This window comes from Durio zibethinus, chromosome 26 (assembly GCF_047325235.1).
Source record: "Durio zibethinus cultivar Kanyao isolate XHJ-2024 chromosome 26, ASM4732523v1, whole genome shotgun sequence".
Lineage (NCBI taxonomy): Eukaryota > Viridiplantae > Streptophyta > Magnoliopsida > Malvales > Malvaceae > Durio > Durio zibethinus.
The window spans coordinates 18,462,029-18,571,364 of NC_143187.1; the positions used below are offsets into that span (position 1 = coordinate 18,462,029).

Sequence of the window (109,336 nt, forward strand, 5' to 3'; positions counted from 1 at the left end):
TCTCACCTTGGTAAAGAATTACATATAAACTACTATCGTGAATTACAATATAATTTCACTCAAGAATAAAATTGATTGAACCATGGATTCAAAATATCTACTAACAATTTTTTTCATGTTCTATATACAAAAAATACCTATTTCTTTCCACAACTATCTCCCATATGAACATAACTTAATCACCCTATTAATTTTTAAAGAAAACAAATCCTGGACTATCAATTACAATACTTGAAATAAATCATGCACATAAGGATGGAAAAAATTTATCATTGATAACCATTTGAAGATTGGTGATTGTTATCTCTTTAACATGATCAAAACCAACAATTTTGAAATTGTTATTTATCCTAATTATGAATAATCTTTTTTATTGTTATGTTATAAACTTTAACTTTAACTTTTATCTTATATTCATGACTTTAAGAATATTTTACCCATCATTATGCTATAAATCTTATCATTTTAACAATTTATTCAAGAACGAAACATAGTACAAGCATCCCCTAATAAATAAAAGTAATCCCTTAACTCTCAATTTTTTATATAGGTCAACAATTAAAAATGATTGATGGGTAAATTTGGTAAAATGTTCGAGAATGTATTACTTTTTGGGGAATCAAGAAAGGGTAAGAAGCTTCTAGAATGAGAGAAAGCTTTTTAAACAAAAAAAATTTACTGTCTTTCTTCCACGAGTGATCTTCATCTAAATGCAACCCATTAAATCCATAAATGCTGCTAGTGTTCCATCCACTAGATCATGTTGATTATGATTATAATGCTAATGTTGATGACCATAGCCATTATTCTTTCTTTCTACATCTTCATCAGCATATGATTTTAAAACTACTCAAGAAGCTGTAAAAAAAGAAGATGATGTCATAAATGCATAAAAACATGGAATGGCCTTGACAGGTACCTAAGTCGATGAAAAAAAAGACATGTAAGGGAAATCAAGAAGAGGATAAAAATTGTCATATAAAATTAAAACATCGTCAACATCAAGAAAGTCATCTTACTACTTATGGTTAAGTCAGATCTCTCTTTTTTTAGAACCTATCACTTTTTCTATCTCAACAGCATTAAACCTTGAAGGGTTTACTTTATTTCTATCCTTTACATGCAGATATTCACCTTGTAGCTATTAATGATTGGTTGACAGTGAAATTGGTGCTCGATATTGATGTGACAGAGAGATCCTGCTAAATGTGGTGATGACTTAACAGAAGAAAATCGAGACTTCGGGTTGAGGTGTTGAACTAGATCATTCTAAATTAACTATTTTGTCTATATTACAAATTGCCAACGTGGAAGGTTTGCGACTATTTTTTTTTATTGAATACATTTCATTTCAATTTAATTTCCAAATGATGAAATTCTTTTTTGTTGTTAGTAAACTCCTATTATTTTCGACAGTCGAAAAAAATCTTCGTGTGTGTGGCTTTTTACATATATTCATCTTATTTGTTTATACTTATTTAAATAATAATGTTATAAGACTTAGTCTAATTCATCATTAACTTAATCTAATTCATCATTTTCTCTAGCAATTGTATTGAAAGCTAAAAAAATATAAGTGAAAAAATTATCACAAATTTCAATTCATAATAATTTATTCATCTTATGATAGTGAACCTGTAAAATTTGTGCACTCTGCTGATGTTGGGATTGCTGCTGAATTGCTTGATATTGTTAAAAAGGTAAGTTAAGATGAGTTTGATCATTGGTTGCAGGTTCGGTTCTTTACTACTATTTTACTTCCAAGATTTCTGAGCGTTTCTCTTTTAATGCTACATTTGAGATTGAATTTGTAGATTTATTTATGAAATTGGTTTCATGCATCTAATGTTATGAATTTACCAAAGTTAACCCCTTTTCCTATTAGATTGGTTTTGTTTTGTTTTTCATTCTTTGTGACATGATGAACACAATCTTTTGTTGCGTTGAAGTCAAAACTCTAGCTTAACTGATCATGTTAGTGTTATTAAGATTTTAATTTATTGATGTTATTGCACTATTGGTAAATGGTAATGTGATTGCCTCTTCTATTTTACTTTCTCTCTTGTTAACAAAATACCCTTCCCATAGATTCAGAGGTTCATATCAATGTTACAAAATGGAATTGACCTTAGCACAGTTGATGTAAGCTATGTTAATAGCCGTTCATGCTATTGTTTTAATTTTGTATGCAAGAAGCTTTTCATATGCCATCTTTTAATTGGTTTTTCTCTCTAAGCTCTTTAATTTTTTGAGAAACTTTCTTACTTTAATACTACCACTTATTGATAAATTCTTTCATTTTCAGGTATTTTCTTAACTTGTTTGGTTCTCGAGTTTATTTAGTCTGATTTTAGGAGAGCAAAATGGTTAGTATTGGATCATGAAATTTTTATTATATTTTATATTATATTCCCATCTACACTTTCTCTGGTTCTTGGATTTATGGTTTCATCACGTAAATTGTGATCTTTTTTGCAGCAATGGATGATACATAGCGTATAATGTAGATAAATAGATTTGGCTTTGATCTAAGAAAGGTATTAATTCAATTTGTTCTCCATTGAGTGTTGCAGGCTTAAAAAGTTTTACAAGTTTCAGATGTCTAATATAATTTTACACGGTCTTATATTCCTTATAAACATGTTCTTTATCTCTCTAATAGAGATTATTTTCCTTAAGTAGCATGTGTAGAGAGTAAATTAGCTTAATTTATTTCATTTAAGACTTATATTATTAACACTTTGGTCTTATGCTAACTAAAATATTTTTGCAATTACTTAAGTATATTTGTTAGGGTTTTCTCAGTTGATAAGTTTAGAATGATGCCTTAATGGTACTAAGTGGGCAATATAGTACTTATCGATAGCAGTCACAGAACTTGAGCAATTTTCTTTCTAGAAAATCTTTTCACTTAGAATTTAATTGGTTTTACAAGCAACAAGTGGTTGCCGCCTTATATATATATTAAGAGTTAATCATAGGACTTATCATCGAAGTTTTTTTCTTTGTTTTCAATCATATACATTACCTTGTCCTATACAATAAGTTATAAAGCCAAAAATGAGCCTTCACTTCTTGAGATTTTTAAAGAGGATGATCAAATCTGCCTCACTTAACAGTTTTATTTATTTTTCACATCCAACAAATAGGATATGAAAAAATAACTTATCATGAAATTTGTAAAGGTGATAGAGAATATAGGGCTTATTTAACTTTAACTATACTTAACTAGCATAGTTTGAGTTATAATCCTTGATTGCAACAAAAAATATATTTTCAACATCATAATTCAGTATAATTCAACAGCATCAAGCCATTTCAAAGTTCAAACAAACATTGATCTTTTCATGCAGACATGAAAAGAGTAATTTATATCCATTTTGACTACCAAAAATAAAACATAATTGACGAACATTGTTGATATATAAAAAGCTTTAAAGTTTCAATGCAAAATTATGAATAGGTCAAGAATATTTTAAAAAGTCCTAACAATATATGATAGACTAGTCAGTAAAGTCCATCCAACCCTTAATATCTCCACGAAACTCTTCCTACTTTAAGCTTAAAAATAAAAAAAATAAACCAACAAGTTTTGCCAAATTACATCTAACATTTCAATAGTCAACAAGATAGAATTTATCAACCTTTTTCCATCTATTTAATTTTAATTTCATTAAAACATTTGTTTGGCTACAGTATGAAGGTATCATCAAATAAGAAACTTGACAAAGTTTTCACATATGTGATGCTCTTAACACATTATAAAGTTATATCTACAATATACTAAAAAAATATACTCGACATAACTATTTCATTTTTCTTTTCAGATCCAAATCTTTTTGAATGAGTAAAAATAAAACAAAAGTAAAAAAAAAAAAACTATAAGTTCAAAAGTTCACATATAATGATGGTAAATGCCCAATTGCCATCCTAAAAGCAATTAAGATTCCCGTCAATAAGAACAAAAAGATAAAAAAAGACTTCCAATTTAATTCAATATACTAAACCAAAAATGGATATTCATTCTTACCAAAAGTACAACACAGTTAGAGAGAAAAAAAATTATAACATATTAATATATAAGAGCTAAAGTGTTATTAACTCTACGGGGAAAGAAATTTTTTAAATTTTTTTGTTTTGTCTTTCTTTCATTTCTTGATTTGCCTATTTTATTAACTTAAAATCATTATTTGACAAGTGTGTTAAGTTGCAACAAGATTCATTTGATCAGAGACAAGAAGCTGAACGATTTCAATTTTGCTATAATTTGCAGGCAATTTAAAAGTTTAAAGTTAAACCGGAGAGAAAATGAGTTTGAAATAATTTATTTTGAAAATTAGGTACTTAATTTTTTTTATTTGTTCGATTTAAATTGAAATGTTTATTTTGATTGTATACTATTACTTCTTAAATGTATTGATTTGGTCCTTTATTTTTAAATTTGCCAAATTTTTTATTTGTACCTTTTTTTTTGTTTGATTTTCATAAAATGTTGGTTATATTAGTTGAATCAATGCTCTATTAAGAGTAAGTTTAAATTTCTTAATTTTTTTGTTTTTGTTACATGCATATAAATCTACATAATCTGAAAAGAGCGCCATCCTTTGATATCTGATCAATTGAAGGAAATGAGATTCTAGAAAAAAGATCCATTTGCTCATTTTAGGTTGGAAATATTTCTATTTATTAGTTTGATAAGTTGAAAATGATGGGGTTTCTTGGATTTGTAAAAGTTTTAATGTGATCATGACTTTAGGGAAGAGGATTTTTAATGGTAAAATTATAAATTAGTTAATTAGTTTTACTTTTGTTTAAATTTATGATGAATATGGATTTAAAAAATAAAAGAATTTTTCATTCTTATGCTTTAAAAATTTTTTACTTAGTGTCAATTTCCCAATCTTCTTATAAATTTTTCTTCAATATTTGTCTAATTATTCATTTTTTTTTAGGTTTGTAGTAGCCCAGTTGGATTATAAGTATTCACAAACTCTTTCAAGGTTGTTTGGTTTCTCCAAGATTCGATACTCTTGTTAATCTTCTAGGTCATGAAGATGCAAGCATGTGGATTCGATTTTTTTTTTTACTTTTTAACCACTTTTTAGATTTTTTTTTGCTAAGTTTAATAGCTTACATTTCTGCTAATGATTCATTGTAGTAGTTTTCTTTTATTCAAGTTTATTTGTTTAGTAGTTTTGATAATTTTGTCATTTGTAGAATTTTTTGATATTGTTTAATAAAAAGATGATGAAAAAAAAAAAGGAAACACTTGCAGATAATAAGTGGTCTTGTGCTCTGGTGGCTTTTTGGTTCCATTTCAATAAGCTCATGCAGTAAGAAGCAAGATTATTCTGATTTAATCTTTTAACTTTGAACTTTTAGAGTAGTATGATAATTGGATTAGATGCTTGATTCTTTCACCATAATCAGTATGATTTAATTAGTCTCTTTGAAGGCATAAGTTTTGTTAAAAATAGTCAATTTTGATAGTTTGATGATTGGAGATTAGTAGTTGTTCTTATCAAACTAAAAATTTAAATTAGCATTTATTCTTATCAAACTGAAAATGTAATAGGACAAGCCCTTAGGTCTTGGTTGTTGAAAGAAAAGGAAAATGATGAAAATATAGTTGCTTTCCACTTTTTATTTAATTTATGATAGGTATGCAGTTGTCATAAAATGCCCCAAAGTTTCAATTTTTTCGTAATCTATTAAAAATTCTTCAACTATATTATTTAAGGATGGTTTTGAAGACTGATGAAAAAATATTCAAATTTTTTACAGGTGGTCTTTAACAGCATGGAAATTTTATGGGTAGTTAATTTCTGATGTTATTTTAAATTGGTAATAACTTAGTTGCTTATTTACCTCTCTATTTTGATGTATAATTTTAGTACAATTTGATGGATGGTTGGGTTATTAAAGAAAATGGCACTACTTATTGAAAGACATCTAATTAATCTGATTCTTATGATTGAATTCTTTATGCATGATTCATTAGCTGATATGATTTACTTTAAAAGGATTGATATTTGTTCACACTTTACTGAAATTAAATTTGGTGTTCTTTTTTCTCTTTTTCAAAGTTCAAGTTAGGACTTTTTTGCTATTATTTATTGATAGATTTATCTGTACATGCATGTATGATTTCTAGTTTGTTATTTTTTTTTTTTTTTAGTTTTAAAAGCATTAAGCATCATTTAAATCAAATGAAAAGAAGTTTTGCTAATGGATCTCTATAGATAACCATAACTTTTGAGGGAATCATGATTTTCTATTCTTGCAGGTGGATATAATTTTTTTAAAAATGGTTGCTTTTTTATTTTTGGATTATTTTTTATTTACATTTATAAATAATAGTTTAGTAATAATCATTTTGATATGGTTTTGTAGTTATTGAGCAAGCTATTACCAATAAGGTCAGATTATTACCTTTTATCTATCGAGTATTATATGCAAGCATGTTCATTAGACAAAATGTGACTGTAGGCTTAATCCAATTTTTATGGGTTGATTTTTAAATTGTTTGCTTTTTATCTTTATAAATCTCATGGATTAGGTTCATAAGTACTAAGTAGGGTGCTTTAGTATCTTTAAATGTTTCAATAAGAATAATGTTTCTCAAGCAAAATTAAAGTTGCTATGGACGTTCACTGATGTACTATTATATTCATATTTGAGTGTCTAGGCTTTATTCTTCATAATAATACATCCTTCAAATGGGAGTTTTTCCTGCATAAATGAAGCTTTTATTATGCATAGTGACAAGTTTATGTTAAGAAAAAGTATTTTATTGAATTGATTGGATTGATCTTTTATTTTTCTTTTTGTATGTTTTAACTTTAATCTTTTTTCCCTTTACTTTAGTATATAAGCAATTAGGCACTTAGGTGCAACACTTTATTCTCCAATTTTCCAAATTTAAGTTTTAAATCAAAAGAAATTAAATGCTAAGATTAGTGGTTTTGCTTTTGATAATTATATTTTTGTATGTTTAATGTCTTAAAACCCATAATGATTTTGTAAAAAAACCCATAATGTTTGCTATAAAAACATTACCCATGTTCCAAATTTCCCTTTGTGAGGAATTTCATGGAATTTCACAAGGATCAATTTTTTATTGTGAAGAATTTCATGAAAGTGTGGTATGCATATCATGCATTTACAGCTTTAGAAATGGCATGGATAATGAATTTCCTTTTATATAACATGTTAAATCTTTAATCAAAGAAAATTTGAATATTAGCAGGTGTTGACAGATCGAAGGTTGGTCGCATCCATCAACTCTATGTGCTTGAACGTCATGGTGTTGTGTGTGCTGAATGCACTAAAAGCTAGGATATGTGCTTTCCTAACATCAATTACTTTTGAGAGAGTCGGTAGTACCTAAGATCTTAAAAGTGGTATCAAAGCTAAGGTCACGAGTTCAAGTCCCGATGGTGTTGCTGAATGGGAGATTATTGGTAGATCGAAGGTTAACCGCGTTCATTAACTCCATGTGCTCAAACGCCATGGGTGCTTATGTGTGTTAAATGTACAATAAGGCTAAGGTATGCACCTTCTTAACAGCAATTGCTTTTGGAATAGTTGGTAGCGCCTGAGGTCCTAAAAGATATTGTTAGCCTTAAATTAATTCTTATTTTTAAATGACAAAAACATTAAGCTAAATAAGCTTGATCAAAATTTTGAAAAAGATTTATTTAGTACATGTTCTTAAGTTTTATTATTTTGGTACTAAATAAATAATATGATTTTTAAAGTTTAAACAAACATTCTTAATGTTTTTTTATATCTCAAATAAAAACTATCTTTAAACATTATTTAGTTGAGTTTAAATAAAAGTCTAATTGTTGTTTTTAAAATAAACTTATTCATTTCGGACTCAATACAATTTTGATAATATTGGCTTTGATAAATTGATTAACTTAATAAAGTTATTTTACAAGAACAAAGTTTTTTAACATTGAACTTGTTTTATTTTTTTGTATTAATTCACAAAGTTTTAATATTTGAATTTTATATGGATAGAAAGCCCTTTAAGTCTAGTTTTTAAATCTTCAAACAGTTTTTGATTTGAAATTATATAACTCAAGATATGATCAAATTAGTGAGTAAAGTACAAAATAAGAGATAATCGCCCAGCTTGACTGAATTGATCCCTTGGGTTATAGGATCGATCCCCTCTTATAATGGATTCATTAATTTTTCTTACATAAATAAAATAGATTTGAAAAACACCAAAAAAGATCTATCCCATACAAGAAGGAATCAATCAGGTAAGGCACATGATCAATCTCCTATGCCTAAAAAAGCTTCAACAGCTAGTTTTTCAAGTTTCAACGTTTTTTTTTTCAACTCCAAACCTTCCCCAATAGCTAGTTCTTCTATTCTTCTATATATTGAGCATTCCAACACACTAAGAAGGTTGATGAATCAAAAGAGCAAGATTAAACAAATCATATATTCATTCTTTCAAAAAAATCAAGAGTTTTAGAGTTTCAAAGTCTATATCTTTGTATTTATTGTATCAAAATCATTGTTGCTGTTTATTTATCAAATTTCTTTGTACGTCATTAGGCAAGCACTCAACCTTAAAAGTTACTTTAGTTTACAAAAATCATTTGAGTTATCTTGTAAACAAAAAGTGAAGTATCATCTTGATATTATAAAGGTAGATATTGTTATCTAAGTCTTAAGAAAAATATAAGAATTTAGTATAAGATAGGTTTGTATCTTGTAAAAGTTTTTCTTCAAATTAATAAATTGAAGTCTTGGTATGGATAACCAAAAAGAGAGAACATAAGTGCCTTGTGAAAAAGGACCGAACCTTTATAAATCATTGTATTTGATTTCTCTATCCATATCTCTTTACATTTATTGTTGTTTATATTTGATTATAGGTTCATTAATTGTTATTAATTGCATCATATTTTCATCAAAAGTGTTACTGATTTAATTTCGTATTTAATTATCTTGAAATCATTATTTAAGAAAAATTTAGAGAAATTCAATTCATTTCCTATTAGATTACCATTTCATCTAAAAAGTTAATAGTAAGAAACTTTGTATAATATTTGCAGGATCTGATAATCCAGCATCTTCTTCAAATTTAAAAAATTTAAGTGCCTTGACATGGGTTACTTAGTACATATATATTATTTTTTATAGGATAAATTATATGGTAAAAGAGTTGTAGTATTAAAAGTATACATTTTCCCATGTGTACATGAGAATTTATCACTTCTTTTTTTTTTTTTTTTTGTTATAGGAGTATGCAAATTTGTCACTTTTTTTTCTAATAAAAAGAGAAATTATTATCAAAATTCTATGCTATCTAATGTGAAAGAAACTTGGCCATTCATAAAAGAGATATATTAATAGTAGTTAGCTAGTGGGTTTGCTTTGCTCTGACTTTATTATACATAACATAACTCATCAATTTTTTTTGTCTTTTTTGACTTAATCAAAGATTGCATTTTTGCATGAAAAACCATAATTGTTTGGGACCCCTTATCCATCATTCACGCATGCCACACATTTCTTTACTACTCCTACTAATCTTATATGTATATTATGGCTAATTAGTGTATATATATATATATATATATATATATATTAAAGAGAAAAACGCTTTCGGTTTCTTAAGAAGCTCACCATCTTTATTGTTTTTTATGCTCATGTTGTTAAACAAGTTGCAGTCTCATGAAACTTCCTAATAATGGATTTCCTTTTTTTTTTTTCAATTTGAAAAAATTAATATTGGAAAAAAATAGAAATCAAGGAATTCATTATTTTCTACTAAGGAAAGGAGATCAAGAGAAACTAATGCTGCGAAAAAAAGTCCTTAGCGAAGCGATGGCATAAATCTAATATATAATATAATCTTCTAATTTTAATATATTAGTTTTATTTTTAATTCAAATATTTTTTATGTAATTTATCTATAAAAATTAATTTATTTATCAATAAATATATTTTAATTTAAAATTTAAATTATATTTTATTATAAAATAAATAAAATATTGTTAATATTTTATAAATTTTTATCTTTAGACAACATTAAAATCATCAATTTATGTAACTATTATAATATACATAATTATTTGATACTTTCAAACAAATAATACTTGATATTAGGATCCTTTATTTATATCTCGAAAATTACTCCATAAACTTCTTTTCTAAATACACTCTAAATTTAAAAAATAAATCTAAGTTTTTATTCATTACGTCCAAAAAAATTATTCCTATTTGCGGTAAAAACCCTTCACACTCATTTCTCCCATTTTCGTTTTGGTAGATTTAAAAAAAAAATTAGTTTTTAATATTTTAATAATATTTTAAATAATAATATATTAAAATAAAAGGATCAAGTCAAGCCCTTGAAAATTTAAGAAATGTCAACCTGATAGGACCCAATTTATGAACACGTTTAACCTGAAATAATATTTTAAAAGCTCACCCATTAACACTCATTCCCATTTTATTTCATTTTTTATGATTTTTTTTTTCCAGTTTGAGGGATGGTCTAATCTAGGGATGTAAATGATACATTTATACTCGCAAGTTATTCAAGTTCGATTCGAAAAAATTCGAATTCGGTTCGATTATTATCAAGTCGAACTCGAACTCGAGTAGCTCGACTTATCGATCGAACCGAATTCGAGTATTCTTATACCCAATTCGAGTAACTCGTGAGTCTAATCGAGCTTTTATATTTAAATATATTTTTATTATTTTAATTAATAAAATATTTCGAGTCCGAGTTCGAGTTCGAGACATGAATAATCGAACTCTTGTCGAGTATACGAATCGAGCTTATTTTTACATATTAATCGAGCTTAATCGAACGAGCTCAAGTAGCTCGAATTCGATCACGAATCGAGTTTGAGCTTGAAAAATAAATCCTTATTAAGCTCGAGTCGAATATCGAGCCCTGAATTGTGAGTGAAGCTCAAACTCAAACTTCTCACTATTCGACTCGACTCGATTACACTCTTAATCTAACCAACCCTTATAAGACGGTGATTTTATTTTTAAATGTACCGAAAGTATGTTTATCTTTTCTACAATTTTTTTTTTGCTTTTAACATTAAAAATAAGAAAATATCAATGTAAGGAAAAAATTTTTAAATTTAATGTCAAATACACTAAAATTAAAGATTTTTAATCTTTGTGAAAGTCAACTAGAGAAAAAAATTGAAATACAAAATTGACAAAAGATCCATAAATGTAACTATTTAATAAAATTGATCATTAAATTAAAATAATAAGTCTCGTTAAAGATTATTTAATTACTATAATTTAAAAAATTACATTTTCTACATTTCTTTTACCAAACTAAAAAAAAAAAAAAAAGGAGCATTGCATTATTACAATTTTTTTAATATCTTAGCCAGTGCCATTGAATCTTTAGTATTGATTAACATTTCTTTTAATAATTTAGGGTTTGGGAACAAAAACGAAATCAATTTAAAAGGCAAACCTGCCTAGATTTAGACATACATATTAATTATTGATTTTAAGTAATATTTAATATACAATAATCACTCAAAAAATAATGATGATTGATGCATAAGTATTAGATTATTGTATTTGATAATTATTTAATGATTTTATGTGACGTTGATTTTAAATTATCGATAATGATCGAATTATTATCGTAAAAAATGATTTAATTCTCATTTAAAGAGATAAAAATTTTATTATTGAAATAAGATTACATGTAAAATTAATAATTGTGGATATTACTTATTTAATAAGTAAACTTAAAATTTATTTCTTCTTAAAATTAATTATAATTATTTTATATTATAAATTTTTGTATTTTCAAACTAATATTCAAGTTCAAAAATAAATTATGTGGTTTCTTTCAACTTGTTTTAATTTTATATATAATATAATCTTCCGATTTAAATAGATTAGATTTATTTCTAATTTAAATATTTTTGCATAATTTGTACTATAAAAATTAATTTACCTATCAATAAATATATTTTAAAATTTAATAATTTAATAGTATTTTATTATAAATTAAAATAATAATATTAATATTTTATAAATTATTATCTTTAAACAACATTAAAATCATTAATTTATATAATTATTACAATATACATAATTATTTTGATACTTCCAAACAAATAATATTTGATTTTAGGAGCTTCTATTTATATCCCAAAAATAACCCTATACACTTATTTTCTAAATACACCCCAAATTTAAAACTTGAATCCAAATTTTTATTCTTTACATCCAAAAAAAAATTATTCCTATTTGCAGTAAAAGTCCTTCGCACTCATTTCTTTCATTTCCGTTTTTCTCGTGGATTCATTATCTATTTCTTCAAATCTTAAACCAAATCCATCTTAAAAACATCAATCAAACCCCAATATTATAACTTTTAAATTAAATCAAGCTACTTAATTTTTTTTTATTATATCATAAGGATAAAATCTTAATACAAATAAAAAAAAAAATTTGATTCGAAATCAGACTCATTACGTTTCTTTAAGCACTTTTAACTATATTAAACTAAAGGTTTGGAGACCACTAAATTTCAATATAAAGATAAATTACACTTGATTTTTATTAAATATTTATTAAATTAAAATATGATGTATTAAATTTCGTTTTTGCATAAATTCATGAATAACGAAAATATTTTTTCATAAATTTTAAGAGATTTACAGGAATAGAAATTCATATACTTTTAAATATTTATGAAAACGTATTTCCGTATATTTTAAAAATAATCAAATATACACATCCGTGTATCTTTAAAACGTCACCAAAACGCATTTCCATTTTAGAGGTGAACACATATAAAACACACGAAAGTGCTTTAAGCAATTGAAAAACACAGAGGTAATAGCCCTATGGTAACTGTTTGAAATGGGAAAGGAGTCCAAGAACCCCACATGATTAGACAAATATTCAATATCCATGGTCAACATTTTGCCATTGACCTAATAATCAAGAAATACAGTAATTTTAAAAAATTAATAATTATTAATCTAATAAAATAATTTAAAATTATAAGCGATAAAATCATTTTAATAATAAAATCAATTCAGCAATTAAACCATTATAATAATCTTAGAAATAATATCCTTGATGATTATTATGATGATAATCTTAAAAATAATACAAAAGAGTTTTATTATAACTACTAAAAACTTAACAATTGAGCAAAGCCAGGAAGACAATTAAAAAATAAAGGTTTTATCATGTAGAAATGGCAATGTGTACGTTTTCCTTCTCAAAATCTGTCTTTTACTTCAATAGTTAATTCCAATGCTAGTAAAAAAGGCCTTGCTGTGTAGGTCCAACCAACAATGATGTATGGCGTGGAACCGTAGGAGATAGCAAACAAGAAAATATGGTACAAAAGCCAAGACCAGGGCTCCATTCCATCTATAAATAATATAAAAGCCAGGGCAGGGCAGGCTCATCCATTTGCTCACAGCATCAGCTGTAAGTAACTTGATGAAAAATCATCTATGCATCAGCTGTCACCTACTTTTGTCACCCACTTTGACTGCAGGAAATGTTCCAAGCACATGGTCCCAAACAGAAGATGTAATCCCAAACCCCTTGCTCTGAACTTTAAAGTGATGATTCAAGTGGTATCTCTGTCAAATAAAAACACCGACACAACTGATGATTTGTCACCTATTCTGTTCAAATAAATCGGTATATAAAAAAAAAGGAAAAGAAAAAAAGTAATCAAAATGAGTTACCTTGAGAGTTTGACCATATCCTTTAGATGGCTTTCCATGGTGCAAGTAATAATGGGTGCAGTCATACATAACATATCCCAGCAACCCACCTCCAAACAAAGCTGGAGCGATTGAAGGAGGTGACAAAAGCTTAATCAGGGTCCACAACTAGCAATCAAGAAACATGCTGAATTAGGATCACGTAAAGGAACCCATAAGCAAATACGTAGGACAACAAACCATTCCCTGCTTTCCATTTTGCATATATATCTAACAACAATAATTCCGTCACAATGTGCAAAATTAATCCAATATAAATTGGTTTCAATTTGACATTTGGGATTCCAATCCTACGACTGGAAATACATACAAGAGTTCTCTTTGGAGCAATTCACAAAGGAAATTTTGCCCCCACAGTTTCACGTTTGAGACCAATAAATTCATTGCTCACATTCTCTTGTTGAGGCAAATATGGTTTTACTGGATATGAATAGTTATATTCTCATGGCAAACAGAAACATTCCTCCCCTCTACAAATGTGGTATAAAAAACAGATTAAATTGAGTCTATGAACCTATAGCTTTTTTGCTACAGTTCAAAGCGGACATTGGAGATTAGTAGGACTTTAAAATTACAGGGTTGAATTTTAAACTGTGAGATGGTATGCTTAGCGAACTAGATCATGAGGCCTAAATGGGGAAAAAGGATAAAAGAAAAATATTTCTAACCATAGCACCCTTGATAGGTAACTTAATAGAGGATAAGTATAGAGTTTGTAACAAATTAACATACTGGCACACAGAGAATTGCTGTTGCAGCTGGGGGGAAAACAAGCCGTAGCCCATCCATAGGGTGCTTGTGATGGCAGCCATGAAGGAGATAGTGCAAGGTGTTTCCCCTGAAGAAAATTTCTCAAACTTGCTTCAGCATGCCAAGTTGGTCATGTAGACAGCATACAGTGAGAAATTGAGAGAGACATAGACAGAAAGAGAACTTACCAATAACTTTTTGTTTTCATATGGAAAAGAAAACGGTGCAAAGAATACTCAAGAAATGTCCAGATGAAGATGCCACCAACCACTGTTGAGGCTACCTCAGTACTAGTAAGACCTCTTTGGGTAGAGACAGAAACAAGCCAACATATAACTGGTAACCAAACAAGTGGGATCACCCACCATTTTGTGCGTGTCAAGAGCTGTTCAAGTAAAAAAAGTTCAAGTTGTGATGAGAGATGTGGTAGAACTAAAAACATTGTTACTAGCATCTAATGATGCTATATGCTACAAAGACAACTGTATTGAATGGAGGTACGTAATTGAAAACCTATTAATGCAGGAATAGCAAAGAAGCAGGGATCCTTACGAGATTTTTCCATCATTCAAAAATCAAGGACAATGCAAAACAATAAAGGAACTAATAGTAGTGAGAAAAATAAACTACTTTGGCACTTATAACAAATGATACGACAAGAAAGAACAAGAGAACAAAAACTACATTTGTTGTAAAACATTAAGGTGGAACGACATAAAAGAAAAAGAAAAATCTTATGATGCAAGCATAGCATTATTTTGTTTTTTATTTTCTACATTTAGTTTAAGGTTTTTTTTTTTAAAAAAAAACAACAGCAAAATACATGTTTGACAATGTTTTTTTGTTTTCAAAAATTTTTAAAAAAAAGTAAAATTTTCCAAAATTGTTGGAAGCAAGAATTTCTTGCTTCCATTATTTTCAGAAACATGTTATCATTTCTGACACTGTAACCTAATAGTACCTATAATGAAAATTAGTTGTTGCTCTGAAACACTGCAAAGTTGTAACACTGTAAAACAGAGTAAAAGTTTAATGATATGAGTAATCTAAAGCCTAGCTCAGAATGTACACTTCAAAGTTATTTATTTCTAGACACTTTCTGCAAAAGCTAGAAGCTAATTACTAAAGTTTCAAATTCAAACAGGTGCTGCTTAAGGGCATGCCTGAAAATTTCATTGGCCTATTGACTGCACAGGGTGAAATCAATAGGAACTACAAAATTCTTGTCAGCACTTAAAAAGGTTGGTGCATATGCATGTGCATCTTCATATACATGTATCTGGCAATATCTCCATATGCTGTTCTGTAATTCTAGAACTGCCTGATTGGAAAGACAAGGATCAGTACCTCACAAAAGTCATTGGAAAAAAACCGGGGAACATCCTTGCTAACAATAGGTTGGTGAACCCATCTGTCATAAGCTTCCCCAAGATGGCCAACCTGCAAAATTCTCATTTGTATACGAGTCAAAGAAGTTAATAAAACATCGCATAAAAACAGAATCAAAATGATTTAGAAAATTATATGAATAATCCTTAATCTAGTTGACACCGCACAGTATAGATGACACATGGAAAAAATATGGAGAGAAGACTTTCAATGGGCAGCAAAGATGCCTTTAAGGGAGAAAATTTTGGGGTAAAATTAGAGTCATCTGAGTATTGATTAGAAATAAGTTTATACAGAATTTCTGGTCATATAAGAGATCAATGCTGATCAGAAAATACATAAATACATAGACCAGAGGTAAAGTAACATTTTTCAGAAGTCTTCTAGAACCAAGAACTAAGTCCAGTACACCAAGTACTGCTGAAGTGAAAGAGTTTATATTTTGTCTTTGTATTTGTTTTTTTGGAGTTGGTCCCTTTTCCTGATGCTCAATACATGTCTTTTGAGTGATGCTAGACTTACTAACAAATATGTGTAGAATAACCAATGAAAATGCACGCTGGACTATACTAATTAATGCACTAAACAGTATATATATATATATATCTCAAAAGAAAAATAATAATAGGGAAAAGCAAAGAAAAATATGACAGGGTGCGGTTCAGACCTGGAATACCATAGGCTTATCCAAATCAACCATAAAAGGCTTACTGACCATCCTGGTAGCTTCTGACTTGAATGAATTATTAACCAAACAAAAGAGAATCAGCAGCAAAATTAAAAATATTTTCATACCACCCAGCAAACAATAAAAGGGCAACAAAAAAATCAAAAGATAATTGCAGAAGAATGACAAAATAATCAGTTAATAACATTTTTATGGTTGAAAAGGAGTTACAGCTTGCATTTTTGGGCCATGTATAAGCAATTGTGTTCTTGAAACAATATATATTTGTCTCGAAAGCAACAATTGTTTCTATTCCCAAAATCTTCTATCATATCTGGCATTATTTTAAGCAACATCTTATATCCCTAGATTTAAACTAATAGAAGATTTGATAAATTTTAACATTACTGAAAAGAAAATATATTCAAGCAGTCTGGTGCTAATTTCAACCACCACTCCTCATCAAAAATATATATACATACAGATACCAAGAATTAAGGCATCTATTACATAACCTGAATTTTGTCCTATTATCACAACCCTCATATTTAGAATGATAACCTTTAGAAAAATCCAGTCCCCAGAAAGAATTTCTAAGTCTCAAAATTTTCTAGTACTGGATTTTACCTAAATTACTAAGACTTATTCAACATCTTTCCGAACTGGAGTTTTCCTAAATTACTGAGACTTATTCAACTTCTTTCCAAAGAATATGGTGCTCTCCTCTCTCTATTGATTATATCCATGTTAGCAAACCATACCATACCAGTAATGAAGATAGCATTCTGCCACATTTTTATTCTCCTATCTCTTTCTTTCAATTCTATCCACGTCGAAAACCATAACATTAATGAATACTGTTACCTCCTGTGAATAACGAGTAAAGCAAATGTATTTCCTAGAGGATTTTTAGACACCAATAATACTTTGCCCCGGGAAAGGAGCAATAAGGAAACTAACAAAAAAGTATTTAGTAAAGGAGAGTTTTGGCTTAAGATGATATGAAAGACACTAAGGGAAAAAAAGCTATCCTATTGTGAACTAGAGATTTTAAGTACTATTTATAAATCTTCCATTCAATTTCGCACCCTGTAACCAAAGGAATTAGAATGCTGAGAAATGCTTTCGTTTATCCAAATCATGATCTTACAGAGAAGGAACTTGTCAGAACTATGCCTCCATATATTGGCAATCACTGCAACAGAGTCTACAAAGCCATATATTTGGTCCACTAGTGCTTTTGCACTTGACCACCCAAGACCAATTGCACCACAAAATTCCCCTTCTTTCCTGATCATCCCTAAAACCACAAAATAAATTTTCTACAACTTTCTGGGCATGACCATTTGGATAAGAGATAACAGAATATGTGGCATGGCAATGTGAAAGAGAATGCATCATTGAATATAAAACAACAAACTAAGCCTTATATACCGTATCTCTGGGGTCGGCATCCTTGAATATCATTCCTATAAATAAACTTCCACCAACAATCACATGATCTGTTGGTAAAGACTTTTAGTTCTAATGATCAGATCAAAATCGTGACAACTTTAAGTATAAAAAAAACGTGACTACATCCAACCATCCTAATTGATTCCATGGAATCTAATGAAGTTTTCAAGTGATATCCAACACAATTTCGTTTTTGGTTTCCATTGATTAGCAAATTTGTCAAGCAATCAATTACAACAAAAAGAAGAAAAAGGGGGAAAAAAAAAAAGAAACCTTGGTAAGGACCCTCCGGGGAGCTCTTGAGTTCGTGAAGACCGAAAAAAGAAACAAGTTTTGTTTCAATGGACGAATGCTTAATTCTACTTCTTCTTCTGCTCCTCATTGAATTGTGAGGAACGCTCAGGCCGAAATTCAAGCCAACTAAAGGCGGGTTTCAGCCTTCCAAAATCGAAATCATAGCTACACCTCATGTTTGCACAACGGTTTCAATTTTGCATCTCATTAGGCTAAATTAAAAAAAATAAAAAAACCTTGAAGAATTTTTTTTTTATATATATTTTAGCTATTTTATTAACAGCCGCAAAATGGCCGATCCGCACTGAACTCATCATAAGCTCAGCTGAGCAATTAATTGAAGTTTTTATTTCCTAACGTTTCGAGTGGCAAGAAGATCGATTCTTCTTAAATGAAGTTTCGATTTTAAATTTTGTGAATTTTTTACGAGATTTAATCTAATTTAATGTCAGATTAATTTAAATTTAAAGTAATTATCACTGAAAATCTTTAAAAAAAAAATTATTTCAAAAAATAAATTCATTTAATGAAAATTTTTAAATAAAATTAAATTTTTTATTACAATTTATAATTAATAATTTTAAAATATGAATAATGTAAATTTAGGACTCTAAAAATCAAGCAATTCGTTAGTAAAATTTAATTTTTTTATTATGAAACAAATCCATTTAATAAAAACCTTCCAATGAAATTAAAATTCTTATTTACAAATTAAATAAATTTAATTAACATTTATAATTAAAATTTTCAAAATACCGATTTAAAAATATAATAAACATATAGATGTTTATTTTCATCAATGCTAGTGCTCATATTTTCATATATATTGTAGTATTTGTTATAATGTACATCGCAATGTGAATCTTTATTTTTTATTTTAAACTAACAATTATTTATTAAATAAATGATTATTTATTATAAAATAATTGAAATTAATAAAATATATATTAACCAGAATTTGCATGGATATAGAAAGTTTATCTCATATCAAAATAATTATTTGATTAACGTATAGATAATATACATCGCAATTTGAATATTTATTTTTTATTTATTTTAAAATAATAATTATATATTAAATATATGATATATATTATAAAATAATTAAAATTAATACATATTAATCGGAATTTGCATGAAAGTATAAAGTTTATCTTATGTCAAAATATATTATTTGATTAACATAAATTTAAATTTTTATTACTTTTATTGTTGAAAAATTAAAATTTTGAAGATAAAACAAATTCAATTGTAAACATTTATTTAGCTTTTTGTTTATCAAATGAATTTATTTAAACGAAAGTTTTTGGAGGAAAATAAAATTAGTATATATAAATTGAATAAAATTTGTCAGTTTATCATAAGAGATATTTAAAATGATAATTTAAAAATATAATAAATATAAATATATGTTCTTATCAATTAAAATTTGACCAACATTTGTAATTTTTATTCAACATTTGCATCTTAAATATATAGAATGAAATATAGATTAAATACCACGTCCAAAATAAAAAAAATAAAAGTTAAATATAAAAATAATCTCTGTGCAATATATTTTGATACATAAAAAAATAAAATTATCAATTTAATATTTTAATTTTTATTCAATCATTCATTTTAATACTTAAAACTAATATCGTCGATCAAGTTATTAATATAATATAAACATTCAATAATATATTAACATATGTAAAAAAAAAATACAATCGATTTTATATCATCAATTGTCACTTTAATATTAAAAATAATAAAAAATTCAAACAAAATTAATAAAAATGTAAAATATTTTTTAAAAATTATAAAAAATTAAAAATATATATTTATAATATTTTATAATTTTTTATAATTTTTAAAATTTTTAAAAATTTTTGTTTTAATACTGATATGAAAATTAATAATATAGTATTAATTTAATTTTTTTATACATATAATTATTTTATTAGATATTCATGCAATATTAATAAATTAATTAATGACATTAATCCAAAATATTAAAATAGATGTTAAATGCATGTTAAAAATTAAATCAATAATTTTATGTTTTAAATATTAAATTAATAAAAATATATAATATAAAAACTATTTTTATATTTAACCCAAAATATATATATATATAAAAATATATTTATAAAGTGGCGTGAAAAGCGTCGTGAAAGGATAAAAAAGAGCGTAAATTTAGTGTAAGAATCATTAAGGTCACGTGCTTCTCATTTTATTGTCCCTGCTACTATACTAATACAAAATGATTGTGTCCCACTTCCCATGACTTTCCTTTTCTTTGGTCTTCGCTTATTCTTTTACGGCAAAAAGTCATCATTTTTTTTAAAAATTATTTCTCATTCAAGATTGTAGATGGCAAATTAGTAATGTAATTTTTTTAATTATTAATCATGATTACTAATAGTAAATTGAGTCACCATTGGATAGTTGGTTCAAGTATGTTTGGATTCGAATCTATTAAATGATTATAAAAGTTTTTTATAAATTTATTACATTTAATGTAAATAAATTTATTTAAACAAATTCAAAAAAATGTACTAAATAAAACTTAAAATCCTTTGTGGCTAAATAAAAAAAAATTATAAGTTAGAGTGGGGTCTTCTCACTTTGTCATTTGCCAAAACTTTCAAATCCATTGCACAATATTTTATTTTTCAATTGGATTATGGAAAATGAAAATCCAATGTCTGATCATATTTTATCTTACTAGTGAAGTAATCCAGCCCTTTTTCTCTTTGTTTCTTGTTAGTGGCCGCCTGCCAATCAAACTCGTTTTCAAATAAACATGACATAACATAAATGTGATTTTATTTCAATCTTGTTTTTGTACTTTGACTTATTGCAATTTAATTATTATATTATTAAAAATCTCTCAAAATTTATCATTTTATTAATAGAATTTTGTTATTAAATTTAAATTTAAATTTATTATTATATTATTATATTATTAACATTTAAATTTTGTTAAATGTGAATAAACACATCTCATTTGGAAATTGATGCGGCAAAGTAAGAACCAAATATAATATAAATTTAAAAATATATTTTTTGAATATCTAAACTTGTGAAATTTTAAAATTTAATTTCATGTGTTTTTATTAATAAATAAAAAAATTACATTAAATTTAATAAGTGAAGTTCATAAAAAATTTTATTAAAACTTAATAAATAAAAATTTTAATAAAAATTTAAATCAATAGATTAATAAGATTTAATAAAAAAAATCAATAATATATAAAAAATTTATTAAAAATATTATTTATAATTTAAATTTGATCATTACTTATATAATGGTAAAAATTTTACTAACATTTTTATTAAAAACATTTATTCAATAAATTTATTAAAATTTTATATGCTTAATTTATGTGATGAAATTTTTTAATTTTAATTTATTTATTTCTAATAAAAATTTCACAAATTTTACCTATATAACTTTATGTAAGTTTTTTTTAACAAAATATCTTGTGAAATTCAAAATGTTTGAATGATATAATTAATTTTTTTTTCAAAATTTACTTCTTATTTTTAAATGATGACTAGATTTATTGAAATAATTATCATCAAATTTCTATTTGTGATGATAACAGTATTAATTTTTTTTTTGTATCTTTGTGTTTAATAAATAATTTCCTGTTACTTGACTTCTTCATAAGATCTGTTCAAAAGATAGAAGATAAATCCAAAAGAAAAATAAAAGAGAAAAAATAAAAATCGAGCGACAAAAGAAACCCAAACCTCCACTCTCCTCTGAAACCAAACCATTTCCCCCACGCGTCTTCCACTTTCTTGTCTCCTGCTCCTGGGCTTTAAAACAGCGATCATCATGTAGACGCTTGTTCCATTTTCTCCCCTTTCCCAATCATCTTTTTTAGTTTCATCCGCTTTCCCTTTAGCCAAGCAAACAACTCAAGAATCACAAGAAGAAAAAGAAAACCCAGTGTTTTTTTTTTTTTGGATTTTTTTTTTGCCATGCCTTTTCCATGGAAGAAAGCCAAAGTAACTCGTATCTCCCGGCTGGTTGCCGACCTCCACCAATCCCCCAAGCGCGGCGGATCCCTAGTGGTGGAGACTGGCTTCCCGACGTCCCTCATCGATCTCTTCGTCAAGAACCGTGATCGCTTGAGAAAATCTCCTAAAAGGAAATCAAGCCCTCAGATCCAAACCCCTCCCTCCCATGTACCCTCCACATCTCTCCAATCATCCCCTTCCCCTCCCTGCAATGAAGACATACAATCTCCTGAGCTAGATGTTGGGAAATTAGTGTTGATCAAGAGAGAATGCAAGGAGAGGATTGCGTTTAAAGTGTTTTTAGTGGTGGCTCTGGCTGTTAGTACCAGAAACCTTGCGGTTTGGATCATGATGGCTGCTTTCTTGCTTGTGCTAATGGAGTTCTTTGGGACACGTTTCTTGGGTTTCTTGAGACCAGATTCTAAGGATGTTTTCTTGGGTTCCTGGATTCGAAAGGGTTTATCGGTTTTGAAGAGATGGAATTGGGAGCAAGGATCAGCAGCCGAGGAATTGGCTGTGAAGCAACAGGGAACTGTTTTCCCTGATTCTTGTGGGCTGATTGAAGTCGAGGAAAGTCAGATTGCGGAAACGAAATTCGATTGCGTTTGTATTGGTAAGGGTGGTCAAAGCTTGGAGACACAGACAAAAGTGGATAGAACAAGGGAAATCTTAACATGTAACAGTGAGCGTAGTCGGAGTGCAAGATTTAAAAGAAGTTTTATCAAGAAATTTGTTCCAAAGAAGTTGCGCCATGGAAAGAGTAATAATAACAAGGATCAATTGGGAGTAGATATACAAAAATTGGACGAGATTGAAGAGGAAAAGCAAGTGTTGAATGAAGTTGAATCACAAACAGAAGAAGCTAGGATTTCAACTTCTGTTCAAGTTTTGTGGGTCGAATCAGAAATTCGAGTCGTTAAAAACAAGGTGGTGAATGTTAGAAAAAGGGAAAAATCAGGCTATCTGATTCTGTTTGTGATTGTTCTTGCTGGACTTGTAGGAGGCCGGGGTGCTGCACTTTTGCTTACGCTTGTATGGTGCTTGATACTGAGATTTATTGGGAGACCAAGAAGATGTTGAACTTGGAACACTATCTTTGTCTGGTTTCTTGTCTCAATCTCAAGCTAGAGTTCTGGTTGGGTGGCCTGTCTGAGAAGAACAAAACCATCTTTTTTGTAGCTTTCTTCTGGTTGAATCTGCTGATGGAAGCCTGGTTATGATGGATGGGGAGTCCAACGGTTTTGTTGCCAAGGGAAGGGAAGGGAAGTTGAGTTTGCTGTAATTTCAAATGTAAATTGACATTATGTATACAATTCAAAATCCACAATATTCGTTGATTTAATTAACTCTGAAATTCAGGTGGTTTGCCTTATACTTATTTGATTTGTTGCCTCAAAAATCAATTTGTCCCATCTTTAAAAATATTCGTTAAAATTGTGAAATTTCTTAAGTTTTAATGCCAACCTTTTTATCCTCAGTAGAGGAGAAGATTTACGTAAAATTTTATAGGTGAAGTTGGTAAAATTTTATATTAAAAAATAATAAATTAAAAGTTACAATCGTAAAATTAAAAATAAAAAAATTTATTACATAAATTATATGTATAAAATTTAAAAGTTTTTTTATATATTTATTAAATAAATATTTTTAATAAAAATATTAATAAATTTTTTATCGTTAAATAAATATATATTAAATTTGAATTTTAAATAATATTTTAAATAATTATTTTATATATTATTAAATTTTATATTGATTTTTATCAATTTATTGATTTAATTTTTTATTAAATTTTTTATTTATTTATTTTTAATAAAAAAACTTCATAAATTTTATTTATAAAATTTTATATAAAATTTGAAAGGACACAACATTTAGCAGTTAGCATTCGCCATCAAGTAATAAGATGAGTTCTATTATGAATTGAAAGATGTATTAACATACCGTTTTCATGTTATCTTTATCAAATTGCTAAATAAAATATGAAAATAATTACAAGATGTGTGTGGAAAGAAAAAAATAATTGAAAAAATAAATTTTTTTTATAAAAATAAAACGCAAAAGCAATAAAGCTTTGAAGAATTTGTTTTTATAATGAAAATTTTTAACTACGTAAAGCAATTAAAAATTATCATATATCTAAAATTTTTAATATAATATATATTATTTTACCAACTTTATTTATAGTCTAAAAATCGGATATAATGGGATTAAACAAAGAATTAGTATTTAATATATTATTAGTTTAAAATTTTAATTATATAAATAATATAAAGAGATTGACACATATTTTATTTTTATTTTTAATTATCTTTTTATTTTTTAAATATATTTTAAAAAATATGCATCACTCTCTCAATTCTATTTACGAAATCTAAAAATTCTATTGTATCTCTATTTTACTTAATAATTACTCAAATAAATATAATTGATCTATTGATATTTGTGTTTTTGATATATGAAATTCCCGAAATACTCTCTAACTCCGGTATAAAGGTTCCTCGTCTCGTCTAGCTATTACAAATTCGAAAGTATTTTATCTATAATTCTTTCTATTATAATATTATAATTAATCAATTATCAATAAAGGATTATGTAAACATTTACCATTTAAAAATATAAGTTTTACGTAATTTTTTGAATCAAAATGTAAACAAATAAAACTTTAAGTGAACTATTCAAAAATAAATTTAGTTTTTATTCATCTATAATCATTTATTAAAGTTAATAAATGATTTTAAATAATATTTTTACATTCATTTATTAAATAAATTAAATACGAACATAAGTCTATTTTGTTTGTTTATATTCATAAATAAAAATATAAATTATATATTAATACTCATAAATTATTCGAATTCGACTCAAATAAAATTTGAATTCAATTCAATTATTATCGAATTGAATTAGAGTCAAGTAACTTAATTTATCGATTGAGCTGAATTTGAATTTTTTTTTATTCGAGTTTGAGTAAAATAATTATTATCGAGTTAAATTAGAGTAAAAAAATGCTCGAATTTGAGTTTAATTGATAAAATATTTTGAATTCGAGTTTGAATTCAAATACAAATAATTAAAATTTTATCAAATATAATAATTGAGTTTATTTTTATATGTTAATCAAGTTTAATCAAGCGAGATCGAATAATTCAATTTTTATCTCGAGTCAAGTTAAAGTTAAAAAAATAAAACTTGATCGAGTTTAAATCGAATTTCGAGTATCGAATTTAGAGTAAAGCTTGAGTTTAAATTTAATATTGTATCGACTCAAACTCGATTGATTATACCTTTATTCACAAATAAACTCATTTAAAATTTATTTAAAATTTGTTCATTTATTATTTTTTCTGTTCATTTATAATAATAATAATAATAATAATAAATTATATTTTTATTTTTTATCTTAATTTTATTTTAAAATTTTTTATTCATTTTGATTCGTTTATATTTTTTTAAAATTTATTTGTTTAATTTTATTTATTATTTATAAATATATATATTTTATATATGTTTATAAATATATTTATTTAATATTTATAAATAAATTTATTTAATATAATCGAATCGAATATAAATTAAATGTGAATATTATACTGTTTAAATGAACCAAATAAAAACAAATAAATTGATTTTGTTACCGAACACTAACCTAATCTAAACACACCTTTAAAAAAATATATAAATTATGTATTTACATTTGTTCGTATATATTCGATTCGTTTACAAATTTATTTTTTATGAGTTCTACATGCATTAAATTATAATTAATTAATTGTATTCCAATAATTATAGTTATATGTAGGGAAGGCAAAAAAATCCGTACCCGACGGGTTTCGGTCCGACCCGATTTTTTAGGGTCGGTTTTTTTTTTTGAAAATCGGGGGTCGGGTCGGGGTCGGGTCGGGTAGCATGAAGACAAAGTCGGGGTCGGGTCGGGGTCGGGTTTTAGGCAAACCCGACCCTACCCGACCCGATATATATATAAAAATAATTTTTTAAATTAATTTTTTAATTTTTTAATTATATATATATTTATATAATGATATTTTTAAATATTTATATTTAAAAAATAATATTTTATTAATTTCGGGTATGATCGGATCGGGTACGGTTTATATAGTGTCGGGTCGGGTTCGGGTTCGGGTATGAAAAAACAAAAAAAAATTTCGGGTAGGGTCGGGTTCGGGTTTTTTATGCATTAAGTTGGGTCGGGTTCGGGGCGAGCAAAACCCGCCCCGAACCCGACCCGATGCCAACCCTGGTTATATGTTACAATATATCCCATGCCAACTTAAAAACCCTAACTCCAAAAATACCCTCCTAAAAGCTAATTCTGGTTTCACCCGATTCCATTTTTCCCAAATTCAAAACAAGACTATAAACAATCATGTCTTTAAGTGTAGGTAGAAAAGAAACCCATCAGCCAACGCCACCGACCGCTAGTCATAACGGAAATGGCGTGGCGGTTTTGCCGATGACGCACCGGTTACGTCTGAACCCTAATACCGAGCACAAGCCGGAGAGCTACGAGGGTTTGCAGTTGGAGTTCAGTCCGCTTCTGTTCAGCTCCCTGGAACGTTACTTGCCTCCTCCTATGCTCTCACTCCCTCGCGACTCCAAGCTCCGTTACATGCGCGACATTATCCTTCGTTACTCTCCTGAAGGCGAACGTACTCGCGTAAGCCTCTTGCTTTTTCCTTTATTTTTGCTTTTTATTTTATGTTTGAATTTCAGGTTCGAACATTTCCTTCCTTTAGAATGTAACACTGTCTTATGAAATAATTATGTAATTTCTTAGTATTATTATGTTAACATTTGAGTTAAATCAGGTGAATTTTTATAATGCAATATAAGTAATATATTTATTCTTTTAAAGCTTTTATCTCTGGAAACTGAAAAGGAATGGTGCGTGACAGATTTTAAATTAAAGGAATGCTAAGATGAATTAATTGTTTTTAACTCCATTTTTGGATTGATTGAGAAAAAATGGAGCTCATATACTGTGTAAATGGGGAAAAAGAAGGCATTTTTTTGTAATTTCTTATTGTGAATTTATGAGCTGCTGAGTGTTGTTTAGATTGGGATGAATTGATATATTAATTGATCTGTATATGGGTTTTGTGTATCCTATTGCCATTGGACAAATTTAAGTTTCAATCTATAACTCTATGCTTGTATCTTTTTTTCAGTATTTTTATGCAATGCTATGCATTTTATGTTGGTCAATTTTGTCATTACTCACTTTTTGTTCAGCCTCTAATTTACGCTAGCTATCTGGTCTGTGGATATCTTGTATCTCTCTTGATTTTCCTTTTCCATTTAGCTGTACCTTTTTTTCACTGTTTAAAAATTTTTTGAGCAGGTTCAAAGGCATCGAGAATACAGGCAGAAGATTATATCGCACTATCAGGTGCATAGTGTAATTATTGTTTGACTAGGATTGTGTACTCAAGGTCGTTTAGGATACTTTTTTTTGCCTGCAAAATCTCCAAATTATGCTAATTTGTGAGATAAGAAGTGCCTTGTAGTGGAACTTTTTTTTTTTTTTTTTCACTTTTGCAGATTTTATATTGGTGTGTTATCTTTGTAAGGTTTATATTTTTCTCTGCTCAAGTGATCTCCTTTTTTGCAGCCTCTGCATAGGGAGTTGTATGCCATGCATGCCTCAAACTTCTTTGTCCCCTCATTTCTGAAAGCAATTAATGAGAATAAAGTGGAAAGCTTTAGAAGTATAATGGCTGAACCTACACTAGGGGTTTTTACATTTGAAATGCTTCAGCCCCGTTTCTGTGAAATGTTGTTATCTGAGGTACTGCCAATACCTTCTTTTCTTTTGTTCTTTTTTTTTACTTTTAACTTTCTTGTTTTTTAGGTTTTATATTTTTCTTATCAGGTTCTGATTGCTTAGGTAGAAAACTTCGAAAAGTGGGTCCAAGAGACAAAATTTAGAATCATGCGACCAAACACAATGAACAAATTTGGTGCTGTTTTAGATGACTTTGGTCTGGAGACCATGCTTGACAAGTTGATGGAGGACTTTATCCGACCTATATCCAAAGGTATTTAGTTTTTCTTCCATCATGAGATAGATAGATAAATAGATATTTTTTAATATCTTGGGAAATGGTTTGCAGTTTTCTTTTCTGATGTGGGTGGATCTACGCTGGATTCGCATCATGGTTTTGTTGTTGAATATGGAATTGACAGGGATGTTGAGCTTGGTAGGTTCTGACTTCTTTCTGTTTTCTCTTTAAATAACCCATTTCCATTAGTTCTGTGAATGATGAAAGTTCACTGTGCTATTTATCATCCACTACCCTTAGGAGATTAAAGAATTAGGTATTGGTAGATGGAAACTGATGATTCTTTGGATTCTACTGTTAAAGTGTTTAGAAGGTATTGCACAAAATAATTCTTTCATTCCTCTGACTTTGCTTTGTGCATTGCTTATCACTGCTTTCCTTATTAAATGATGGCATCTTCCATTTTCTTACATTTCATGCTCATATTTTTTCTCATGACTGCCTATAATCTCACCATGGTTGGCTATGGTTTTTTCCTAACATTAGAATTTTTGTGCACATTAAATTTTTATTTATTGATGCTTGTTCTGTTAATCTGCCTGTTTATAATACCTTTTATTATCTTTTCCTTTATTGGTACTACTGTTAGAGTCTTTTAGTTAAAAATCTTGCTGTTAAAGTTGGATCTTCGCAAACTTCTGTAGCTTTGTGTTTGTAGGTTTCCATGTGGATGATTCAGAAGTCACCTTAAATGTTTGCTTGGGTAAACAATTTTCTGGTGGAGAATTGTTCTTTCGGGGCGTTCGGTGTGATAAACATGTCAATACGGAAACCCAGTCAGATGTAAGCTAATCCTTCTTTACACTGTTCATTTTGAGGAACAGGAACTGAAGCTTTAACCATCTGCATATGTTTAATAAAGTATCAGCATGAAGTTTAGTGTCAGTTTGGTAAAATGATCCCTATTATTAGAAAGTCAACAAGGAGAATGAACCCTATGTCTGACACAGCCTCCTCTCCCCTCTCCCTCCCCTTTTCTTATAAAGTGAAATATCATAAAAATATCAAAACAGCCTATTGTGCTTATTTTAATCTGGTCTCTATCTAGAGGCTACGTTCTTTGTAAATGAGAACATGAAATAACAGATCAGTTAAACAAAATGGATCCTTAGACAACAGGTAGTAATCATAGTATTTAAATTGGTTGTCAGATATTGGTTCATTGAAGAAAAGATATAGACTAGTCCTTTTTCTATTTTAATTTGTTAGTATTGTAACAAAATGCTTATTTAATGTGTTATCTTTGTTGTGCATTATAGGAAATTTTGGATTATTCACATGTTCCAGGACGTGCAGTTCTTCACCGTGGGCGCCATAGGCATGGTGCAAGAGCCACAACATCTGGTCATTGGGTCAACTTACTTTTGTGGTGCAGAAGGTATTTTTCTCTTGCACTTCTTAGTATAAATGTACCAAACATGTAATAAAGTTCTGGAGGGATCACTAGTGAGGTCTCTCTTAAAGTTGTAATGGCGACCTTGATTTACTGCTCTAAGTTGGAAAGAGATTACCACTTGAATAAAACTTACTCATTGCATTTGAATATCTTTATGTAATATTTAATATTGAAATGTAAAGAACAGCATTGAAGAAATCTTAGAGGAAACCAAAGAATTCAGATGTGTTTGGCCAAATTATTTAAACTGCATGCAAAATTTTCTTCTAGTTCGGTCTTCCGTGAGCTGAGGAAATATCAGAAAGATTTCTCAAGCTGGTGTGGAGAGTGCCAACGTGAGAAAAAAGAAAGGCAGTGTGTCTCAATTGCAGCTACCAAACAGGTATAGCAAAGTCCATATCAATTGCTTTTGTACAAAATAAAAACATTAATTATGACATCTACTTTCATCAGGAACTACTGAAGAGGGAAGCGACGTGAACTCGAGCTTCTTACAAGTTTCGGCTTGTGAAATTGTAAAATAGCTGGATCCTTGCCATTATCACAAGCACTTTTGCCAAATCGGGTTGGAGTGTTGTGTCTTCGTTGACTCCAATGCTGTACATACGCATCTTGTCTGAGCGTCCTGGCCGATTATCAGCCACCTACAGCCATAACTAAACTGTTTCTGTAGTTACAGTTCAATGTGTTTTTGCACTTTAGAATGGCAGTAGTTTCTTCAAATAGAGTCCATCGTTTGTTGTTGGATACAATGTTGTTTTCGGGGCTGTTTTGAGCATCTGGATATTTGTTGACAAGGTTTCTTGTAAGTAATCATCATAAGCTAAGTGATGGGGCCTGCGGGAACAATATTTATTTGATACTCTCTTTCATCTTTTTTCCTTTGTTCTTTTTGTTTTTTTTAATGTTCCATAATGTGTTTTTTTTCTTCTTCTAACACTTAAAATATTTTTTTTTCTTTCAAATTTATTTATGATGATTTTTTTTTTTTTTTTTACTTTTTAGAATAACAAGCTAGGGGTATCAATTTTGTAAGTATCTTAAACTCTTAATATAAAATAAATTAAAATCAATGTTTATTTTTTCTCAATTTTGTGAAAAGTTATGTAAAGCCAAACAGAGTGGAAAGGAGATTTAAGGTTTTTTGAACTTATAATCTCAGAAGAATTTGCTTAAATGTTCATTTTAGATTCAAACGTTTTCGTGATTTTTCAATTTGAGATTAAATATTTTAATTTGTATAAATAAAAATTAAATATTATCAAATACTTACAATTAAAGATAAAGATGAAGGAAAATATGCCCGAATGAAACACGTACCGTTAATTTGAATAAAAATAATAATTAAATGAAAAAAAGTTATGTGTCACTTTTTTAGTGGTTAAGTATTATTTTAAATAAAAAATTAAAACTAATCCTAAATTTGAGATTTAGTTTTTAGAAAAAAAATCATTTGATTCTTTTTTATTATTTTAAATATAGTTTAAAAATAAAAATTAAAAAAATTCAAAGTTCTCGTCCTTTTACATAATAATTAAATTTTCAATTATTCAACATTAATTTATAAAAAAAAAAATCATCAATCCATATTATAATACCCATGAAATTCAAAACTCACAACTAAACCAAAAAATTTTTATTTAATTTCAAAAACTCAAATCCTTTCCCTACTGTTGAAAGGAAGAAATTTTTTATTGATTTAAAAAATCCAAATCCTTTCTCTGCTGTTGTGTACTCAGATTTCGAAAACTCACTTCCCCTATTTTCGCTTTCGAATATCTTTGAATTGCAAATCGATTTTCTCAACTATAAGTTTTTCATTTACGTGTTTCACCGTGTTCTTTTCCTTTTCAAACAGAGGGCTACACTAGCATCTTTACTGTATTTTCGAAGAAGGGTGAAACCAAATTTTGACTTCTTTCTATAATTTATAGACAAGCGCCTCAAAAGAAATGAGCCCAAATCAGAATCAGCTCCACCATCAACAGCATTAAATACCAAAAATCCTTACAAATTAGTGTAGTTGTTAGCTAATTCTTTTAGCCTTTTGTATAACAATCCACTTGGTATATCTCTCTGTAAAAATAGAACAATGAGAGGTTTTATAGAAAAAACAAGAGTTGAAGGGAGAAAAATATGAAATTAGGACAAAAAAACATTTGGAAAGAAAGAAGAAAAAATTTTTGTTTTGTTCTTATGAAACTAACGTTTTTTTATTTATGATTTTATTATTTTTTGAGTTTTATGTATAAATCAATGTCAATATAAAATTAAATTGCACTACAAAATGCATAAATTTTCATCTACATTTATCATTAATTATAAATATTCGATAACATTTAATTTTTATTTACACAAATTAAAATATTTAATTTTGAATTGAGCAATTAAAAAAATATTTATTCTCACATTAAACATTTAGCCAAATAATTTAATTAACATGTTTGTTATCCAAGCTAATATTAAATTAACTAGAGATTAAAAACTTTATTTTTCATATGTATATATTATAAGAAATTTATCAAATATATTGATAGTAAAATTTTTTAATTTTACAAGTGGTATTAACATGATAATATTTAATTTTTAATATATATTTAAAAAATTATAAAATTAAATAAAAAAATTATAGTCAATACATCAAATAATTTATATATATATATATATATATATTCAATTGATGAAATCAGTTGTCTGAGTGGATTGTGAAACTACCGGTTACAATTGTTTGGGCCATTTCCAGGTGGTTCAAAATTATGGAACTTAGGAGCAAAGCCTAAATAAGTACACTCCATCGATCCATTGGAGTCATAAAATAAATAAATCTCATTTGAATTTTCCCTTTTGCTTAGAAAGGAAAATATTTGTTCATACTTGATCGACATTGGCTTTTGTGGTGACCGCAGATGTCGATAAAATCAAGTCAGAAAAACCCCAAACCCATAAAGCCAGAAGAACTAAAGAAAGAAATTGAAAGCAAACAGCCCAATCATTCAAATCACACCAAGTGTTTGCTTAATCATCGTCTTATCAATCACTCACACTTGCATTAAGAAAATAATAATAAACTAGTGCAAGCCTTGTATATCAATTTAATTAAAAAAGGGCACGATTAAATGTTCGTTTAGTTTTTTTTCTTTACATATATTTTTTAAATTTTTTATAAATAAAATTATTTAAATATCATTTTCACAAGCGTTTGAATATTTATATTTGATAAATTTTGTAACTTTCAAAAAATAAATTTTCGAAAAATATTGGTTTTTTAAAAATTTAATTTCAAAATATTATAATACTTTTTAAAAATGTATTTTCGAAAATTAATAACACTTATTAAAAATACATTTTTAAAAGGATTAGAAGTGAAAGTTTGTGGAAAATTACCAAAAAAAAAAGTTCAAATTTTTATGAATTAATGTAATAAAAAAGTTATTATTAAAAAATTATAAAATTTAAAATTATTAAAAAATTTTATTTTTGTTATTTTGATCTTAAAAACAATATCTTACAAGCCTTAATTAAATTAAAGATAAAATAATAAATATAAATTTTTTATAAATTTAAAAATTATTATTTTTAATAAAATTTTTCTATTAATTATTAAAATTTTATAATAGATTTAACTAAACTAAACTCTTTAAAAAAATCTTTTCGTCTGCTTATCATGATTGATTTTTTCAATTAACATATTATATTTTTTAAAAAATTATATAGTATTTAATAATATTATTTATACAATTTTAAACAATTTCAACTCCTTTATGTTAATCATATCTAAATTAAAAATTAGTATTTTTGTAATATTAAGAAATAAAATATTTAATTAAGATTTCATGAGATTTTATTCTTTTTTTAAGATCAAAATAATAAAAAGAAATTTTTTATTAATTTTAAAATTTATGATTTTTATAATAATAACCTTTTTATATTAATTCATAAAAAATTTAACAAAATTCTTTTTTTTTTTAATTTTTTACAAACTTTCTAAAAGGTTATTACATTTTTCATTAAATATATTTTTAAAAAATTATAAAATTTATTAGATATAAATTTCAGGATACTTGTGAAAAAAATATTTAAATAATTTCACTTTAAAAAATTAAAATGAAAAAGGGTTTAGAGAAAAAAAAAGTGATGCATTTAAATTTTCCTTTAAAAAATTATAATTTTTTTGTTAAAAAATATATTATTTAAATAGAATAAAATGAATCATTTGAATTTGAAATATAAATGTATAATTTTTATTTCATCATATTCTTTTGTTATTATATTTTGAAATATAACGTAATTTATTGAAGAGGATAATTTTGTAATAAAAATGAGATGTGCACAAAGCATTATTGAAGAATCAACTTGCTTTTTTATTTTTTATTTTTAAATTTCCAATTTGCAGAACAAATATCTATCTGTCTGTCCCTGTCTCCTTCATCCTCATCTATTAAAAGCAAACTTTAATATCCAACACAGCTTCGTTCAGCCTTCACTCTCATCCTTGCATTTAGCCCCCCAAAAAAAGCAAAGCAACTCATTTTCATCCCTCTTCTCCATCACTTTCCCGAGAAAAAGGAAAAGGAAAACCAAAAATGAGAGAAATCTTGCACATCCAAGGAGGTCAATGTGGGAACCAGATCGGTGCCAAGTTCTGGGAAGTGATATGCGACGAGCATGGAATTGACAACACTGGAAAGTATAGCGGTGACTCTGATCTACAGCTGGAGCGTATCGTTGTCTACTACAATGAAGCCGGTAGCGGAAGGTATGTCCCACGCGCTGTTCTCATGGATCTGGAACCTGGCACTATGGACTCCGTAAGATCTGGTCCTTATGGCCAGATTTTTCGCCCTGATAACTTCGTCTTCGGCCAGTCTGGTGCTGGTAACAACTGGGCCAAGGGTCATTACACCGAGGGAGCTGAGCTCATTGATTCTGTTCTTGACGTTGTTAGAAAAGAGGCTGAGAATTGTGATTGTTTACAGGGTATCAACATCAACCCTTTAACTTTGTCTTTCTTTTCCATATATTTTTGACATATGGGTTTAGTTTATTTTGTTGATATCTGTCTTCAATTTTCTGGTTTTCTTCGTTTTTATGTGAAATTCTCTCATCGTGAAGTCGTGAATAGTGTAAAATACTGAAATTCGTGTATTTTACCAAATAAAATTGCCTGTCACAATTTGTGTTTACATGAAAACATGAAATATATTTTTTTAGTTTTGTTAAACCCATTTGTAATTATTGTTAAAATTTTAAACTGTCACATTTGATTCTTATTTCATACCATTTTCATGTTATGTTATGTTGTGTTTTAAATTGTCAGGTCTGCTATTATTCCTCAATTTTTGCTTCAAGAAAATGAAATTTATTTTCACCTCTCTCTTGCTTTGAAGTGATTGTGGTTGCTTTATGGTTTGATTTTGCATTTAGCTTTTTCTAAGTATTATTTGTTTGATTTATTTATTCCACAAAGCTGGGAAACTGGCCTTCCCCGTTTTGATTAAAGTTGTATTGGTTGGTTTCTTTGTATTAAGAACATGTGTTGCAAGTTCTTCCTCAATTTGATTTAAAGAGATTATTCAAGCCATTTGTTTATGTTTTCTGTAATTATGTTTGAGAGTGATGTGGTCTATCTTGATTTATCGTGGCTTGGTTCCTTCATTTTGGACACCATCTTATCTATTCATGCTTTTTCTTTTGTGATCCTGTTAAATTATTCTTGGCATAAGGGTAAAAAAGAACCTAAAAAAATTTTAATAATCAAATAAGCCCTTGACATTTTATTGCGATCAATCGAGCCTTGAATCTTTTACTTCAAATTAATTTAACCCTTAAACATCTATCTTCACCCAATTGAACCCTCATACATCTATTTTCACTCAATTAAGCCCTTGATTGGACGGAAATAGTCAACTATTTTTCCTCTAATAAGGGCTCAATTGATGAAAATAGATGTTTGAGGGTTTAATTGATTGCCAAAAAACAATAATAGCTTGGATGATTATTGAATTTTACTTCAAGGGCTTTTTTGGCTCTTTTTCCATTATTCTTTGTTTCTCAACTTGCATTTCTAGTTTCCTCTCTGCCAAAAAAAAGAAGCCTTGTCTGCCTTCTAATCTCACTTTATGTGCCTTTGGGACAGGATTTCAAGTTTGTCATTCTTTGGGTGGAGGTACTGGATCTGGAATGGGAACCCTTCTTATTTCCAAGATTAGGGAGGAGTATCCAGATCGCATGATGTTGACATTTTCGGTCTTCCCTTCTCCTAAGGTGTCTGATACAGTTGTCGAGCCATACAATGCTACCCTTTCTGTTCATCAGCTTGTTGAGAATGCTGATGAATGTATGGTTTTGGACAATGAGGCTCTGTATGACATCTGCTTCCGCACTCTCAAGCTTGCCACTCCAACTTGTAAGTTCTGGCTTACCATTCTAAATGCCAAGTGTATGCAACGTACAGTTTTTTAGCATTGCCTAACAAACTGCTGGTTTCTACATTGGTTTTCAACAATTTGAAAATAAAATATTTAGTGGCATTAATTCGATAATGTTGCTTTACGTTACTGTTCTGGGTTTTTGTGAACAAGAATTGACAAATTTATTATTTATTGGTTGCTTGCTTGCTTGCTCAATTATTAAGGAATTGGTGGCATATTAGCTCCTATCTATGTTATTAAGTCTTAATTGGGTGGCTCATAAGTATCTTTCTTACCCACATATACACCCATCTTTTGTCCCCACAAACATAAAAGAATGTGATGCGTCAGGAATCAATGTTTTTAATACCTGTTTATATGAATTGTGATAATAACTAATATTTTCATATGCTGCTTATGCAAAAATATTGACTGGCTTTCTTTAATGGAATTAATTTCCATAGTTTACATGGTCTGGTCTCTGTGCTTATGTTGTTCCTTTTTTTAACTTGACTCAGTTGGTGATCTTAACCACCTCATCTCTGCTACCATGAGTGGTGTGACATGCTGTCTGCGGTTCCCTGGACAGCTGAACTCTGATCTCCGTAAGCTGGCTGTTAACCTTATCCCCTTCCCACGACTACACTTCTTCATGGTTGGATTTGCACCCTTGACATCCAGAGGATCACAGCAATACCGGGCCCTCACTGTGCCTGAACTGACTCAGCAGATGTGGGATGCCAAAAACATGATGTGTGCTGCTGACCCACGCCATGGCCGATACCTAACTGCTTCTGCAATGTTCCGTGGTAAAATGAGCACTAAGGAGGTTGATGAACAAATGATTAATGTCCAGAACAAGAACTCATCATACTTTGTAGAGTGGATCCCTAACAATGTCAAGTCTAGTGTTTGTGACATCCCACCTAAGGGTCTGAAAATCTCATCCACATTCGTTGGAAATTCAACTTCAATCCAGGAGATGTTTAGGAGGGTTAGCGAGCAGTTTACAGCAATGTTCCGGAGGAAAGCTTTCTTGCATTGGTACACCGGTGAGGGAATGGATGAGATGGAGTTTACCGAAGCTGAGAGTAACATGAATGATTTAGTTGCCGAGTACCAGCAATACCAGGACGCAACAGCAGATGAAGAGTACGAGGAGGAGGAGGAGGAGGAGGAGGAAGAGGAGGAAGCTACAACTTGAGGCAGGAGACTCTATACTTCTTTCAGATGGTATGAAATTTGTATCTTGGTTTGTGTTGTTGATGGGGTCAAATTTAGATTGACATCGTGTGTATGGTTGTTGTGGGTCCTTGTATCTGGGATGGCTTTTTATGACTACGCATTTGCTTTAACGGCTTGATGAATGATGGATGCTTGTATTTAGTAGATTTGGAGATAATATTATTTGTGTGATACTATGTCTTTTATGATCCAAGGCGTCCATGGAATTTGTATCAAGTACCGTCTTGTGGCTTTATATTATACATATATATATATATATATATAAATCTAACATCCAACTTATACATATTTTGTGTCTGTTTTATTGACTTGTGTTCTTTTTACAATACTCTCTAAAAGTCAATGTTAAATGATTATATGGCAAACTTGTATTCAGACAAACTTAATTGTTTTAAATATCTTTTAATAATGATTGGTGAGTATGATAAATAAATAACAGTGTAACTTAAACTTTTCTTAAATAATTATATAAAATTTGATTATAAAAATAAATAAATAAATAAATGAAATTAACTAACAATAAATTCAATTTAAATTTATTTAATTAAATATATTAAACAAATTCAAAATTGGGGGAGGAAGGCTTGCTGGCTCTAACTACAATCTTCCTTTGAATCTAATTATTAAAGAATTTAGTCGTTCATGATTTTGTGGTTGTTATTTCCACCAGATTCTTTGGCGACGTCGTCTTGTTGTTGGTGATGATCCCTTGCACGATGTTAATCTTGTATTGGCACCAATATGGAGAACTGAACCATATAGATAATGGCGTCAAGGCACACACTAGGTGTCGTTTCCAATTAAATTTATTTGTCCTCACCAATTTCTAGAGTGCAAAAAGGGTCAATCAAATAGTTCGTGATATAATAAAGCTTTTGTTAGAATTCATTTTGCACTAGTAAGATTTTAATCGCTAAATTCCCTAGAAGAGAACGGAAATATAGCCTTGGTTTATATCTTCTATAGTCAAACAAAGTTTATGAGAATTTTTTTTTGTGAAGTGAGAGAGAGGGAGTGAAATCTGAAAATTTTTTGATGAATGATTTAATTGAACAGAAAACTAATGTTTTATCTGAAAGATTTAGCTTTTCGTCGAGGGCAGCCGACTCCTTCTCAAGAGTAATCGACTACAACTATGTAAAATGCAAGTCTAAAATGCCACTTACAACAGGGTAGTCGCTACTATTACCTTAGGGCAGTCGATTTCCCCAAATTTCAAAATGCTTCTTACTTAATAGCAGTCTAACTTTTTTTTAAACCAATCGATTTCTATACATTTACAAAAAGTTTAGGTTTAAGTAATCAAATGATTTAATTTTTAATTATAACAGTCGATTGTCTTAAAATTAAAAATTGATTGCTTCTTATAATTAATATGTGACAGTTGACTCCATTAAGTATAACAATCAACTATTCTTTCTTAATCAAATTATCTTTTGATTATGAAATTTTCTTGAATTAATCAACTATTACGTTATTTTTTCACTTATTATGAAAGTATTTTTAACTTAATTAATTGTTGATAAATGTACTTAATGTTTAATGTTTGAATAGTATAAATACTTCTAAATCAAACCAAAATTGTTATATTTTAGCTTTATTTTTTTTTTATATTTCAATATGTTTTAAGAGTATAAATTATTGGATTTGAATCATTAGAAAATAGATTTTTATTTTTAGTTTATTTATAATATGGTCTGTGAGAGTTGAGATGATTGATCCACATACATATCAATTCATGATTTTGGCAAGTGATGGCCTTTGGAAGGTATAAACTGTAGGCTTAGCTTTTGAGTAAATTTACAACATTGATATAATATCATCAATTCTGCTTGTGATGATGCCCTAGCAAGAAGCATCTGAAGAATTGATCAAAGAAGCATTAACTAGCTAGGGAAAGTCAAGATGATGATATCTCTTGCATAGTTGTAGCTTTTCACTGATCGCATTTACTTCCTTCATATCTTTTCTCAGCCAAACAACGCATATCATAAATATAAATAGGTTCATTTACTATTGTCAAAAGCATGCATACATCAACTCGTATGCATCAACTCACACTTGAATCATGCCTGCTTGACCTCGATATCTTCAAGTTTGAGAGTCACGGCTCGTTTCTGAGCATCCAGCCCCTCAACTTCAGCCATGGTGGCCACATATGGGCCAAGTTTGGAAAGAACATATCCACGATAACCATAGGTTTGAAGAACATCGTTTGTATCATTTGCATAGTCTCCCACACTATGGCATCCATTGCCCTAGGAACACAGAACCTGCAAAATCTCTTTCCGAGACCCCAAAAGTGGTCGTTGAGCTCAACATATAATTTGGCACCAGAAAGCTTGTTATATAGCCTACATTACTTGTTTGCAGATCTAACTGTCAAATTAATAATCGGTGGAATCCGGAGCTTAGCTCATTGGTTTATGTTGCCACTCTTAAGAGGTGGTTTCAACAGGTGTGGGGATCGAATTCCATAGTTTGACCACTTCAAGCCAAATCTACTAGAAGTTGCAATCAGTCAAGTATCCTCAATACGAGAAGAAATTTAGTCAAGTCCAATTAGTATATGGAGTTAGGCCAAAAAAAAAAAAAGTATATGGAGTTATGGACAAGACAACTACAATCAAGTCTGATTGAGAAGGCGTTGAAATTCTCATGAACTGTAATTAGGATATACGTATTTCAATTAAAATGCTTCTTTACAATGTATAATGAATAGAAGCTGAAGATATACAAGAATAGCGACTGGCAGTAAAGCTGGTCTCACAAAAGGCTGTTCCATGAGAGTAAATCAAACCAACACTATCAAACTAAATGTATATAACAGTCTAAATGAAACTGGTCTTCATGGACTGGTTATGTCACGGAAAACCTGCAGCCGGTTCCTCCTTGACAAAACAGTGTTTGGTGATGCATTGTATCCACCTTTCATGTCAAATGATTCAAGCTGTTGAGCTATGTTCTCAATATGATCCTTAGAATCAGGATGTTGATAAATTATGTTGGAATTCAGATTTTCATCATTGAACTCCTCTTCCCTGTTAAAGCCTTCATAGCTCTTCCCCAGATATTTTCTTCCACTTTGCAATTCTTCTTTTTCTTCTTCTTCTTCAACCATATCTGCCCAGCTTTTCTTATTAGGTGCATTTGCAGGCTTTTCCAGTCCAATTTCTGATTCATCTTTAGATGAAACCAGTAGTTCATTAAGATTTTGAGCTGAATGTCTAGTCACACTGGTTATAGTCTTCTCAAATGATAGCTTGCAAACTGAACTGCCAACAGATTCTTCTGCCCATCTTCCCCTTCTTTGATCTCTATTATTCAGCCATAACAAAGAGTTTCTGGGCTGTGTGAATAGAACTCCAGATAAGCCATCCTGGACTTCCTCTTCCTCTAGGCCAGTTGCAGAATTTTCCAACTTTCCATTACTTGATGCTTGTGGTTCTTCCTTGAGATTCTGGATTGAAGGTGAAGGCAAACTTTCAGTGGCTAGAGTTTGTTCAAAAGATAGTTTTCGAATTGAATTTCTAACTGTATCTTCTCCCCATCTTCCTCCTCTCCTCTGATCTGCAGTGTTGAACCCCCATGAACATTGTCTTGGTTGGGTAAACAAAGCTTCTGAGTTCTTTCTATTAGCTGCTGAGGAAGCATATATTTTCTTCTGAACAGAATCTACTTTTTGTCCTGTTGAATACCTCCAGTTTTCATTCAGCTTGCTGGAATACACGGACCCTTCACACGGGCTTTCCATATATGAACCTTTTCTCCACTTCTCAGTGAACAAGGTTTGTGGAGAAGACTGCAAAGTACCTTTCAGTCCAATTGGTGTGCATTGTGAACTTCTGTCATCATATTCATAGAAGTTATCATTCTTCTCAAGGTGATTTTTACAGTCAGATTCACCATTTTGCTCATCTGACAGCATCTTCCCTTCGCACTGTGCATATTGTAACCTTCTCCTGCCCATAAACCCAGGAATGTTAACTTCATTTCTAGGAAGGACAACGCTAGCTTCCTTCAAACTTCTATCCCTGTTTGATGTTGAGGATCTTCGAGTTTCGCTTCCCTTATCTGGTTCCTGTGCCACCGGCTCTAACATTGATTGCGATTCTATTTTCATCAGCACTTCAAGAGCACGTTCATAGGATTTAGAGTAGGATTCATCCATCTGTTCATTTCCAGATGAAGCTTTGACATCCTGAAGCAGTGATTTTGCTTCACCAATCCTGTTCATGTGCACCAAGCATATCGCCAGGTTGCATTGTTTATTCTTATCTGGCTCCAGGGACAAAGCTTTTCTGTGGTAATGATACAAACTTGATGTAAAATATAATACATGTATAAATTTTTCTCAAAAATAATGCTATTCATGTATATATGTGTAGGGTAAATAAAAAGAGCATACCTGTAATGTTGCTCAGCAATTCCATAATTATGTTGCTGGAGATAGGCCCAGGCCAAATTCCCTAGTATCCTGAACCATTATAAGAGGGGATCAAACATAGATAAAGTTGCAGAAGATACATGTAGAAAGAATAAGAATAATAATGAGTTTGAGTGCAACATCCACCTTGATTTCTCTTGTTCAATAGTTATCTGAATCTTCTTCCCTTGAGATCTTGCAAGTTTTGTTCTCTTTCCACCAAAAACTGCTCCATCATCAATGTTCCTCAGTTTGTTCTGAAGGATTCCAATCTCTTCTTCAACCCTTCCAGACCTCTGAAAAACAAACAATTTTATAAAACAAATAAGCCCTGAGTCTCCAAATGAAGACTATAAACTGAACAATATGTCATCATAAAATACAGCTGAAGCCAACTACATAGGATGCCAAATAAAAGTCTTCAACATAAATGACCTGATAAACAGACACAGACAGACATGTACTAGCTCTCCATATAGAATATAAAATTTTTCAGAGGTATATATACCTTTGCATCTAAGTTTTTACTGCTGCACAAATGTATTTTTCCTATATGTAACTATATATTTTTGCCCATTACAAACTTTCAACTACATTAGCACCCTTTTATCTTCTTGTGAATTCGTTTAGAACTTTTCAATTTCCAGCTACACGCTATGTAGTTCCTGGTGGTTCCTAAAATATTATAAGTAGAAGCGAAATTCCTAGTCGATTTTACTAGGTCAAATCTTAGTGCATTTATGTAGGTAACTATGCTTTTTCCATTCATTCCAAATGGCTATGACATTATGGTCCTCAAAATGCCACCATCAAGTCTATATCTATAGCCTTATTGAATCAGTTCTCACTCACCCTTGTTGATTCCAAATTTTAACTCTACTAGATCCTCTAAGAGTAAATGAGAATGAGGCAATAAATTTATGACATTTCCATCAAAATGGCATGAATTGAAAGAAAAAGCATGATTCATGAGCTCCTAAGCTTCCTATATTAGACTCATTCATCTAAACTCAATTTAATAAAAAGCAAATGAAAAGTAAGCTTGATATAAACAGATACACATTTGAAGATAAGATTAGCATTGTACCTTGTAGAGTTCAACAAGGACATTATCAAGAGAGTCCTGAGAATCATAAGGACAAAGATGTCGGAAAGATTTGATTGCCTCAATAGCCTCATCAGATCTATTCAATTGTTTCATAACAACAGCCATGTCTTTCAATGCACTATCAACACGATCTCCAGCATTAATAGCTGCCCAGAACAGAGAAATGGCCTTACTGGGATCCTTTTCTATCAACTGTAAGTCCAAAACAAAATCATATTAGTATATGCAAACATATGCAATGTAAGCTCACCATCGAACTCATTTAATGCTGTAAAGCTGGAGAAAATACAATCACAAGAATCCCCAAAGATTCTGTTTTGTTTTAAAATGATATAAGTTCACAAGCAACCTATATATATATATATATATATATATGTTCCTGGTAACCCATGTTGAAAAGAAACAAGAGAAAAAGAATGGAAATGGATGCATCCACACAAAGAACCAATTATCAAGAAAAGAAATGAAAAAAAGAAAAAAGAAAAAAAAACCATTTACGAAATAAGTTGAGATTGAGAAATGGTGTGATTAACCTGGACTTGCTTTGCCCTGCCATAAGGAGAATCAGAAGGTGGCACTTTGTGAATGACATGAAAGCAATCTCCGTTATTGGCGGGCGATATTCTTTTCCTCTCTGACATTGGCAAGACGTTAGTCGACTGTGGTTTCTTCCACGCAGGCGGCTGTGGGGTCAAGAAACCCCTCCCTGGAAAGTCTTTATCATTTGACCACATTTTCTCTCTCTTTTTCTAGGCAAAATCTCAAAACCCTTTTCCAGAATTTCCAAGAAAGTGCTTCTATCAGTGGGAAAAAGAAGCGTTTCCAGTGATAAGCAACTACTGCTACTCTAAACAAAGCAAAGAGTCTTTTATTGAGTCGTTTCTTCAATGATCTCTCTTATGGTGGGGAAAGCCACTTTATCTCTTGAAAAATTCTGTTAATGCTTGATGAAAAAGGGAAAGATTCCAGGAAAGTGTGAGAAATTGAGAGAGAAAATTGAAAGAGAAAAGAGCGATGATGATGATGATGATGATTCGTTTTGAGAGGATTGCGAAGAGAAAAGTTGTAAGTAGACATTGGAAGAAAAAAGAACTAGCCGTTTGATAATTTATAGCCGTTGCCGCTTTGGAGGACTCAAGCGCTTCTGTAGCGCGTGCTGTTGAACAATTTCATTTATATATTTTTTTCTACCAACAGGTATTAGAAAAATTTACGAAATCCAATTGAATTTTCTCGAAAATTTGGCTTGAAAGCTTTGAAAAACACTTACATTTTAAATTGGATAAGCTGCAAATTTTTTACATTGTAAATTGGTTAAGTTACAAATTTGTTTTTCAATTTTTTAATTGATGCAATTATACCATTACATTTTTAATTTCGAAAAAAATTTATCATCATATTTTAAAATAGAAAATTATTAAAGAATATTTAGTAAAAAATTTTATTAGAAATTATTTTGTACCATGAAGCTAAAATTTATTTATTTTTTAATTTTTTCTCTTATCATAGTATTTTTTAGTAAATACAATATCACTAAATATTACATTTTCCCGTTGGTCTTAGGTTTTTTTTTTTTTTTCTTGCCATATGTTTTCAAAATATTTTGTATTACAAAACAATTTCTAATAAAATTTTTAACGAATATTCTTTAATTACTATAAAATTTAAAGTATAATAGTAATTTACTCTAAACTTAAAAATATAATAGTAAATTATGTATGATAAATTAAATTATATTAATGGTATGCATTTTAAAACCATCAATTTTTTTTTAAGAGAAAAGGATTATTATTATAATTTATTAAGAATTACAAAAACCATATTAAAAAAAAATTACAAAATCCATTGTAAAGTTATTGAATTGATATGGTATACGAAAAATCAAACAAAAACCATATAATTTGTTTTGACAAGAGATGAAAATTAAAAGTGTAAATGATATATTAGTATTCATAAATTATTTAAATTTGATTCGAATAAAATTTGAACTTAATTCAATTATTATTGAGTCGAGTTAGAGTTCGAATAGTTCGACTCATCGATTAAGTCAAATTTAAATATTTTTATATTTGATTCGAGTAGTTTGCAAGTTTAATCAAACTTTTATATTTAAATATATTTTTATTATTTTAATTAATAAAAATATTTCAAATTCGAGTATAAATAATTCAGTTTTATTGAATATAAAAATCGAGTTTATTTTTATATGTTAATCGAATCTAATTAAATGAATTTAAGTAGTTCAATTTTTAATTCAAATATAATTTAAACTAAAAAAAATAAAATTTGATCGAATTTAATTTTTAAACTTTTAAAATTTGAATCGAACTTAAACTTAAGTTTAATATTATATCGATTCAAATTCGATTTATTATATTTCTAATTAAAACATTGGTTTACTCATTTTATATAGAAGCTTTGAAGACTCCAAAGTTGTGAAAAATGATTAGAGGTTGTCGATGGTGTTGCCGGTTAAGATGTGCTAATCGGTAAGTTCCAAGGCGAGTAGGGTTGGTCCAAATCAGCGACAAAAAATAAGATTAAGAGATATCTAAAATTATTTTTGGGAATACGTTTCAACGTTCAATTAATCAGATAATTTAAGATTTTTGAAAAATAAAACTTAAATTATAAAGAATATGAAAAAAGTTTAAGGACAAAAAATTCAAAATGTGTATATAAAAGATAACGAGTGAAAACATTATTTGATAACAATTAATAAAAAGTTTTTGCGAAGTTTAATAAAATTTTATTAGATAAATATGAATTATATTTAATAAATTCAGATCAATTAAAAGCTAATAGATCTATTATAAAATGTTACATTGCTGGAACAATAAAGGTGTAAATAGATGAGACAAGGGTATTTTTGTAAGAAAAGTATGGGATGTATAAAATATATTTTAGGATGTATAAGTTTTTGATATAAAATATAAGTTAAAGATAATTTTATATTTTAAATTTGGGATATATAAGTTAAAGATAATTTTATATAAGTGTTAAAAAATGTATCGCATTATTTTCTCTCTACACCTCATGTTTTAATTTTTTATAAGTAAAATTATTTAATTAGTTTTTTTTTTACACAAGCTTTTGAAAATATATTTTTGAAAAATTATAATTTTTTTTAGAAATAGATTTTCCAAAAATAAATTTTTGAAAGTTTTTAAAGATTTTCATACATTCATTTATAAAAACCTCCAAAATATTTCGAAAAGTTATTTTTAAAATTTTTAAAAATTTTTGAATATTTATTTTTTAAAAGTTATATGATTTTTTTGAAATTTATTTTAAAAACTTATATAAAAAAATAATTAAATATTTTTACTTATAAAAAATTTAAAAAAAAGTTGGAACGTGAAGAAAAAATATTGAGTGCATTTAGCGGCGCTCATTTTATATTTTAAAGTAAAGCATCTTTAACTTTATTTATAAGTTTCCAATAATACCCTCTCTGCTTTTCCCTGCCACCATTCCCCTCGCTCTCACCCCCGGCTAAGCAACCCAAACGCAACGCTAAAAACTCCGTTAACTCTCACTGGCAGAAAAGAATCCCAAAGCCAAACAGAAATTACCTCTACAGCACCTATACCTATACGTATATTTCTGCTACGGAGGTACGATATTTACTCCATTAATTATTACTTCAATAATTTTTTTTTAGGTGTCTCCACCCCTTTATATTTCCTTCAAGTTTGATTCGAATTCATGTTTTTCAGTTTCATTGTTTCTGTAATTTGGCTGCCAAAGTAGTCATTGCTTTTTCTTCTCTTTTTTTTTTCCTTTTATTTTTATTTTCCAAGTTGAGGGGCATAAAAGAATATGCTATGTTTGAACTTTATATTTTCTATGGAATTTCTTTTTTACTTTTTTGCATTAAAAATTTCAATTTAAGAGGCTCCAATTGTCATTTTAATTATTATAAGAATGTTAGTTTGGGTTTTCTTATTCTAAAGCAATTATAATATATATATATATATATATATATATAAATATTTATGCAAATTGTGGTCTCAAGTTGTTTAGTTAGTTTTTTTTTTTTTTTAAGGTAATTATGATATATATATTTTTATGAAAATTGTGGTCTCAAGTTGTTTCATAGGGCGTTTTATTGGCTAAATCAAATGGTATCTTTTTTTTTTATTTAATGGTAGTTCTTTTATGAACTTTTCATTTTCATATTTGCTTCTGGGTATGCTTTTTTTTTTTTTTTTTTTTGTACAGATAATTGGAGTGATAGTTTTTGTTGGTTTCTATATGAATCTTTTGAATTCAAGCCAAATATAATATCATCTACTGTAGTTATTTTGTTGATCCTGTATACTTTGTTCTGTTTTAGCTTGCTCAGATTGTGCCAATGGTGAATTGATACTCTGATTGAGTTGTTCTTGGCATTTTAATTTCCATATGTGATAAATTAGCATTTTGCTGAACTTTTTTTTTGCCAGATTTATTTATTCAAACACCTAGGGGTCGCATGGAAACCAGGGGATCATTGGCGCAGGCAAGAAGAAAGCTAACGCTTACACCTAAGGCTATTGTACACCAGAAGTTTGGAAACAAAGCCTCTTATAAGGTAGAGGAAGTAGATGAACCTACTCAAAATGGATGCCCAGGACTGGCAATCCATCAGAAGGGTCCCTGCCTTTATCGTTGCATCTTGGAGCTTCCAGATTTTTCTGTTGTGTCAGGTTCCTTTAAGAAGAAGAAAGATGCTGAGCAGTCTGCTGCTCAGATGGTGTTGGAAAAGGTTTGCATCACCTTGCTCACCATACTGATTTCCTTATACTTCTAGTTTGATAGATGTGTCATTAGCCGCATTGATTGCTTCATTGTGATTTTTGGTGATAGGTTGTGGAATATATAGTGAAACTCAAGAAAAAATGAACATATTTCTCCTTGCATCGATTAAATAGGTGTTCCTTAGTTTGTTGCTAGGATTGCTCGTGTTAATATTGGCTTCATTTTGACAAGGTTGGTAGCTTGGAAGGCATGAGTTTAAATTAAAGGAAGCATTTCATGACGAAAAATACCAATTAGAACCCCAAAGCCCTAATTTGTAGAAACAAAGTAAAATACTAATTAACATTAAATATTCTAAATAATCTAAAATAGCCTGGATAATTAAAAAAATTACAATCAAACCCATATAAAAATAAAATAAGGTCTTAAGGATGTGTTTGGTACATAAGATTATGATAGGATAGGATAAGATGATATTATGAATATGATTAAATTAAATAAAATCATTCTATCTTGTGTTTGATGTGAGCAAGGATTAGGATATGATAATTTATTTATTGGTCAAAATTATCCTTCTTCAAAGTTTATACAACTTAAATTATTGATGTAATTTTTAAAAGTATAATAGGATATGTAAGTTCAATCCCATGGATTAAAAATAATCCTCTGCACTTTGGGCGAATTGAATCATCTTATACCAAGAGGATGATTAATCCTCCTTGTAATCCTACCCTTTTCTATAGATACAAACCAAACATAATATAAGATGATTATCATCTTATCCTATCTATCATCCTATGCACCCAACATGACCTAATAACTTAGTCTCTTAATTAGGATTTCTCCATCCTCCATAATTGATGTAGTACAAATAACTCACAACTCAATTTCCAGAAAATCTCGATAATTTATACGTCAAAAGCCTCCTAAAACTTTTATAACTTAGTTATTTATGACTGAAAATGAAACCCTAATAAAAACATAAAGGACCAATTATAACCCTAAAGCCCTAATTTGTAGTAAAGAAGTAAAACACTAATTAATATTAAGTAGCCTAAATACTTTAAAATAGCCTATATGATTATAAAGATTACAATCAAACCCATAAAAAATAAAATAAAGTCTGAAATAACTTTTTTAGTTTTGTAGGTAAGATGGTGATCCAAGAGGGGGTGAATTGGATTTCTTCAAATTCTTCCCAAACAAATGATTTTAATATAATTGGATGAAATTTAAAACCAATACCAAAATATGATGCAAACACTAATGAATGATGAACTATAAGCAAATATGAACTATAATCAAAATAAAGAGATAGGAATAGAGAAATCAAACACAAGAATTTATAGAGGTTTGGTCTTTTTCCACAAGGCACCTACGTCCTATCTCTTGGTTGTCCACACCAAGGATTCAATCCACTATACTTGAATTGAAATTACAATCTTATCTTTTTCTCATTAAGGCTTAAGATAGAGACCTTATACTTTGTACTTTCTAGGCTAAGTAGTAACCTCTCAATCCCACAAATTTAAGAGGATGCCTCACCTCTTGATTACAAAATCACTTAATAACAATGCAAACTTAAAACACCTCTCAAAGGCTAAGTGTTTGCCTAATGAAGAACAAGGAAATGTGATGAATGAAGAACAACAATATTTTGGATACAAGAAATACAAAGGATATTGAACTTAAGCTCTAAATAGTCTTGATTCTAAGAGAAAATGAAAATATAACTTGTTAGCCCTTGCTCTCTTGCTTCATCAACATTCTTGGTGTGTTGGAATGGCCAATATATAGAGAAAATGAAGAGCTAGCCGTTAGGGATGCTTGGGAGAAGAAAATAGCCATTGAAAGCATGAAAAAGTAGGCGTTGGACACATTTTGGGCATGACCCGATCGATCACTTCCATGAGGGGATCGATTGGTTCATGTTTTAAAGCCAATTTTGCCTTTGAAAATGCCTACTCAATCGATCCCTTTATGTAGGGGATCGATTGGTTCAAGGGGGTGATCGATCCCCTACATAGGGTGGTCGATCCCTTTTTCATACATGAGCACAAACCTGCATTAAAAATCAATCGATCATTTCCCTAAGGGGATTGATCCTATCCAAGCCAGGTAGTTGTCTTCTGTTTTGCACTCTACTCACTAATTTGATCATATTTTGAGTTATACAAATCCAAATCACAAACTGTTTAAAGATTTAGAAACTCGACTTAAAGGGCTTTCTATCCATATAAAATTCATCACCTAATTCATTGTGTACGAGTTATAGTGAATTTTCAAAACTACCCATTGTGCAGTTTTTAGACAACTACAAAGTGTCTAGGAAAAATTCAAAATCTTTTTTAAGAAAATTTGGATTTTGATTTTGTTTAATCCATTAGGAAGTAGACTCAAAAAGCTTTCCAACCATATAAAATTCAAATATTAAAACATTGTGAATTAATACAGAAAAATAAAACAAGTTCAATGTTGGAAAACTTTGTTCTTGTAAAACAACTTTCTTAAGTTAATATTTTTCTCAAAACCAATATTATCAAAATTGTATCAAGTCCAAAATGAATAAGTTCACTTTAAAAACAACAATTGGATTTTCATTTAAGCTCAAATAAATAATCTTTAAAAATAGATTTGATTTGAGCAATATGAAAACAAAGAAAGGTTTGTTTATACTTTGAAAAACATATTATTTATTTAGTATCAAAAATAAAACTTAAGAACATGTACTAAATAAATCTTTTTCTAAATCTTGATCAAGCTTATTTAGCTTAAAGTTTTGTCATTTCAAAATAAGGATCAATTCAAGGCTAATAAACTTAGTCTCTTAGTTAGGATATCTCCATACTCCATCGGTTGCTCTTTCATTTTCAAATAAATATCTCAAAAGTTTTGCCTGGTAATACAAATATTTGTTATTATTCAAGTTTGACTTTTGGATTGTGGGAAGTTGGACCAAATTGTTTACAAGGAGCATAGGGACATGTTTGAGCATCTCAATTTCTTAGTAGTCCGGTATCAACTCCTATAGCTTTTGGAGCTGGCATACAACTCATATACATTCCTGTGCAGTTTTGCATTTTCTCAAAAATAGTTAATTTGTTAAGCCATTTTCATGGTGCTACTATCAAAGTACAATGTCATGGTATTGTACACGTTACAGTAATGATCCCTTGTTTATTGAACTGTGTCTTTGAGATTATAATAACTTTGGGTTTCATCATTCTATATGTGGATGTAACAGGGTTATCTTTGCCTTTTCAGAAAGAATAACGTTAAATGAAGAAAGATTAATATTATTTTTTGCATGAAACTTAAATTAAATCTACATATTCCACATGATCATATTTTATTTCAAGCCTTAGCAGCTTTAGCATTTGTACTTTGATGGCTAACTGCATAGATTTCTAACGTTGCCCTGTAATATTGTCCAATTAAAATCTGCAAATCATTTATCAGTATAAGCACTAATGATTAGAGCTATTCATCATGCATATTGGGATAGATCTTGTTCCTAGCCAATCATTTTGCTACTTTGATTACTTTGATTTCAGCTCTTCTTGGGATTTTTTTGTTAGTATTTTAAGTTTATTTGTCCTTCTAGATTTCAAATTATTATCTAGTTTTCCTTTTATCCATGCAAAAATTGTCATTAATTTGTCCAAATGAAGCTGTCACTTCTTTTTCTTTTCATCTTCTTAATTTTCTTTATTTCTATTTCCAAATTGCAGCTTGGCATCCATCCTTCTGCAGATAGTCCCACAGCAGAGGAAGATTGGACAGAGTTGATTGCTTTTATCAAATTTATATTCTCAAATGAGGTTGGTGGAAATTTTGTCTGTTTGGTTTTTATCAGCAATAGCATGGATTTGTGCATTCCCATGTGCATCAGTGGGGTTGTGTATGCATGTGTATGCTACTTCTATTTTTTTCTTCAAATATACTCAACTAATAACCATGATACATGTAAACATGGAATTGTCTGTGGACTTTTATTCTTGTTTCACTGTATATCATGAAATCATCTGGTGGCGTTGAACTGTACAACTTTCTACTAGAATAGAAGAAAGGATCGTAGATAACAGAATATGGCATTATCCTACCCTTGCTTGTGGGAAGCTTGGACGAGCTAGCTTTTTCCATTCTGTGTCCAAATTTTACATGGGCAAGTTTGAAGCAGTTTTTTTTTTCCTTACGACTGCAATGGCTTCCTGACTCATCTTTACCAAGTGAGTTCAATGGAGTAGCGTTCCTCTGCAGTCTGCACCCTGCCTTTTCCACTAGTCATTTCTACAAGCACAATTTAACTGTGTTAGCCAAATTTTCTTGACTCTGCTTTATCCTCTCATTTGTGAAGTTGGTTTCATCTCTTAATCATGCATTTATGTTCATTTTTATCTATTTTTTATATTATGAGGACACACTTCTATTGCTTTAAGTAAATCAATTTCATTCTAATTTTTTCTCCCTTTATCTTTTTCATCAAGTTCCTTTCAGTTCTTCATCCTCTGAGCAGTCACTTCAAAGCAGCTTTGTGCAGAGCTGGTGATCTTAATGGTTCAGTTCCTGCTTCTGTTATTGCTATATGCGATGGGAAGCCTAGTAATCTCTGCAAAATAATTAATCCTACAGTGGAGTCTCATCCTTTCTTGGTCTTATCATATATTATGAGCGCTGCTGCAGGATTACCAGAGTTGGTTTTAGTCCTGAGGGACAGCTTTCGATTCAGAGGAAAGATCCTTATCATCCTGATGTCATAGAATTATCAGTACCTCAACAATTAGGTGTTGCTGAAAGCATATCGACTATGGCCATATTTATACCATGTTCACCTGAAAAGGCTGTTGAACCATTGATTCTTAATATTTCATCAACAGATTATTACCTTGATGTTATTGCACAAAAACTTGGATTATCAGATGCCAACAAGGTTTTGATCTCGAGGTATGTTGAAACTGTTAAATGATTGATGATGCCTGGAATGGCAATTCTATATGTGAAGGACGCTCCTTAAAGATTACTCATCCTAAGGAGCTAACTATCATTTGTTCTCAGGACTATTGGTAAAGCTTCATCTGAAACAAGGTTTTACTTTGCTGCTCCTGAGTCATATCCACTAGATATGTCATCTGATCTTCTAAATGCTAAAGTTGCTACGTTTGGAGGACCTTTGAATGCAAGGGCCAGCTACATTTGTAGCCAAGATATATATGGTGACACAATTTTGGCATCCATTGGTTACACTTGGAAATGCCAAGACCTTTTTCATGAAGATGTCACGTTGCAATCATATTACAGGTCTCTTCTTCATTCGCATATAAAATTTCTTCTGATATTTTTTTCATCTGTAAAGCTTTTTTATTTTTGGGGTTCAAATTAATTCACAGTGCTTGTGAAAACTCTGGCTGCAAATAACCTCAGCTGAAAAGACTGCTAGTATGTCTTACCTCGATTTGTTTGAAGGGCTCAAAATTCATGCTCAACCTTATCTTTAAAAGTGCTTTGCTGTTATAGAAATGAAGAGCAAAGCATAGGAAATTTTCCAAGTTCCAGCTAGGTTTAGGTCTTCCTATGTAATGTTTCTAGCTTAGGTAAGCTCGATATTAACTCAATGCATTGATCTAAGAAAGAAAGTATCAGCCACTAGTGGTATTTCAGTATGGCTGCTTATTCAGTCAGTTATCTGCTTATAGTGGTATATCTTGTATGATGCAACTGTATGAGTTTGTAACTGTTCACTGTATAATCGTTTTGGACGAATTTATGCAGGATGCTTATAAGTAAAATACCAAGTGGAGTTTACAAGTTGTCCAGAGAGGCAATACTTGCAGCAGAGTTGCCCCTGACATTTACTACAAAGTCAAACTGGAGGGGTTCTTTCCCGAGAGAAATTCTCAGTTCATTCTGTCGCCAGCACCAGCTATTAGAACCTGTCTTTTGTGCCTCAAGCATTCCTACAAAAGCATCAACGGAGTTGTCAAGATCAAACAAGAAACTAAAGGTTTCAGAGTCAGCTGATGAGACAGAGTATGCAAATAAAAATGGTGCTGTTGATGCTGATGCTAAATCAGTGGGGTTGGGAAGCAGTTTTACTTGTGAAGTAAAATTATATTCTAAGTGTCAAGATTTGATTTTGGAGTGTTCACCCAATGTTTTGTATAAGAAGCCAAATGATGCTGTCCAGAGTGCTTCTTTAAAAGTTTTATCATGGTTGAATGCATATTTTAAGGATATAGATATGCCTTTAGAGAAGCAAAAACAATCAGCCAATGTATTTGATAGTAAGTTTTATCCTCAAAATTTTTCCAAGGAAGTTGTACGATGCCTATCTGTTCATAACTGTCAGCATAATAAAACTTTGGGAGGCAAAGAACCTGAATCAACCAGTATTAATATTCTAAATGGTGTGGTGGAAAATGATGTGAGTTCTATAAATATAGAAGGTCCAGATTCTAGTGTTTTTCCATCTAATGGGTCCCTTTTGTGTATGTGTTATTCTGTATCTTTAGTGACAAAAGGTAAACTTCAGAAAGAGCTTCTTGAAAGTATTGAGGAGTTTGAGTTTGAGATGGGGACTGGGGCAGTGATTCCCTGTCTTGAAGCTGTTGTCACTCAGATGTCTGTTGGCCAGTCTGCTTGTTTTTATGCAGAGTTGCCTCCTGAAGATTTGGTTCTGGCTGCGGCTAAGGATTCTGCAAATGCTGTTGCATTCTTATCTTCACGTGAGTATATACATTCTTCAAGTGCTATATAATAGTTGAAAATTTTCCTTATCTTGATCCCAAGGTTGAAAGATAACTAGGGATTTTGTCTGCCTTCAATATTTTGGTAGTGTCTAAATCTCTATGTTGCATGTTGAATAAAAGTATCTCTTAGATTAAAAATCGTTTGTGGTGAGCAAGGGAAGTGTAATATATTTTGCACATGAGACAAACATTACATGTTAATGCAAATTTCAGTTAATGTGCACTTTATTAATTTCAGTTCTTTATTTGCAACTATATGTTTAATATCTAATTATCAAGTATTTATGTGCAACATACATGGAAACAAATACTAATAGCAATAAATGGAGGCTGTATAATACTTCTTTTGTGGCAGAATTGCTTTAAATTGGTTGAAGATCTAATTGACTGTACTTGGTTTTCTTTGCATAAGCCTGCTGCTTGGAGTACTCTATCATTTTGTTACGGGTGATAGAACCCCCAGAAGACAGAATGGAACAGGCTCTTTTCAGCCCACCACTTTCAAAGCAACGTGTAGAATATGCCCTGCAGCACATTAAAGAATCTTGTGCTACTTCTTTGGTACTTGCCTTGTTTCCTCTTTTTTGTCAATGTTGATAATAACAATTACAGTTTGAGATCGTGATATGTTCTGTTGTAGGTTGATTTTGGATGTGGCTCTGGTAGTTTACTGGAGCCTTTGTTGGATTATCGAACTTCTTTGGAAACAATTGTTGGTGTTGATATTTCACAGAAGAGTCTTATCCGTGCGGCAAAGGTGTGTGCTAGTGTATTTTGGCTTTACATATGGCCAAATGAATTTTAGTAGGTCATTTCTGAGCATTATATGAAGGATATGGACAAAAGCAATAGTCCCATTGTTGCATATCATAAATGAGTGGATAAGGATTTTAAATCATCTTATCTGTGTGCTATATTATTCTTTCACAAGTTAAAATGTGCCTTAGCTACTTATCTTTGATTCTCTTCATTACACAGGTTCTTCACTCAAAACTAACCATGAAGTCAGATCCTGATGCACCATGTAGGAGTATAAAATCTGCAGTTCTTTATGATGGTTCTATCACAGATTTTGATTCTCGGTTGTGTGGATTTGATCTTGGCACGTGCTTAGAGGTATTTAGAACCAACCCTTTTAATGAACCTTTCCTTACAGAACCATTGGTAATTAATGCTATATTATTGATGCAATAAACTGTTAATTTGCAGATTATGTTTTTAAGAAACTGTGATTGTACTTGCTATTTCTTATGTGTTATTTCGTTGTAGTCTTTATTCTTTATTCAAAAGCTTAAGTTCCCCTATGTACCGTCAATTCTTCTACCTGGCCTGGTTTTGGAAATAAACTTTCCATGTAAGCTAATGCCATTGGGTGTGTCTGTCACTTTGTTACCCATGTAACATATTTGTTCTGCACAAATAAGGTTGGCAAGAACAAACTTCTTACCTGTAACAAGAAATGTTGGAATTTGTAATATTTTTTCTTAGTTTTACAATTATGTTAGGTTATGGAGAACGTCACATAAAACCGTTTGAATTGATAGCTTAAAAGATCTTTGACACAGATATTGAACTGCATAAATTTGTGGATACTTGTTGGGAAGATGAATACCAATGGGGGATCATACTTAAATTGGCCAAAGGAAAGGTATAAAAAGAAATCATTGCATCATTGTCTAGGTATTCCTTTACATTGTTGTCGAAAGACAAAGTAATGAACTGACTATAAAAAGCTCGGAGTGCTTGAATTATGAGGAGCACATATTAGATTGCATATTTCATAAAAGTGGTTCTATCATGAAATAGAAATACGAGCAATTCGGGATAAAGAGAGGATATTTACAGAAAACATTAAATAACTCTTCTTTTTGTGCCATATTATGGACTGTGCTTAACTTTTGAAGATTTTGGTTTTAGGTTTTTTCTGATAAAATTTATTCAGAAAATTTTAAAACTCTATATATATGTATATATTTACCCAAGTTATACTTTTATGAGTTTATAAATGAAGAGACATATGTATGTTTACATGCACATGTGCTTATGTATTGAAGCTCTTTGGGCATTGTAACTAATCATAAGTCATGGACAGTACTCATCTCATACAGCATGTAAACTACTGGGACAAAATCCCTGAGGTCCTAAGAATTGGGGTGTAAGATTGCTGCAGAAACCAATGCTTTATGTGATCCTTGAATGCAAACAGAATAGCCACTAGTTCCAACTTCTTGGGGTTAAAGCATAAATTTTATGGTATGAAAGTTTCTAACTTATCCAAGATGATTATCTATTGGATTGATTGAAAATGGAGTCTGAATAGCATCCAGGGCATAGCTTCTAGTATGGAAAAGCTGATCAAATCATGTTGGTATTAACAATAAAATGAAACAGTTTCCTTTTTTATTGTTCTTGTTCACAGCTGACATTTTGAAAATGAATAGGTGATTGAGCATATGGAGGAGGATCAGGCCTGCTTGTTTGGTGATGTTGTGCTCGGTTTTTTTCGTCCAAGGATTCTTACTGTTTCGACTCCCAACTATGAATACAATGTAATACTCCAGAAATCCAATATAACAAGCCAAGAAGATGATCCAGAGGAGAAGATTCAGTCACAATCATGTAAATTTCGCAACCATGACCACAAGTTTGAGTGGACGAGGGAGCAATTCAACCATTGGGCATCTGAATTAGCAATCAGGCACAATTACTGCGTTGAGTTCAGTGGGGTTGGTGGTTCTGCTGACCAGGAACCGGGATTTGCTTCACAGATAGCTGTCTTTAGAAGGGTTTTCCTGCCCGAGGATGATGATCTTCGGGAGGAGCAAGTAGATTCGGCATGCCAATACAAAGCTCTATGGGAGTGGAATAGATCTATAAGCTCCCTCTGACAAATTAAACAGAAACAGCCATAGAAAAAGATTTTGCTTTTAGTTTGATAGCCAGGCTAGCAGGTTGTAACACCAAATTTTGAACATGGTGGTGAAGTATCCATTAAATATATGCATCTTTTACATGAGCCTAAATCTGCAAATATCAGGAAACTCTTTAGTACATCTAACTGACGTTGAGGATATGTGGAACTTGAACGTGTCAAACATTTACTCTATTTTTTCTTCTTAAATCTTAATTACTTTCTGCTATTGCTGCTGGTGAGCAATGGGAAAGACAGAAATTAGAGGAAGCTTTGGAGGCCATCCAAAAATGCCTCAAGCCTGAAGAGACTAAGGTCATTGCAAAATGAATGCAAGAAAATCATACTTCTCTTGTAACTGCATTTCAATGCTGGTCGGTAACGGAGCTTTCTTGGGAGGTGGAGGAAAGGAAGAAAGTTCATGCCTTATGGCTTGAGCATTGAACTAAGGATTACTAAAGATTAACTCTGTGGATAATATTAGATACCATACCATAAAACCAAGCTTAGAACGTTAATCATATGAAAATTTAGTAAAAAAAAATTAATATTTGATGAATTGACAATGTATAAATGTTTTATATATTATCAATCAATCAATCATAAAATGAGATCTCATTAATTAGTAAACAAAATATAATCAATTTTTAAAAATAAATATTAATAAATTGCATTATAATTTCACTCTTTTTTTTTTTAACAACCTGACTACTTAATATCAATGGTTGATTGAGAGTTTATAGCACTTGTGCATAATTAGTGCATCAAATATTAACTAAAAAAATGTTGTGTTTAACATGTTTCTAACAAGGTACTGTCCAGACTCTGCTCAAACAAATCCATTCGTCACCTTTCTAGTGCTCTAAAAAAAAGGCCTCTTTGGTGATAGTATTGTGAGATCAACAAGAAAAAAGGTGACAACATTGGCCATTGTAACTAGTCATGTTGTAAAACCAATAGAGGTTTTCCTTCACATCTTGGCTGAGTACACCCTGCCCTCAGAGCATTTATTGTTTATGTTATTGTTATTTGCACACCCTATGCACACACCTCACGCCGACCAAGGCATGGCAAGGGATACAAACATAACACATTTTTTACTTGGATATTGTCGTGAACCATTGCAACTTGATCACAAGTTTCTTCAGAATATCAAATTGAATACAATTTCTATCATCCACCAAGAATTATTCAGGGAAAACACAATGCTTTACACTGCAAAGTTCAATCCTTTTCTGTTGGTACACTTTCACCTGTGAACCTAGTTAACTTCACTCTCGCCCGAGTAATAATGGTGGAAAACACATGAGAAGTCCTCAGTTTCATGACCATCCTTGCAGATCTCTGTATATCTGCAGAAACAGAAAAGGACCGGGCCATCAGCAAGTAACTATACAGCATAAGATTTTGAGTTGCAATTGCTTCCCCATAATTTGCTAACTTATTGCAATCTGATGCAGAAGTGTCGATGTAAATCCATGTTTGTACAGATGTTATGGTATACAGGTAGAAGTATTACTAAAATCGTTTGATACAGGCTAGCTTCCTTCCCAGTTAAAATATGCAGTGTCAACTGTGTCAGACACATCAAAGTGTTAGTTAATGGCCAGACACTGACTGCTAGAACTTAAGAGCTTGTAAAAGCCTAAGGCTTTGTTTGGTAGAGCATATAGAAAAATGAAAAGATAGAAATTGGAGGGGGAGAAAATGGAAAGAAAACATGTTATTTCTTTCCATAGATGTGCTTGGTATGAAAGATGGAAAAGTATAAGGAAAATTTAATTTCCTTCCATCTATAGAGTTGAAAAAGTAAAGGAAAGAAAATAAAAGTTGTCGATTTTACCATTATATCCTTTATAAATTAAGATGCAAAAGTTATAACTTAATTATGATGAACAATCTTGTAAATATACAACACTTGATTCACATTTCTCCCATTTTCTCTCCTGTCTTTCCAATTTTGAATTATTTCTTTCAGCAAATAAGTGTGGAAAATGATCATCTTTCGTATTCATGATAATAGTATGCAGTCCATGACTGCACTGACAATGGATTACATTGTTTTCTAAACCTGTTCCAATTTGTCATTTCATTTCATCCATCACCTTAAAGGAGGCATATTCTGCATTAATTGAATGCTGTTTATTAATGTTGCAATAATTTAAGTGGATTCCAAAAGATTAACATTTCATAGCTTGCCTAATTTCAGCTATGATACTTAAATAGAAAAAAAAGTCAGTTATGATACTTACATGTTCTGTGCTACGAATGTCAATGGACATTTTAGACCAACTTCTTCTGCTGATGCTGCGGCAAGGTTTAGGTCTTTAGCCTGCATCGTTAAAATGAAAATTTTTATCCATGCTCAAGATAAGTCCACTAAAAACCTAGTGCTGGGGAAATTAGAGTCCAATGTCAAACAAAATTCAGTTACACAACGGTGATCACATATACAAGTGACCCTACTTAAGTGAACATACTTTATTCTGTACATAGTCATTATATGCTGTTTCAGCTTATAGAAGTTACCGGGCTCCAGTGTATCAAGCAACCTGATGAAGTATGATAAAAATGTGCAGTGAGCTTTTGTGAAGACAGATACATATTTGGCAAAGAAAATTGCTTACCATGAGCTTGGATGCAAATCCACCACTATAATTCCTTGAAGATGGCACTCCTTGCATAACACCAGGAACTGGATTATAACTATCACTGTCACATTGAGCATGTTTTAGAATTAAGAAGCATATGATTGGCAGATTCACCCACATTAAACCAAGTCTCCATACTTGATAAAAATAGCACAGCCTCACAGGCTCTTGAGAAAATGTTTACATATTAAGCTTTCCCATACCCTGCCAGCACCCCATAATATCTGGCCTCACAGCTTTCAGCCATGCATTTAAAACGTAAGAATGACACAGTGTAATGCTAGAGAAGACTGATGCAACTTCCAAGCTTAAAAGCCTGAAATCTGATTTAAGTGTTGGTATTGTTGTGTGTTTCATGTTTTATGGTTTTAAAAATTTTGTTTTGTTTTATTTTCGTTTTACTTTCAATTTATTGAATTTGAAAACATCTTTGGATAGAAGGTTTTTGCTGTAGAAATGTGAAAACAAAAACATGTAAGATAGAGTGATTAAAGCTTTGAAATCTTAAAAGGAAGACGTTCGATTCTGGCCAGAAGCAAAATTGTTAAACTGTAGCAGTACCATAGCGGAATTGTAGCCAAGCGGGTGAACAGTGCCCGTGCAGTAACAGTACTGAAATTGTTTCCAAAATTTTGAAAACACCATTTTCCTGTTTGCAATAATTTTCAAAACTTTTCAAAAGTTTATTTTCTGTTTTGAAAAACAAAAAACAAAACAAACTATCAAACATGTTTTTGTTTCTAATTTTCAAAAAAACTAAAAAAAAAAAAAGAAAACAAAAAATGAAAACATTACCAAACAACCCCTTAAACAACTGGTGCAGTTTTCATATGAAGTGTTGTCAACTAATGACAGAAGCACATGCTCCAAACTTGGGGTCATCACTTTCATTTTTCATCACATATGTTTGTCTTCTAACAAAACGTTTGAAGCCAGACTGAGAACTTTGATTAGTTTAAGAGGCTTGTATGTTTATTGTAGCGTCACTTGGAAGAAAAATAATTGAATTATTTTTGCAAGTGATACAGTAGAGAAGTGCTTGATACCTACTCCAACAGCGAGCACTTGAAGAGTTAAATATCTTTGTCAGAGTACTGGCAGTTATTCCTAGTGACTGACCAAGAGCAAGAGCTTCTGACACTCCAAGCATACTAACAGCCATTACCAAATTGTTGCATATCTTTGCCGCCTAAATAACGGAATCATGCCAAAGATATTAGAAGCTCACCAATAAACCCATAGAGTTGGAGAATAAGAATGAATCCTAAAATATGCCAAAGGAATTATTATTTCGCTGCCCACAGAAAGAATTCATACAGAACTTAGCTGTTTCATTGTCATATTATTATTCTTATACAAATTCTTCCAAGTCACTGCAATGAAAGAAAATATATAATAAACATTTAGTAATTACATATTACTATTTCCAATATTACAAATTTTATTATCTTAAGCATGAATGGATAAATAACTCTTACAACAGCAGGATGTCTAAATTGATTAGAGCTAATATTTGATCAAATTAGGGCTTTGACTTATTGTTTAGATCCATTATGAGTCCAATTATGCCCATCTCCTTTAAAATAAAAATGTATATGACTTAATATTACAAGAATAGTACTTTATCCAATCCAACTTCAAGTACTTCCAAGAAAGATGATAATAAAGACACTGGTGAAGCTGATTCTCGTATTATATTTTGATTGTCTTGCAGTAAATACTATGGGCTGCATGCTTCAAACCCACATCACTTCAATAGATTATGTCACATGTCAGCAGTTTCATCCGATGCTGCTTAGAAGGCAAGAAACTCTTACCATTTGTCAAATTTATTCAGAAGCCATGCAAACTATATATCAACTCTAGAATGCCTAAAATTTCTCGAGAATGTAGTCAATCTGAGTTTTCTTGTCATCTTCACTATTCATATAAAGTTCCATACTAAAGTGAGATGGTGGGGAGGGAAATCAAAAGGAAATATTTTCATGTACTTAAGAGAACTTACTGAACCATTTCCAGGTCCACCACAGAAAATTGTGTTCTTTCCCATTGAAAGGAGTAAGGATTTGGCAGCAAGATACGCGTCTTCAGAGCCACCAACCTGGATTACATGCCATCTTTTGGTCATAAGTTGAATGCTATCCAACAGAGCAACTTTAGTGCTGCCAACCTAATATCATTTTTGTTTCTAAGACACCAGACTTGTGTGGCAACTATTTTTACGTACATCATTGAACTAATAAAGTAACTATAATGTCCTACAGCCAAATTGATCCTAACAAGTATCCTCATGAACAGGGTTAAAAAATTTGGAAAAAGATTTTACTTGCCAAAAAAATTTTACAGCAGGGGAAGACTGCTATCATTTTTTTTTTTTTTGAGGGGGGGGAGGGGTGTGTTGAGGAGAGGGGAAGGAGGTGGAGAAATGAAGTTTAATGAGTATCCATATCCATTCAACGGAAAAGAATATATAAATTTTGGTCATTAAGGTGAACTCTAATCAATAAGGTGATCAAACGTGAATTCATACCATGAAAGTAAGTGAACCAGCTTCTGCACCTACAACACCTCCAGAGACAGGAGCATCCAACATGACAGGGTTCTCCCAATTATCTACACAAGTTTTATGTATTCAAACTCTGAAAATAATATGATTGTATGCATGTTTGTTTGTGTGTGTGTGTGTGGTGTGTGCACATGCATTTATATTTATTTATGAATGAAGGGTGCAGAGGATTGAAGACATATCATGCAAGTTCACCTCATATGTGGCTCTCTCATTCTCATGTTTGAATGGTGAAGTTGAGAAAATGGGGTGACCTCAAATTAACATCTCTCACACATGACTACAATCATCTTGTTTCAATTGTCTCTCAACCAAGTCAATAATCTGATCATTCTCTTCATAACAAGCAAAACAAACTAACAATTGTGTGTGTGTGTGTGTGTGTGTGTGTGTGTGAGAGAGAGAGAGAGAGAGAGAGAGAAATGAACCAGGAAAGTACTGAACAAGAAAAAAAAGATTTCCGATGCATTGATAGATAAAGAATACATAGCGAGGGACAGACTGAGCATTTTAATCTCGATGACACAGTTCTAGTAAAACCGCATATTTATATTTACTTTGACTCAATGAGTGGTACCTTTCTTTTCCTTTAAAGTGCAATTAGATACAGACATAGAGAGCTTTCTTGATGTTTGGGGATCAATAGTAGATGAATCTATTAATAACCGCGGCGTTAGGAGACTTCCTCCTTGAAGTAAGCCATTTGATCCATTATAAACATCCAACACCTATATAGATCAGATTGGTCGCTAAGGCAGGCATTTTTGCAGTTGATAATAAACCTCAAAAATCAAGGAGAAAAGAAGAATTAATAATTAAGTGCATCAGATAAATTTAAAGTAACAACACAGCTCTGGGACACCTAAGTACTTAGCTTAACATAATTTAATCAGAATATAATACATAACCCATAAGCATAAGGATCTCCAGTTGTAGTAACAACCAAAATAAGTATTCACTTCAATGGTTTGATCCTCTATAACAATGGGAAAACATGAACTGTATTTTATTACCACACTAGATAATATTTTATCCTGCATTCCTTTAGATATATCTGGTTATCTATTTATCATTACACAGTATTTCAAATTACCTTAACGATGACCAACACAAGAGGAGGACATCATCATAACTACAACATAATGAAGAAAATAGATGCAGAGAACCTACCTTTTTAAGGTTTTTGTTATCTAGAGTGTCGTTTCAACTTAGGTACTTTTCCTCTATAAACTTACAGCAAGAACCGGTGGCCATATAATTGTAAACAGAATAGGGAAAGCCAAGCTCTAGCTTATAAACAACTGCTAGGGATCTAGTGTAAGAATGATTTCATGATGACAAAAAGATAAGACTAGATGGAGAGTCCCAAAAAAACTAAAAGGTAAAAAATAAAACTAGAATCAGTAGTTACAAGAATTTTGGACCACAGCAGAAAACCATTGCAAAAACAATCTATGAGTCATAATGCTCACATGAGATGATGAAGGCAACATTGTGATTACAACGTCACTTGCTTCTGCAACTTCAAAAGGTGTTTGCTTTGTTGAAACTCCCATTTCGGAGTACATCTTCATGACATTACAGTTTCTGAATTAAAAATAAAGCTGCAAATTTGATTTAGAGTAGAAATGTGTGTGCTGCACCTTTACATAAAGAAAAGCCTAAATAGCATAAAGAGTAGCAATATTGATAGATAAAGAAAAACATACAACTAGCTGGAAACAAAGGAAGCAAAGTAAATCATGGCACTTTAAAGGCGAGAAAAGGTTTGAACGTATTACACATCATGAACAGTCATTTTGTATCCAGCCTTGAGTAAATTATTTGCCATTCTGGATCCCATATTTCCCAGCCCGATAAATCCCACACTCTGTCAAAAGTAAATGAAATGATACATACAATCCAATTAGGAGAAGCATCACAAAAAATATGACGGTATGACAGGGTAGCATAACATTTTTAAGTAATTAGCACTAAAAGAAAGAAAGAAAAAGAAACTTTATTATTTGAAAAGCCATTTAACAATACAGTTTCCCAATTGAGAATGCTCATGCAAAGACTTGACTGTGCATTTTTCAAGAGCATAATTTAATTCATATATACCCAAGTATGATAGGTTTCTAATGTATTCACTGAGTAGATGACATGGAAATGAATCAACAAATTCTATCTCCAGTTAAACAGCTAGGACCAAAGCAATATATTTCATCAAACAGATAAACCCAATTCTATCTACTTCAAGGAAAACAAACAAACAAACAAACAAATAAATAAATAAAGATTGGTTGGGTTTAGAGTTTAAATCCAAAGACATGAAAGGCAATAGCCACATTAACTTTGTAAACGACGTTTACCCAACTCACGATATGCTTCCTTCCACAAACTCAAGGAGAAACCCAGACTTCATGCTTGATAATGGGAGCATCCAAAGCTTATGATAGCCCAAAATACAAAAGGCAAAAGCTTTGAGTTTTGAGAGAAACGCTAACCTCAAAGTGGGAAGAAGAGAAGCTGCGAGTGGGAATGGAATGGAAAGGGGAAGACGAGAGGATCAGTTGTTGAGAGAAGGAATTACAAAGCAGGGCTCTCACTCTGTGACTGTAATTCCTCATCATCATCATCGTTGCCATTGAATTGATAATATAAAAGTAATAATCTATGTTTCCAACAACAAGACTTGTAAGTTAAAGTAGCAGTAGAAATTCTACAGTTGAGCTTGCTTCACTTCACAACTAGGATCATCTCCTTTCCACACTCATTTTCCTCAAAAACGGAAGCGTTTTATTTTCATTTGATAAGTGGAAACTTACAATTAGGTGCGAAGAGATAAGTAATAATTAATAATCATTGCTTTTTAAAATATAATTTCAATTGAGTGTAATTTAAGTTTTAGGTTGCAAAAACTAAATTAATTTTTATAAATTCACGTAATCAATTATAATTTGTACATTTTATCGTACCAATATTATGAGTTGGATAATATTCAAATAAGCTTTTGAATTTTACTCGAAAATAGAAATAATTTTTTCTAAAAAAATAGAAATAATTTTATGATTTTTTTTACATGTAATTAAGATTACAATTTTTATTTGAATTAAAATTTTAGCAATATAAAATATTAAAATGATATAATAAAATTAAAATAATAATGAAATAATAAATAAATCATGAATATATTTACAATCTAACTATTCGATCAATCCTTAAATCTAGTCTAACTCAAGCTAATTTTTAAACAATAATTTTTTTTTAAGTCAAAACTTAATCTTAGTAACATTTAATTAATAAAAATTAATTTTTTTATTTAATTTTCAAACTTTTAAAATCAATAAATCGAGCAAAATTAAGTCTTAAACAAAATTTTTAAAAAATTAATTAAATTTGATCTGATCCATGTATAAAATAAAATCCTCCCCCCCCCCAAAAAAAAAAATTATCCGTTTATAAACCGGTGTCATCAAATTTTATTTTTGAATCTTGAACAAAATTTTTAAAAATTTAATTGAATTTGATCCTATTTATAGATAAAGTGAAATTCCACCCCCCTCAACCCAAAATTTTTTTTATCGGCCAAACAAAATCACAATATAAGTAATAGTCATTTAAGAAGTGATCCACTACTCATTAAACTGAAAAAAGTCAATGGGCTAAACTTTGATTAACATCTGAAATAAAAGATAACCGAGCCCAATAAGACTAAACCTCAAACCACCCGAGCTGAAAATGCATGCCTTAAGTCGGACAAAACAAGCATTGAAACTTGTTTGGAGACGGTGGATTTTGTCATTCAAAAACCAGCAAAACTAGCTGAAACTTTTCTAATTCATTCCATAATGTGCTTCATTTTTACAACAAAATTTGAATGGAAATCAGCTGATGGATATGCCAAAAGAAAAAGAGTCAAAACGGAAGGCCAATGAGGGATTGAATTCCCTGAATATTTCAATCTAAAGATTGATTATATAGAAGAAAGATCTTCATATATAGTCTTGATACCTGGCCTCTCAGAAACAGATCCTACACACCTTAATGCTATTCCAAGGACCTCCCTCATTCCCTTTTCAGCAGCTGAATTCATCATCTCTCGTGCCAAGGCAGGATCAAAGCAATCTGCTACCCTCGACCGCACCCATTCCTTCAAATCAATACCTTCCTCTTCCCCAGGAATTACATCACCAGCACATCTGCCTGTTAGAAGTTCCAACAGAATCATTCCGAACGCATAAACATCTGACTTGAAGGAAAGCAGCGGTTTCTTGGTGTCAGCCAACTCTGGTGCGCGATAACCCAGGAGCCCCGCATCCAGAATTTGTTCCATAGTGCCAGCTTGTGTCATGAGGCGGTGTAGGCAGTAATCAGCAATACGTGCATTAAGGTCAGGTCCATCTAATAGTATGTTTGTTGCTTTTAGGTTACCATGTGGAACAGCACGGTCAAAATGGAGATAGTTTAGGCCACGTGCAACATCAACAGCTATTTTCAGCCTCTGTGCCCAGGATAAGGGTGGGCCTTTCCTTCCCGGTCGATCTGAAAATATAAGATGAGATCAATATTTGTAATGAGAATGAAAACCAGACATATATATAGAAGCTACACATATTCAAATTTTATCACCATCATGCTTAAGAACATGATAATACCTAAATGAAGTCTCTCATACCTAGATGTAATATGGGGAACATTCCAATATTTTTAAATATATTAATTCTGCAGCTTTTACATACTAATTTTTTTAATATATGTAAAAGATGTCATGACTAAAACCTAAATTACATAAAAACTAGGAAAAGAGTATCTAATAGGAAAGCATGAAAGATTATATTATATCATATCATAAATAAGTTATTCCTTCATGCAAAAATCATCTATGAAAAAGGAAGAATAAATGGAGGTGAAGATAGTAAGAGAGTGGAAGAACTTGCCGATCCGTGCTGAAGCTCTTAAAGATATTGGAATAGAGTAAAAAGACTTTACTGCTTGATATACTAAACCCAAACAGTGAACCAGACCTGTCTTCTACCCAAGCATGGGACCTAGCCCCCTCTATTTTCTAGGACTAATGAAAGGTCTATATGTGGATCTAGAATTTATATTGAAACCTAGACAGAGGCACTACACTAAAGAAGAAAGGGACCACGCATATGTTTTTTGACAATAAGGGTGAAACAACAGTTAGATCAAATAATAAGATTTCCACCATCCCCACCTCCCCCCATTATGTTTTTTTGATAAGTACTGTTCTAATATGAGACCTACAAATAATGTGTTGAAAAACTACAGGGTAAACAGTTACCATAAAGAAAGCTTGCGAGACTTCCAGGTGAAATATAATCAGAAAGAATCAGCTTCTCATGCTGGGTGGGGCCCCAGTAGTACCCTCTCAAACCCACTACATTAGGATGCCTAACGTTTGCAAATTTTTTAGCCTCCTTGGCAAATTCTTTTCTCTGTTTTGCCACCCCTTCTCTGAGCCACTTAACAGTCAAGAAGGCTCCGTTATCCAAGGTTGCCCTGTAAGAAGTCCCATGGCTGCTCCTTCCCAAAACTTCTGCTGGAGCCCTTGACAGCTCCTCTGGTGTCAATGTGATTGTATCATCAAGAAAATACAGCTCACCAACCAATCGATCTGGTGATCTTACATCCAATCTTGCAAGGTGCTCAGCGGTAAATGACTCTCCAGACTCCGGTGACCAAGATAAATGGCTGGTCTTCGAAGGAGAGTAGCCAGTCCCCGCTGCCATTTTCTCACCGGGAGTGATAATTTCAGATGATGATCCTTTCCGTGAAGACACAAGATCCTCCGCCGAAACAACCAAAGCACCCCCACTCTCAGTCCCAACAATGCTAGAAGGGTTTGTTGGTGCTCGCTTGCGAACACCTTTACTTGTAACATGCTCTGGAGGACTTCTCCTTGATATACGGATGTAATTTAGGAATATAGCAAGCAGGATGAGTAAGATAAGAACAACCACACATGACACCACAATCACCCATTTGACAATTGTGTTGATCGGTTTCCTCCTGGAATGTTCAGCGGGGGCATTATTTGATCCGGGAGGACCACTTGGAAAATTCAACTTAGAATTTCCAGGGTAGAAGGAGGAAGAAGGGAACTTCCTTAGATTTTCTGGTACAACTCCAGAGAGATCATTGTAGGAAACATTAAAGCTGTGAAGACTGTTAGGTACCTTGTTTGGTAAAGATCCAGTAAAATGATTCTGGGATATATCTAATGAACTTAGAGAGTTCATGTCAGCCAATGAAGTTGGCAGGGAACCAGATAAGTTATTGCCTGCAAGATTGAGCACTTGAAGTCCAGCCAACGATCCAAATTGGTTGGGAAAATAGCCATTGAGCTGATTGCGAGAGAGATCAAGAACATGGAGGTTGGATTCACTAGAACGAGAGAACTCAATAGCACCAGAAATTAAATTGTTCCCAAGATGAAGTTCTTCCAAAGTAGCCGAGTTTAGTAGGTCATTTAAAAGAGGTCCATCTAATTGGTTGAAACTGAGATCAAGGACACTAAGCTTAGGGTACTGCATTATCACTTTTGGTAGAGAGCTGCTAAGAGAATTATGTGAGAGGTTGAGATGATTTAAACGCAAAAATTGGGGGGTTACCTCAGGAATCGATCCTATCAAAAGATTCTGGCTGAGATCAAGGTATTCAATATTACCCCATTTCACCATCCTGGTTAAATTTCCTTCTAATTTGTTATTTGATAGATCAAGTACAGCACAACTTCCAGTCAGTAAAGGAAGTTCCCCCGTGAGCCCATTTGAGGAAAGATTGAGCATCTGCAGATTGGTTGACATGATCATGGATACCGGCCCTGAAAGATGAACGAGGAAATATGAGGCATGGTAAAACGCAGAAAACTGGACAAAGAAACTAATTTTCAATTAGTAAGCAACAAAAAAAAAAACACATATATTCAAGCTTTTTAGCATTCTCATTTTAGCTGAAGTAGCCATGTCATTTAAAGGCTACCTGAGAGATTGTTCCCACTTAAATCGAGCTCGTTTAAAAGCAGAGAATCTCCTTTCAGCAGGACATTAGGAATGAAGCCCGAAAATCTGTTGTTACTGAGCTTAAGAACCTGAAGATCATATGCAAAATTAAATCCAGGCAATTCTCCAGACAGCTGATTGTAGCTTAGATCCAATACCTTCAAATTTCCAAACAACTGAAGCTCATCTTCCCCAACCAATGATCCAGTAAGTTGGTTGTGGCTAAGATTTAAATACTTAATACTTTCAGAAATGCCGGGTAGCAATTTCTGCGAATTAGAGCTCTGCAGCATATTCCTACTAAAGTCAACATGGCTGGCATTTGATAGAAGGAAAAACTCCCCATATAAGCTTCCATCTAGCATATTCCCATGCAAGTCAAGCACCTGAAGACCTGAAATGAGCTCAAAACCTTTTGGAATTCTCTTGGTAAACTGATTGGAAGATAAATTTAGATACAACAGCTCATCCAATTTTGTTAACGAGGTTGGCAGTGAACTAAACAGGGAATTGTGACTCAAGTCCAAAGATTGGATTGAAATAAGCCCTGAAATTGTATCTGGAATTGAACCTGAGAAGTTATTGCTAGCCAGTGAAAGATTCCTTAAGCTCCCTAATTTACCAATGCCAGGTGGTAATGATGAAGAGAAAAGATTACTTGACAAATCCAGAAACTCAAGACTTTTGAAGTCACCTATATTGTCAGGAATGACACCTGCAATAGAGTTGTTTGACATGGAGAGTTTCACAAGCTTCGTAAGGTTCGAAAAAACACTCAAGTCTGCATCAGCAGAGAGACTTAGGTTATCAAGGAAAACACCAGCAACATTTCCACCATTACAGACAATCCCATTCCAAGAAGAAGGGCAGCCATTGAAATCAATGGACTCCTCGTTCCATGAATCAATGACATAACCTGTAGGGTCATGCTTAATACCCTTCTTGAATTCAAGCAAAGCCAGAATGTCCTGTGAAGGAAGCTGCCCCATGGCAGGAAGGAAAAATAGGAACAACACTAAAAATTTAAAGAGCTTCATATTAATCCTATCAAACCCAAGTTAGCCACAATTTCAAAGACGATAAATAAACGGAGAGTTTCCACTTCTCAATGCTGAGATTGGAATACAACAAAATGAAGTTCAGAAAAGTTATGGTTAAAACGCAAAAATAGAACCCAAAAACTCCTTCAATCTCTGCAGTAATAATCCCTTGTACATAAAGCATCAAAGTAATTGCAACGTTCTAGAGGAAGTCCTCAAGCTCTTAAATCCACAGACTCAACGAGGTTAGAACCATTTTACTAGCGCAATAGTAACTCTAAAAGCCCTTTCCTCAGGACAAGCAGCATTCACCTTTGGAGGAGATGGAAAGAACAACATTCACAAGTTCAACGCAAAACTGAAAATGTGATCAACAACACAGTAATATACCTGATAAAAGAGCACTTCATAACAAAGCCAAGCCTTAAAAGAGCTGATTCTGGTTCGAACAGGAATGAGTGATGAAGATACTGCTTTCAACAAGTAACAATCTTTAACTACACAAACTAAGCTAAAGCATTAAACGAATGAAATCAACTGCAACAACACTGGGCCCCATTCAGAGATCTTACCACAAAGACATAACAATGCAGCCTTTTTCTTACCAAGATCCCTTCTTCTATTCTACCAACAATGTAGGCTCAAAAGAAACTTCTTGTGTGAAAAGCTACGACTTTAAAGCAAACAAAACCATTTCCTTGCCAAAATGTAAGAGTTTCGCACTGGCAAGAGCTCACTCAAACAAGAAGTAGCAAACAAAAGAGAGCCACCCAGATATATTTTATTAGCCATGAAATTGTAAACCCTTTTAAAAACAGTATATTTTAGCAGCTTAAAAGGGCCAAAACCCTAACTTCTTTTATGACAATGACATCAAAGCTGCACCCAGAAAAGGGATTGCCTTTGTCCCTTTTACTGTTCTTTTTCTTTCTAAGAAGGCATGTGGTTTTAGAGGACCCAAAAAACAAAGCCCTAAATTTGTTTGCGTTGGTTGATTAAAAGAAATCCTTTAAATTTTAAAAAAATCAGCCATTAAGTCTTTCGTTTTTTTGAGGTTTTTTAGAGGCTTAGAACTCAGAGTCAGTAGGGTTACGTTTAGAGTGGGGAGAATGTGTCAGCAAAAGGGACGAAAAAGAAAGAGAGAAAATGTTTAGGGATTTTTAGGGAGAAATTGAAAAAAAAAGGGATTTACCCGCCAAGGAAAAAGGAGGGAATGGAATCTAATTTTATTATTGTTTTTATTAAATCTTTATGACATGGTGGACGTGAAAGGATTTTATCAAATCCAGTTTAAGGTTGTCTCTGGATGTCAGATCAGTGTATGGGACCCACCAATGCCCATTTGACCAGGGTTTTTGACTTGTTTTTATTTTCTCTCGCTTTCTTTGCCTTTGCCAAGGTGGCGGCGAGTGGTGAGTTTGGTGGAGACATTATTGCATGGGCTGTGATTTGCTGTAGAGGGTGGACCCCTGGGCTCCACCTTTCTTCACATATTCGACACTAGATGATGACACGTGGAAAAGTGGTCCCCAGTTGTGGAATGTGGAATTGACGATGACGATGATGGTTATTAAGAGAGTAGGAGAGGACCACGAAATGACGAAATGACGAAATGACGAAATGACGAAATGAAACCTTCTCTCTCAACTGCCAAGAACGAAAATCATAAAAAGCCAGGTAAGGTTATCTGCTCCTGCTGTCATCTAATTTGTAGGGACACGAGGATAATAATAATAATAATAATAACAATAATAATTTTATAATTGATTCGTGAGAAACAAAATTATTAGATAAAACGGGCTTGGGTTGTCCTCTCGGAATGTTATTCTTTATCTTTTTAATGAGGGTCTAAGTTTAGAATAGGAATTCCTCTCCTCAAGCTTTCTAACAATTAGCAAAATCTACAGAAATACCTAATTTCTTCTTTATATTTTATCTATTCATGTTCATTGTTTTGACATACTTTTTATATCTTATATATGACCTCTATGACTCGATAATTTAAAACTTAATATAATACTATGATATAAAAATAATACAAAAACTTTATCAACTATATATAAATTTAATAAAATATAAAATATATATTTTATGTTTTCATATAAAACACGATAAAAACACACATTATCAATATTTTACACAACATGAAATATATAAATTGCCCCAAAATAAATTCTACACAGTAGCATTTTAGCTGATAAAAGCTGCCGAGAAAATGCAATTTCAGTTGTATATGCAATTTCGGATTGCTGCAACAAATAAATGTCAAGGCTACACAAGACTAGCTTTCCGGAGCTTTTAGATTATATAGTAAGTGATGTATGCAAAACAGCATTAGGGTACAGAAGTTTCTACAAACAGCTGGTGCTGAACGAGCTATCGTCCAAATATTCTCCCTATAAAGCTCGTAGATCAAAACAATAGATGATTGATGCATAACCAATATCACACTCGCCTTTAACTCCACTCTCTTGGGCTTGAAAGTAATTGTCATATGCATCACTTCACTTCTTCCCACCTCCAGAAACATTGAACTTGAAAAATATTACGTCTCCATCTTGAACCACGTAAGTTTTCCCCTCCTGCCGATATTTTCCAGCAGCCTGACCAAAAGGACAAAAACAAGTCATGCACCGAGAACCATGCAACATTTGACAAGTTAATCACAAAAGGAAACTTGTATACATAAACTGCAGAGCAGCCATAGCTCGGGATGCAATGACATAGTCCACCATGACTGTGGCTTAAGCAAATTGCAACAACTCATACCTCTATCTTGCCATGTGAGCTTAAATCCTAAGATTAGCAGTTGATCTTTGATCACATGTTTTGGCAAGTTATCTTTTCTCGCAAGATACACTATTTTTTTTTCCTTGAATAATTAGTTATTACTCTAATTCTGAACCTTCAACTGACATTTCGGGAGTACACAATGAAAAGATAAACGAAAATCATTCATAAATATAACAACCTTAACGGCAGACTCACTGCCAAGCTCCTTCAGATCTTCAAATTTCATGACCTGGACATCGAGAAATCAAAGTCACCAACAGAAATTTGACATGTATAAGTTATTATAAAAGCTAGTAAAAAATTCAAATACATAGGTAGCGGTGGCAATCAGGTGGGTTTGGATCGGGTTATTTCTGGGAAATGGGAAAAATCCGCTCCAGTTTACAGATTTGAAAAGTATAATCATTGTAATAGTTCATCACAGACGATAATGCCGGAGCAAAATTTAAAATTTCCTTTCAAGGAATTAATATAATGTGAGAGAGTCAAGATCTAAGAACAACCTCAGCACAAATAAATCCTCTCTCAAAATCAGAATGAATGGTTCCTGCAGCTTGAGGAGCCTTTGATTGCCGTCTAATTTGCCAGCATTTCACCTGGAAAAGACAAAAAGCAAACCATTGTATTGTACAGCCATCATTTGGTTAAACCAAAAACAAATAAGCTAAACTGCAAGAAAATCTCCAAGAAGAGATCCAGTTTAGAGGAGAGCTTCAAAACTAGCAACTGCATGGACCTTAAGGGAATTCAATACCAAAGGAGGACAGTCACTTAGATTACAACACTGAAATATCAGTCTGTGTGTGATGTACCCAATTATCATTGTGAGCTGCTATGAATTCTAAAGACATGATCTTGATCTTGAGATAGCATGCTTATCAAAAAAATGTCACTGCTGAAATGACAACATAGCATAAGAGCAAGGTCTACAAAATCAATATCATGATCTTAGATCATATTTAAAAGCATTCAATACTCTTAAGATCCTTCAGACAACTGGTTAATATTTAAATAATAGAACCAAGCATTCCAATTTAATAAATAAATAAGAACCAAAGTATTAGATACCTCATCAGGGCCTGCTGTGAAGAAATATATGAGATTAATCGCGGAGAAACCAGTCTTGATGATCTTTGGAAGAGCACTGTAACCAAAAAAAAAAAAAATGCTCAGCATCATGCATACCCATTAAGAAAAAGGAAAACAAGTCAGGTCAAACATTAGGGCACCAAAGACTATCTGACCATGAGACTTGGACCTCTCAGACTCAAAGCATTTTAAACCATCATAATAACAGAAATATCCAGTTTCAACTAACCTTTGTACCTTGTTTTCCTCACAATACTGTGCTGCTTCTTTAGGTTCCATATCAGCAAGGTTTCTCTCAAACACACCGCTGAAAGGAATGATAGGTTCAGCTCCATGTTCTTGCACCCTATAAAGGATAAAACAGTTCCCATTCAAGTTGAGAAAATGCAAACCTTAACAAATTTTTAGAAGTATGATAAATCTAACAAGTAAAAAGATATTTTCCAACAACAAAAAAAAAGAGCTGCTTAAACGAAATTTATCCGTTTTAGGTAAAATATATTTTTCCAACACTAATAAATCTAAGACAATTGTCCAAAAAAAATCTAAGACTGTTGTATTATTCGGTTTTATATTACTTTTGGTATATTTGGTATTTGAGTTTAAGTTAGGGTTTTATGGCTTGAACCTATAAATACTTTGGTTTTTATTTTTAAGTAGGTTTTAAATTGCAAATTGCTGAGATTTTCGAATATTAATTTTGAGATTTATCCCTCCAGTTCTCTTGAGTATTTAAATTGCAAATTGCTGAGACTTTGGAATATTAATTTTGAGATTTATCCCTCCAGTTCTCTTGGGTTGTCTCTCCTTATCTTCTACTCCTCTATCAATTTCCTTTGTTTCTTCCCAATTCCCTCTAATTTTCCATGTGATCTCTAGCTTCTTTCTTTTTCCCCTTCCTGTCCTACGTGAATAACAGCAAATATGCAACCTAAACCTTGGAATATAAACTCACGGGGATAAGCTTTCAAGACAAATAGAAGTGCCAACAAGCTAGCTCAAACACAAATAAAATAACAGACATAAGTGTGTTCTCCGTCTCACTGTTTTTCCTGGCATTATACAGAACAAGCACATGTAAACCCAAACCTCCTAAACACACAGAGAAAGGGCAAGAGAGCATACCAAGCATGAATCTTTGGCAAGAACTTGTTCTTTTTTCTTTGGTAATCTTTCTCAGTCATGTTAACCTGCACATTGAATACAATAATATTATAATAAAATCTCTAGCCACATTCTTGAAACTGTGAAAGATAAAAAGACACTACTTTCTCTAAAAAAATTTTCATAATCAGACATAACACATCTGAAACGCTCCCATATTAGAACAAGCAGCAACATCATCCAAATTGATTAATGGACAATTTTTTGTTGGTTTTTATGTTCAAGAACTTAAAACAAGAAGAAATTGGAAAAAAAAAAAAAAGCCAGCTAGAAATAACAATGATCTGTCAAGCCAAAACAACTTCAGATCACTTAGTTTCTTTTTGCAAAAACAAAAACCATTTTTTTGTCATTTGAAAATCTAAAGTACATATGCAAGACATTTAGTTTCTTTTTCCAAAAACAAAAAACATTTTATGTCATTCGAAAATCTAAAGTAAGTATGCAAGACGTCATCTATTACCTCATAATAACACCTGCTTGGATACAAATTTGGTCAAATGGATTTATTCGCAGTTTGATTCATTCTCATTACAAGACAAAAAATTTCACAACATAAGAAAGACCTTGCTAAGAATAAAGTATCCATCCCCGCGTGTCTCAATTGAATCTCAGCATTCAGAAACATGTCTATGATCATAAGTAATATTCAGATCATCACTTCCAGAAATATGATTACGCAAATATGCCTATGTTTTTTCAACAAGGAAATAACGATCTGAAAAGCATATTAAACATGATATAATAGTAAGGTTATAGTTTGCATGGTTTTTTCCTATGTTGGTCATACTTGAGAGTTTTCGATGTACAAAGGTATGCATCTGACATGGGTGCATCTTTTTCTATTTTTCTATGTTGTTCCTTCTATTTGGAGGCTCAGGTCCACATAACAATCTCCATGTTTAGGTGTCAGATATGTGCCCAAGATGGGTTCATGAGGAAAAACAAGGAGTTGGGACAACATTAGTTTATTTCATCAATTGTAGATAACATATTAGCGGTGATCAGCCAAGTCAAACAATTTTATAAAATTGGTACTAATATGTGAAAATAGATTAGGTATCCACACAACTGCAATCCTATTTAAGACTAGAATAAATGGCCATATCATTTTACCTCGACTTCAAAATCATTTAGGTAGTTATAGGAAAATCTTATAGCAGGATGTTATATATAGATCAGATATGCAGCATGCAACATCTGATGATGAAACATAAAAGATAGATTTAGCACATACAAGCACATCTTACTTAACAGATAACAAGAAAGTATTACATAATATAACAATAAAAAAAGTAAAATAAAAGGAATACGAAAGTAAAATAGAAGGGAAGCTCACCAAATAAACAACCGGCTTGGCACTAAGCAATTGAAAAGTATTCAATATCTCAATATCAGCTGCTTTCCAGTCCCCTAGACGAACATCTTTTCCATCCTCAACCCATGCCTTAACCTTTAATATAACAACCCTTATCACTTTTGGGTATTACTATAACCCAACATAAACAAATTTAGCTATATAGCATAAGCTCACAAAAAAAGAACATGATAATCTGGTTAGATGCATTGACTACTATAAGAGAGAGTATTTGGTAGATCATTAGAATAAAAAGACACATTTGAAACTACCTCCATTCTTAAACTGAAAGCTAAAAGGTTCATTTTCATCAATTCAAACCACATGCTTCTAAGCCTATAACCTCTGTTATCAATAAATACTATGAAGTACATTTGCAAAAGATATTGAATCATTTAAAGACTACAATATGTCACATGCAATAACAAAATGGGAAAGAAAAAAAACTAATACACTATCGGAGAGAAAAGTTGGGCAAAAGAAGTTGCAATTGTACATGGAAGTAGTAAAACTGTTGCATAAAATAGAGAAGATAGAAGTAATTTATACAGCATATTTTAATCATGCTTTTGAAACCTAGCCTATTGACATAATTTAATTCAATGTGCCAAAGTAATAACATTCCTATTTAAGACTCATGTTAATTTCTTTTTATCTATTTATTCTTTTTAAAGAAGAAAGAAGAAAGAACCAACCAAAATCTGATCCAAAAGTAAACCTAGCCCACTCAATCTAAGAGTGGCCTGAATGGAAGTTAAAAATAATAAGAAAAACATATAACTTCTTGGGTTCACTTAAAACTCAAAACAATCTAATATGAAAAGACCCCAATTTTATAAGACACAATGAGCTCAAATGAAGGCTCCAATACTCAAAAACCTAGAATCATTTAAATAAATAAAACAATAAAAACTCAAACTCAAATAACTTAACATTCAAATATATAATACAAACTACTCAAAATGGCTTTAATTCAAAATAAACCCACAAAACCTACTAAATTCCCATCTATATATATAGGGGATTATCGCTTAACAAGAAAAAATGAATAGTAACATTAAAGAAACAAGGCCGTTTAAAAAACGGCCAACGCATTTAAAGTATCTTCAATTTAGTACATCTATGATCTGTTGTTTTATGATTGTTGCTTATGTTTTTAGCAGGCATGTTGGATTTTTCAGAGTTGCTAGATGGTAGTTTTAAATTTTCAACCATATCCCCTATAGCTTTGAAACCTAACTAGCTATTCTAAGAGTTGATAGATCTAAGCTCGTCTTTGCTCAACAACTTTTCTCTTTCTACAGTTTAGAGTTTTTCCTAGAGATTATTTGGTTTCTACTGTGTGTTAGTTTGATTATTTATGTTTCTTTGAAAATTGTTGGTCCTAGAGGTCTTTTTTTTTCCTTTTAAGACTTGATTATTTATGTTTTTTCAACACTTGTGTTAGCCCTTCTATGATTCTGTTTTTGTCTTTGGTTTTTTTAGTCTTGGTATGTCTTCATCTTTTTCTAGCCCTGCTATTTCTTGCAAGTCTTCCACTATTCAGCTCTTGTATCTCTTCATCTCTATATTTCCTTCTTTGTCAGGTTCAGTCAATTCAAAAAAAGGCCAAATCAGTTCGCTTGTAATATGTTGAACATGATTATTATTGCTATTTTTTTTATCCAGAATACAAATTACTATTAAAAACAAAATTTAGATAAATCAAGACTTTCTTTATGTTTGGTGACAGCTACTCTTTACCAATGTTTGAACTTTTGACCACCACCAAGGTCATGATCTTTGGTATTTGAACTTCTGACCACAAATTTTTAAGTTGCGATCTTAGGTGTTAAAACTTTGGCCACAACTTTTAGGTATTGTGCCTAAGACCATTAGGCCTAAGATGAGGGGCTGGCCACAACTTTTGAGTCATGGTCATTGGTGGTCTTAAGTTTAGCATCAAAAGTTGTTGCTAAAAGTAGGAACTCTTAGATCAAAGCACCAGAATAAATACAGGACATAAGCGGATCTCCTACATTTTGTACCTAAGAAAACTAACTAAATTTAGTAAACAATATAAAAGCAAAAAAATAAATCAATGTCACAGTCCACAAACTATGGGCTGCGACCTAAGAGAATCATAAGACAAGTCTCCTCCATTTACGACACATTAGCAGGATCAACAGTAAGAACCAATAAAAAAGAATAAGACCCACAAAGAATAAGTGAGACATGACGAGACATGTAGCAAACAGAAAAGATCACATGTTCAAAATCCTACCTTTTGACACAATTCAAGCTCTATTTTTAATTGCTTGTCATTACTCCTCTTCATGCTCTTTTCAAGATCCTCTATCTTCTTTTCCATAAATTCAACATCCTAAAGAAAATAAAGTTTAGAATAAGTAATCAGAAAATAAAAATCCTGCTAGGTTCTTCAATTTTGAAATAGAAGTACAGTAATATCAAAAAACTATCAAAGAGATAAAGGAATTAATGATGAAGCAATGACAGGATTACATTCCTAACAAGCTGGATATAATAATACCAAGTGAAATCTTTTAGATGATGCCATAATTTGAATTTCAAAAAATTAATAGCTAACTTTCTCCAAAATAAGGAGTAAGGAGAAGAAAATGTCCTTAAATTCAAGAAGACAAGAAAATCCAATCAAAGCCATGCACAGACATGCATATAAATGCCTTCATTTAATTAGCAGCAATATCTCAGTAAAATCTCGAATATGAAAAGCCTCAAAAGCATAATGGTTTTCCACTCTTTTTTCTGCTTGGAAGTTTAACACAGAACCTACTGAGTACTAGCTTAAACCTTAGTCCCCAATGGCCTGTAACCATTTGCCTGCACATAACCCTCTATAATTAGCCCTTCTTTGATATTAGAGTAAACTACACCATTAGTGTCACAGTTTCTATTTTAGTCACTAAGTTGATGATTTGTGTAAGTTCATGGTTACCTTATCAACTCCTAGAGAATGCCTAATACTAGCCAACTCATAAATAGTCTTTCCATGTGGACTGATAACATGCAAAATAAGCAAATAAGGTGAAATAGGGGGGAAAAAAAAAAGTTGACTTGAAAATGAAATCCTTGCTCACTAACTTCTACCACTAATCTCCCCTAACCATAAATGCCCAAGCATGATCCAAGTACAAGGGCCCATGTTGACTATTGTCTTATTCCTTTGACGCCTATTGACTCTTAGTAAACTCTTCTCTCCTTTTCATTTTTAATTTTTCTATCTGTTTCTTAAATGTTAATGATATTTATTTGATCTTTGTTTTTTTAGTTCCAGTGATCAGGGTACAATTCCTAGTAGTCTCAAGTACCAACAAAAAAAATAATCTTTTCTATTATGTGTTTCTTTGAAAGTCACCAGTCCACATGAGAAAATTTTCTATAAGTAGGCTGCCTATTATGAATTCTGTTAGGGATTAATGGATGATGACAACAAATTGAAATAAACAGGCAATAATTAAGTAAAATAGAAATTTTAAAACTATGGCGACTGAAATATAAATTTTAACAAACTTTAACTAACTAATGGTGTAGTTTACCCTAGATGGTAAATAATTTAAACTACTCTTATTAAGTAATAAATTAGACAAGTAGATCTACTTTATTAAACCTCCAAGACTGTAGAATTGACTTGAATTACGAAGTCCAACTACTCTACTGTAAGTACAACCATCTTTTTCTTTCAAAGACAAGAAATCAATAAAGTTTACAGGGGCCTAACCAAGGTCCAGGACATAACAGCCAGAACCCCCCCCCCCCCCCCCCCAAAAAAAAAAAATTCTAAAATCTAGTTAAACTGATATTACAAAATATTGATCCCTGACATTATCACACATTTTACAAATATGTAAAATACGCAATAAAATAAAAAAAGTTGCATATATTAATTACAGGTGAGGCCAACGCAAAGCCTAGAATCAAGATGTGGCTCTGCAAGTAGGCATAAAACTAACTCAACCCAAAGCCAAGCATATGCACGAGTATTAAAGCAATCTTCCAATTACCATGTATAAGGAGCATATAAATCCAATAATATCCAATGAAAAACAAGCTAGTGTAGTATTTGAGTTGTATTATAAAAATCAGAGCTCCAAATACCTAATTCAAGTACAATAGAATTCCAGAATTCACAAACCTTTAACCGTAACTCAGCACTAATAGTCTCTAAATCCCTTACAGGATCCACGGAGTCATCAACATGGATGATGTCAGAATCTTCAAATGCACCTGTAGGATTGAGTGAGGATAAAATTAAGAATTCCAAAGAAATAATTTTACATCAAAAGCAAAAAATAACAACTATCAAATAAAAATGGTTTACATCAACCTCAAGCTTATTAAAAAACAGTACCAACATAAATTTTTTTATAACTCTTAACAAGCCTTTGCCATAAGGTGCACATGGAAAGCCAATTAACCTAACTCACAACATACTGATTGATCTAGAAATCCTTCAATAGAAGCTAAAACACCATGATTGACCATAGTGTTAGTTACACGATACAAAATGTTGTAAAATTTTTAACAATCTCAAACTTAATTCATCAAAATAGTCCTAGAAAGTAGACTGGATTAGAACAGTAAAGTACTCGTAATACAACAATTGAAAAGCAAAATTAATATTCAGCAAGGTTTGAATAGAACTAAACATTTATGTCGCATCATATTAAGAAAACACTAAAGTTTGTTATCACAAGAGTATTATAAAAACAGAAAATAGAGATGTTTCTGGCTTGAAAGCCTAGGCATCTTACGTAAAACATGAAAAATGCCATCAACTGCACGGATGTGAGACAAAAAGCTGTTGCCCAATCCTTGCCCTTGATGAGCACCTCTAACCAGTCCAGCTATATCATGTATTTCTAAGAAAGCTGAAACCTGTTGCACCAGAACAGCTCAACATTTTATATGGAAACTCATTAAGAAAACGATAATGAGATACAGTATAAAAAGTAGTGCTTCTGCAATAAACAAGTGATGACTATTATAATAGATAAAAAGATATCTGGATTATCCAACCATAACAAAAAGCTGCAAGCTACATCTTCTACAATTAAGGGTAAATTAAACCACCAAGCAAAAGCATGGATCTATTTGTCAGAAACATTTGGCAAGCAATATTACCTAGACCTGGCGATTCGTGTCATATAAAATATTGAAATTTGTATATTCGTATTTTACACGAAAATTATGTGTCACCATTCCTACCCACACGAAATCAAAAATACATTTTTTTTTTTTATTTTGTTAAACCCATATATAGTTATTACTAAAATTTTAAACCATATCACTATCATGTCCTTTTTGCATATGATGTTCGTGTCATATCACGATATCGTATTTTAGATTGCCAAGTCTAATATTACCATTAAGATAATCTGGAAATGGCCCGCAATAGTAGCCGTCTAGAAGTGTAAATAATGCTAATTTTTAAGCAAAGAGAGAACAGTTATACCTCATTTTTGGGCTTGTACAATTGGCAAAGCCATTCGAAGCGGTCGTCAGGGACATTAACTCGGGCTTCGTTAGGCTCGATTGTACAAAAGGGGAAGTTCTCAGCAGGAATAGAAAGCTTTGTGAGGGTGTTAAAAAGAGTAGACTTGCCCACATTTGGCAATCCCACCTGCAAAAGAAGAAATGACTGAGCTTGCAATCAGAAATGAAATGGCAAAGGGAGAAGAAGAAGAAAGCTACGATTCCGATCTTGAGGTGAGAAGAGAATCGGCCAAGAATGGGCCTCTCGGCTGGTGCTTCCTTGGATTTAGCGGCTTTCGGAGGCATTGCTTTGATTGCAGTTGTAGCTTCTAGGGTTCTGCGCACAGCTGTGACAAGTGAGAAGAAGCGGAGCGCTGAGGGGCCAAATTTGGAAACGCATTTTTATACCCAACGTTTACAACCCTAGCGGTCGAGGCCGTCACCTTTTTTTTCCTCAATGAACTTCTCTTGATCAATCGTTGATCGCTTTTTTTTTTTTTTTCATTTTTGAAAATTTTGTTTTTTTATTCGAATAATATTGAAATATTTATTAATATATTAAAAATCAGTTATTGTTCAAATATTAAATTATTAATATTAAAAATAGTTAGATTTTAATAAAAACATTTAATATTAAAATATTATATTAAGATTAAAACTATTTATAATTTATATTAATATTTTAAAATTTTAAAATAATATTACTATTCCTAAAATATTATTTTTATTGATATAATAATATTTATCATTAAAATATTAAAATATTTATTCTATTAAAATAATTATATTTTATATTGGAAATATTTATTATTAAATCATAATAAAAATATTATTTATATATTTATTATTATATACATTTATCAATAAAATATAAAAATAATATATTTTAAATTAAAAATATTAAAATGATTAAAATATTCATGGAATAATATAATAAATAATTTTATACTATATTTATTTTTTCTTAAATAAATTTTTATATTTTTATTGTATCTAAATAAATACCTATTATTTTATTTGTATCCAAATAAGTTTTTACTTCAAATAAAATATTGATTTATGTTAAAATTTTATTTACAATATTTTATTTAAATACAATTTAAAATTTAAAATTTTATTTAAATAAAAATTAAAAATTAAGAACTTTTTTTATGCAAATTAAAAGTCTGTGGCTTATTTGATGTAGTAAAAGTATAGGAATTTATTTAAGAAAAGTGATAAAGTTAAAGGATGTTTTTATTATTTTAACCATATTAATATTTATTATATATTTTAAAACAATAATATATTAATATTTATTATTAAAATATTAAAAATATTTATGTTTAATAATATACAAAATTAAATATTAGAAGACTAGTAATATTAATTTTTTTAATTATTTTATTAAAACTAAATAAAAATATTTTTTTAATATAATAATATTTCAAATGTACCAAATTAAGATTGTGTTTAAACAATTATGTCCGAATGTCAACTTTAATAAAACTATAAAAATATTCAAAATTGAATATTTGCTAATTTGAAGTACAAATGAAGATTATGAAAGAATATCAAGAAAGAAATAAATATAATATGAATTTTTTATACTTTTCACACAATAAATGCTCTTTAATGTTTAGAGAAGATAGTAGATGGAAGCAATAAGCTTTTCTTGGCTTTTTAAAAGCTTAAAATGGGGTGAGAGACCTATTTTTATATGTAAAGAATGTAAGATAGCCATTGATTGCATTAAATATTTGAAATTTCTGTAAAATTTCAAACAAAAATAGTCATTGCTTGTTTTTTGGGTACAAAGATCAATTGGGTTAGTTGAAAATAAAGACATTTTATGCATAAAAGCCACACCTGATCAATCAGATAAAGGACATGATTGATCCCCTAAACCTAGGTGATCGATCCTCTGTGTAGGGTGATCAATTCCTTTTGTGAAAAATGAAACAAGTTTTATTATTACATAAAAAATGAATATCGAGTTATATTGAAAACCTAACCAATTGATCCCTATAATGAAAGAATCGATTGATTCTTTAAATTTTTGCACGGGTGAACTTTTTTACCAAAAAATAAATTGATCCCTTTGCTTAAGAGATTAATTGGGTCAAGAAAAAGATCAATCCCTTTTATTGCGTGATCGATCCCTTCTGTCTTCATTTGCCCAAAATCACTTTTGTTTTATTTATTGAGTTTTCTTTTGATTCAAATGCATTTTTGGTAAGATAAAAAGCTAGAAAAATGTTCAATTTCATATTAAAACAACTTGGTTCATGTAAAGCAAATTTTATTTTGTCATTTTAAAATACGTTGATCAATTCAAGGCTAATAATCTCTCATTTTTTGATAAGATAAAATCAAATGAAAAAAAAAATTGCTTTGAAAAACATTTTTCCTTTTAAAAGTAGGCTTCCCCTAAATTTAAGCATAAAAAATATTTTTAATAAGTTAAGAACAAGTAAATAACCATCTACTATTTGTTGGCACATTAAGCACAATATTAAGAGCATTAATAAATATGACAATATCAAGATATTCATTTAAGTGTAAGCCTAAAGATTACTCTCTTTATAGCAAGTGATTTAAATCCAAAATAATTTTTCCCCTTTATTAGCATTTGCAACAATTCAATTTTAAACAAATAAGCAATATAGACATATTTCATATTTTCTTCTATTTGCAAAACTTTTTCCATTTTTAGCAAATTTTTCGTTTCATATTCTTTTTCTCCATTTTTGTCATAACAAGAAAAGCAAGACAATTAAATGAATATAGTAATCAATTCAAGGCAATAATAAACTCAATATATGTTCAAATCAAACTAACTCAATACCACAACTCAATGCCATAGCAAATCAATCAAAATATAATTTACTACGTAATATCAATTTAAACCAACTCCAACATAATATACCAATTGCCATTATGAAAATGAAATGCATATGTCATTAATATAAATGTTAAGTACCAAAGTTTAAACCATAATGTAACTTGTCTTTAAGAAAATTAAAAACTAAAAAAATATATATATAGGGAAAACAACTAGGCATGGCATCAAGGATGAGTCACAGTGGCGGAAGATAAGGTTAAAAATGGTGGAAGTACTGGTTCATCTCAACCCTCATTACTTGAATTTCTTTAGTCATGGCATTTTAATTTAGCTCCAAATTTTCAAGCCTTGAGTTCATGTCCCTAACAATGGAGTGCAAGCTATTCATTTAAACCTTATAATTTGTAATACACCTTGAGTATTAAATAGCAAACTAGAAGGGCTTATTAAGGGACATCTTGAACATCATGCTCTTATTCTTCTTTTTGCTTAATCCAAAGTTCATTCTTTCTAACCTACAAACCAATAGCATTTTGTGTATAACCCACACTATGTAATGTATGAATACCAAGAATGCTAAATGGGTTATTAAACACAATCTTTTTATCACTCCTAGTGTTAATACCCAATTTCTTTAATAAATTACTTATAACAAACCCATAGACCAAAGTGTAATATCTATTTTGCACCTCATTCATCATGTTATTAAAGATAAAATGCACAAGATTAGATTTATTCTTATGTTTGATCTTGTCTATCGATTAGTAATCTTGTTTCCTAATAGTTGAATATGCCAAAATATGGGTAACTATAAGGTGCAACAATTTCTCACGCATAGAAAGTTTAATGGCATGTGTAAGAGTAACTCTCAAGTTTTCACTTTAAAAAATATCTTCAGCTAAGTCCAACATATTACGTCTAGTGTTTGTGTCCCTATCATCATTTAGCATAAAAGTTTCAGCTAATAATTACTTATTAACTACAATCTCTTGACCCATCACAAAAGTTTAAACCTATCAAAATAATATTTATCTCCATTTCTTCCAATCTCAATGCATGTAGCATTACTATAGAACACTTTAATTAAATTATTGTAAACTATCACATTCATGCACAGATAATTCATCCAACAAAATTCCTCAAATATTTATAAATAAGAAAATTTTATAGAGTGAAGGAAATCAAGAGATATTACCTTTCCATGCTTAACCTCCCTGTAAGTAAAATTTGCTTCATACCTCTCCTTAGCAGTAAGATTTTTGAAATTTTGATTGAATGAAAGCTTAATTGATGAACTAGAAGCCTCTATTGAAAAATTCCTTCTTGGTCCAACACCTTATTTGGTTTTAAGTGCCATGGAAAATTTTGAAAGATTGGATGGATGAAAACAATTAAGCTTTAATGAAATTGATAAAGGAATTTAATAATGTAGTTGATAGGAAATGATATATGTTTATGGGACAAAGATATTGAGTGAATGAATGATTTTCAAAAAGGAATAAAAAATTTAGAGAGAGAAACATATATGAGAAATTTGTGTAATTTTAGAGTGTTTTTTTATGAAAATATATGAATATTTTGCAAGAAAACAAGGAATAAAATAGAAAATGATAAGTTTTAAGGGAATTTGGAGAAGAGGAACTAAGGTTCTAAAAAGCAGTGGAATAGGGAAAAAGAAGACTAAAGCTCAGGTAAGGTTTTTGATAAAAAAGAACTAAGTTTTTTAAGCCAAAATAAGGCATTTTTTGTGACTACCAGCCTATCCGATTGATGAGTTTGTGATTTTCCTAAACTTTTTTTACTACAAGTTGAAAAGCCAATCAATCTAATCCTTCATAGGATTGATCAATTCACATATACTCTTTTTCTTTTTAAATGAATTTTAATTTTTTTTCTAAATGGAATGCATGTAATATGATCATTCAAAAATGTATCAATTTATCACAAATAAGATCATTAGCATTTCATCAAGAATAATCAACATAAGCACATTTTGTTTAAGCAAAAACATAAACAAATCAAATAATCAATAATGACATTTCAAATAGTATTTATTATACCAAGTTCACCTCTAATTGTATAAAATCTATCCTTATTAAGAGATTTTGTAAAAATATCAGCTAATTGATGCAAGGTATCAATATATTCAAGTACAATATCACCTTTTTTAACATGATCTCTAATGTAATAATGTCTAATTTCAATATACTTTGTTCTTGAATGTTGAATTAGATTTTTTTGTGAGATTAATGGCACTAGAATTATCATATTTGATGGGAATGTGATCCATGATAATTTTAAAATCCTCCAATTTTATTTAATCCACAAAACTTGAGCATAACAACTATCAGCTGCTATATATTTAACTTCAATTACGGATTGAGCAACACTATTTTGTTTCTTGAAAAATCATGATATGAATCTATTCCTAAACAATTGATAAATACTAAAGTGTTTTTTCTATTAATTTTATAATCACCAAAATCCACATCAGAATAAGCATGCAAAGTAAAAGATGAACATTTTGGATCCCATAATCCTAAATTATGAATGTCTTTAAGGTATCTACAAATTATTTTAATAGCAAGTAAATGTGATTCTCTAGATGATTATTGAAATCTAACACATAAGCACATACTAGACATTATTCGAGTCTACTTGTATTAAGATATAACAATGAATCAATCATATACCTATATAATTTAAAATTAATATATTTACGTTCTTCATCCTTGTTAAGTTTTGTTGAAGTCCTCATATGTGTTAAGTAAGGCTTTGATTCTTACAATCCAAACCTTTTAAATAAGTCCTTAATATATTTAGCTTGACTGATAAATGAGCTATCTTTTGTTTACTTATAACCCCAAGAAAAATATAAGTTTTCCCATCATGCTCATTACAAATTCACTTTATATAGTCTTAGCAAACCATTGACAAAAAGATTCATTAATTAATAGCACTAAATATAATATCATTAACATAAACTTATACAATGAGAATAGCCATTCATTTTGTTTTAATAAAAAATATAGTATCAGCCTTCTCTCTATTGAAACTATTTTCAATTAAAAATTTTGACAATATTTCATACCAAACTCTAGAAGCTTATTTTAAACCATATAAAGTTTTTATCAATTTATAAACATGATTTGAAAATTGATGATTTTTCAAATCAGGAAGTTGCTCTACATATACCTTTTCATTTATAAAATCATTTAAAAATGCACTCTTAACATCCATTTGAAAAAGCTTAAAATCTTAAAAAATGCAAATGCAAGCAACATCCTAATGCCTTTTAATCTTGCAACTAGGACATAGGTTTTATCGTAATCAATTTTTTCTTCTTGATTATACCCTTAAGCTACTAACCTAACTTTTTTTTTAACAACATTGCCATGCTTGTCTATTTTATTCTTAAAAACTCATTTAATGCTATAGTAGCATGATTACTAAGTCTAGGCATAAGGTTCCACACTTGTTTTCTTTCAAATTGGTTCAATTTCTCTTACATAGTCAATATCCAATAATCATCTCTTAAGACTTCATTTATGTTTTTTAGTTCAATATGAGAGAGAAAAGTAACAAAATTAAATATATTGTAAAAATATATGGTTCTTACCCATTTAGTTGGATCACCAATAATCTCATTATCTTTGACATACCTCATTTCTTTATAGTGATTTGGTTCTTGCTCTATTTGTTATGGTTCCTCTGAAAACTCATTATCCTCTTTTTAAATGTTTTCCTCAATGTCATGTGATGTATCATTAATATTTTTTTAAAGTATATCTACATCATCATCATCATCATAAAAAAAAAAACTTTTCTCAAATGTAGATTAGATTCACCAAAGATAATATATATAGACTCTTCAACAATCAAAGTTCTTTTATTAAAGACTCTATAAGCTTTTGAATTCAAAGAATATCTTAGAAAAATATCTTTATCACTTTTAGCATCAAATTTTTCAAGATTATCTTTTCCATTGTTAAAAAAAATATATTTGCAACCAAAGGGATGAAAATAGATTATGTTAGGCCTTTTTTCCTTTAAAAGGTTGGTAAGGAGTCTTCTTCAAAATTGACTGAATCATAGCTCTATTTAAAATACAACAAGAGGTTTTTATGGCTTTCGCTTAAAATTATATAAGTAAATTATTTTCACAAAGCATAGTTCTAGTCATTTTTTTTAAAGTTCTATTTCTCTTTTTTACTACCATATTTTGTTTAGGAGTTATAAGAGCAAAAAAGTTATAGCTAATACCATTTTCACTACAACATACATTAAAGCCAAGGTTTTTAAAATTTTTCTTATGATCACTTCTAATACTAGAAATTGAATAACCGTTTTCATTTGTATTTATTTGCTAAAAGTGATGAATTTTTCAAAAGCCTTATTTTTTGAATACAAGAAAAGAACCCTTATATATCTAGTAAAATCATCAACAATAACAAACTTATATTGTTTTTCACCAAGGCTCATTATCCTAGTAGAACAAAAAAGATCAATATAAAGTAGTTGAAATGGTCTAGTAGTTGAAATACAATTTTTAGGTTTGAAAAAGATTTTTTTATGTTTGCCTTGAGCACATGCATCATAAACCTTGTCATTTTTAAATTTTAATTTTGGTAAACCAACAATCAAATCATTTTGAAAAAGTTTCAAAATTACAAGTATACCTATATGTCCAAGTTTTCTATGCTAAATCCAACTTTCATTTTTTTTTAGCCATAAAACAAATATCTTTAAGAAAATAAATCATCCAAATGCATCACATAAACAATTTCTTGACGATGTCCAACAAAAACTAATTTAGTAGTCTTAATGTCAATCACTTGACAACATATAAATTCAAATACAACTTTAAGTCCTTTATCACACAATTAACTAATACTAAGTAAATTATGCTTGTGTCTTTTCACAAGTAAAACATTTTCAATAGTAGTAAAATAATTGTTACAAATAAAGCCAATTTCGTAAAATTTGACTATTGGAGTTGTCTCCAAATGTAACATCTCTTTCACTTTTAGCCTTTAAATTCTTGAATTGACTCTTAACTTCGATCATGTGCTTTGATCATACACTATCAAGATACCATGGATTGTTTTTGATTGAATTTATTTTATAGCAATGCTCATCCACCAACAAGTACACAATCAAACCTTTGTTTTGGGTGTTCAAACTTTCTTAGGTCTTCAAATGTTAATACTCATAAGTATTGTGCTTTTTGAGATTCACTTTATCCTAGTAATCTCATCTTTTACTAATTTCATCTTGAGATGTGCTAACTTCTTTTTGAATCCACACACTCTTAATGAGTTTATCTTTATGAGTGACTTTTTTGAAGGAATAATTGTCTTAACGGTTTTGGGACCGCCAGAAATAAAAAGTTTTAAAATCAAGAAAAATAAAAGAAGAGTCGCCACCAATCTTTTTTAGGGTGTAATTGGCCACCAAAAAGTTTATCTTTTTAACAAAACTATAAAAACGAGTTTAACGTTTATCAAAAAGATAAGTTTTGATCTACGAAAAATCAAGTTAGGCTCGAAAGTCGGTTACGTGTGGAAAAAGATTAGCACCCCCACAACGCTCATAAATTGGTACAATTTAATTATGCACTATTCTCGATGTTGGATAAAAATGGTTTTGACTTAAGATTTAATAGTAATTCCCTTTATTTGGAAAAATAAAATTTTGTTAAAACTCTTTATTTAGGAATATTGAGAAAATCTCAAAGTTAAAAAATTATTTTAAAATTCTTCAACATCTAGGCAGAATTTAAAATGACTTTTTTTGCTCAAAATTTAACATGATAATCCTTAAAATGAAATAACAATCTTTATAAAAGATAATTATTAGCAGCTCTCCAACATCTAGGCGGAGTACCAAGAATCATTTTCTTTAGAATGTTATTTTTTTATTTTATTTTATAGTAAAAAAATGTATTATTCTCTTTTATTATAAAATATTTTATCACCAAGTAATAAATCAAAATTAAAGACATAATAATGCAAATAATTACCAATGATAACACGCTAATGGATATATGCCAATGAATGTTATGTGGAATAAGATGCAATTTTAAAGTTGGGTTCTTAAGTATAATGAGATCACCTCGACTCTCTAACATTTAGGCAGAGCTTAGGTGCGACTATTTATATTTAAAATCCCAATTTACTATTATACTTTTTATTTATTAAAGTTATTATTAATGTAAATTAAGAAATCATGTGAAAAGACTTAACGAAGTAAAATTTCTTACATACCCCATCATCTATGCGGCATTCAGAAACAAATTGCTTCAAATGAGATTTTCACACATGTCCTTAAGATTTTCAGGATGTTTTGAGTAAGGGCTTGAGTAGTGGTTTTAAAGATTAAGGTTTCAAGATTCTGAAGATTCAGATTTTAAGGGTTTAGATTTAAGTTTTGACAGTTTTAGGGTTTGATTTTAAGGTATAGAAGGTTTAGGGTTTTGATTTTAAAGTTTGAAGATTTTAAGGTTTCGGTTTCAAAATTTGAGGATTGAGGTTTTGATTTAAGGGTTTGGATTTTAGGGGGCTTAGATTTAAGAGTTTAAAGGTTTGGGATTTTGGATTTCAGATTTTGGGGGGTTTTGAATTTTAGGGGTTACGGATTTTAGGGGGTTTAGATTTTTAGGGATTTCGGATTTTAGAATCTTGGATTTTTGGATTTTGGATTTTAGAGGACTTTGGATTTTAGGAGTTTTAGAAACCCAAGATTTTGAAAATTAAGAATTAGTGTTTAAGGTTTCATTTTTAAGAAAATACGAATATCTCTAAAAATCTCCAACATCTAGGTGGATTTTCGAAGCAAGTTCGATTTTTATGATTTTTTAAAACTAATTAAAATTTTTTTATATATTTCTTTTTATGAAAATTTATTAATAATAATTCTCCAACATCTAGGCAGAATTATTTCTTTAGAAAAATATTTTGTATTCCCTCCAAACAGAAAAAATAATAATAATTATTTTATTATTATTATTATTATCTTAAGCATTTTTAATATACATTTTTAATTATTATCTTACTTACTTTCATTTTTATTATTATTAAAATAATTAAAAATTTATCCTAACAAATTTAAGAACTTATCATACATAAATATATAAAAATACCTAAAATAACAAAAATAATACGTATAAAAAATTAGAAAATTAAAAAATTAAAAAAAAAATTTTTTACCTGAACCGAATTGATCAACAGTCTGGTTAACACTAGTCTGGACCGGTCTGACTGGTTCGACGGTTTCAGGTGATCCAACGGTTCGGACTGATTCACTGACGGTTCGTCCGAATCGGCTGGAAGATGGAAAAGGCGGGTTGGCGGGTCAGTTTGCGCGGATCTCAGGTCAGGTTTAGTCCACGCGCGGATCCTCTTATGCTTGAAACGACGTCATTTTGGCCCTATGCTCAAAACGACGTCGTTTTGCTTTTATGTTTTCTATAAAAGTAAGTTTTTTTTAGCTATTTCGCCATTTTCACCAAAAAAAAATTTCAGAGCTTTGGGTTCTCTCTGGCCTTCGTTGGAATCCGACGCCATGCGCTGTGCCGACCACCGCGTGGGTAACCGTCGGTAGTCACTATCGATGGTTTTCGATCGTCGAAAAATGTAAAAATTCTCCTGGAAGCTCTCTTCAATGCTCTCTTCCCAAATCTGACTCTTTTTTCACTAGAAATGGCCCCGATCGTCATAGATCGGGGCTTAAAGTTTTCTATCTTTTTTTTTTAAAAATGAGATTGATATTTTTTTTTTACTTTTGTAGGTAGCTCGACGCTGGGTTCCTTCTTACGAGGAGGACTGTGTTGTTGTGTTTTTTGGTTTTTCTGTTTTGTAGATCTTTTTTTTTTTTGATTGGTGGGGATGGGGAAGTATTTGGGTGTGGAGTGTTTTACGTTTTCTTTAGGTAAGGGAGAGCTTGATGCTTCTGTGTCTATCTGGGTGTTTGAGCCATCTCAATGGGAAGAAACTGGGGGGTTTTTAAAGATTGGGTGGAGTAGGGTTGTTGCAGGGATGGCTGGTGAGGTGCAGGGTATGGTGAGGTGACAAGCCAGGGATGGGTGGCCAGTGGTGCCGTGCAAGGCACCACTACCATCCCAATTTTTTTTTGTTCTATTTTTTTTTTGTTATTTTTTTTAATTAATTATTATGTTTTATAATAGTATCAAAAATATTAGGAGACAAAAATTAATCTAGTAGACCCAGATAAAATTCAGTGTCTATAGTTATCCCTCTTTGCACATTATTGAGAATCAAGAATAGAGCAAAAACAAAGATAACAATTTTATTCGGAAGCAAATCGTGAATTTTTCAAAAGGTTTTCTTGCCTCTCTTTTTTTTTAAACCACGAGTCAAGTGGTAAAGAAAACGACCAGGACGATACCGCAAGTCGAAAAGTAAGAAAATGATTGGGACAACACCTCGAGTCGAGAAGTAAAAAATCAATCAAGACAACACCGTAAGTCAAAAAATTATGCCCAAAAGTCTTAAAAATCATGCTCGAAGATCTTACAGAAATCATGCTCGAAGGTCTTATAGATTCGACTGGGACAACACCGCAAGTCAAAAAATATGAAATCGATCGAGACAATACCGCGAATAGAAATTATACCCAAAGGTCTTACAAAATCGACTGCGACAACGCCGTAAGTCTAGAATAATGAATCGATCGGGATAACATCGTAAATCAAAATTATTCCCAGAAGTCATACAGAATCAACTAGGACAACACCGTAAGTCAAAATTAAAAAATCGATTAGGATAACACCGTAAATCAAAATTATGCTCGGATGTCTTATAGAAATCATGTCAAGAGGTCTTATAAAAATCATGTCCGGAGGTCTTACAGAATCGACTAGGATAACACTGCAAGTCAAGAATAGTGAATCGTTCGAGATAACATCGCGAATTAAATTATGCCCGAAGGTCTTACAGAATCGACTGGGACAATACTGCAAGTCGAGAATAATGAATCAATCGGGATAACACCACGAATCAAATTTATGCCCGGAGGTCTTAGAAATCAAGATCTTTAAATGCTCCTCTTAATCAGAGGCAATAAAACTTTAAAAATTTAAATTTTTTTTTAAAATAGCTTTTCCCCAATCAGAGTTAATGAATGCAATCAATGATACAAATGTCCATCTTGATCAAATGACGCTAATGGAAATGTTGATAAAAATACAAATCTCATTGCAAATGCAATAATGCGAATACTTGATGCAACTATATTTGACAATGACAATGTTCTTTTCATATAAATGCTCATACAAATACTTTTTCTTAGGCTGTGGATGCCATGGTGCAAATGCAAATTTTCTTATGATGCGAATGCAAATATCTTATGCAAGTGCAAATGCAAATGTCTTTTTTGTGGTACAGAAGTAAGTGATGCAAATATAAATATCCCATTCATGATGCACAGATGAGCGATGCAAATTCGAATATCCTTTTTTTTTTAGGTCAAATGTCTTTTTCATGATACAAGTAATGCAAATGCAAGATCTTTTAAAAGGTTTTGCATCGAGAATTTTTTTATTTTGGATAGAACCTTGAAACTATAAAACTTCTTTTGGGGCCAAATAAATTGAGCTTAAATTTTATTGAAAGCCAGCTAAATTGGGCATAAAATCTCATTTGAGGCCAAATAAATTGGGCTTAAAACTTCATTGATGGTCGGATAAACTGGGCTTAAATGTCATTGATAGCTAGATAAACTAGGCTTAAAGCTTTATTAATGGCCAAATAAACTGGGCTTAAATGTCATTAAAGCTTCATTAATGGTCAGATAAACTCGGCTTAAATTTCTTTTGGGGCCAGATAAACTAGGCTTAAAATTTCATTCTTTTTTTTTTTAGAATTTGGCGGCCCCTATCAAAAATAAAAAATGTAAGGATTTTCTTTCCAAATAGATGTAATAGTTCTGTAGATAGCTTTGTAGATAACGATATTTATTCAAAACGTTCTAACCCTTGAAGGGAGTGAAAGAGGCATATAATTTTTCATGCAAGCTCTCAAATGAAACATAAGCTTTTTTAAAAGAATGAATTCCTTGAAAATCAAACATATTTAACATTTTTCTTAGTCTCCAAATGTGACATTTTGATATATGTCAAGATCAGCTATAAGGGCTTGAGATTTTAAAAGGTTATGGGAATAAACAAAAATTAAGATTTTCGATATCAACCCGTTTCAGACTTCTATGGCTTTGATATTTTCAATCTTTCAAAAAGGTTTGGCTTTACTTTTGTTTAGCATCCACCATACTTAGCATCAGAAGTGACCTTTCAGGGTTGGCTCTAGATTGCCATTTCGTGAGTTTTCACCCTAGAGCCATTTTTATTTCTATTTTTCTCTTTTTTTTTACACACCATGCATTTGAAAATTCCAAATCTAATCCAAAAGAGGAAAAGAATTTTTTCGAAAGGGTTTAACGGTTCAAACAAAAAATTAGGTAATAAAAGAGAAACTCAAAAGATTCAGGTTCATTTTTTTAAGAGAAACTCTTCAAGTTTAAGTTTTCATACCTCATCCAATATGGACTTTTCAAAGGTTGTAATGTAGGTTAGGTTCATGGTTGCCAAAAAAAAGATAGAAAGGCCCAAAACAAGTATTTAAAGGTATTTGAAACTAAGGATTATTTTTCATTGAAAGGATATACTCTAAGGCATATTCTATTTTATGCTTTCCACCCATTCATTTATTTTTTTTTTCCTTCTTTATTCTTTCTTTCCTTTTTTTTTTTTTTTTTGCATCATTTCACTGAGCGGATTCAAAATTTTTATGAACTTTTATATTGGATTTTTGCCCCTATCACATGATATTCCAGTAGACATTCCCATTTTTAACCTTTAAACGCATTTTTTTTGCCCCCCAATATGAAATGTGATCCTTAGTCAGGGTTTATTTTGAAAGAATTCAATCAGGCTCAAAAGGGTAACAAGAGATAAATTTTTATTTTTGTGAAGGGATAATGAAAGATGACCATTTGTCATTTCAAGCATAAACACTTAAATTAAAGACTACTCTTTAGGAAAATGAACTTGAAAAAGGTTTTTTTATCTAAAAAATTTTGGTTTTCTTTTTTTCAAAACTTTGACTTTGTCAGGATCTTTTTTGGATTTGCTTAAATTTTTTAAGTGCATGATGTCATAACTAATTTTTTTTGTCTTTTTTTTCCCTTTTTTGTTGTTGTTATTTTTTTTTATGCCCCCATAGCTCACACTTATATTTATTTTACCATTAACATGTTTCATGAAAGATGCTCTATTTTAGCAAACCACCCATAATGAAAGTAATTACAAGAGAAGAGTCATATGGAATAGACAAGAAAAGGATTATGTGGGATAAACATGTTTAAGGTATCAAATGATCTATGTTACTCTACAAAAAGAGAACAAAAGGGTTAATCACAACTCAAATTGCCTTAAAGGTAATAAGGTATTTCTTTTCTGACAAATATACCTCAAGACAAAGGATCGATTCAATTTTATGATAACAAGCTGAAAGGGTAATATGCTTGAGTGCATTTTACAAAACTTGGATTTGAAAATTTTGAAACTACAACATAATCTTGTCATATCAGATTATCGTATTTGAATTCTAAAAAAAAAAAGATCATATAGACTTGATTTTTTAGGAACCACATATTTTTTTAATGGCTGTTTCATTTGTTCATTGCCTTAAAAAAGAATATTGCCAACAATATCAGGTGAAAATAAAGTTCACAAATTTGAATTTAAAGCTATCAAGGGGTCATGATTGATGAAATGGGGTCAACTGAATGAGCAAATTGGCATTTAGGTATTTGAAAATTTTTTAATAGTGATCGCCAATTTATCTTAGACTTAAAACTTTTTTTTCTTTTTTCTTTTTTTTGTTACCTTTTTTTTAAGACATTTCTCTAGCCTCGATACTTAATCACATGAGGTTTTATTCATATCTAACATTTTTCCTCTTTTTTTTTAAAAAAAAAAACTAACCATGTATAAAAACTTATACGAAGTAAAAGACCTCAAATGATAATATAATCATAAAATACTATGATGCACCATGCTTACTCATGCAATACAAACCTTAAGACTTAACAAAAAAAAAATTATCATCTTGATCGTACTCTAGAGATGATATCTAAAGTTACACAAATAAAAATTTCCCTTTGATGTTTCAACTTTAGCATCACTAACTTGCAACTTTATTACTATCAATCATCAAGACCACCAACTAGCTCTTTAAACTTTGCAGCATCTGCGTCGATCAAAGCTTGAACTTTATCCTTGAAGGCAGTACAATCTTTTATGAAATACCCCTTAACTCCATCATGAAATTCACATTTAGCATTAGGATCATACCACTTCGGGTACGAAGGCTTTTTGGGTCTTGTAGGAACAATAGAGATCATATGATTCTCTATCAATAAAGTAAATAGCTCAGCGTAAGGTATTGAAAGTGAATGATACACTTTGACTCTCTTTCTCTTACGACTTTGTGAATGGCTTAAGTTGATCCTTGGTTCTGTTTGTGGTGAAGGAATTTGAGCACACAGATGAAGTGGTTGAAAAAAATCATCGATCAAAAATATTGGTTGGGGACAATATGGTAGCCATTGTGAATAATCATTTGTTGGATCTTCCTGCATCATGGTGAGATTTCTCTCATTTTATCTTTTAACAATTATTTTTTTAGCTTGTTTTACAAAAAATATCTTCTCTTTTTTTATCACCAGTATCTATAATTCTTCTCATTCTTATCCCATCCTCAATTTTACCCACAGCAAACAATAAATTAGTAAACATTGATAAAGTATTGTTGATCAACTTATTATAATAGAAAGAAGAAAGGGTATCCACAAATAGAGAATTCAACTCCCTATTGGTAAGAGGTGGTTGTACCTACAATGCCATATTCTTTCATCTAACAGCATATTTTTTGTAGCTCTCATTGGAATTTTTTCTTATATTTTGGAGGGTTAATCGGTTTAGAGCCAACTCCAACATATACTGGTATTGCTTAAAGAATGCCCGTGATAAATCCTTTCAAGTATGAATTTGACTGCATTTTAGACTATAATACCAATTAGCTACTGTCCCAGTTAAACTTTTTTGAAAGACATGAATAAATAGCTTTTCATCACCAGCATAGCCAACCATTTTGTGACAATATTAAGACAAATATTTTTTAGAACATCCAGTTTCATTATACTTTTTAAAATCTAAGGCTTTGAATCTTGATAGAATAACGAAATCAGGCACTAGACTAAGCTCGTTGGTGCTAACATTCTCGTACACATCATGGCTTTTAATTGCTTTCAATCTCTCTTCTAACAAATCAAATTTATCTTTCATCACTGTATCTCTTGATGGATCTGGCACCCTATTTAATTTTTTTGATTTTTTAGGATCATCCCCATTAGGCACAGTAGTGGAGTCGTTAAGAGTGCACTTGAGATCGATATTTATCTGAATTAATGGCATCTTGGCAGAAATATCAGTAAAAGGTTGATGAGTAGTTAGAGGTACTTGTGGCATATGAGGGTCTTGAACATATGTGGATCCAGACGGATACAATGGTGTCTCAACAATTGTTTCCTCCCTTACCCCATGTGTTTCAATAACTCTTTTTCCTTTTGTCAACTCCGCTAACATCTGTTTTAATTTTGTCAATTGTCTGTTCATGTTTTGTTGCATTCCTATAACTGTTTCATTGATCTCTCATTGGATCTTTTTTACTTTGTCCATTCGACTGACATCTTTATTTTTCATGATTCTGATACTGACTCGAGTGCTATAATTGTGCAGACTCAACTGATCTCATTTTCTAGAATAGCTATCCTTGAACTTTTTATTAATTACCAGAAGTCAAAAATGCATGGCATAAATTTTATTATATAAAAAAATACTTCGAAGGTTTGACGAAAGTATATTTACAATTATCATTCATTGTCCTTAGCTGGCATGAAAAATAATGAATTCAAGCAAATCATGCATGATATACAAGTCAAATTTTGTTATTTTGGTAAGAAGAAACTGAAATTTCATCCTATATTCAAAATGGGTCATCTAGATATATCCCTTCTATCTCAAAAGTTTGGTGAAGACATATTTACAACCATCATTCTTTCTTACACTCTTTTAGACACGCCAATAAAATAAACAAATACATCAATTCATAGAAAATTTAGGTCAAAAAAAGTTTTCATTCATTTTCAAAAGTATTAAGTTTACACATCATAAACCATTCTAAGGCCAGGGCCAAAAAGTGTCAGACATGCTCTCACTTCCCTTTGTCTCACCTAAAAAGTAGTTGACTATGATTACTAGGGAGGACAACTCTTTGCTTAAATAGCTTTTTATTCATCATCATGACTAACCCTACTGTTGCTTACAACACTGTCTACCATCTTGGCAAAGATCAAAAAAGGGTTCTCGTGAATAACTGGCTTCATCTTGGCATCAAAACTCATATATCCAACTTTCATCAGTCCTTGCACCCTATGTTTCAAAGCTGTGCAATTTTCCAAAGAATGGCCAATGATGCCAAAATGGTATTCACATCGAGCATTAGGGTCATACCATTCGAAGAAAGGTGATTTGTGAGGTTCAGTAGGGATAGGGGCAATGAGATAGTTTTCTAGAAGTAATGGGTATAACTCTGTGTCAGACATGAGTATTGAATCAACAGAGATTTTTTATTTGGTGTTGTCAAAGTTTTTTTATCCTATGATTGGTTTGCTTTACTGAAAAGATGATAGCTTAATTGGTCTTGAAGTGAATTGAGAAACTTTGGGTAGAAGATTGGGTTCAAAAGGTAGTGATAAGGTAGCATACTGAAAGGGTGATTGTGAAATATGAGATGGTAGATATGGATTCATGTGTGAAATTCTTAGTAGTTGCATGAAATTTGGGGGCCTAAACCTAGGTGCTTGGAAAAAAGGTTGAAAATGGTCATAAGAAAGATTTGGGTGCGAGTTTGGACTCGGGATAGTTTGTGAAGGTTGTTTGAAGCCAGCTGGTGCATTCTTAAAAATCAAACTTTTGAGCTCAGTCATTTGCATGGCTAGTTCATCAATTCCTCTCTTGAGTTCGCCCAAACTTTGGTCACTATTCAAATTACTCAATGCTTTAGCATGTTCTGGCAGAGTGCTAGAACTAACGGGAGCCAATTGACCTTGACTTGACGGAAGTGACAATGATATTTGAAGAGCAACTAACTCAACCATACCACTACTTTTAATCATTTCTATCAATTGAGCCATTTGTCGTTTCATCTCTCGAAGCTCAAGCCATAATTTCTCCTGATTCAACTCCAAAGCACTAATCCTTGCTTCCAATTGATCTCCCATTTTCATGACTCTGATTCCCACCAAGACAGGCATTTTATTCCAGGACTTAGACAAAAAATTCTAGATTACTACCCTTATTAAATGAATATCACAAAAACAATGACACACGGAGTATGAATACATGAATACGATGGCTAAAAAATGTCATGAAATGCATATATGCTTATGACAATGAATTTTTATATGTACAAATACTCAAATGACAATTTTTATCAACCATGAATGTGTATGTAAGGAATGTTATATTACAGGAATAGTGGGATATAAAATGCAACGTTTGTTCCATACGACCCTACCATTCATGAATTTATATGCATGAAATGCAAAGACATATTTACATGAATGATGAGATGTATTCCTATGACAATATAGCATACTTGTATGAAATGCATGAACCTACCAAGTGCATGTTATATTCTTACATGGGATGCAATGCTTGTATTATGCTAACCTAGTGAAACTGACACTACCTTTTATGATACATATAGGATGGGATACATGTATTATTTTTTTATGATGTATGAAATACAAAAGATGAAACAAAATATAAAAAAAAATTTAGAAGGAAAAACAAAATAACTAGGACATGAAAATTGATTTTTTAATTGGGCCAATAAACAAAAAATTTCAGAAAAATCTTTTAATTTTTTTGAAATTTTTTTTTTGTTTTTTTGTTTTTTTTGGCTTGTTGAATAATGCTTAAAAAAAATCACTTTATTCTAAAATATTTTATGAAATTGTAACATTTGAATAATTATCAAATGAATGAACTATATGTAAAGAGAAAAAAAAAATTTTTCACGAAAATGTTTTTCTTTTATCATCCATTTTTAGTTATTTCTATAAAAAGATAGGCAAGGCTCTACCCTAGGCTAGCTTTATATGGCTCACGATATGCTGGGTTAAGGTTTATGCATCTAACGATTCCCAGACTATTCCTCACATTATCGTCCATTATAGAGTAGTAAGGCTCATCGATCCTCACCCATTACAGGCTACTAACGGAATAGGTTCAATCTGAGTAGAAGTGTTTCGCTAGCAAATGCGAAGGTTATCACCTCACGAGAGCATAGCTACTTCATTTTCTTCTAAAAAAGATAGAGCCCGGGTCTAAAGCTCATGCATGAATATGCAAAGTGTATGCAAAATAATGTATTAATCAAAATACCATAAACACAAAATTAAAATAAAATAACAACTAACATACAATTTATCTTATTCATTAATGCATATTTTTTTGAAAAATCAAAATAAAAGAGATTAAATGAAATGTCAAATAAAACTAATTAAATTCAACAATTATTAATAGCACGTAATTAAAAGTTTTGGCTTAACTCTCAAATTAAAATCCCTAGTGGAGTCACCAAGCTATCGTAACGGTTTTAGAACCGTCAGACGTAAAAAAATTTTAAATCGAGAAAAATAAAAGGAGAGTCACCACCAATCTTTTTTAGGGTGTGATTGACCACCCAAAAGTTTATCTTTTTAACAAACTATAAAAACGAGTTTAAAGTTTATCAAAAAGATAAGTTTCAATCTACGAAAAATCAGGTTAGGCTCGGGAGTCGGTTACGTGTAGGAAAGGATTAGCACCCCTACAACGCCAATAAATTGGTACCATTTAATTATGCGCTATTCTCGATATTGGATAAAAATGGTTTTGACTTAAGATTTAATAGTAATTTCCTTCATTTGAAAAAATAAAATTTTGCTAAAACTCTTTATTTGGAAATATTGAGAAAATCTCAAAGTTAAAGAATTATTTTAAAATTCTCCAACATCTAGGCAGAATTTAAAATAATTTTTTTCGCTCAAGATTTAACACGATAATCCTTAAAATGAAATGACAATCTTTATAAAAGATAATTGTTAGTGACTCTCCAACATCTAGGCAGAGTACCAAGAATCATTTTCTTCGGAATGTTATTTTTTTTATTTTATTTTATAGTAAAAAAATGTATTATTCTCTTTTATTATAAAAAATTTTATCACCAAGTAGTAAATCAAAATTAAAGACAGAATAATGCAAATAATTACCAATGATAACATGCTAATGGATGTATGCCAATGAATGTTATGTGGAATGAGATGCAATTTTAAAGTTGGGTTCTTAAGTATAATGAGACCACCTCGACTCTCTAACATTTAGGCAGAGCTTAGGTGCAACTGTTTATATTTAAGATCCCAATTTACTATTATACTTTTTATTTATTAAAGTTATTACTAATGTGAATTAAGAAATCATGTGAAAAAACTTAACGATGTAAAATTTCTTACATACCCCATCATCTATGCGGCATTCAGGAACAAATTACTTCAAATGGGATTTTCACACGTGTCCTTAAGATTTTCAGGATGTTTTGAGTAAGGGCTTGAGTAGTGGTTTTAAAGATTAAGGTTTCAAGATTCTGAAGATTCAGATTTTAAGGGTTTGAATTTAAGTTTTGAGGGTTTTAGGGTTTGATTTTAAGGTATGGAAGGTTTAGGGTTTTGATTTTAAAGTTTGAAGATTTTAAGGTTTCGATTTCAAAATTTGAGGTTTGGGGTTTTGATTTAAGGGTTTGGATTTTAGGGGATTTGGATTTAAGAGTTTAAAGGTATGGGATTTCAAATTTTGGAGGGTTTCGGATTTTAGGGGTTTCAGATTTTATGAGGTTTGGATTTAAGGGATTTTGGATTTTTAGGGGTTTTGGATTTTAGGATCTTGGATTTTAGGATCTTGGATTTTAGGATTTTGGATTTTAGAGGATTTTGGATTTTAAGAGTTTTAGAAACCCAGGATTTTAAAAATTAAGAATTAGTGTTTAAGGTTTCGTTTTTAAGAAAATATGAACATCTCTAAAAATCCCCAACATCTAGGCAAATTTTCGAAGCAAGTTCGATTTTTATAATTTGTGAAAACTAATTAAAAATTTCTTATATATTTTTTTTTATGAAAATTTATTAATAATAATTCTCCAACATCTAGACGCAATTATTTCTTTAGGAAAATGTTTTTTATTCCCTCTAACATCTAGGCAGAAATAATAATAATAATTATTCTATTATTATTATTATTATCTTAAGCATTTTTAATATATTTTTAATTATTATCTTACTTACTTTCATTTTTATTATTATTAAAATAATTAAAAATTTATCCTAACAAATTTAAGAACTTATCATACATAAATACATAAAAATACCTAAATTAACAAAAATAATAATATATATAAAAAAATTAGAAAAATTTTAAAAAAAAATTTTTTTTTACCTAATCGGACCAATCAACATTGGTCTGACCGATTCGGTGGTTCAATCAGTGGTTCGGGCGATCCAACGGTTTGGACTAGTTCACTTGCGGTTCGTCCAAACTGACTGAAGGGTGGCTGAGGTGGGTTAGCAGGTCAGTTTACGCAGATCTAGGGTCAGGTTCGGTCCATGCGTGGATCCTTTTATGCTTGAAACGATGTCGTTCTCAAAATGACGTTGTTTTGCTTTTGTGTTTTCTATAAAAGTCAATTTTTTTTCAACTATTTTGCCATTTCCACCAAAAAAAAATTTTTCAGAGCTTTGGGTTCTCTCTGGCCTTCGTCGAAATTCGACGCCGTGCGCTACGCTGGCCGTCATGTGGGTCGTCGCCGGCAATCGCTGTCGGTGGTTTTCGATCATCGAAAAATGTCAAAATTCTTCTGAAAGCTCTCTTCAACGCTCTCTTCCCAGATCTGGCTATCTTTTCGCCAGAAATGGCCCCGATTGTCGTAGATTAGGGCTTGAAGTTTTCTGCTTTTTTCTTTTTTAAAATGAGACTGATATTTTTTTTTCTTTTGTAGATAGCTCGACGCTGAGTTCCTTCCTACAGAAAGGACTATGTTGTTGTGTTTTTTGGTTTTTTTATTTCGTAGATCTTTTTTTTTTTTATTGGTGGGGATGGGGAAGTATTTGGGTGTGGAGTGTTTTACGTTTTCTCTGGGTAAAAGAGAGCTTGATGCTTTTGTGTCTATCTGGGTGTTCGAGCCATCCCAATGGGAAGAAGCTGGGGGGTTTTTAAGGATTGGGTGGAATAGAGTGATTGCAGGGATGGCTGGTGAGGTGTAGGGTATGATAAGGTGACAGGCCAGGGGTGGGTGGCCAGTGGTGTTATGCAAAGCACCACTGTCATCCCAATTTTTTTGGTTTTGTTTCTTTTTTTTTGTTTTTTTAATTAATTATTATGTTTTATAATAGTATAAAAAATATTAGTAGATAAAAATTAATCTAGTAGACCCAGATAAAATTCGGTGTCTATAATAATATTGCATAAAAAAACCTAATTTATGACAATATGTACATGTACTGGATGAATTATTTGGTTTAACAAGAAAATTCTTTAAATGAGTTTTTTTATCAATACTATTATAGCCTAATCCATCTTTATCGAAGAATGCTCTTTGAATTTCAAGCATATCATTTATCTTTTGATGTTTCATATAGAATATAGTAAAAAAATTTTATAAATTCATATTTTTCTTAGTCAAATCGTCAACATTCAATTTTAAAAGCTCAATTTCTTTTTTTAAGTCATTTTTTGTTTTAGTCAAGAGCTTATTCTTTATTTTCAACTTAAAAATTATTTTCTTATACTTTATGTTTATGCTTTCAAATTCTATAGTTAATTCATCAAAATATCTTGCAACTCATCAAATATGTATGAATTTAAATAATTTGGATTAAAAATTACCTTGGACTTATCAAAAGCCATAAGATATAGGTTGGCTACTTCTTTTTCATTTGATTCATCATCTGAGAAGTTATTATCACTCCATGTTACAACCATTGCTTTCTTCTTTGGCTTCGTTGCATTTTGCTTATTCCAAAAAGGACAATCAAATTTGATATTATCTGATTTATTGCATTCATAGTAAACAATTTGATCTCTTTCTCTTTTACTTAATTCTTCCTTAATCATTTTCATTTGTGATCCTTTTTTATTTTAGAACTTGTTTATCTTCATGTACTTCTTGAACTTTTTTGCAAACATGGCTATTTTTTTTACCCTCATCAATCTCATCTTGTTCAATCTTTTTTTTTTCTTAAATGGTTATTTTGAGAGCAATTCCATCTTTTTTTTATTGGTTGCTATTCCATTTTGAACTTCATCTGATAAGTAAGAAGAAAATTTATAAAGTCATCTAAAAAATATATATGAAGATCTTTGGATTCTTTAATTGCCATCACTTTTACCTCTAACTCTTTAGTAGACTATTCAAGATTTTCTTCACTGTCTCCATATTAGAATATGTCTTCCCAAGAGCTTTCAAACCATTTATGATGCTGGTAAAGCGGCTGAACATTTCACTAATAGTTTTATCTGATTTCATTTTAAAAAGCTCATAGTTATGGATAAGCATGCCAATTTTAGTTTCTTTGACTTGATTAGTACCTTCGTGAGTAATAACCAATTTATCTTAAATTTTTTTTGCATTTTCACACAAGAAAACTCTGTTATATCACTAGGCCCTAATGTAGAAAAGATTGTATGTATTTCCTTGGCATTAAGTTAAGTCATCTTCATATCATTAGCATCTCATTCATTTTCTTGCTTAACTACATCTCTATTATCCATTTTTTTATTGAAATTTAATGATCATTGACAATAATTCTCTATACTTTATAGTCATTGGCTTGAATGAATAATCACATCCTTGTCTTCCAATATAATTAATTGTTACCAACAAAGAGATGAGGTCTCACTATGGAATAACCTTTGCCACTAAGAAAAGTGACAACCGTTTCAATTGCCATTAGACACACTTTTTGTTACTCTTCATAATTATTGTAACTTATAGATTCTTCATCTTCCTTTATCACCATGTTTTTTTTAGTCATTTGGGATCACTCTTAGGTTGTTAGACCTATAAAAAGAATACTAGCTCTAATACCAATTGTTAGCTCAAAGACTTAAATTAAACCTAGAGATGGTGAATTGGTTGATTATGAATTTTTCAAATTTAATATTCAATTAACACAAAATTTACTAATTAATATTTCTAAGCAAATAAACATAATAAATATGAGCACAATAATAATCTTGAAAGTAAAGAGATAAAAAATCAAACACTAACATTTATAGAGATTTGACCATTCCTTTAAGCACTTATGTCATCTCCCTTAACTCACTTACTAAGAAGTCCAATCCACTATGTGTTGAATGTTACAATCTAGTTCTTCAAAACTCTATACAATCAACAACATAATCTTTTAAAGGTTATCCTCCCCCTAAGCTTACAACCTCATAATGCAAGCTTTGAAGTATTTTGTAAACTCAAAAAACTTCTCTAAAGTTAGGTGTTTGCTAATTTGAAGTTCAAATTAAAATTATGAAGGATATCATGAGAGAAATAAATACAAGATGAATTTTTTACACTTTTCACATAACAAATACTTTTTAATGCTTGGAGAAGATGGTAGATGAAAGTAATAAGTTTTTCTTAGCTCTTTAATAGCTTGAAATGTGGTAGGAGACCTCCTTTTATATGTAAAAAGTGAAAGATAGCCGTTGATTACATTAAATGTTTAGAGCTTCTGTAAAATTTCAGACAAAAATAATCGTTTCTTGCTTTCTAGGTATGAGGGGATTGATCCTTTCATATAAGAGATTGATTGGGTTAGTTGAAAACCAAGTCATTTCACACATAAAAACCACACTCGATTGATCAGGTAAAAGACATGATTGATCCCTTAAACTAAACTTGACAATTCGTTTTATTATGTCATGTAAAATATTATATTTATGTTATGTTTTACACGAAAATCACGTGTCACAATTTGTGTTGACACGAAAACATAAAATATAATTTTTTTATTTTATTAAATCTATTTATGATTTTTCTAAAATTTTAAGCCGTATTATCTTTGTGTCTTTTATTCGTATCATTTCGTATCGTATTATCATGTCATGTTTCAAATTACTAAGTCTACCTTAAACCCAAGTGATCGATCTTTTACCCAAAGTGATCGATCTTTTTAGTGGAAAGATTGATCAGATCATGTTGAAAACCTAACCAATCAATCTCGACAGAGAGGGGATCGATTGATTCTTTAAATTTTTACACATGTGAACTTTTTAGCCAAAAAATAGATCGAACCCTTTGCCTAAGAGATCAATTGGGTTAAAAAGAGGATCGATCATTTCCTTTGGGTGATTGATCCCATCTATCCCATTTGGCCCAAAATCGTTTTTATTTCATTTGTTGAGTTTTTTTTTTTGTTCAAAGCCATTTTTAGCAAGATAAAAAGCTAGAAAAATGTTCAAATTCATATTAAAACAACTTGCTCATGTTAAGCAAATTTTGTTTTGTTATTTCAAAATAAGGCTAACACTATGAAATATCGAATTACATAAATGTCAAAAAGAAAAAAAAATGAAATCCAAGTGTCTTGTATCCTCAACCCGTATCATTATATAACTTAATCAATACTATTCCATTTTATTTACTTCATAAACATATAATATGCAAAGAAAACTATTAGTAAGTTTTAATATCACTAAACAATATTTTTGAATAGTTAAAATAAAAAAGGCAACACTGTAAACAAAAAAAAAGAATTAAAATTTAACAATCACTTAAGTTTTTATTTTTTTATTTTTTGCTATCAATTAATCTCTCAAACATCTACTTTTACTAATTCAACCATTGTAAGAGAAAAAATGATTAACTGTTTCCATCCAATTTAAAGCTTGATTGGGTAAAAATAGATATTTAAAAATTCAATTTGATCAAAATAAATATTTAATGATTCAACTTATTCGAAATAAAATATTCAATTGAAATAAAATGTTAGTAACTTAAATGAATATTAAATTTTTATTGAAATTTTTTTTATCCTTTTGCCAAATAAAAATCACTATCAACATATAAACAAACAACATTAAAAAAAAATCAACAAAAAAAGTAACATTCAAAAGAGAAAAAAAACACAAAAGAACTAAGTATATAGTAATAGAATCAATTGTAGCACTTCTTATAATAATCACAATTAATGGATTAAAACAAGTAAAGAATAAATAATGAATTGATAAATTGTCAATATATACAAGCATGGATATTAAGAAACTTTTGAACCGATGAAAATTATCATTATTGTTTATTATATTTATAATTTTCCATTTTGAATATATTATAATATTTATCTAATTTAAAAATAAAAAAATATAAATTCATTAAATGACTTTCTTAAAAATGGGTTTATTTGATAATAAATAAAAAAATTTTAAACTTTACATTGAATTACTTTATCTTTAGAGTTTTAATTTTTCTTTAACTTTAAAATGTAAAAATAACTTATATTAATTTGATATATTTTACACATGAAACAAATTTTACATGTTAATACAAATTTTGATTAATATGTTTTTTATTAACTTTGATTATTTATACAATATTATTAGGGGTATTGTATAATCCAAGAGACAAAATAAACATTTTGTCTCAAAGAATAAGTTATCAACTAGACATTGATAATTTTAAAATTCAACCCGAGTTAACATATCAAGCCAACCTAAATTCTCAAACTCCATCACCTCAACTAGCTTGTTAGTTTCCA

The 109,336-nt window shown here is 30.6% G+C and overlaps 9 protein-coding genes across 17 annotated transcripts; 4 read left to right on the forward strand and 5 right to left on the reverse strand.

Annotated features, from left to right (window-relative positions):
- Positions 1-13,208: 13,208 nt before the first annotated feature.
- On the reverse strand, positions 13,209-18,699 carry LOC111275377 (dihydroceramide fatty acyl 2-hydroxylase FAH1-like). 2 transcript variants are annotated; one of them, XM_022860735.2, is made up of 7 exons: positions 18,316-18,699; positions 16,588-16,653; positions 15,879-15,971; positions 14,720-14,916; positions 14,514-14,619; positions 13,743-13,889; positions 13,209-13,634 (listed from the first exon to the last, which is right to left on the reverse strand). In XM_022860735.2, exons 2-7 carry the CDS (start codon positions 16,636-16,638, stop codon positions 13,515-13,517), a joined length of 714 nt encoding a protein of 237 aa, XP_022716470.2. In that variant the 5' UTR covers positions 16,639-16,653; positions 18,316-18,699; the 3' UTR covers positions 13,209-13,514. The 2 variants fall into 2 exon arrangements, with proteins under 2 accessions (XP_022716470.2, XP_022716469.2); XM_022860734.2 differs by having other exon boundaries at positions 13,375-13,634; positions 16,588-16,649; positions 18,316-18,551.
- Positions 18,700-22,022: 3,323 nt separating this feature from the next.
- LOC111275378 (uncharacterized) lies at positions 22,023-23,728 on the forward strand. The gene has a single exon (XM_022860736.2). It carries the CDS (start codon positions 22,312-22,314, stop codon positions 23,428-23,430), a length of 1,119 nt encoding a protein of 372 aa, XP_022716471.2. The 5' UTR covers positions 22,023-22,311; the 3' UTR covers positions 23,431-23,728.
- Positions 23,729-26,617: 2,889 nt separating this feature from the next.
- LOC111275379 (2-oxoglutarate and iron-dependent oxygenase domain-containing protein CP2-like) lies at positions 26,618-30,705 on the forward strand. 3 transcript variants are annotated; one of them, XR_002688343.2, is made up of 9 exons: positions 26,618-27,028; positions 27,713-27,760; positions 27,983-28,159; positions 28,259-28,409; positions 28,485-28,571; positions 29,092-29,216; positions 29,693-29,811; positions 30,017-30,211; positions 30,283-30,705. XR_002688343.2 is itself a non-coding variant. In XM_022860737.2 (9 exons), the coding sequence occupies exons 1-9, from the start codon at positions 26,738-26,740 to the stop codon at positions 30,307-30,309; spliced, it is 1,137 nt and encodes a 378-aa protein (XP_022716472.2). In that variant the 5' UTR covers positions 26,620-26,737; the 3' UTR covers positions 30,310-30,705. The 3 variants fall into 3 exon arrangements, 2 of the variants coding, with proteins under 2 accessions (XP_089611834.1, XP_022716472.2); XM_022860737.2 differs by having other exon boundaries at positions 26,620-27,028; positions 30,100-30,211; XM_089755708.1 differs by lacking the exon at positions 28,485-28,571 and having other exon boundaries at positions 30,100-30,211.
- A 3,595-nt stretch (positions 30,706-34,300) lies between these two features.
- On the forward strand, positions 34,301-37,363 carry LOC111275380 (tubulin beta chain-like). The gene is given in 4 exon segments (XM_022860739.2): positions 34,301-34,806; positions 35,966-36,235; positions 36,758-37,174; positions 37,177-37,363. Coding segments are annotated over 4 exon segments (1,134 nt in total). The 5' UTR covers positions 34,301-34,412; the 3' UTR covers positions 37,230-37,363.
- Positions 37,364-40,117: 2,754 nt separating this feature from the next.
- LOC111274098 (uncharacterized) lies at positions 40,118-44,059 on the reverse strand. The gene is made up of 5 exons (XM_022858750.2): positions 43,552-44,059; positions 42,998-43,210; positions 42,058-42,206; positions 41,893-41,961; positions 40,118-41,785 (listed from the first exon to the last, which is right to left on the reverse strand). The coding sequence occupies exons 1-5, from the start codon at positions 43,750-43,752 to the stop codon at positions 40,333-40,335; spliced, it is 2,085 nt and encodes a 694-aa protein (XP_022714485.2). The 5' UTR covers positions 43,753-44,059; the 3' UTR covers positions 40,118-40,332.
- A 2,437-nt stretch (positions 44,060-46,496) lies between these two features.
- Positions 46,497-57,528, forward strand: LOC111275381 (small RNA 2'-O-methyltransferase-like). The gene is given in 11 exon segments (XM_022860740.2): positions 46,497-46,635; positions 47,467-47,768; positions 51,493-51,582; positions 52,249-52,459; positions 52,462-52,705; positions 52,817-53,059; positions 53,531-54,483; positions 54,920-55,068; positions 55,148-55,264; positions 55,486-55,623; positions 56,949-57,528. Coding segments are annotated over 10 exon segments (2,865 nt in total). The 5' UTR covers positions 46,497-46,635; positions 47,467-47,495; the 3' UTR covers positions 57,396-57,528.
- An 833-nt stretch (positions 57,529-58,361) lies between these two features.
- Positions 58,362-65,377, reverse strand: LOC111275382 (6-phosphogluconate dehydrogenase family protein). Of its 6 annotated transcripts, none has more exons than XR_002688345.2 (10): positions 65,125-65,375; positions 64,417-64,505; positions 64,108-64,222; positions 63,213-63,363; positions 62,600-62,682; positions 62,075-62,170; positions 61,120-61,258; positions 60,046-60,130; positions 59,671-59,750; positions 58,362-58,770 (listed from the first exon to the last, which is right to left on the reverse strand). XR_002688345.2 is itself a non-coding variant. In XM_022860741.2 (10 exons), the coding sequence occupies exons 1-10, from the start codon at positions 65,263-65,265 to the stop codon at positions 58,680-58,682; spliced, it is 1,074 nt and encodes a 357-aa protein (XP_022716476.2). In that variant the 5' UTR covers positions 65,266-65,371; the 3' UTR covers positions 58,527-58,679. The 6 variants fall into 6 exon arrangements, 4 of the variants coding, with proteins under 4 accessions (XP_022716479.2, XP_022716476.2, XP_022716478.2 ...); XM_022860741.2 differs by having other exon boundaries at positions 58,527-58,770; positions 61,116-61,258; positions 65,125-65,371; XM_022860743.2 differs by lacking the exon at positions 65,125-65,375 and adding an exon at positions 64,990-65,116 and having other exon boundaries at positions 58,527-58,770; positions 61,116-61,258.
- A 1,062-nt stretch (positions 65,378-66,439) lies between these two features.
- On the reverse strand, positions 66,440-71,816 carry LOC111274099 (LRR receptor-like serine/threonine-protein kinase GHR1). Its single transcript, XM_089755685.1, has 3 exons — positions 69,629-71,816; positions 67,929-69,470; positions 66,440-67,162 (listed from the first exon to the last, which is right to left on the reverse strand). Exons 1-3 carry the CDS (start codon positions 70,683-70,685, stop codon positions 66,594-66,596), a joined length of 3,168 nt encoding a protein of 1,055 aa, XP_089611811.1. The 5' UTR covers positions 70,686-71,816; the 3' UTR covers positions 66,440-66,593.
- Positions 71,817-72,909: 1,093 nt separating this feature from the next.
- Positions 72,910-83,054, reverse strand: LOC111275383 (obg-like ATPase 1). Its single transcript, XM_022860745.2, has 12 exons — positions 82,804-83,054; positions 82,565-82,732; positions 81,864-81,987; positions 81,245-81,336; positions 79,355-79,453; positions 77,074-77,187; positions 75,696-75,760; positions 74,800-74,916; positions 74,550-74,625; positions 73,985-74,077; positions 73,660-73,710; positions 72,910-73,291 (listed from the first exon to the last, which is right to left on the reverse strand). Exons 1-12 carry the CDS (start codon positions 82,888-82,890, stop codon positions 73,193-73,195), a joined length of 1,185 nt encoding a protein of 394 aa, XP_022716480.1. The 5' UTR covers positions 82,891-83,054; the 3' UTR covers positions 72,910-73,192.
- Positions 83,055-109,336: the final 26,282 nt, after the last annotated feature.

Excerpts from the sequence above, each read along its gene's own strand:
- LOC111275377 (XM_022860734.2), bottom strand. The coding sequence starts at position 18,424 with ATGAGGAGCAGAAGAAGAAGTAGAATTAAGCATTCGTCCATTGAAACA. Across the intron at positions 16,650-18,315 it reads CCCGGAGGGTCCTTACCAAG|AAGCTACCAGGATGGTCAGT; the intron begins GTTTCTTTTTTT and ends CATTCAAGTCAG. Across the intron at positions 14,620-14,719 it reads ATGAAAACAAAAAGTTATTG|GGGAAACACCTTGCACTATC; the intron begins GTAAGTTCTCTT and ends AATTTTCTTCAG.
- LOC111275378 (XM_022860736.2), top strand. The coding sequence starts at position 22,312 with ATGCCTTTTCCATGGAAGAAAGCCAAAGTAACTCGTATCTCCCGGCTG.
- LOC111275379 (XM_022860737.2), top strand. The coding sequence starts at position 26,738 with ATGTCTTTAAGTGTAGGTAGAAAAGAAACCCATCAGCCAACGCCACCG. Across the intron at positions 28,160-28,258 it reads GTGAAATGTTGTTATCTGAG|GTAGAAAACTTCGAAAAGTG; the intron begins GTACTGCCAATA and ends CTGATTGCTTAG. Across the intron at positions 29,217-29,692 it reads ATACGGAAACCCAGTCAGAT|GAAATTTTGGATTATTCACA; the intron begins GTAAGCTAATCC and ends TGTGCATTATAG.
- LOC111274098 (XM_022858750.2), bottom strand. The coding sequence starts at position 43,752 with ATGTGGTCAAATGATAAAGACTTTCCAGGGAGGGGTTTCTTGACCCCA. Across the intron at positions 43,211-43,551 it reads GCAGGGCAAAGCAAGTCCAG|TTGATAGAAAAGGATCCCAG; the intron begins GTTAATCACACC and ends TTGGACTTACAG. Across the intron at positions 41,962-42,057 it reads ATTGAACAAGAGAAATCAAG|GATACTAGGGAATTTGGCCT; the intron begins GTGGATGTTGCA and ends ATAATGGTTCAG.
- LOC111275382 (XM_022860741.2), bottom strand. The coding sequence starts at position 65,265 with ATGGCAACGATGATGATGATGAGGAATTACAGTCACAGAGTGAGAGCC. Across the intron at positions 64,223-64,416 it reads AAAATGACTGTTCATGATGT|AAACTGTAATGTCATGAAGA; the intron begins GTAATACGTTCA and ends TTTTTAATTCAG. Across the intron at positions 60,131-61,115 it reads AGTGCTCGCTGTTGGAGTAG|TGATAGTTATAATCCAGTTC; the intron begins GTATCAAGCACT and ends TCAATGTGACAG.
- LOC111274099 (XM_089755685.1), bottom strand. The coding sequence starts at position 70,685 with ATGAAGCTCTTTAAATTTTTAGTGTTGTTCCTATTTTTCCTTCCTGCC. Across the intron at positions 69,471-69,628 it reads AAGTGGGAACAATCTCTCAG|GGCCGGTATCCATGATCATG; the intron begins GTAGCCTTTAAA and ends TTCATCTTTCAG. Across the intron at positions 67,163-67,928 it reads TCTCGCAAGCTTTCTTTATG|ATCGACCGGGAAGGAAAGGC; the intron begins GTAACTGTTTAC and ends TTATATTTTCAG.
- LOC111275383 (XM_022860745.2), bottom strand. The coding sequence starts at position 82,890 with ATGCCTCCGAAAGCCGCTAAATCCAAGGAAGCACCAGCCGAGAGGCCC. Across the intron at positions 82,733-82,803 it reads CTCACCTCAAGATCGGAATC|GTGGGATTGCCAAATGTGGG; the intron begins GTAGCTTTCTTC and ends CTTCTTTTGCAG. Across the intron at positions 74,078-74,549 it reads TCACAGCAGGCCCTGATGAG|GTGAAATGCTGGCAAATTAG; the intron begins GTATCTAATACT and ends TGTCTTTTCCAG.